The sequence below is a fragment of the Diplotaxodon limnothrissa genome, linkage group LG20 (assembly GCF_057381915.1).
Source record: "Diplotaxodon limnothrissa isolate DT_005_m linkage group LG20, D_limnothrissa_male_GT1.1, whole genome shotgun sequence".
In the NCBI taxonomy this organism is placed as follows: Eukaryota; Metazoa; Chordata; class Actinopteri; order Cichliformes; family Cichlidae; genus Diplotaxodon; species Diplotaxodon limnothrissa.
In genome coordinates this window covers 20,452,593-20,566,665 of record NC_140615.1, presented here as the reverse complement: position 1 = coordinate 20,566,665, position 114,073 = coordinate 20,452,593, and the positions used below count along the sequence as shown (strand labels likewise).

Sequence of the window (114,073 nt, the reverse complement as noted above, 5' to 3'; positions counted from 1 at the left end):
AATACCTTTTTATCAGGTCAGAAAATTCAGTGACATGGCTTGAAAGATGAAATGATTATTTTCCTATAGTGACCCCAACACCTCAGCACACCATGACAACACATTTCTCCTCTCACATTTTCTCTCCAATTTGTTGTGAGAGGAAGATTTAGCCTGCTTTGGAATGGTGAAGCTCTCTGGCTTGCCATTTGATGTCAGGGTGAAAGATAGAGAGAGAGAGAGAGAGAGAGAGAGAGAGAGAGAGAGAGAGAGCGAGAGAGAGAGATGGAGAGAGAGGGAGAGTGGGTGAGTAAGGATAGAATAGAGTGCGTTTCAGTGTTGGGGGATCAGAGCTTCTTTGGTTCTCCAGCTCTGTCTCTTTGATCCATATCCCCAGGCCTGCCTGCCGCACTAACTCAGGCCTCTGCTCGTGATTCCCGACAACTGTCGGCCTGAGATAAGGAGGTGGGATGGAGGGTGTGTGTGTGTGTGGGGGGGGGGCTTGCCTGCACACCATCCACCCCCAGCAATACTGTAATATATGCTTCTGCTTCCTCAATGAGGAAATGTGTTGAGTTTTATTCAAGAAATGGGAGCATTTGTAGCCCCCCCGCACACACACACACACACACACACACACACACACACACACACACACACACACACACACACACACACACACACACACACACACCAACCACCTCCATCCTCAATTAAATATTACTTACAAAAAAGCGCCCCAGTTTACAGTGTGTAGACATGGAGACATAGTTCTATGCACCTGAATATCAATGACAGTTGTACCTAATACTAGGCTCAGCTGCTATTAAAATTTGCAGTACTAAGCCCTTTGACTGGGCATGCTGTCAACTGGCATGCTACCATGTCAACAAATCAAAAAGGATGAGCACATATATTTACATCATTCCCGTAATGAGAAATGGATACGAGATGGGGGTGTGGGGTGTTAATTGGAAATCCCCTGAAACACAGACGCTGCTTTAGTTTGGCAAGACGCAAACCAAGCAGCTTTATCAAGAAAATATATAAATAAAATGCAAGACCTACTCAAGAAAGCTGCCAGAAAAGCTGAGGAATTTAAATCATACCCACTGATGTTTGTAGGATATATTTTTCTTTATTTGTCACTTAGAGTGTTACCCTCTCCTTCTCCCTCAGTAAAAACTAAACATATCCACTGAGTTCTGTCTGACTGACTGAGTGGGTAGAGAAGTGTTAAGCCTCTCTGGTTCTTGTGGTTTGGATAAAATGTGGGTGTTGATTGGCTACAGATAATATTAACTATAACCTGGAAATAACATCTGCTTTTCTGTTTAAATGCTTGTGTTTTTACAAGTTCTTGTATCATGACCAAAGAGTGCACTTGTCTCCAATGAGTCAGGGTAGTTGCAGTATTTTTCACAGCGGTTATTTGATATTGTGACTTACTCAAGGAGATTTACTGCTGAGTGTGTCTTTATTGTTGACATAATGGTAACAGAATTGTGGCACTTATCTGTCCCAAAATAAGATATTTCTTCCTGCACTGTTAGACTTTTCATCGCCACTTTACAGTAACATACTGGCGTCACTGTTGCCAGCGTCATACTGTGACGCCGTGTTACGGTAGCTTACCGTTCTGCAGGATGATACCGTTTTTTGCTGGTGTGGTATAATACTCTTGGACAAATTATGGTAACGCACCGTAGCCTTTTTTACGGTATCTTACTGGCGACAGTGACGCCAGTGAGATCCCGTTATGTCGTTATGTCGTAAATTACGTCAACAAAGTAACATCATACTGTGATTAAGAAATTGGTATACTACCGTTTATTCACGGTATGTCACTGTAAGCCCGCTGCAAGGTAATAAACTGCAATATATTAACCAGTAACTTACCGTTATCACACATCATCAGTACCAAAAATATTCATCTCTGCTAGAGGATACCGTGTCCCAACAGGCGGTCATTTACTGTTTAACAGGTCGTAATTTACCGTAATTTCAGTTAACAGTAACATACTGTAAGAGACTGGAGGGTTCCAAAAAAATTGGATGGATGGATGGATGGATGGATGGATGGATTGATTGATTGATAGATAGACACGCACACACAAAATATAATTCATGTGCTTTACACCACTTTATTTCAATTCTGATTCTTCCCTGCTGAAATACACATTTCCAAAATCAAAAACTGAAAAGAACTGAAAACATATTTTCATTGAGGAAGCACTTGTTTTTACTAAACCATGTAATCCATTATTTTCTCAGATGGTTGTACAAACAATAATGATATTATGTCATATCCATATCATGGCAGACAACATATGCTCAAGTGTTGGGATTTCTTAGTTATATTTTGTAGGGTCTTAAACCTACAATGTGAAGTGGCTTGGCATTCATTTTGTTGGTACCATACAAATAAACTGAATTGTAATGAATATAATATCAAGCCCCACACTTCTGCCTTTATATACACTTTGTCCAAAATACTGGCTCACACCACCAAATCAATGCACAAAACAGGGTCCACAATGACATGGATGAGCATGTGTGGTGTGAAGGAACTTGACTGACCTGCACTGAACCCTGATCTTGCTTTGTGGACTGAGTTCATTGATTTGTAGGGTGAGACAATACATGTGACAATTAAAGTGTAAGTAGCTGAAATAATTTTTAACAAACGGGTAAAAGAAGGAAAAAAAAATCAAAACTGTTGCACTCAAAAAACCTATTGGACAGAGACAGCGTCTTGCAAGATGGCAAGAGAGCTTGTCTTCATTGTTGCTCGTCTTGTGTAAATGTCCAGAAAGCATGGGCCATGGATCATCTTTGGAGACATGGGTAACAACACATTGGTCATTTAAATTATACAAGAAATGCACTAAAAATGGCAAAAACAGTTACCTAATTTGAAGTTCTCCACTCAAATTCAGTAAGCCGCTGGAGGAAAGTTGTGACTGATGTGACATGCTTCACAGTGGTCCCAGTCCTTCTGCTTGTCCCAACCTTGGAGGTACATTTTGTTCCCTCTTCAGGGTTTATCCTTACAAAAAACCTTGCACACGCTGACTCCTGGTATTCCAGGTTCAATACCAAAGAAGACTGACATTGCATCAGCAAAGATGTTCTCTTTGTCCAGCTCAACAATTACACGCCCCTCTGCACTCACCATCCAGCAGGTGGCGGTCATTGAACTTTGTCCTTAAATATATAGGGGCAACATGTTGTCATTATGCAACATAAAATAATTTCAATACTTCACTTCTTCACACTGTCTAGATAGTCATAAAGCAAATAGCTATGTACAGTTATTTATTAATGGCCTTATGTACATAAGTCCATTTTAACATATTGTAATTGGACATAATTGGGAATTATTCTGCACATTAAACACACCTAACAAACAGTCAGCCCAATTAAATTACTGGAGATGAATCAACTGTATGGTTATTTTGGAGTTTATAGTTTGTGCTGCTGTTAAACTTTACAGTATTGACTTCAGTATTTCTGCTGTTGGTGTAGCTAGACTACTATGTTGATCAGTAATATGTAATGTGAAATTTGATATTGTTACTTTGCTGGATTCACTGAGACACATGTCCAACAACCTTGGTTTATAAAAGAAATTACAGAAATTTGAGCTAACAAAACAGAGACTGGATACCTGCGTCCACGAAAAGCTCCTGTGCCAAACAGAAATTTTAATATGGTCTAATCAACTCTATTTCATAAATGACTTCTTACCAAGCATAATCAGCCTTGGGGTGCTTGGTAGGCTTTTAACATGCAAACTGAACAATATAAATTTGCGTGCACTGAAGCCACAAAATTTAGAAATACACATAGTTGCAAAAAGTTCCTAAATGACATATACAATGCAAAAAATAAGAGTATTGTCAATAGGGACCAATTCCCAGTTTTTACATGATCAAAATTATTCACAAAAGGCTTCAATAAACAGAAAATGTGTGCCGACAAGAGAACAGTGCACAAAAATGAAAAGATATTTGAGCTCGACGCTTTAATGGGTTTAAGCCATGTTTCCGAAGTAAGAGCCGACGGATGGTCTGGATATACCAAATATAACGTCTCAGAACACTCCAGCTCACATGTTAGTCTGCTCCAACCATTCCCACAAAGGTCAGAGTTTTGTAGTAGTTAATACATCATTTTTCTTAACATAATTGGTGATATAGGTTACAAGCAAGTCTGGCGCTGAACAGAAATTGTCGCGCTATGCTCCTTTATTTATTGTGCATAAATAGTGAATTGTCCTGACACAATATTGCATTTCGCTTCTGTTATTACCATGGTACATTGACAAAAACATATACTTTTATTCACAGGATAAAACAGTTGTTTTGTATCACTAATTGTCCAGTACGATTACAGCATACAATATTATTGTCACTGCTACATTTCTGTAATGCTACCAGAAATTATTTCCACTACTAATTAATTACCGTTGAGCTCAAAGGTTATATTAATAAATGGTTAATGAATGTGTATTTATGAAGAAGATTTGTGAGACTGGTAAACTTACCTTTGTTCGTACGATGGTCTTTCGTTCTACACAGTGCATTTCAAGGTCCTGTACCCATCTGTAGCTAAACTATTCCTGGGCTTGTTGCAGTGACCTGAAGTTACTAAAAACTTCATGAGTGTATGCACTCACTCCAAGAACCGTATAATTATAAATCTGAGCATGGTGAAAGTTGGGCAGCACGCTAACGTCTTTTGTCCACTCTGTGTGCTCGTAAGGGTCTGACCCTTTCACTCCTTTGATTTTTTCCTCGTATCTTTTCTTTGTCTTTTCGTCAAGTCTGTACGGACCGGCATTGTTCTACTTTTGTTTTGTACATTCCTTTTTTGTGCGGCAAAGAAAAAACAAGAAGGTATTGGAACCGAGGAAAGAACGTTTTGCGGTGCTGCAAATGCTTGCATTTGATGCGGTACTTGGATTGTTTTGCCACGAGTTCCCGGCATGCAATGCACGAAAATCACGTGATTGATAAACAAGGGGGAGGGTGCATCCGGCCTCTTCGGCTGTAATTGGTCCAGCCCAGAGTCGATCATGACCAATTGGCCAATCCGACACCTTTCATTATATATACCCTTCCTAAAAAAAAAGAAAATCCATCGGCCCATAAAAACAAAAAATCGCCAGTGGCCCACCGGGCAGATGCCCGGTATGCCCGATGGCCAGTCCAGCTATGCCTCTGACTACTTCTAAGTTGCACATGTTAACGGTCTCATCATCACTCTGTGCTGCAGCGAACTGGATCTGTGGCACAGAATAGTTGATGGTCATGTTGTTCTCCTGCCTTGCAGCTTTGTTTGAGTCTGAATTGCGGCTTAAACGTGCAAAACTAAGAAAAGCAGATCAATATTTTCTTCTTGTTGTTATTTAATGGTGGTTGGCAACCAGCGAAAGGCGCATTAACCACCTCGAGCAATATTTTCTATCCCCATTGTTGTTTAGAAAGTGAATACCTGACGTGTGCGTCATACGTCACGTTGTACGTCAGGTGAAGGTGTGGTGTCGGCTATCGCACCTGTCGCATTAAAAAGCTTTAAAAACGTAACAATCGCTTTAAAAACACAACCCAACGCGCTAAACTGTGATAATGTGTTACATTATCACGTATATCCAGGACATCTCTTCTGAACCAAGACGAAGTGGTGCTACAAAGGAATTATTTCTTTAGGAGAGTGCATTTAATAGCAGTCTGGCCTGCAACAAAATGCACTGCTAAAAATACAGTTTCTGCTTGTCCCAGGATTTATTAATTTTGAGAGTGAAGTTGTAGGACTGATGCTGGTTAGTGGTGTAGGTTTCATGGATGTGACACCTTAACTTGTGTAAAATGACGACCAGAGCATATTAAGATAAGATAAGATAGAAGATAAGATAGAACTTTATTAATCCCTCGGGTGGGTTCCTCTGGGAAATTCGATATTCGATATTATTAGGTTAGTTCACTGTAGTTAGGCAGAGGTGTCTTAAAAAGTACCACCTTATACAAAACAAATGAAGGTCCAGTATAAGAAAGAATAAGAAGAGAAAAAAAGGAACACCCTGCTAAATGAAGTCATTTTTAAACATTACTCTAAATGTAGCCATTAGTTTTTGTTGCTGGCCATACAAAAAATAAGTATACTTCAATTATATTTCCCAAGTATACCTTAACTAGTACGTATACTAATAATGCTTCTTGGGACTATATTGGCCCCCGTTTTAGTACATAACAGTATTCTTGAAATTAACTTTTAGATGTACTTTCTGTTCACCATAATTGTACTAGCATAATGTCATAATGTCTACAAAAGTATAATTAAAATATACTCGACTCTATCACAATACTAACCTTACAGTATTAATAATGTTTCACATTGTTTGAATAAACAAATACATTTATTAATATATGAGGTTCCATTCAGCTCAAGGAATTTAATTTTAGTGTGGCTGCAACTTACTCCTTAAGTTAAAAAATTATGCTGTATATTGTAGTTTATATGTTATACTACTTTCACAGTGAATCACATTTTATAGTAATACACTCTGAATGAGGATTTAAGTAATTACTCTTAGATCTACAGTAGAAAACAACAGAAATCCGGATGGTGTAATAGTATAATCTCAGTAACATCACCAATTGTTACATTTGCTGTATTTTACAGCTGTTTCCATGAGTACGGTGAGTTACCATAAAAATAATGTAATCTCATGGAATTTTCCCACAATTACATGCAAATTACAGTACTAAACTGCTAACATCCTTTAAAGTTTTTTACTGTTGATTTTGCAGTACTAAGCTATGGAAATTACTGCAAAGGCTAACAGTGTGAAATTTAATTTGATTTGTTTTTTAACTGATGGGGGAGTTGGGATTTTGAAGATGCTTGGCCTAACAAAAAATATTGATTAGTAAAATGGCATAATTACCTCTGATTGCATCAGATATTTGAATGCATACTGATACTCTTGAAATGCTTTGCAAATACTTCCTGACTAAGATTCAAAGGAAGACTGTGTTAGATATTATCAACACAAGCAACACTAGCCTTAATCGCAATTGCTATATCTGCTCACAACAAACATTCAACCTGACAGTAAGTGGTGCGTTATAGTAAAGCATGAATGAGTGTACATGTAGCATAAAATAGTTTTTATTTGGCTAGAACAATTACCATGACATAAAACTGGTGTGATGTTCACAAAGTCAAATTTCTCAGTGTTCTTCAGTGGAGAAACAATATAATGAATAATCTTATTCCAATATAGTATCTGTACCGACATTTCTTTTCTTTTCTTCTTTTTTGCCTGTCCCGTCTGGCAGTAGCAATCAGAATTATTGTCTAAAGCCCAATAAAAATCCCCAACAGATTTGATTTTCCCAAGTAGATCATTAAGGCTTTGCCATACTGGTCCACTTAATTGATCTTTATCATTAATTGACTGATTTATTGATTTATTTAAAAACATATTTTTTTCAAACTTTTAAGTTATTACAATTGGAATAGACAGGACCAGGGGGTAGGCAAGAAAAAGACGTAGATGGAAGTTCAAGAAAAGGAGAGAGAAAGAAAAACAGAGGGGAAGAGAGACAGAGAGAAAAGACACTAAAAATCATAATCTGCTGGAAAAAAGAAAACAAGAAAAATAAGAAAACACAGTAGGGAAACCACAGCAACAACCTATAAATAACAGTGAATAATAAATATTGAATGCTGAGAGGCACACAAGACGAACAATGCTCGATATGCTTAGAGGCAGCAGCCAAGGAAAATAGTGTGTGTCTGTGAACATCCGTGCACACGGGTGAAGCACACATGGAGGAGATCCAGAAACCAGACATCTGGAGGCACGAGAGCCCAAGGATGAAAACTGGAGGGGCAGCCGCACCACCACCCTAGAGAAGAGCTGAGGTGGGTCACCCAGCAGGTACGGTGCAGAAGCCACAGGGGGCTGCGGTGACAGACTCCACCGTGTTTCAGTGGAGCCTGAAACATGGTGGAGCCTGCAGAGCCCCCGGGGCCAGAGACCCAAGATCCGAGGGTCCCCCACCCCCAGAAGGGGCCCGACTGAGCCACGGGCACCAGGCACCGCCAAGAAGCCGCCGGGAGTGAGCCAGTACACACTCCACCACCCAGACCTGGACACCGAGAACCACTAACGCACCCGACAAGTGGGGACATCAGCCAGGTGGGGGGTGACACACCTGAGGGGGCCTGAGATGTTCCCAGAGAAGTGGAGTTTAAGACCCGACCTGACACAAAGACATAAACAGGCAAACACAGACACAAACATGCCTTCCCACCCTCATACATACATATACAAATAGTCAACAGTCAATAGTCGTCCAATATGGAGAAAAACAGAAATGAACACTGTATACGCACTCACACTCCCCAAACATATTTTATACCCCCCAGGTCCAGGTGGAGACAAGCAGACTAGGGGTGGGTTTTGATTATCGATTTTCTTATTAAAAATCAATTCTAGCTTGAATAGCGTAATATTGATTCATTAAAATCCTGAATCAATTTTCAAATATAAATTTATTTTGCCCGAAACGCCAGAATCTCAGGTTAAAACTTCACAAAATTTCGACAACCACCAAACAGTTGAAACAGTAAATGAGAGCAGGTAAACAGATTCCACAAAAATATGTAAACACAAAGCACAGACCAGACGCATCAGAATCAGTGAGATGTTGGCTTTCTCACCTGATGGCACGTACATGGACATCGGGGCTGAAAGCAGACAGCTTGCAGATTCTGATGTGTCGGGTCCGTGATTTGTGTTTACATCTTTTTTTGGAATCTGTTTACCTGCTCTCATTTACTGTTTCAACTGTTTAGATTCTGATGCTGCAGGTTTCATCACTCTCCAGTCAAATTTGACCAGCACCAAAGAAGTCCAAACTACTCTTCACACTTCGCTTCACATTTCGCTTCACATAAACCTCGTCATGAATTCCCTCTTACTTTTGCTGTTTTGCTTCCACCACGATAAAAAGACACTTCATGCACAGCTCTCTCTCTCTTGCTCTCTCTCAGTGTACTTCAAGAACAGTTTCCCATCTAAAAATCTCTGTTTTCTGCATTATTCCTTGCTTATTACCCACCAGTCTACTGTTATGTACAGTGCTGTCAGCCACTGACTTCCGACAAGAAACTCTCTTTTCTACTGTTCAATACTGAAGAAATTTAAACTTTTTATAATTATGCAAAATTGCAAAACACTTAGCTGTGTCTCTAATTAAACCACTGTAACTTGGGTCTGCTTCACTTCAGCAGCATCAGGTAATGTTTATATGATGATTCACGGTTTTCTTCAGTTTTTGTTCTACTGCAGAACGTTTTTGTTCTACTGCAATATTTTTAAGGTGGTTATCTGCCATAAAAAGCTAGGCCAGGAAAATCTCCCTCATGTTTTTCTGTGTTTTATGTTCAGTTACTTTGACACAAAGGCATCTGCTGTGATGCTTACACCTTTGATAAAGTCTCACAAGTGTCAGCTTTGTTTTTATTGATATAAAAATATGGATATGTACTGAAAAATGATCAGGATTATAATATTTATGACTGTCTGGGGCAAAATTTCCCCAATTCAAATTGTATCGAATCGAATCGTGGATTGAATCAAATCGTGGATCAAATTGAATCGAATCAACTCTAGAAATCAGTGATGATACCCAGCCCTAAAGCAGACTGCCCCCGGTCGGGCAGCAGCAGGGAAGCCCAGCATTCCAGACCCCGATCAGACTGCCAACTCCTCCTCCTGGCCCCCCACCCCAGATGGCGAACAGAGAACAGGGGCCTGTTCTTCGTACGTCGCTTACTACATCCAAGATCAAATGACACATCCAAGACCAAACCATCGCGCTAACCGTGAGCTCGCTAATCCGGTTCCCCGAACACACCTGCTGTTGACGATTAGTACAGCTGGACGCAGGAATGTGACATCACTGGGTGTCGTAAAAGGGGCTACGCATCGATAGTAGAAACATTGATCGGCAACCCGCTGATTGGTCGGCGAAAATGTCGAAGGGGCGTGCTCGGTATTTTCCGGCAGCAGAGCAAGAACTCATGAGTGAAGGATTTCAGGAGTTTCAGAGTTTAATTAAAACGCAAGAGAACACTGCAAAGGCTGAAAAAGCAAGGAGAGAGGGCTGGCAGAAAGTTGCTGACAAATCAAACTCGTAGGTAATTTAATAATAATAATAATAATGGATTGGATTTATATAGCGCTTTCCAAGGCACCCAAAGCGCTTTACGATACCACTATTCATTCACTCCCACATTCACACACTGGTGGAGGCAGCTACGGTTGTAGCCAGGCTGCCATATCGCGCCATCGGCCCCTCTGGCCAACACCAGTAGGCGGTAGGGTAGATCTATCATATGACACTATATTGTCCAATATCATATGGCATTATATTATATTATAATATGTTATATTATATCCCCTTTCACATTAGAGCCACAACAGGACCCACAAGAACATGGGAACAAGTAAAAGTGGAATACAGGAGTATTCTACAGAATGGTAATATTTATCTCTTAGATTGCTTTGCGTCTCTTGGCAAGGTAATACTGGCCTGTAATACTCTGTTAGTTTGTTCATAACAGCAACCAAGAAAAGGGCAGAGGAAAAAAAGACAGGTGGTGGTCCTGCACCCCCTCGTCAACAAGTTGGTTAAGTAAATAATACCCTCACGGGAATATCGATATCTCTCTATGAGCACACTGTCGCGCTGAGCTAAAGGATCCTGTCTATCCCGCAATATACGCTGAATTCTGAGGACTCTCCTTATCAATCTTGCACCTTCCGCAATGGGTTGGTCACGTATACGGACAGGACATGGCTGCGACAGGCTTCCCAAATCCACCTTCGCTTTTATAGCCGTGGTCTCTCATCTTGATTACACGAAGTAATTTACAATTACTACTCTGAAATATGAATTACATCTGTAATAATCACATACATGTAATAGAATGTTAATAGTTCATTTCCCTTTTTTAGGAAATGACCTGTATGTATCTGTGTGACATCAATAAAAGGATCAAGTGCTGCATTATCTTTAGTTACATTGATAATATTTATTTATGGTGAAACAGTGGAAAAATATCGCTGTTGCTTTCGTATAAATGAAGCGGACATACCTGCGTGGCCGCGATCTAATCCTGTTTACATAAAGTAAACCTGCTCCCGAGCAGGTTTACGCTTACGGCTCTGTTGCTATGACAGCAAGTCCCGGATGAGCTTCGGGGAACCGAACGATCAAAGATCACGCGAAATCGTCAACAATCTAATCCAGCTAACTTACTTAGCGAGGTACGAAGAACAGGCCCCAGGAGTGTGAAAACCCCATATCTCACTCCGGCCGCTCGTATGTGGTGTTGCAGCTTTCTGTTCTAAAGTGCATTTAAAACATGGAAGGGGCATGATAATCTCTGCCAGAAAGCAGCTGGTATCAGCACAGCCCCTCCAGAGAACAATGTCTAAATGTATTTACTATGTATTAACTCAGGGCCTTCTTGTGGTGAGGTGACAGTGCTAACCACTGTATATCTGTGTAATCCTATTCAGATACTTTCTATCTATGCTCTGAAACATGTCTGCAACTTATGAGAAATATGGGAAGGTCAAACTGGATATGAGTGCTCCAGGGTCTTCCTCCCTGTGCAGATATTGAGAGAAACTATGATCATTTGCAAAAAGCAAAGATGTGATGCTTTTTAATATTGTTCACTACATCAGGGACAAGAATTTGCTTTTATTGTGGATGGACATCATGCTATGAAAATGGAAAAATGCCCTTGACCTTGAGGATATTTTGGATGTAGATCTATTATGTGATCATTGATTATAAGTTTAATTAAATTCTGACAAATGGTCTAAGAGGAATAGCTGTTCTTGTGAACTGTGGATGGATGAGATGAAAGAGGCCTCGCCATGGTGTGAGCTTACAGGTCCTTTGGCTGCATAAGCTAATAATAAAACCACACTGAACATGCAACTTTATAAACTGTATTTTGTGCCTTTTTCTGTGACCTGCAGAGAGAAAGAACTTTGACAAATCATGTGACAGCATATCTTGTGAGAACCAATAACCTTTTGGTGGTAACAAATTAAAGCTTAGGTATTCATCAGGATGATTGAGAATTATTCTTATGCATAAGCTAGTGGTCCTCAAGATATTTTGCTCTGTTGCCTGTGGTAAATTCTGATGCATCTTCTCTTTATTTGCAGGTTATGAGCATCCTGAGTAACTCCAGTGGTGTGTCCTCACAAACACAGCACGATTTCCCAATCTCACCTCTCCACAGCACTCTGGACTCTACTTCATCCAACAGTATTTCAGCCAGCTGCAGCCAGCGTTCAGCTGAGGCCTCCATTAAGACGGTGGACAGCCTTCCCTCTTCCCAGTCTTACTGTCCCCCCACATACAGCACCACCAGCTACAGCATGGACCCATCTGTGGCTGCTGCCGGCTATCAGTACAGTCAGTACGGCCAGAGTGAGTCCTACTACTTCAGATTAACTAACAAGAATAACTTTTAAATACTTTTCCTGGGTAGAGTTCCTTATGCTTTTCCCTTTGAGCTTAGTGGTCCTATTTTCACAAATTATGCTGGCAAACTACAATTACTAGTTGTCCTTCACTGCCACTGTATGCCATGGAAAAACAAAATAACTTTTGAGCAAACATTTAATAAACTAATTCATTCTGACATTCACTGAACAAAACCTTTACAAAGGGATCAGTATGCATGGAAAAGTTGTCATAACAGCATTAATGCAGAAAATAATAAGCAGCTCCTTTATACTTGTGTTGATAAAAGCTTACTTATTACTGAGTAATTTTCTCAGTCATATAGGTACCTGCCGATATTAATAATGCTGGAATACAGCTTGCTGGCACTTTTTAGACCCATTCTTTCTAATTTTCACACATGCTTCCTTTGTTCAAGAAAGTTCCTGTCACATACCAAGTATTTTTAATGGGTATCAATAAAACTCAATAACAGATATCTATAATAATAATAAAAACTTTCTAAAACATCGGTGCTTACAGATCTGGATTTTAAGCAAACACATCATGAATTTGAAAATGAAACAGCCTTAGCTGTTTTGTAGGCATTCTACAAGTTAAAAACTAAAAACATTTAAAATTATATATATCTTCACTTTATTCACTGTTTAAGGAATGTGTATTTATAAAATCATGATAGGGAGGTAACCAGTTAGGTATACGATTTATATCAGGATTGTTAATTCAGAGGCAGGCTGTTTTTCAGGTAAAGAAGCCACTTGATGAAAGACGAATTTATCAGTTGTTCTAACAAACAGGCCTCTAATACAGGGGATTACACAGCATCCACTCTACGTTAGGAGAGCCAAAGCTAGAATGACTCTTGTGATCAGAGGGACCAACAAAGTGTTTTGTTAGTCAGCCACTCAGACAGAAGTCTCTGTGCCAACGTTCTCTTCAGGTTCATTAGCCAATGTTTCAAATTAGAGAGTTCTTCTGTAAATAACCCATCAGCTGCAGTAACCCCTAACTTGTTAGGAATAAATATGGAACACATAAGAACACATAAGAAGTTCCATTCTATTTTGTCATGACATAGGCCTAGGTGCATGTATTTGTTGTCCCTAGAGAGAGTTTTCAGTGAAAACTGTAGAAAATTTTGTAAATCATTAATGGCTGTAATAGATGCAACTGATCCACTTATTATTTGTGTTGGTTTTCTAGAGTGGGTCCTATGAATTGAAGTAATGATATGTCCTGTGTTAAGTCCTGTTGGAATTTACCTTTTATACTCCTCAGGGACACCCCAAAGAACAACTGACATAACATTTATATATACATTAGAGCAGCGGTCCCCAACACCTGGGCTATGGACCCGGTACCATTTATTTACAAACAGCATTTGCTCCAGGGAGATACAACACAATCTGTTACATTTAGCTCTTAAGGAATAACACCAATTTTGGAGATTTCAAGGGTGGTGTAGGCCTTGTACAGTCATTTGATGGAATAAAATGATCACAAAACTCAGGAATTTTAGTCGACGTGCCAGAATTTGTATGTGTATTATCTTTGTCTTTATACCAAGCTTCTTATTAAATGCACGCACACACCGATTCCACTTTATTTTCTTTTTCCATTTTTCCCAGTGCTTCTTGCTCACTGGTAAAATACATACTCTGCAGCAACACAGTGCCATCTAGTGGCTGATGCAAACATAGGTCACATGTTACATCTCCCTTCTTTAAAAAAAAGAAGAAGAACAAAACAATAAAGCAACTCAGGCTTTTAAAATTTGTCAGGCAACTGAAATTACGGGAATAAACATCCTGAGCAACATCCATTAATAACATAGCATTCGGCTCAATACTGGCTACATCATTACCATAATAAACAGATGCATTTAGTGACATCATTGGAACAACAAACATGTGAACAGCTGTTTTTTTGTTTTTTTTTAGGGCAGCAATCTGCCTGCACCCTTTACAATATTACAGGTCCAAGACCTGTCTTGGTTTAGTAACACGCCCATATTGAGTCATGTATCCGGGTGTTGTAATGTCTTTATCAGGGGGCTCCACAGGCGGGGGCTGAGAAACCACAGCGCTGTCATTGCTGTTGACTGTCGATTGAATGAACTCCTCACCTCCTACGCTGTTTCTGCCTTCGAGGAGGTGATAAACTTGTCCTGTATCTGTGGTTATGTTGTAGCTTCTGGACGTGTCTGCACAACTCGTGACCACAGCTGGTTCCAGGAACCATCTTGTTGATGGAACCGGACCGGTGTGCCAGGATATAGTTGAGGCAGAGGTTGGGCTGCTCTGTTGAAATAAGTCTGCTGGCGCTGTTGGCAGACTTCTCTCCTCTCACGCACGGTTTGCTGGCAAACTACTTGTAGTTCCAACTGTTTTGGTGTTGCAGGGAGGATGGAGCGGAGTCTCTGGCTCATGAGTAGCCGTGCAGGCGACTTTAAGTTGTCCACGGGGGTGTTCTGGTATTCTAATAGGCTCAAGTAGGGATCCTTATGTTCAGCTTTGGCCTTGTCCAGTAGTTTTTTTGCTGTCTGGACAGTCTTTTCGGCTAGGCCGTTGCTCTGTGGGTAATGGGGGCTAGTAGTGGTGTGGGTGAAACTCCATGACTTTGCGAACTGTTGGAACTTACTTGAAGCATAGCACGGGCTGTTGTCACTAATCACTGACTTTGGAATACCATACCCTGGCCATGGCTGACTTTAGTTTGTGGATCACTGCTTCTGCAGTGCAGCTGTGCAGTCTTTCCAACTCGAAGAATCTACTATAGTAATCTACAATGATGATGTAGTCTTCCGAGTTCCAAGTAAACAGATCGGTTGCTATAACCTGCCACGGTCTTTCTGGTATTGCATGTGACAGCAGGGGTTCCTTGGGGTTAGCAGTTTGTCTCTCTGCTTTCCCATGCCTGGCCAAAACAGAAGGTCTCTAGCTCTGTTTTTACTCTTTTCTATGCCCATATGGCTGGATGAATCCGATCTATCATGTCCTTTCTGAGCCTTTTTGGGATGATCATTTTCTCTCCTTTAAACATGATCCCATCTATCAGTGAGATCTCATCCCTGTGGTTCCAAAACTCCTGGATGTCAGGCGGACATTGAGACCTTTTATCCGGCCATCCACTCAATGTGGTCCTTCTCAGAGTGTTGAGCTGAGGGTCCTGGCCTGTTTCGTTTCTTATCTCTGAGAGTCTCTGATCACTGACAGGCATGTTGCTGTGGACTGTGTAGCTCTGCTCATCCATTCCGTCACATAGTGATTTATCGTGGAACTATGGATTTCCGGGAGAGCGTGTCGGCTACCGGGATCTTTCCCTGGCTTGTGGATGATGCTGATGTTGTACTTTTGCAGCTGTAGTATCATCCTCTGTAGCCATGGTGGTGTTGATGCTAGTGTTTTTTTTGAGTATGGACTCTAGTGGCTTGTGGTCCGATTCAATGGACACATGTCGACCGTACATGTACTTGTGGAACCGCTTGCGGCCAAAGAGAACAGCATACAGCTCCTTTTCTATTTGGGCATTGTGAAATACACTATACACAGGTACACACACACACAGGTCTTTATCACCAGGTTCCACATTTATTTACAATTTTCCCAGGTTATGACTGAACACAGTCTGACAGCTGTCGGTCCCAGCTGAGTTCCCTTTGTCTCCGCTCCTCTCCGTCTCACTATAAAAAGGGAAGGAAACCATTATCAGTCCAAATCGCCATCAGCTGTTCTCACCGGCATCTCCAGCACCACCCCGTTGAGCCCACTGCACCACTCCTCCCCTGCAGCCGCACCCGGGACCACACCTCCGCCACAGGCATAGTTCTGCTCGGTGCTGTTAAGAGACTTGGATGCGTAGGCGACTGGCTTGCCGTCCTACAAGCATCACAGCACCGAGGATGCGTCGACCTGGAGTCATAGCGCTTTCTTGGGGTTGAAGAAGGAGAGAACTCTCTAGTGATCAGCTCCTTCATTTGTTGAAAGGATCTGTCATGGTTCTTGTCCCATACAAACTCACTGTCCTGCTTTAACAGCTGGCGGAGCGGTGCGTTTAACTCTGACAGGTGTGGGGCAAATCTTGCTAAATAATTAACCATCTCCAGCACTGTTTCCAGTTATGCCCTGTTCTGTGGGGGCGCCATGTCTTGGTCTGCTTTTACTTTTTTTAGATCTGGTTATAGTCCTTCATGTGGCAATGGGTGACCGAAATAACTGACCTCTTTGACGCAGATGATGCACTTGTCCGTGTTTCAGTTTTACACCACTCTCTCTCACGCGCTGCAGCATGGCCCTCAGGTTGTTGTCATGCTCCTGTTTGGTTCCTCCAAAGACCAACACGTTGTCCACTATGGCTGCCACGCCCCTCAGGCCCTGGTAGGTCTCATCCACGCATTGCTGGAACTCATCCTGGGCTGAGATTATGCCGAATGGCAGCCTGAGGAAGCGGTACCTGCCAAACACAGTATTAAATGTGGTTAACTGAGATGATTTGTGGCTTAGCTTAATGGCCCAGTAGCCTGATCTGGCGTCCAAAACACTAAAATACTTGGCCCCAGCAAGTTTTGTGGTGACATATTCCAAGGTGGGTAGAGGGTAATGGGGTCTTTGTATAGCCTTGTTGAGGGGTCTGGGGTCCAGACATACTCTGAGTCTGCCTGTCTTGGGTTTTTCCACGACAACAAGTGCATTCACCCAGTCCGTAGGACCTGTGACCTTGCATATTATTTGATTCATTTCCATGCTGTCGAGCTTGTCTTTGAGTCGGGCTCGCAGAGCGATGGGAATCCAACGAGGTGGGTTGACTGTGGGTGCGACGTCTGGGTTTACATGGAAACTGCATTCACCAGGAAATTCTCCTATCCCTTTAAATATGTCAGCATACTTGTCTAGTATTGCCTGCGAACTGTTAGCTGTCTTGTCTCTTTCCTCCGTCACTGCCATCACGATCCTGACCAGGTTTAGGTCACGGCAAGCTTTCATTGCTAATACAGGTGGGGCGCTTGTGTTAACAACATGGAATTCGAACGTGCGGGTTTTGTCTTTGCATTTTAGCTGACATTTCCCTACCACGCTGAGTGTCCCCCGTAATCTTTGAGCTTGTGTGAGACAGGCTTCAGTGTCACATGTGGGAAGAGTGTCTGGAACATGTTGGCTGGAATTGTGTTCGCTTGTGCCCCAGTGTCAACTTTAAACCTCACTGCCTGTGGGGGGAAACCAAGTTGCATGTCTGCATATGCTTGCTCATCATTTCTTCCTTCATTTTCTATGGTGATGCTATCAATGTAGAAACAGTCTTGCTCCTCATCTGTGTCCTCATTTGTCACTTATATGTTCGCTCTCACAGTGTGTACTGATTTGGGGTGGGTATTTGTCTGCAAAGGGAGTTTTGACCTGCATGTTCTTGCGAAATGGTTCATTTTCTTGCATTTTGCACATTGTTTTCCTTTTGCTGGGAAGATGTCTTTATTACTGTGTTGTCCGGCACAATAACTGCACGTTTTTAGTGTGTCATTAGCGTGTTCTTTTGATTTTCTTGTCTGTGCGGTTTCCTGCCAATGGCGTGCACAGTTTCCTGGCCCCTGGAGTGGCCCATAGATTTTAGCTGTTGCTTTGCTAGCTTGTGTGATAATGCTATATCTATAGCTTTCTCTAGCGTGAGCTCTGCGCCTTGGCTGAGTAGCTTTTCTCAGACGTGTGGCGAGTTAGTGGCAAATACGATGCAATCCCTGACCATTTCATCTGTATTTGGGTACCCACAGTCTTTAGCAAGCAGTTTCAGTTCTGTAATAAACTATTCAAATGCCTCATTTTCACCCTGCATCTTTTCATGGAACTTATATCTGGTGTAGATTAGGTTAGCTTTCGGTGTGATGTAATCACAGGCGACCGTGGCTCAGGGGGGTTGGGAAGCATATCTGTAACCAGAAGGTCGCCAGTTTGATCCCCGGGCTCTCTGTCCTGGTCGTTGTGTCCTTGGGCAAGACACTTTACCCTACCACCAACTGGTGTTGGCCAGAGGGGCCGATGGCGTGATATATTATTATTATTATTATTAATCAGTGTACTTATCGTAGTACGTTTGAAGCTTTTGGGAGTTGTCTGCGGTAAGGGTCCATGTGTTGTAGACATCCCCTTTCTCTTTTTTTTTTGGGTTCTTCAGTCGTCAGAATGGTTGTCTGAAGACCAACAAGGATACCCAATGGATTTACTTTGCCAAATGGATCATCACGGCCTTGCCGTATTTGTCCATTTGATCAACCTTTGTTGTTATTATTTATTTTATTTTATTTTCAGTTGTTACAGACGGGACAGACATGACTGAGGGTGTCACGGGTTACTTAGAGGATCCACTCGCAGGACTCCTGGGTAGCGTTCAAACAGAGATTGTTTATTACAGATTTTCACCAAGTGTATGTACAGACAGTGCGAGGTTAGTGCTATTTACAAGATGTGAGGGGCAGGGGTCCAGGGCTCCAGAGAAAACGGGGAAATCACACACGCGGTCAGAACAGCCTCTCTCTACTCCGCTAGTGACCTGTCACTCCTTCCACACTCCACACGGGGAAACACGGGGACGGGTCCGGGGAATCTAGGAACAAGACTGACAAGAGCCTTCACAACAATCCAGCGTTGAACAGCTGATCTCCTCCTTCTAATATACCAGCTGGTCTGATGAGGCCCAGGTGTGCACGATCCGGGAAGGCGTGGACTGAGGGCGTGAACCCGCCATGAGTTCCGCCCCAGCAAAACAGGGGAGAGGGAGAGAGAGAGGAAAAAGAGAAGAGAAGGGGGGCTAGGAGTGGAGAGATGCTGATCAGCGCCTTGCCGATCCCGCAGGTCGTGACAGAGGGATAGGGAAGGGAGAAAAAAAGATGAAAGAAAAGAAAAACAGAAGGGAAGAGGGACAGTGAGAAAGGGCACTTAAAAAGAGAAAGAAGAGAAAAAAAATCTTCTGGATCACCTGTTGAGAGAAAAAGAAGAGAAAACAAGCACACAAAAAAAGCGAGCAACATACTAAACACAACACCATCACGTTAATCTAGCTAAGTTTGTTTGCACATTTGCACGTGCACTTTGTTGTCTGCTGTCTGATAACAAAAAAAAAGTCTTCCTTAGATAGTTAGATAGTTTTTTCTTTGTTAATTTATGTTGTAATTTATGTTAGGTCAGTCTGTCTTGTCTCTGCTAGCCAGCTAACTAGGCCTCTTAGTTAGCTAGTTTAGTGTTTTCTGTTAATTTATGTTGTAAATTTATGTTGCATGTACCACCTTGGTTCCTGGAGGAACGTTGTTTCGCCTCACTGTGTACTGTTAAACTGTATATGGTTGAAGTGACAATAAAGCCAACTTGACTTGACTTGACTTGACTAAGTGTAAACAGCAGTAAATACTAAATATTGAATGTTGTTGTGTAGCAAGCAGGACCGACAGCGCACAATGTGCTTGGAAATAGCAGCCACTAAAGGTGTAGTTTATGTCTATGAACAGTGAACACCCGTGTGCACACCTGTGTGGATCACTGCGCTTGTATTCAAAAGGTTTCCCCATATAATGGTCTGCTAGAGGATGTAGAGAGCCATAGCCCTGTCTCCCAGGGCATGAAGCAGGCATGGAGGAGATCCAGGCTGCAGACATCCAGAGGCCCCATAGTGCGAGAACCCAAGGAGGACCACCGGAGGGGCATCAGTGCCACCCTCCTGGGAAGAGCTGAGTAGAGCCCCAGATGAGGGGTCACCCAGTAGCCACGGAGCAGAAGCCAGAGGGGGCTGCAGTGGCGTGCCCGCCGGCTCTGCCGGCAGCCAACTGTGCCAGAGTGAACCGAGCCGCAGGCTTAGAGGCCGGAGGCCCGAGGGCCCCCTTTGCCCTGGAGGAGGCCTGACCGGGCAACAGGCACCAGGCCCCGCCAAGTAGTCACCGGGAGTGAGCTGGTACATAGCTGAGCGCCCAGCCCCGGACACCAAGAACCACCAACGCACCGACCCCTGAGGGCATCAGTTACCGGCAGGGAGTGTGGTGAGGGGAGATAGGCCTTTGGAGGGCCTGGGAGTTCCCAGAGAGGTGGAGTGTAAGACCCGACCTGACATATAAACACAGACAAACAGGCACACACAGACACAAACATGCATTACCACCCTCATGCACACATATACAAATACTCAGCACTCACCCAACGTAGTGATACACATACATGGACACTGTACACACAATCACACTCCTCAAACAAACTCTATACCCCAGGTCCAGGTACCCTCGCCCCTGGAGGGGGAAACGGCACCTAGACCCAGGAGATGTTACCCTTTTCCCCGGGGTGGAGGCAAGCAGACGGCCCCAGGCTCCGCAGCAGCAGATCCCAATCGGACGACCAACACCTCCTCCCTGCCCCCCTGCCCCGATGGCCACCAGAGAACAGGGGTGTGTGAAGACCCCAAACCTCCCTCCTCTCGCTCATGTGTAGTGTTGCTGCGTGCTGTTCTAAGGTGCATTTAAAACGTGGGAGAGCATGGTGTTGCTGCCAGAGAGCAGCAGGTGTTAGCACGGCCCCTCCCGAGAACCCTCAATGTCTACATGAATTTAAAATTGAGAGGTGGGCACCAGTGCCCGAGGTGGGGTTGAATACACAGACCGTCCACTGGACGCCGTTAATGTGCCCACCCTCAAGGCCCTATATGTATGTGTTATGAGAGTGTGAGTAATGTGGATGTCTAAGTTGTGGAATAAAATTGAGGCACAGGTGGCCAGAAGGGGACAGAGGGAGGGATGCCTCCCCTGTTCCCTGGTGACACACCCGCACCCCAAGGCCCTACTTGTGTGGGTGTGTTGGAGCGGGAAGTGGGAGGCAGCCGGGGATGGGGAGGAAAAGAAGGGATGAGCAAGATGACCCTCCCTGGGGCCAGCTCCCCCGCTGACCCCAGTAGGAACCCCCATCCTTCGGCACCCACCAAGGCAAGGGAGCCCAGGCCCATCCAGATCGGGGGCCTACGGCAGCAGGACCCCCCAGCCCCACAGGACCCGGGGCAGCCCACCCGACCCCACCGCAGAGGAAACTGTACCCACCCTAACATTCAATCATCTCCCAGACTGCACAAGACAGTAGACACCCAGGTTAAGTTTATTCTCCACCTCTCCTATGACTCTCCCCCACCTGCAGAGTGGACTCCTGCAAGGATGGAACAAACTCCCTGTCAGTTGAAGAGCCCCCTAGTTGGGCCGATGCGCCAGAGGCCCCCTGCACCAGGGCTGAGCCTCCGTGCACCCACCCGCCACAACCTCGGCGACACACCAACAAGGACCTAAGCCCCCAAGGCCCAGCCAGAGCCCTAGCACAGAGGCAAAGCACCCCCGAACCCCAAGCCCCCACGCATGGGCATCCACTCAGGGGCAGCCAGGCTACCAGGCCAGTAACCTACGTCCGCCAGCACAGACCCTCCCCCAGCCCTGCTGCACGCAGCCACAAGGAGAACACCCTCTAAGAGCAACTAACCAGGTTATGACCACAACCCCTGGGTTAAGCCCTCCAGGGATAACGTCCCTAGGGATTCTCCAGACGCCCTAAGCCTGTCCCTACCTCCACATCAACCACAATGGCGAAGGCGGGATCAAACCACGACCCCCCACCCCTGCTAGGTGATGGAGCCAATCAAAGGAGCCCAGAGGGATTGATCTAATGTGGTGGCAGAGGTTGTCTCAAGACTAATGTGATCTATTAGATGGTTTCTATATTGGCTAAAATTAAGATTATTTTTATTTTTCCAGGTCATAAGGACCGTTTTCTTGGCTATGCATAGGGCAGTAAAAACCATGTGGACTGTATTTCGTTTCTGTAGTGACATCATCCAATTTGCCCAACAATCACACTAAAGGGGAGCATGGAATTTTACATTTCAGACACTTTGATAAGTCTTCACATATCCCGCACCAAAACTTCTGCACTGGTGGACAGAACCAAAGAGCGTGGATGTAATTGTCTGGTGTATTGCTTTGACAGTGTGAGCAGTTGTTGGAAGATGTAAAGCCCATCTGGAACATCTGATGACCTATATAGTGCACTCTATGTAGTATTTTGTATTGTATTAATTGCCACCCGTCGTTTCTCACCGACCCATAGAAGAAGGTAGCTGCATTTGTCTGCCTCCTCCTTCCCTGAAAGAGGACCAGTGGACATTAACTCGGCGTGCTGCTTGAAGCGCCGCCATGCCTCGGGCAGGTTGCTAGAGTCCCAATCCATGCACGGTGTGGAAACGCCATAAGCCTCCATGTCTGCGCTGTCCGACGGTGAGGGATTGCTTAGAAAACCGCTACTCTGACACCATGTATTATCTTTGTCTTTATACCAAGCTTCTTATTAAATGCACGCACACACCAATCTCTGCTCCGATCCCACTTCATTTTCTTTTTCCATTTTTCCCGGTGCTTCTTGCTCGCCGGTAAAATACATACTCTGCAGTAACACAGTGCCATCTAGTGGCTGATGCAAACATAGGTCACATGTTACAGTATGGACAGTATCACAAAGCATCTTACAGCTGTAATCAGCATCAGGAAAATAAGGGTCTGATACAAAGGTTTCTGAGGTAATTTGTTTGGTTGTGAAATTGGTATGCTGTTCTCATACGTTATGTTTGACATAAGACTAGGTAAAGGTTTAAAACTTTACTGGAAGGAATGCCTTAATTATTAATGCCAGCTTTTCCTGTGTTTGTGATGTCGTGGGAATGTCTGTCGTGTAAAAAATTATGAGAAAAGTCACATCCAGTGCCACCAGAACTGAAAAACACGAGGAACATTTCAGGTCACATCTGACTTGTTGTTTAATCAGGTGCTGTCTGTGTTCCATTGATGAGCCCTTGTTAGAGGATTGTGTTTTTTCATCTCTCTCTCTCTCTTTGTTCCAACATAGGTTAAAGCGGTAGAGCATGTCTTGCTCAACATCAATGTAGTACTCTTTTTAACCACTTTGGGGTATGATTGGTGTTCTGAAATTCTCTTGCAATGACTAGCATGAAACCAAGTGACTTGATCTTTAACGTTAGCTGCTGTCTGGGATGTTAGTAGTAACTGAAATAGTCCCTTACACTGTCTTGATGCATGCGCAATCATCCAGGTAAGAAGATCCCCAAAAGTTGATTCTGATCATCTGGATGTAAGGTTTTCAGTGGAAGAAACATTTCGTCACTCATCCAAGTGACTTCTGCAGTCTCAGCTGACTGCAGGTTTCCCCAACCTTATAAATAGCACATTTGCATAATGACTGACACTAGCACCACTGACTAACAATGGGCCATGAGGTCAGTTTCATGGTCATTAATATGCATATTGTCATGACCATTGATCAGTGACCATTGATCAGTGACCATTGATCAGTGACCATTGATCAGTGACCACTGATCAGTGACCACTGATCAGTGACCACCAATCAATGGCCATGAGTACCATTCACAGAGAGTTGGGGAATGGCTGCAATCACACCGATGTTGGACTCTGTAGTTTGTTTAGCTGTATGTCCTCCTTAAATTGCTGGCTACCTGAGTGGTCTTCAAAAAATGATGTGGGCTTTATAGGTACTTGGAAAACTTCCTGGAGGAAACTGGTGTTGTTAGGAGAGACGGCATCCATCCCACTTTGGATGGAGCAGCTCTCATTTATAGAAATCTGGCCAAATTTATTAAACCAAAACATGAGTATCCAGAGTTGGGACCAGGAAGCAGAGTTGTAGTCTTACATGTCTCTCTGCAGCTTCTCTTCTCCTGTTATCCCACCAAAACCTCATCCCCTTAGAGACTGTGTCAGCTCCCAAACAGATAAAAATCAAATTCAAAACCAGCAAAAAATGACTTAAACATAAAAAAAAATCATAAAAAAAGAACAATACAGTATCCACATCTGCACCAAAGAGTAAAACAGTGAAATGTGGATTATTAAACATTAGGTCTCTCTCTACCAAGTCTCTGTTGGTACATGACTTAATAATTGATCAATAAATCGATTTACTTTGCCTTATAGAAACCTGGTTACAGCAGGATGATTATATTAGCTTAAATGTATTAATACCCCCGAGGCATTCTAACTATCAGAATCCTCAAGGCACAGGCAGAGGGGTTGGCTTGGCAGCAATTTTTCACACCAACCTATTAATCAACCAAATACCCAGACAGACTTTTAATTCATTTGAAAGCCTGATGCTTAGCCTTGTCCACCCCAGCTGCAAAACTCAGAAACCAGTTATTTGTAATATTCTATCATCCACCTGGGCCTTACACAGAGTTTCTGTCAGATTTCTCAGACTTTTTATCTGATTTAGTGCTTAACTAAGATAAAATAATTATTGTGGGTGATTTTAACATCCATGAAGATGCTAAAAATGACAGCCTCAACATGGCATTTAATCTGTTACTAGACTCAATTGGCTTCTGTCAAAATGTAAAAGAACCCACCCACCACTTTAATCACACTCTAGATCTTGTTTTAACATATGGCATAGAAACTGAACATTTAACAGTGTTTCCTAGAGTATTTAAAAGTAGAATGGGGGGCAGAGCCTTCAGTTTTCAGGCCCCTCCCCTGTGGAACCATCTTCCAGTTTGGATTCAGGAGACAGACATTATCTTTACTTTTAAGATTACACTTAAAATTTTCCTTTTTGCTCAAGCATATAGTTAGGGCTGGATCAGGTGACCCTGAATCCTCCCTTAGTTATGCTGCAATAGGTGTGCAATAGGCTGCTGGGGGATTCCCATGATGCATTCAGTAATTATTCTTTAGTCACCTTTCTCACTCACTTTGTGTTAATAGACCTCTCTGCATTGAATCTTTTTTGTCATTAATATATGGCTCACTTCCACAGCATTTCTTTTATCCTGTCTTACTTCTCTCACCCCAACCGGTCACAACAGATGGCTGCCTCTCCCTGAGCCTGGTTCTGCTGGAGGTTTCTTCCTGTTAAAAGGGAGTTTTTCCTTCCCACTGTTGCCAAAGTGCTTGCTCATAGGGGATCATATTATTGTTGTTTTTTTCTCTGTATGTATTATTGTAGGGTCTGCCTTACAATATAAAGCACCCTGAGGAGACTGTTGTTGTGATTTGGTGCTATATAATTACAGTTGAATTGAACTGAATGTTTTGGGTCACTAGCATGCTGCAAGAACCCATCTTCAGTGTTCTCACTGAGGAAAGGAAGTGCTCATCCAGGTGCTCATCAGGTTTACACCTTTGCCATAATTGTGATGCGGAGCTTACTACTACTACAATTATGGCATTGTGTCATGGTCCTGGGTCTATTACCCAGCTATTTTGAAGTTCAGTTTAAATAATTACTCATTGTACCTAGTTCTCAGTTGCTTTAGTTTAGTTCTTCCTTCAGTTCTCTTATCCCACAGACATGAATAATATGTAGTACTGGTTTCTTGCATTTGTACAATTTCTCTAAAATTGAAACATCCTTTTTCACAGAGATGCTGAAAAATTGGTTTACTTATGTTTTACACTTTTTAACTGAAAGATTTAAAATGGGTTTTTTTTGTCCTGGGTTTTTAGATGTTTCCCTTCAAATTTCTATCAGTTAAAAGAAGATTTTCTATGGTCATTGTCTAATATGACATTTAGGGTATGGACATGACCATCCACCCCATTCTTCCTTTTTACAGACAGATTTAATAGCTTGCTTCTGGCATTTACAGTTCTGTGAAAAAGTGTTTGCCCCCTTCCAGTTATGTTTTTTGTATGTTTGTCATGCTTAAATGTTTCAGATCATCAAACAAATGTAAAAGTTAGTCAAAGATAACACAAATGAAAATAAATGTAGGCTTTTATTATTAGGGGGAAAAAACGTTATTGCCAATGCTTGGTTACAGTTTTTTTGCTGTAATAATTAACACCTTCATTTAGGAACTGCATTTTGTGTGTGTGTGTGTGTGTGTGTGCGTGCGGGGGTGGGGGGTGTGGAGGGGTGGGGGGGGGGTGAATCTATGCTAATATTTGCAGTTTTTTAATGATTTGAAACATTAGATTGTGACAAACATGGAAAAATAAGGACTGAGGAGGGGGCATATACTTTTTCACACCACAACTTACTCTTCTGTTTCAGGAAGCTCCTGACAGATTAAAGTGCATAATGTCAAAAAAGCTGACATGACTGCCCGTGCGAATTTCTGTTTGTTCCTATGTGTTATCAGGCTTTATCTCAGAGGCAGAAAACTCTCAGTGTGACTGCTTAACAGGGATTTAAGGTATAAACCTACCTGACAGGAAAAAAACAGCTCCCTTTGCAGGGCCTTCTAAGCCCCTGTGAAACACACACACACACACAAATACATGCATTTGCTCCCCCGCATGCTGTCTAGGTGACTGGCATTTTGGCAGACAGACCTGCCCACCCAAAGGTGCTCTTCTTTCTCTCTCATTCATCATCACAGTAGTGACAGTTTCCTTTCTATGCCCACAAGCTACTTAACTGACATGCCTTACTTATCTTCTCCCCATAACTAAAACACACATATACAACCCACACACAACATGTCACATAACATCTATCATAAAAGAGAACCTATCACCAGCTGAACCAGGGAGGGGCAACATTTACCAGTCTGAGAGAAAATATGCTAAGCATTAATGTCAGCTTTCTAAAAACTACATTTATTCTAGTGACTGCTTGCCTCTCTGTGTTTGGGTATATAAACCAAATTGTTGACTTCTTTGTGTCTGTCTGTCAAATGTAGTGTCTTCTTATTAATCTGTATGATTGGATATATAATAATCTGTTCTGTGACAATAGATGTTAAAGAATTAGTGTGGTGACATTTTATATCCTGTTTTTCTGTCATAGTGACTGTGTCCTCATGACAAGTAATAAGGACACCACCTTATTTTGAGAGCTTCACTCAGAAACTATTAATAACTTCTCACATAACAACACTGTTGCACTGATGTTCTTTTATTACAATGAACATTAATTATTGACTTTCTAACTCACTGCTGGCACTCTTTTGGTGTTGTGTGTGTTGGTAGTGGTTGGTGGCCCACGATCATGGTCTGCTGCTGCTAACTGATCATTTTGCTCAATAGATAATAGATAACTCTTTATTGTCATTGCACAGTCATACATAGTACAATAGTACAATGAAATTGGAAAACTGTCCTACGTCGGCACTACATGTAACACAACACGATACGACACATCACAACGCAACACAAACAACACAACACAGTATAATAACTTAGTAATAAAAAATTAGAATAATGTGCAATAATTTGTATTGCACACTGTTATTATTGCACATTAATTATTATTGCACCTTGTTACAGATATAAATATTATTATTATTACTGTTTTTACCGTTGTTAACCCCCCCAAAAAAGTCCAGGTAGGTAGCCAGTCAGATCAGCTATTTGCATTGATCAGGGCTATTGCCTGTTGTAAAAGCTGTCCTTGAGTCTATTTGTTCAGGACCTCAGCAGCCTGAACCTCCTGCCAGATGGCAGCAGCTTAAACACCCCGTGTCCTGGGTGTGTACCGTCCCGTAGGATGCTGCGTGCCCTCTTGAGACAGCGAGTGCTGTACAGGTCCTTCAGGGAGGGAAGAGGATGTCTAATGATTTTTTTGGGCCATATTGATGACCCCTGGAGTGCCTTTCTCTGTGCTGTGGTGCAGCTGGAGAACCACACACCGATGTAATATGTCAGCACACTTTCAATGGAGCAGCGGTAGAAGACGGTTAGCAGCTCCTTCTTCAGGTCTGTTTTTCTGAGGATTCTCAGAAAGTGGAGAAGCTGTTGGGTCTTCTTTAAAACCGCATAGGTGTTACAGCTCCATTGGAGGTCTGTGTCTATGTGCACACCCAGAAACTTGAAACTGGAGACCCTTTCCACACACTCCCCGTTGATGCTGACAGGCTGCAGCTCAGACTTCCTCCTTCTGAAATCAACTACCAGTTCTTTTGCCTTGTTGGTATTGAGGTCCAGGTTGTTATCTACACACCAATCTGACAGCATCTGAACTTCAGCTCTGTACGCCGTCTCATCTCCCCCAGAGATGAGCCCCACCACGGTGGTATCATCTGCAAACTTGATGACTGCGTTGTCTGGGTGGAAACTAACACAGTCATGTGTGTACAGAGTGTACATTATAATCTTCATAGAAACCTATTGCATATTACAAAATATACATGAAAGCATATATTAAAGCATACATTAAAGCATATATTCTCCTTAAATAGCTAAAAATTATAGGTATAGTGTTTTTTATTTTAATCAGGTTTGCTAGCTTAACTACTTGCAGTATTAGTAAGGGCTTCCAGCTGTTTGACCAATACTCTCCTTCTCTGTTTGCCAAATATTTAGTTATCACATCACATCAGAATAACCAACAGCTCACAGATTCTGATCCTTCAGGTCCACGCTCTGTGTTTTTGTCTTTGTGCGGAATCTGTTTACCTGCTCTCATTTGCTTGTTTGTTGCTCATTTGCTCATTTGTTTTAGCTGTTTGGCGGTTGTTGAAATAGTTTTGTGATTCTGGTGTTTCTGGCAAAATGCATTTACAGTGGGGCAAAAAAGTATTTAGTCAGCCACCGATTGTGCAAGTTCCCCCACCTAAAATGATGACAGAGGTCAGTAATTTGCACCAGAGGTACACTTCAACTGTGAGAGACAGAATGTGAAAGAAAAATCCATGAATCCACATGGTAGGATTTGTAAAGAATTTATTCGTAAATTAGGGTGGAAAATAAGTATTTGGTCACCTCAAACATGGAAAATCTCTGGCTCTCACAGACCTGTAACGTCTTCTGTAAGAAGCTTTTCTGTCCCCCACTCGTTACCTGTATGAATGGCACCTGTTTGAACTCATCATCTGTATAAAAGACACCTGTCCACAGCCTCAAACAGTCAGACTCCAAATGCCGCCATGGCCAAGACCAAAGAGCTTTCGAAGGACACCAGGAAAAGTATTGTAGACCTGCACCAGACTGGGAAGAGTGAATCTACAATAGGCAAGCAGCTTGGTGTGAAAAAATCAACTGTGGGAGCAATCATCAGAAAATGGAAGACATACAAGACCACTGATAATCTCCCTCGATCTGGGGCTCCACGCAAGATCTCATCCCATGGGGTCAAAATGATCATGAGAACGGTGAGCAAAGATCCCAGAACCACACGGGGGGACCTGGTGAATGACCTGCAGAGAGCTGGGACCAAAGTAACAAAGGTCACCATCAGTAACACACTACAACGGCAGGGAATCAAATCCAGACGTGTTCCGCTGCTGAAGCCAGTGCATGTCCAGGCCCATCTGAAGTTTGCCAGAGAGCACATGGATGATACAGCAGAGGATTGGGAGAATGTCATGTGGTCAGATGAAACCAAAGTAGAACTTTTTGGTATAAACTCAACTCGTCGTGTTTGGAGGAAGAAGAATACTGAGTTGCATCCCAAGAACACCATACCTACTGTGAAGCATGGGGGTGGAAACATCATGCTATGGGGCTGTTTTTCTGCCAAGGGGACAGGACGACTGATCCGTGTTAAGGACAGAATGAATGGGGCCATGTATCGTGAGATTTTGAGCCAAAACCTCCTTCCATCAGTGAGAACTTTGAAGATGAAACGAGGCTGGGTCTTCCAACATGACAATGATCCAAAACACACCGCCCGGGCAACAAAGGAGTGGCTCCGTAAGAAGCATTTGAAAGTCCTGGAGTGGCCTAGCCAGTCTCCAGACCTCAACCCCATAGAAAATCTGTGGCGGGAGTTGAAAGTCCGTGTTGCTCGGCGACAGCCCCAAAACATCACTGCTCTCGAGAAGATCTGCATGGAGGAATGGGCCAAAATACCAGCTACTGTGTGTGCAAACCTGGTAAAGACCTATAGTAAACGTTTGACCTCTGTTATTGCCAACAAAGGTTATGTTACAAAGTATTGAGTTGTATTTTTGTTGTTGACCAAATACTTATTTTCCACCCTGATTTACGAATAAATTCTCTACAAATCCTACCATGTGGATTCATGGATTTTTTTTTCACATTCTGTCTCTCACAGTTGAAGTGTACCTCTGGTGCAAATTACTGACCTCTGTCATCATTTTAGGTGGGGGAACTTGCACAATCGGTGGCTAACTAAATACTTTTTTGCCCCACTGTATATTTAGAAGCCAATAACCCCAGGTTTCTTTTCAGCACTCCAGCTAGAGCTCTGTTGAGCATTGCATTCCTCTAGCACCCATCAGAACTAACTTCATTAACTTAGTTCATGAAGTCAGTACACTTGTCCGGTAGTCGGATGGGACCAGTCCCTTCTGGGGCTTCTTGGGGACTGTCCAGCCTTTGGTTAGCCATTTCGTGGTGTCTCTCATTGATAAGCAGCTGGTTCATTTGTACTGCCAGATGCTCATGGAATGCAGTCAGCTTCTTCAGCAGTAGAAGTGAACAATGTCGGGGCCTGGTGCTGTCCAACTCGTCATACTGGAGACCCTTTCTTCTGCCACTGTGATGGTTACTGGAACCTGTTCAGGGAGGTCACTGTGGTCTGCTCTTAGATCCAGTTGCCACTGAACATTGCCGTTGTGGGTTATAGTTGGTAAACCTCCCTCCGTGCTGCCTTGACCTTAGCCTCTAGTTTCTTTCTCCATGGAGGGTACTGCTCCTTGTGGCTATTGAACTTGTAGCCAAGCACACTGATCATTGTTGCTTTGGTGTAGATCAGCTGATTAGTCACGGTAATGGTCATGGTAGATATCACCCGTAGTGCTGCATTCACATCATCTAGTAGATCTTCTGAGGGTACTTCACGTAGTCTTGGTAACTGGCTATGGAGGATCCAAGTTTCAAGCTTCGCCACAATCCTATCTTCCAGGTCAGTTGTTCTCGCACTTAGTGATCCTTCTTCCATCGCACTTAGGGCTTGGTACCCAATCTTGGGTGGATGTGATGATATATAAACCCCCCCCCCCCCCCCCCCCGTTCTTCAGCCGTGAGAACAGTTCCTTCTTCCGAATGTTGGAACACTGGACAAAGTGCTTGCTCATAGGCAGTGTTGGGAAGGTTACTTTTAAAATGTATTCCACTACAGATTACAGAATACATGCCCCAAAATGTATTTTGTAACGTATTCAGTTTATTCTGAATACTTTGGATTACTTAATATATTATCATCAGTGTTGGGACTAACGCGTTATTAAGTAACACGTTACAGTGGTAACGAGCACGGTAACTAGTTATTATGCCAAAACCAGGAACGCGTTACTCGTTACTGGGATTTAGATAGGCTCGTTATTTGTTACTTCGTGTGGTGGCTATCGCGGAGTTTCCACAGATTCAATAACATTAGCAAGTGGTGGAGGTCAGCAGGTGGATGAGGGAAAGGGGAGGCAAGAGGAGAGACCCGAAGCAGCTGCCGGTCCGAGTGTCAGGTGAACTGAACTTCAGGTAAGAAGTTATGACCTGCAGTCTATCTGGGTCAGATACCAAGTTTAGGTGGAGTTTATTTTCGTTATGCTGACTTTTTCGTACCGCGTACTAGCTAGCATGACGGAGTTTCTATACAGCTGGGTGGGTGCTATGTTACTGATGTTGAACTTTATTTTGTTCATAAGTTTAATTATTAGAGTTGCCAACCATCCCCTAAAAAACGGAATTGTCTCATATTCAGAGAACAAATTACTCGTTTTGTATTGAGGTGAAAAGAAACAGTTTGTCCCGTACTTCAGCTACAATGAAAGTCAGAATCATCAGAATCAGAATCAGAATACTTTATTGATCCCTGGGGGAAATTATTTTTTGTTACAGTGCTCCATTTTAAACCAACATTAAGACAAGACAGACAATACGCTAACTAAGAATAGTACAATATATACATATATATACATACATACATACATACATACATACATAAGTCACTTATAAATAAATATTTGGAAAAGAAACATGTGTAGCTGTAGCAGCAAACAGTGTGTTAAGTGGATGCGTTGTACAGGGAGATGGCCACAGGCAGGAATGATTTCCTGTGTCGTTCAGTGGTGCTTTTCGGTAATCTCAGTCTCTCACTGAACGAGCTCCTGTGGCTGACCAACATGTCATGGAGTGGGTGGGAGGTGTTATCCAACATTGTCTTTATCTTGGACAGCATCCGCCTCTCCGACACCACCTTGAGGGAGTCCAGCTCCATCCCCACAACATTGCTGGCCTTACGGATCAGTTTATTAAGTCTGTTGGCATCTGCGACAAAAAGACACAAAGCTGGAGTTATTCTGTGTCTTCGCTTCACAGCTTCCTCTTCTCCTCTCATTCTCTCCCCCTCCCTCTCCTGTTTCTACTTCAATCATTTAACTGATCAATGATCAGCTGATTGGCTTTTCTCTGTTGTTTGTTTATCACCCACTTTGCGCCAGAAAGAGGAAACCAGCGGAGGTCGCGCTAAACAACAGCAGCAAGTTTAAGCTTGATCAGCTGTTGTTAGAATTTATTTAATATTACTTTCTAGTATCAGCTGATGTTTGCTGGAGCCACAGCTGTGAAAGCTGCTCGTCATGATGTCGGTTTAAGATAAGAGATAAGATAAGATAAAACTTTATTAATCCCTCGGGTGGGTTCCTCTGGGAAATTCGGTTTCCAAAAAGCACAGCACCGACAGAAGTTACAGAGTTACAGAATATTATACACACACACACACACACGCACACACACACACACACACACACATATATAAATACAGAGACAAATATAAATAAAATATACGAAGGGGATAAATAGAATAAATAGGAATAAAAACAAAAATACAAGTGAATTGCACATTTCAAGTATTGAGGTCTATTGCACCATTGCCTATTAACAAAAGTATTGCACAAAAGGTATTGCACAGTGAAGTGAAGAGGCACTACAGCTTAGTTGTTCCCCCCTCCTTTGTCCACCTGTTTCCCCTCCCTCTCCCCTCCAGAGAGGAGTTAAACAGTTTGATGGCGTGTGGGACAAAGGAGTTTTTAAGTCTGTTAGTTCTTGTCTTGGGGAGAAGCAACCTGTCACTGAACAGACTCTTCTGGTTGTTAATGGCCGTGTGCAGAGGATGCCCAGCATTGTTCATAATGTCCAGCAGTTTTTTTTGTGTCCTTTTCTCTGCCACTCTCACCAGAGTGTCCAGCTTCATGCCGACCACAGAGCTAGCCTTCCTGATCAGTTTCTCCAGCATGGATGAGTCCTTCTTTGCTGTGCTGCTCCCCCAGCACACCACAGCATAGAAAAGTACTCCAGCAACTACTGACTGGTAAAACATCCTCAGGAGCTTCCCGCAGATGTTAAAAGACCTCAGCCTCCTGAGGAAGTACAGTCGGCTTTGGGCTTTTTTATACAGGTGCTCTGTGTTGCATGACCAGTCCAGTTTATTGTCCACCGAGGTACTTGTTGACCACCTCCACCTCCTCTCCCTCTATCTGAACCGGCAGTGGACCTTCTCTGGACCTCCCGAAGTCCACAACCAGTTCCTTAGTCTTTGAGGTGTTGAGTTGAAGGTGGTTTGTGTGACTCCATGCGACAAAGTTCCTCACCAGACTTCTGTACTCCTCTTCCTGATCATCCCAGATACACCCCATGATGGCTGTGTCATCTGCAAACTTCTGAATGTGGCATAATTCAGAGTTGTAGCAGAAGTCAGAGGTGTACAGGGTGAAGAGAAGAGGGGACAGCACAGTTCCCTGTGGTGCTCCTGTGCTGCTGACCACAGTGTCAGACGTGATGTCCTTCAGCCTGACGTACTGTGGTCTGTCGGTGAGGTAGTCGGAGATCCAAGCCACCAGGCAGGGGTCCACCTCCATCCTGTTCAGTTTTTCCTGAAGCATACAGGGCCGGATGGTATTAAAGGCACTGGAAAAGTCAAGAAAGAGGATCCTGACTGTGCCTTTTCCCCCATCCAGGTGTGAGTGGGCTCTATGCAGGAGGTACAGGATGGCATCCTCCACTCCGACATCCGCCTTGTATGCAAACTGTAGTGGGTCCTGGGCATGTTGTACCTGTGGTCGGAGGAGGTTGAGGAAGAGCCGCTCTAGAGTCTTCATAAGATGTGACGTCAGTGCCACCGGTCGGAAGTCATTCAGCTCATTGGGCCGGTTTTCTTTTGGGGACCGGGACGATGCAGGATGTCTTCCATAGGGCGGGCACTCTCCCCAGTCGCAGACTGAGATTGAAGACTCGTTGTAGCGGCTCCCCAAGTTCAACAGCACACGCCTTTAGCATCCTAGGACACACCTTGTCTGGGCCTGCTGACTTTCTGGGGCGAAGCTTCCTCAGTTGTCTCCTGACCTGATCCACTGTGACACTGGGAGATGTTTGGGACGAGGGGGGGGAGAAGATGTCTTGCTGCTGAGAGAGGGATTGGAGGAGGGGGTGTCTTAGTGTCAGGAAGGGGGGGAAGCGAGGGAGGTAGGAGAGTGGGGAGAGGACTCTGTAGTAAAGGTGAGGGTGAGGGTGGGGGGGTTGTGGGCTGGTCAAACCTGTTGAAGAAGTTGTTGAGTTCGTTTGCCTTCTCCACAGTCCCCCCCACTGTGCTTTTCTTGGTGTTGTGGCCTGTGATGGTTTTCACACCATTCCAGACCTCCCTCATATTGTTCCTCTCCAACTTCTGCTCCACCTTCCTCCTGTAGGTGTCCTTTGCTTCCCTCAGGCAGCGTTTCACCTCCTGCGGTGCTGCTTTCATCTCCTCCTTCACTTTGCTCCTGAAAGCCTTCTTCTTCATGTTGAGGACTTCCTGTGTTACCCACGGTTTGTTATTAGGATAACACCGTACCGTCTTAGCAGGGGCGACCGTGTCCACACAAAAGTTGAGGTAGTCTGTAAGACAGTGTGTTGCCCCCTCTATGTCCTCACCATGTGGGCTCAGAAGCACATCCCAGTCTGTGGTGTCATAGCAGTCTCTCAGAGCATCCTCCTTTTCTGGGGTCCATCTCCGGATGGAGCGCGTTGTGACAGGCTGCCTTTGGACGAGGGGTGTGTATTGTGGCTGTAGGTAAACCAGGTTGTGGTCTGACTTCCCTAGTGGGGGGAGGGGGGTGACTCTGTATGCATCTCTCACATTGGCATACAGTAGGTCAATTGTCCTGTTGCTCCTTGTGGGACAATTCACAAACTGGTGAAAAGCAGCCAGAGTAGAATCCAGTTTGGCATGATTAAAGTCTCCAAGTATAATAATGAAAGCCTCGAGGTTTTGTGTCTGAAGTCTTGCTGTGACTGTGTGTATTTTCTCACAGGCAGCTGCTGCGTCGGCCCTCGGAGGGATGTAAACACACGCACAGATCACTTGACTGAACTCCTGAGGTAGATAATATGGCCGCAAGCTAACAGCTAGCAGCTCCTGGTCCGGACGGCATACCGAAACTTTAACGGAGACGTGTCCAGGGTTACAGTATCAGTTGTTAACGTAGACAATGAGTCCCCCACCTCTGCTTTTTCCGCTGGCCTGCGTGTCCCTATCGGCTCTCACGGATGTGAAACCGCATAGGTCTACGTTAGCCTGCAGCGTTAGCTCGGTTAGCCACATCTCCGTGAAGATAAACAAGCTGCACTCACGGTATAGTCTGTGGTTGTTCAGAGCACACAGATCGTCCATTTTATTCTGTAGCGAGTTCACGTTGCCCATAATCACTGTCGGGATTGATGGTTTGAATCGCCTCTGGTGATCCGCTCTCCTCGCTCCAGCTTTGCAGCCTCTGTAGCTCCTCTTTATCTCAGCCGGGATGTTGTGTCGCATGCCGGTCTGTCCCTTTGTTCTTAGTGCCAGCAGCTCCGCTCTCGAATAGATGAAGGAGCTGGTTCCAGAAGTTTTAAAAAGTGCATTATCCATCTTGTATCGCTATATCTAAGAGGTATAAGTAGAGTAACTAGAGGAAGCCGTCACTCCAGCGCCATCTTGAAACTTGGTTTGGTTATCTGGTGAGAGGGAAATATGAAGATGAAACCAGGAGATGTCCTTACTGAATCATTAGAGCTGAACAGGTGATGGAGAAACAGGTTTACCTTTTAGGTGACATGAATAAGTTGAAGGGAAGTTATGAACTGTTTCTGAGAGACAAATAACACCAGGATCCTTTTCTATGTAGCTGACAGCTGGTAACTGTGCAGGGGCGGGTCTAGCGAAGTGTTGCCAGGGGGCCAGGTGGGGCATTAACAGGGAAAGGGGGGGAACAAAGAAATACCTTTCTTTCTTATTCTCATTTAAAATGTCTAGCTTTAAAAAAATAATTATCTGAATCTTATAACAAACAATTGATAAATTGATACATACCACCAAGACAGTATACATCACTGTCACAACAGTGTTTGTTTTCATTCAAAGGCTTTATGATTTTTCCTACAGGGAGTGCAGAATTATTAGGCAAATGAGTATTTTGTCCACATCATCCTCTTCATGCATGTTGTCTTACTCCAAGCTGTATAGGCTCGAAAGCCTACTACCAATTAAGCATATTAGGTGATGTGCATCTCTGTAATGAGAAGGGGTGTGGTCTAATGACATCAACACCCTATATCAGGTGTGTATAATTATTAGGCAACTTCCTTTCCTTTGGCAAAATGGGTCAAAAGAAGGACTTGACAGGCTCAGAAAAGTCAAAAATAGCGAGATATCTTGCAGAGGGATGCAGCAGTCTCAAAATTGCAAAGCTTCTGAAGCGTGATCATCGAACAATCAAGCGTTTCATTCAAAATAGTCAACAGGGTCGCAAGAAGCGTGTGGAAAAACCAAGGCGCAAAATAACTGCTCATGAACTGAGAAAAGTCAAGCGTGCAGCTGCCAAGATGCCACTTGCCACCAGTTTGGCCATATTTCAGAGCTGCAACATCACTGGAGTGCCCAAAAGCACAAGGTGTGCAATACTCAGAGACATGGCCAAGGTAAGAAAGGCTGAAAGACGACCACCACTGAACAAGACACACAAGCTGAAACGTCAAGACTGGGCCAAGAAATATCTCAAGACTGGTTTTTCTAAGGTTTTATGGACTGATGAAATGAGAGTGAGTCTTGATGGGCCAGATGGATGGATTGGTAAAGGGCAGAGAGCTCCAGTCCGACTCAGACGCCAGCAAGGTGGAGGTGGAGTACTGGTTTGGGCTGGTATCATCAAAGATGAGCTTGTGGGGCCTTTTCGGGTTGAGGATGGAGTCAAGCTCAACTCCCAGTCCTACTGCCAGTTTCTGGAAGACACCTTCTTCAAGCAGTGGTACAGGAAGAAGTCTGCATCCTTCAAGAAAAACATGATTTTCATGCAGGACAATGCTCCATCACACGCGTCCAAGTACTCCACAGCGTGGCTGGCAAGAAAGGGTATAAAAGAAGAAAAACTAATGACATGGCCTCCTTGTTCACCTGATCTGAACCCCATTGAGAACCTGCGGTCCATCATCAAATGTGAGATTTACAAGGAGGGAAAACAGTACACCTCTCTGAACAGTGTCTGGGAGGCTGTGGTTGCTGCTGCACGCAATGTTGATGGTGAACAGATCAAAACACTGACAGAATCCATGGATGGCAGGCTTTTGAGTGTCCTTGCAAAGAAAGGTGGCTATATTGGTCGCTGATTTGTTTTTCTTTTGTTTTTGAATGTCAGAAATGTATATTTGTGAATGTGGAGATGTTATATTGGTTTCACTAGTAAAAATAAATGATTGAAATGGGTATATATTTGTTTTTTGTTAAGTTGCCTAATAATTATGCTCAGTAATAGTCACCTGCACACACAGATATCCCCCTAAAATAGCTAAAACTAAAAACAAACTAAAAACTACTTCCAAAAACATTCAGCTTTGATATTAATGAGTTTTTTGGGTTCATTGAGAACATGGTTGTTGTTCAATAATAAAATTATTCCCCAAAAATACAACTTGCCTAATAATTCTGCACTCCCTTTATACTGGCGGGCATTTCTCTAGTCAAAATGCCCGGGACGATTTTTTGTCCCAGTCCAGCCCTGTATGCAGCTCATCTGCAGTCTGGTGTTACCTACATTTTCCTATTCAGAAGGCAGAATTTCTGAGTTCTGAGTACAATCAAAACCACCAGGACTGCAGTTTTTGTGTTGGATGTAAAAAGCAGGCTAGAATCATGGCGGCGGTCAGCAACGGTCCAGGCGTGGGATTTCTCTCGTGGAAATATGCACATTATCTTTTCCTTTCTATTGGTAGGTAGCACAGTGCACTTGTGGCAAGTAAGCAAGCTTTTTTATTTTTTTATTTTTTTTGCCTGTCCCGTTTGGCTCTTTTGCCATCAGAATTATTGTCTAAAGGCGAAGAAAGATGCCCAACGGATTTACTTTAACAAATTGACCATGCCAGCCTTGCCGTAATGGTCTATTTGATTCACCTTTTAGTGTTTATTTTATTTTATTTTTTTTATTTTCACTTGCTAGATACGGGACAGACTTGAATGAGGAAAAGAAAAGGGAGAAAGGAAGAGGGCGAAAAAATAGCGGAGAAGAGGGACGGGGATAAGGGGCAAAAAAACCCAAAAACCAACTAAATAAGCAGACAAAAAAAATACATATATCAATCACCTGGATCACCTGTTGAGAAAGAAAAAAGAAAACAAGCAGAAGAAAACGAGAGCAATACAATAAACAACATCACAATGATATATGGGAATATGACAGTAACCCTAAACCAAAAAGGGTGTAGTTTGTGTGTGTGAGCACCCGTGTGTACACCTGTGAGCATGAACGCGCTTGTTTTTAAAAGGTTCCTTCATGTAATGATCTGCTAGAGGGTGTGGGGAGCCACAGCCCCGTCCACCAGGGCATGAAGCAGGTATGGAGGAGATCAAAACTCCAGACATCCAGAGGCCCCCAGAACACAAGAGACCAAGGAAGACCAACAGAGGGGCAGCTGCGCCACCATCCCAGAAAGAACTGAGGAGAGTCCCAGATGAGGGGTCACTCAGCAGCCGCGGAGCAGAGGCCAGGGGGGTTTGCAGTGACGTGCCCGTGAGCTCCGCCGGCAGCCAGCTGCGCCAGAGTGACCGAGCCCCAGGCCGAGAGGCCGAGGGTACCCCACCCCCAAAGTGGCCCGAGCGAGCCCCAGGCTCCAGGTCCCGATAAGCAGCCACCAAGGAGTGAGCTGGTGTGTACCTGGGCGCCCACCCCCAGACACAAAGAACCACCAACGCACCGATGTCTGAGGGCGTCTGCCACTGGCAGGGGAAGTGGTGGGGGGAGATAGGCCTCCATACCTTAGAGGGCCTGAGATGTCCCCAGAGAGGACATATAGACACAGACATACAGGCACACACAGGTACAAACATCCATTCCCACCCTCATGCTCTCATATGCAATTACTCAACACTCAACCAACGTGGAGACAGACATAGAGAGGCACTGTACACACAATCACACTCCCCAAGCGTACTCTAAGAACCGGGTCTAGGTACCCTTGCCCCTGGAGGGGGAAACTGCACCCAGACCCAGGTGGTGTTACCCTTTTCCCTGCAGTGGGGAGAAGCAGACCACCCTGACTCCGCAGCAGTAGGGAGGCCCCACACTCCAGACCCCAGTCGGACGGCCAACTCCTCCTCCTGGACCCCCGCTCCAGCAGGTCGCAGATAACGGGGGTGTGAGAAGACTCCAAAACCTCCCTCCGCCCGCTCATATGTAGTGATGATGCATGTGTGTTCTAAGGTGCATTTAAAACCCAGGAGGGCGTGGAGCAGGTAAGCGCACAGCCCCTCCTGATAGCCCTCAGTGTCTACGTGTATTTAAAATTGAGAGGTGGGCAACGACGCCAGGGGTGAGGTGTACACCCTGATGGTCTTTTGTATTCCGTGTAGCGTGCCCACCCCCAAGATCCTATACAGTGGGGCAAAAAAGTATTTAGTCAGCCACCGATTGTGCAAGTTCCCCCACCTAAAATGATGACAGAGGTCAGTAATTTGCACCAGAGGTACACTTCAACTGTGAGAGACAGAATGTGAAAAAAAATCCATGAATCCACATGGTAGGATTTGTGAAGAATTTATTCGTAAATCAGGGTGGAAAATAAGTATTTGGTCAATAACAAAAATACAACTCAATACTTTGTAACATAACCTTTGTTGGCAATAACAGAGGTCAAACGTTTACTATAGGTCTTTACCAGGTTTGCACACACAGTAGCTGGTATTTTGGCCCATTCCTCCATGCAGATCTTCTCGAGAGCAGTGATGTTTTGGGGCTGTCGCCGAGCAACACGGACTTTCAACTCCCGCCACAGATTTTCTATGGGGTTGAGGTCTGGAGACTGGCTAGGCCACTCCAGGACTTTCAAATGCTTCTTACGGAGCCACTCCTTTGTTGCCCGGGCGGTGTGTTTTGGATCATTGTCATGTTGGAAGACCCAGCCTCGTTTCATCTTCAAAGTTCTCACTGATGGAAGGAGGTTTTGGCTCAAAATCTCACGATACATGGCCCCATTCATTCTGTCCTTAACACGGATCAGTCGTCCTGTCCCCTTGGCAGAAAAACAGCCCCATAGCATGATGTTTCCACCCCCATGCTTCACAGTAGGTATGGTGTTCTTGGGATGCAACTCAGTATTCTTCTTCCTCCAAACACGATGAGTTGAGTTTATACCAAAAAGTTCTACTTTGGTTTCATCTGACCACATGACATTCTCCCAATCCTCTGCTGTATCATCCATGTGCTCACTGGCAAACTTCAGATGGGCCTGGACATGCACTGGCTTCAGCAGCGGAACACGTCTGGCACTGCGGGATTTGATTCCCTGCCGTTGTAGTGTGTTACTGATGGTGACCTTTGTTACTTTGGTCCCAGCTCTCTGCAGGTCATTCACCAGGTCCCCCCGTGTGGTTCTGGGATCTTTGCTCACCGTTCTCATGATCATTTTGACCCCACGGGATGAGATCTTGCGTGGAGCCCCAGATCGAGGGAGATTATCAGTGGTCTTGTATGTCTTCCATTTTCCGATGATTGCTCCCACAGTTGATTTTTTCACACCAAGCTGCTTGCCTATTGTAGATTCACTCTTCCCAGTCTGGTGCAGGTCTACAATACTTTTCCTGGTGTCCTTCGAAAGCTCTTTGGTCTTGGCCATGGCAGAGTTTGGAGTCTGACTGTTTGAGGCTGTGGACAGGTGTCTTTTATACAGATGATGAGTTCAAACAGGTGCCATTCATACAGGTAACGAGTGGGGGACAGAAAAGCGTCTTACAGAGGACGTTACAGGTCTGTGAGAGCCAGAGATTTTCCTTGTTTGAGGTGACCAAATACTTATTTTCCACCCTAACTTACGAATAAATTCTTTACAAATCCTACCATGTGAATTCATGGGTTTTTTTTTCACATTCTGTCTCTCACAGTTGAAGTGTACCTCTGGTGCAAATTACTGACCTCTGTCATCATTTTAGGTGGGGGAACTTGCACAATCGGTGGCTGACTAAATACTTTTTTGCCCCACTGTATGTATGTGTTATGAGAGTGTGAGTAATGTGAATGTCTAAGTTGTGAGATAAAATTGAGGCACAAGAAGCCAGAAGGGGACAGAGGGGGGGGGATGCCTCCCCTGCACCCTGGTGACACACCTTTACCCCAAGGCCCTGCATGTGTGGGTGGTTGTGGTGGAGCAGGAAGAGGGAGGCAGCTGGAGATGGGGAGGGAAGGAAGGGAGGGGCAAGTGACCTCTCCCTGGGGCCAGCTCCCCCGCTGACTCCAGTAGGCACCCCCATACTCTGCAACCCGCCAGGAAAAGGGGGCCCAGGCCCATCTGGACTGGGGCCCAGAACAGCAGCGCCGCCCAGCCCCACAGAGCCCAGGACAGCCCACCTGAGAAAACTGCACCCACCCCGTCATCCACTCAACTTCCAGACTACACAAGACAATAGACGCCTAGGCTCAGATCTTCCTCCACCTCTCCTGTATCTTCCCCTCCTGCAGAGTGAGTTCCTGAAGAGAGGAGAGCTCCTGCAAGGTTCCCCCCCCCCCCCAGTTGAAGAGCCCCCCAGGTGGCTCGATGCACTGGCGGCACCCTGCGGGGCCCCCATACACCCACCCGCCCACAACCCCAGCAACATACCAACCAGGACCCAAGCCCAGAGACGGAGCGCCCCCAGAACCTCACGCCTGTCCTGGACCCACCCAGGGGCAGCCAGGCTACCAGGTCAGTAACCCACGTCCGTCAGCACAGACCCTTCCCTAGCCCTGCTGCACGCAGCCACGAGGAAACCGTCACCTAAGAGCCAACAGAGCCCCTAATAGGCCATGACCGCTACTCCGGGTTGAGCCCTCCAAGGAAGATGCTCCCGGGAACCCCCCGACGCCCTAAGCCTTTCCCTACCCCCACACCAATCACAACAGCGAAGGTGGGACTAAACTATGACCCCCCACCCCCACTAGGTGATGGAGCTAATCAAAGGAGCCCAGAGCAATTGATCTGATGTGGTGGCAGAGGCTGTATCGAGACTAATGTAATCTAATAGATAATTTCTATATTGGTTAGAATTAAGATTATTTTTATTTTTCCAGTTCATGAGGACTGTTTTCTTGGCTATGCATAGGGCAGTGAAAACCATATGGGCTATATTCTTATCTGTAGTGACATTATCTAAGCTGCCCAACAAACACACTTGGAATGTTACATTTCAGACACTTTGATAAGTCTTCACATATCTCGCGCCAAAACTTCTGAACTGGTGGACAGAACCAAAGAGCGTGGATATAATTGTCCGGTGTATTGGTTTGACAGTGTGAGCATTTGTTGGAAGATGTAAAGCCCATCTTGAACATCCGATGACCTGTATAGTGCACTCTATGTAGTATTTTGTATTGAATTAATTGAAGACTGGGATTTCTAATTAAATGAAAGGTTTTTAAGCAAATCTGAGACCAGAAGTTTTGGTCTAAGTTAACTGATAAATCCGCTTCCCATTTTGCAATAGGAAGTGATATTGATTCATCTGTTTTAGAAAGCATTCTGTATATTTTGGATAGTAATTTGGGGGTTTTAAGAGTAAGAAATTGAACCACGCTTGGTGGTGTTTGTAGTTCAACTTGACCCGGTTTAAATTTCTTTTTTACTATGGATTTAATTTGTTGATATTCTAAAAATCTTTTCTTGTTGATCCCATATTGTGTAACTAGTCTGTCAAATGAAATAAATTCTGTTCCTTCTAGTATATGTTCTAAATATTTGATTCCTTTACCACTCCAATCTGAAAAGTTTATCATATTATTGTTTTGTAATATGTCAGGGTTGTTCCAGATAGGTGTACGTTTGCATGGGATTAATGAAGACTCCGTCAATTTTAGAAACTCCCACCATGCTGTCAGAGAAGAGCTTATGCTGATGCTTTTGAAGCATTCATGTCGTTGGATGTTTGAGCTGATAAATGGTAGATCTGAAATCTCTAGATTATTGCAAAGTGCTTGTTCTACATCTAGCCAAGGTTAATCTAAGAGGGTATGTTTTAGCCATCCTGAGATAACCTGAAGCCTGTTGGCTAAGAAGTAGTGCTGAAAGTTAGGTAGTTCTAATCCTCCTTTATCCTTGGTCTTTTGTAGTGTTTTTAAGCTTTTACGTGGGGGTTTATTTTTCCAAAGGAATTTGGACATACATGAATCTAGAGATCTGAACCAATCTTGTGGCGGTTTAGTTGGGATCATTGAGAATAAATAATTTATTTTTGGTAAGACCATCATTTTTATAGCGGCAACCCTTCCCATGAGTGATATGAGTAGACATTTCCACCTAGCCAGATCGCCTTCTACCTTCTTTAAAAGTGGGATATGGTTTAATTTAGTTAGATCTGCAAGCTTGGGAGAAACATTAATACCTAAATATTTTATATTTCCCGATTGCAGTGGTGCAGAAGAGGAATTATGGAAGGAGCAATTAATCGGAAGGACTGTAGATTTTGACCAGTTAATTGAGTAATATGATATTCTTGCAAAAGAGTTTATCAATTCAATCACCCCAGAGATATTGGTTTGTGAATTTTGGAGAAAGAGTAACACATCATCCGCATAAAGGCTGATTTTATGCTCCATGTTCTTGCATTTTATGCCCTTAATTACTGAATTCTGTCTAATTGCTGCTGCTAGTGGTTCAATAAAAATTGCAAACAGTGAAGGGGAGAGTGGGCATCCGTGCCTGGTGCCCCTCAGGAGACAGAAGCTGAAGGATGTCTGGTCATTTGTTCTGACACAAGCTGTTGGGGAATTATATAATATTTTTAACCAGTTAATGAAAGCGGATCCAAAACCAAATTTGTGTAAAGTTGCAATTAGAAATTTCCAGTTAACTCTGTCAAATGCTTTTTCTGCATCTAAAGAAAATATTGTAGTTTCAAGGTTTTTACTGTATGAGTAGTCTATCAAATTAAGTAATCTACGTGTATTTGTTGATGAGTGCCTACCTTTTATTAAACCAGTTTGGTCAGGATGAATTAAGAGGGGGGTTATTTTCTCCAGTCTCTTTGAGAGAGCTTTGCAGATTATTTTAAGGTCTACATTTATAAGGGATATTGGACGATAGCTTGAGGGATATACAGGGTCTTTGCCCGGTTTTAGCAGGAGATTAATGTTTGCAGAATTCATATTTGATGGAAGTCTGCCCTTTTCTTTGATTTCCAACAACGTTCTGTAGAAAACTGGTGCTAGAATCGTCCAGAATTCTTTGTAGAATTCTACAGGAAAGCCGTCTGGACCTGGAGCCTTATTATTGGGCATACTTATCAGGGCTTCCTGGAGTTCACCTGGTGTCACTGGTGAATCCAGTGCCATTGCTTGAGTGTCTAACAATTTTGGAAGAGTTATGTTGTCCAAAAACTGATCAATTTCCTTTTTACATGGGTTTATTTGTGGTGAATACAACGTTTTATAGAAATCCCTGAAAATGTTGTTTATTTTATTATTTTTGTCTTTAAAAAAGTTATTGTTGAGCCAATATTAAAGAAACCCCAGCTGGATCCATCTCTTCCTAACAGTTACAGGCCAATATCCAAATTGCCTTTTATATCAAAAATTTTAGAAAAAGTAGTACTAGAACAACTTAACTATTTCCTGGGTAAAAATGCTGTTATGGACACTTTCCAGTCTGGTTTTCGTAAATTGCATTCCACTGAAACGGCCTTACTTAGAGTATCTAGTGATATCTTGATGGCAGCAGACTCTGGAGAATACACAGTGCTGGTCCTGCTGGATCTCAGCTCTGCTTTTGACACTGTAGATCACAGTATCATGATAAACAGACTCGAGAACTTGTTTGGGATTACTGGTGTTGTTTTAAAATGGTTTATATCATATCTGTCTGAGAGATCTTTTACTGTTTGCATGAATCATGTCACATCAGAATCAACAGTTTGCCATGTGGGGTACCTCAGTCCCCTGGGTCCAATTCTCTTTTTACTTTATGTATTTCCCCTAGGCCAAATTATTAAGCGCTATAAATATATCTCCTATCATCTCTATGCTGACGACATCCAACTATACTGTTCCTTCAAAATGTCTGAGTTTTATAAATTGGCTAATTTAAGTAATTGCCTGACAGAAATCAACAAATGGTTATATGACAATTTTCTCCAACTAAACTCTGATAAAACAGAAACTCTAATTATTGCTCCAGACCACATGGTCCCAGAAATTAGACAGCATATCAGCTTCTTAGACCCTTATGTAAAATCAAGCCTTAGAAATCTCGGTGTCTTATTTGACAGCTCGATGTCGCTCGAGCAGCATTCTAAGCAGCTGGTCCAAAACTGTTTTTATCATTTACGGAATATTTCTAAACTCAGACTAATGGTATCAAAGCTTGAACTTGAGACGATTATTGATGCTTTTATTTCTTCTCGTTTAGACTATTGTAATGGTCTTTTTACTTGTTTTAACAAATCAGCCTTAAATCGTGTTCAGACTGTGCAGAATGCTGCAGCACGTCTCTTAACAGGCACCAAGAGAAGATCGCATATCACTCCAGTCTTGGCCTCCCTTCACTGGTTGCCTGTAAATTTTAGGTTTCATCTTAAAATTTTAGTTCTAACCTTTAGGGCCCTGCATGGTCAGGCTTCTCAATATTTATCTGACCTGCTGAAACCACATACATCTTCTCGGGCTTTAAGGTCATTAGATCAGAGACTGCTGGTGGTACCGCGCACTCGTTTTAAAACTCGTGGTGATCGGGCCTTTCAGACTGTGGCACCACGGTTGTGGAATTCTCTCCCACTGTCTCTTCGCTGCACGGACTCCATTGATTCTTTTAAGAAACAGCTGAAGACATTTTTATTTAGAAAAGCATTTGATTAATTTCTTCTTATGCTGTTTTTATAGTTTTATTGTTTTACATTGTTTTATTTACTGTTATATTGTTTTTATATTCCCATTTTCTGTGTTGTAAAGCACTTTGTGATTTTTATCTGTGAAAAGCGCTATATAAATAAATTTTACTTACTTACTTACTTACTTATTTGTTTCTGTTCATATATTGTGTTCCCAGATGAATCTTGAACAGCACATATAGTTGTTTATTCCTTATTTATTTTTAGCTGGTTTGCTAGAAATTGACTGGATTTATTACCATGTTCATAATTTTGTAAGCGTAGTCTTTGTACTAAGAATTAAATCTCCAGTTTTTACTTGGCGTAGTATTATTCTTGTGCATTAGTGTTAAAGATACAGGAGCATGATCGCTGACAGCTATAGGGTGAATCTCAGTGTCTGAAATGTCGCTCAGCAGTGAGCTGCTGACCAAAAAATAATCCAGACGAGAGTAGGAGTGATGGACATGTGAGAAAAAAGTATATTCCTTACTGGTGGGGTGAAGGGAGCGCCATGCATTGCAAAGACCAAAGTCGCTCATATACTGTTTGATTATATTTGTGGATTGCCAATTACGCTGATTTCCTGCTGTATTGAGCCTATCCATTTCTTCATTTAGTCCAAGGTTGAGGTCGCCTCCAAGAACAAGTGTGCCATCTAAGTGTTCAGAGAGTGCACTGAAAAAAATGTGAAAGAATGAGGGATCATCAACATTGGGACCATATACACTTGCAATACATAGCTTTTTATCAAGTATAGATAGTTTAATGATTAAGAATCTGCCCTCTGGATCTATAACTGTATCGAGTACTGTGAAATTAATATTTTTATGTATTAAAATTGCTACTCCCCTTTGTCTAGAATTATAACAAACTGAGAACACATTAGGAAACTCAGGTGTTTTAAGTTCATTCGAACCTCTAAGAGGTCTGTGGGTCTCTTGTAAAAGGACAACGTCTGCCTGTAGTTTTTTGAGTTGGTTAAATATTTTTAACCTCTTTTCTCTGGAGCCAGCTCCATTTACATTTCATGTAATGAACCTTAGGGCACCCATAGATGTCTGTGTATAACTAGGGATGTATGCTGTGTGCTTCGCTTAGACAGGTGGAGAGAATACATCACTTGTTCATAAATAAAGAGAGAAAAAAAAAGTGTGGCGAGATGCTCCCTGAGTCTGACTATGTGTGTGCATATTTACTAATATGAGTAGGCTTGGCTTAAGTGTGTGTATCCTATACGACTGTGTGCGCTGTCTGACTGATGTAAATGTGCTGCCGTTGAGCGCATGACTGTGTGTGATCGTGCGGTGCGTATGTGTCGAAATAAAGGATGTTGTTTGTGGATGAGTGTGGAAGCAGGTGATCGAAGCAGTGAAAGAAATAAAGAAAGAAACCAAGGACAAGGGTAAGCAGCATAAAAACAAGAGGGGGGAAAAGAGAGAAAAAAAACGAGAAGGAAAAAAAACCCAAAAGAAAAAAAAAAAAACAACCCCCCCCCCCAGAAACATTCCAATTAAATCACTGACGGAGAGTGATGGTGTTAATTCTGCTATGAAATCACACTTAAGATGCGATTTGATACCGGTAAGTTAAACAGATGTTAATGCAAGTTAGTGTGAGTGGATAGGGAAAGGGTGTAGCAGATTCTTATCTGGTGTGAAGTTAATACAGCCACGGAGTGATGTTGGGGTCGCGGTGGAGCTGCCCGTCCACGTACAGCCGGTCCACAGCGATGACAGCGCGGGAGCCCTTCTGGATGAAGCCGCGTTGGATTGGGAAGAGGACCCTGCGTCGTTCCAAGATCTCTTTGGGGAACTGGTCGTTCACGCTGAAGTCCGTTCCTTTTAATTCCCTGCTGCGGCTTTTCACATGTTCCTTTTTTTTTAAAGTGGCCGAATTTGGCCACGATGGGACGTGGTCTCCCGGTCGCAGCCCGCATGGGGCTGAGGCGATGTACCCTATCGAAGACGATGTTCTTCACCGTGTCCTCCGGCAGCTTCAGGTGGGTTTTGATGAAGCTTTTCACCGTAGTCTCCGCGTCTTCTCCAGCGGCTTCTGGAATACCAGAAAATACCAGATTATCACACATGCTACAGGCTTGTAGATCAATAACTGTTTCTTTTATTTTTTTATTTTCTCTATTTAGCTGAGTAACATTGTCTGTGAGACATTTCACCGACTCCCTTAGCGTGGCATTTTCAGCAGCGAGCGTTTCCACCTGCTGCTGGCTGAACTCCAGGGATTCTCGCAAGGATTTAAATTCCCGGTGAAGAATCTCCACCAAGGACAGCCTTGCATCGAAACTGGACAATCGTTTGTCGATTGACTCCAGTATGTCGACAATATCTTTGCCGGCTGGCGATGTTGTGCCGGGGGAATCTGCCGGGCGTTGTCTTTTCGACGACGGCGTCTCAGATTTGGCCGGGGAAGCTGCACACTGGGCCTTCTTCATCACGAGATCCTGGAAGCACTGATCAATGTAATTTTGGAGAGCCTCTAAACTCTCCCCTTTGTTCTCCAGGGTGTTGGAGATGATTTAGACAAATGTTGTTAGTTATAAGACAATTGATAAGTGTATTTGGTAATACTGAAGCTTAAATGAATTTGTTCAAATCTAAACTACCATTCGCTTTAATTTTCCGCCAAAATCTCCGACGTCAGTTACAACATGAGTCGCTTACCTTGTCCGTCACTTCCGTCAGGCAAGTAAGCAAGCTAGAAGACTGGCAATCTTGCTGGGTATCCAGTTACGGAAGCAACACATTAACAAGACAATTCTGAGTAACACCAAAGTTACTTTCCCTAGTAACTAGTTACTTTGAAAGTAACGAGTAACTTGAAGTAACTGAGTTACTTTTGATAGAAGTAACTAGTAATGTAACTAAGTTACTAATTTAAAGTAAAGTCATTTAAAGTAACTTATTATATTTATTATTATTTGCAGCTAGCAGGTTGTTAATGCTATCCATCAAATCTAAAAACACTATGTTAATACATGGAGAGCCTATACGAGATTTTGTAGCGATTTCGTATAGAAAACTATTTTGCGCGTATATTTAAAACATGTCCGCGGCTCCGAACCGTAGTAAATGGTAAATGGCCTGCATTTGTATAGCGCTTTTCTAGTCCATAGGACCCCAAAGCGCTTTACACTACATTCAGTCATTCACACATAGGCGATAGCAAGCTACATTGTAGCCACAGCTGCCCTGGGGCGCACTGACAGAGGCAAGGCTGCCGGACACAGGCGCCACCGGGCCCTCTGACCACCACCAGTGGGCAAACATGGGGTTAGTATCTTGCCCAAGAATATTTGGCATGCAGCCAGGATGCAGCCTGGGTTCGAACCACCGACCTTCTGATTAGTGGCTGACCTGCTCTGCCACCTGAGCTACAGCCACCCCGTAAAGGGACCTCTGGCTAATATGTCGGGTTCCGTGTCAGGCTCGTAGCCGAAAACTAGCTTTACTTTGTTGTCTGGGTCAACTTTGCTAGCGAGAGACAGAGAGAGAGACAGAGAAAGGCTGCTCCAACAGAACTTATTGTTTGAGAGGAAAACACGAACACTGTGTACAGTCGAGTCAATAGCTTACTTACAACTGGGCTCGTCAGGCACTCTTTTTGGCTGCAGTGGTTATTATTCTATTTACATGCTTCCATCTTCTGTTTCTGCTCGATGACAACTCGTACGTTTCGACTCTTTTTCTCCCTCCCTGGCACTCACAGACACATAACAGGTATGGCAGTCCATTCTCCCTGCAGCACAGACTACACTGCCCATGGGCCGCGAGATTGAGACACAGACATTAGAGCCTCTTAATGCGTGTTTTGTTTGGGTTTCCACTGGCGTGGAATTACCAAAAATAGAGAGCATAGCCTTATGAAACAGGAAAATACCGCCGTTCAATCCATTAATTTCAACAAAGTTACTGTATTCTGAATACCACCTTTTTAAACGGTAACTGTAACTCATATTTTGTATTTTAAATACGTAACGTATCATGTATTCCGTTACTCCCCAACACTGCTCATAGGGGGGTCATACTAGTCGTTTCGCCATCACTCTGGATGCTGGGAATCAAAGATTCCATAGCTCAATTATCCTATTCATGTAACCTTTTCTGCTGGGGTTAGTTGGGTAGTAGCTTCCCAACAGTGCCCAATTTTTATCTCTTCTCCACCGATGCCACCTTGTTCCAGTAGCCCACTTGTCATCAGGGTGTCCTGGTTCCTCAACACCTTACACGGACTTTGTTAATCCCAAAAAACTCTACTAACTTTCATGTAACCCTTGAATGGGTTGTAGGTAGATAGTTGTACAAAGTAATGACATCCCCAAACAGCAATCTGAGCTGCTGAAGTTGGACTTCCTCCAACTCTTCAGCCTCGTTGGTCAGTTGCAGGTGAGTGCTTTTATCTCCGGGCCCACCCCCACCTGTGGCAGAGGGATAGGCCGTTTCAGCCGGCTGCTCAGCCTTAACACCTGGCTTTCCTCCGCCTGTGCCTCCCACGGTGTGGGTTTTATTAACAATTTTGATGCCTTCTGGGAGAGGAGGCATCTTTTTGGGGCAGACGGGCTCCACCTCAACGCCTGGGGATGCCGTTTGCTGTCCGCCAATTTGGCATTTGGCGTACAGCACTCCCGCACATCGCCCTGTCACTACCCCAAATTGACATTACCTGCTGATCTGACTGCCACTGACTGATGTTCCCCTGGTCCCAGCTCCTATATTTGTTCCACTTTTAACAGTAATACACAAAACTCTGGACTCGGACCTCTCTTTCCCACAGTCAACACAATACCCGTCATAATCACAAACAGAGAGCAACAGAATTATCATAAATCCAGTAACTCCAAAAACATTAATAACCTCCGGCCTCTTCAAAAATATCAACATCCATTCAACTCTATTGTCAAAAATCCACCAGTCTCAATCAGTATGGCACTTTTAAATGTCCGCTCTCTGTTGAACAAGTCTTTTATTATTAATGATTTAATCTTAGATAATAAACTTGACTGTTTATTTTTAACTGAAACATGGCTGGGTTCGGATGCACCAGTTGTTCTCACTGAGGCCTCCCCACCAAATTTTAATTTCTCTTTTTCTATTATTTAGTATTTAGTATTTAGTATTTATTTATTTATTGTCATTGTCAAGAACAATGAAATTGCGTTTGGGGCTTCCATACAACCCAAAAAAAAAGAAGAAAATAATAAATACCCCTTAAAACCCAAGTGTACATATTTAACCCAGTGTGACTCCAATGCAATAAGACATTCCTTAGCAATAATGTTCGTAGAAATTCAGACAAAGACCTGAGAAACATGACAAAATACAACATTGCAACCCATTCAATATTATTGTACTGTGAGATATGATATCAGATATGATAGTTATCTATTTAAGAAAGAGGGGGGGGGGGGGCAGGAGGGGGAAGAGAATAAAGATATGATGCACCAATGCAGACCAGTTCATTGCTATTAAGAAGTTGGATATGGTTATTGTCCGTGAGAGGGGGGCAGAGAGTTCAGGAGCCTCACAGCCTGTGGATACAGGCTGTTGGCCAGTCTGGATGTTCTGGCCTGTATAGACCTGTACCTTCTCCCTGAGGGCAGCAGATGGAAAAGGTGGCGCGCAGGGTGATGTTGGTCCCGCAGGATACTGTGCACCCTCCTCAGACAGCGAGTGGGGAAGATATTACTGATCTCTGGCAGACTTGTTCCAATAATTCTGCCAGCTTCTTTCACCACCCGCTGGAGTGCTTGCTGATCGGCCTTGGTGCAGCTGGGGAACCACACTAGAAATCCATACGTCAGAACGCTGCTGATGGCACAGTTGTAGAAGTTCAACATCAGAGATCTGGGAATGTGTGCGCTCCGCAGTCTCCTCAGGTAGTAGAGGCGCTGTTGGGCCTTCCGTACAACTGAGGTGATATGGTTGCCCCAGGACAGGTCCTCGGTCACAGTTACCCCCAAGAATTTAAAACTGCTCACCCTCTCCACCGCCTCACTGCCAATGAAGAGAGGCAGATGGTTGTTATGACCCCTCTTCCGGAAATCTACAATGATCTCCTTGGTAAGAGGTAAGAGAGGTGGTAGGACTGCATCTTTAACCAACAACACACTCACCTCCAAACAAATTTTATTTGATCATTTTACCACTTTTGAATTCCACGCTATTGTTTTCAGCAGCCCTCCAGTTTTATCTGTCACAGTTTACAGACCACCTAAAGACAGTGCTGCTTTTATCAAGGAATTCTCAGAATTTTTAACAAACATACATTCAAAATATAATATGATAATTTTAACCGGTGATTTTAACCTGCACATAGATAATCCTTCTGACCCTGCATCAAAAGAATTCTTAAACATTCTTCACTGTTTGGATTTTACCCAGCACGTCACACAACCGACTCACAACAGAGGACACACTCTGGACCTGGTCATCACCCATGGGCTGTCCACCAGCGTGTCCTCTGTTGTTGACTTGGCTGTCTCTGACCACTACTGTGTGTTTTTTAACATCACCGGTTTTATTCAGCGGGAGACCTCGGTGCGAACTGTGAGGAGGCGCTATCTAACCTCTGAAGTGGCTGCAAATTTTACCAGGGTTTTAGACGAATGCCCCCCTGTGATTTTACCTGCACCCTGCGATTTGATTTTTAATCATTTTAACAGCAAACTGAAGAAAAGCCTTGACTCCGTTGCTCCACTCACCACCAAAAAGATTAACGTAAAACATGCATCACCCTGGAGAAACGAAGAAGTCAAAAAACTCAAAAGAAATTGCAGGGCAGCAGAAAGGAGATGGAGGAAAAATAAAAATACTATCAACCATCAAATATTTTGCGAGCAACTTAAAGTGTACAATAATACATTAAGGAATTCAAGAAATTCATACTTCGCCAAAATAATCAGTAATAACAAAAATAATCCCAAGGTCCTCTTTTCCACCATAGATCATTTATTTAACCCTGATTTTAACAGCTCCCAAAGAACCCCCACAGACTCACTCTGTGAGCAGTTTGCAGACCACTTCAGGGGAAAGATCAGCGCCATCAGATCTGATATTTTATCTAATCGCGATATGTTTGTAAACACATCTGAGGGCTCGATTGTACCTGAGGAGACACTGGACAGCTTTGTCCTGGTTAATGCTGAGAACCTTCAGAAAGTTTTCTCCACAGTGAGACCCACCACATGTCTTTTAGATCCAATCCCTTCTTCACTCTTTAAAACACTTTATGGATTTTTTGAGGCTGAGCTTTTATACATGATGAATTGCTCTCTTCAGTTGGGTGTCTTCCCTGCTGCCTTTAAAACGGCGGTGGTGAGGCCCCTTCTGAAGAAGAGCAATTTGGATTGTAATGATTTTAATAACTACAGACCTGTATCCAACTTACCATTTTTAAGTAAAATCTTAGAAAAACTTGTTTTTTACTCAGATTAATGATTTTCTAAATGATAGACAGATCCTGGAGATATTCCAGTCTGGATTTAGGGTGAACCACAGCACAGAGACGGCTCTCCTAAAGGTTTTAAATGATCTTAGATGTAACTGGGACGCCCAAAAGCTCTCAGTCCTGGTGATACTGGATCTAAGCGCAGCCTTTGATACAGTAGACCACGCTATTCTTTTAAACAGACTGAAACACATGGTAGGCCTCTCTGGTGCTGTACACAACTGGTTCACTTCCTATCTCTCTGACAGAACTTTTATGGTGAGTATGGATACATGCTCCTCTAAGATCCATAAAATGACATGTAGTGTGCCTCAAGGGTCGGTTTTAGGCCCTGTACTTTTTAATTTGTATATGCTCCCTCTCGGCGGTGTCATCAGGAGGCATGGAGTGAACTTCCACAGTTACGCTGATGACACGCAGCTGTACATCTCCATGTCTCCTGATGACACCAGACCAATGGATGCCCTTTTTAACTGTATTTTAGATATAAGATCTTGGATGGCAGAATACTTTTTACAGCTTAACCAGGACAAAACTGAAGTTTTAATCGTCGGTCCTGAGGCTCAGAGAGAGAAACTCTTGTCTAAATTAGAGGCATTTTCACTATGTCCTTCGCTACAAGTGAAAAACCTGGGTGTTATTTTTGACTCTGAGCTTGGTTTTGTCCCACATATTAAACATGTGACCAAAATTGGATTTTATCATCTAAAAAATATAGCCAGAGTCCGCCCTATTCTCTCTCAGGCCAAAACAGAGATGCTGATGCATGCTTTTATTACCAGTCGTATTGATTACTGTAATGCCCTGCTCTCTGGTCTTCCTAAGAAGAATATTTCAACTTTACAACTTTTACAAAACTCGGCGGCTCGTGTGCTGACGAAGACCAGAGGGTTTTAGAATCGCTGCATTGGCTCCCCGTGTGTTTCAGGATCGATTTTAAAGTTCTTTTATTGGTTTTTAAATGTCTTAATGGTCTTGGGCCTTCTTATCTCTCAGATCTGCTTTTACCATATGAACCCTCGCGGACCCTGAGGTCCTCTGGTACTGGCCTTTTGATTGTCCCTAAAGTCAGGACACATACTCACGGAGAGGCAGCGTTTCAGTGGTATGGTCCTCGTCTGTGGAACAGCCTGCCGGAGGAGCTCAGGGCCGCAGAGAACGTACATGTTTTTAAGAACAGGCTCAAGACCCACCTTTTTAATTTAGCTTTTACTTAGCGTTTATTTATTTTATGCTTATTTATTCTATCCTGTTATTTTATTATTAATTCAGGCTTTACCTAATATTTATTGATTTTATTCTTATCCATTTTTTAATCTTCTTACTCTATTTATATTTATATTTATATTGTAACCCGTTCTTATTTATTTTATCATTTTACCCTGTATATAGCCTATTGTGGCATATCTCCAGTGTTTCCTCGGAGGGCGCTCTCTGCACCGGGGCTGTGATCGACCGTGGCTGCTGGGTCTCTGGGGGTCCTCTCAGCCTGGCTGGGGGGCTCCTTTGCCTCCCTCCTGCTGTGTGCCCGGCCTGGAGGCTGCGGTCTGTGACCGGCTCTCGGTGCTGACGGCTCCGTGTTATAGTGTTTCCTCACTTGGCTCACTTGGCTCATGTGAACCCAGCCCAATTTTTACTCTTTAACCTTCGCTGACCCTTAAAAATGCATCCCTTTAGAGCCCTGGGGACCAAAAATGGTCCCGCCCCAAAAGTGTAATAAAAAGATTATATATTCATATTTTTTCCAATTTAAATTGGTCAGTCTTTTAAAACTACTTCTCCCTGAAATATTCATATAAAGTTTTAATTATATTTTCGTTGTTTTAACCCTTTAAATCCCAGTTTTATTACATGAGCGCCCTGTTTTTTTAGCCCCAAAAAACAAAAAACTAAATATTTTCCAAAAAAAACATTTGAAGTAATATTTGTTTGTTATTATAATTAGGCCTTTAGGTGGACCAAAGATTGGCACCAACAGTCATTTCGATCGCCTTTTATTTTTTTTGCAGGAGCGCATTTCATAAAATGCACACCCTATCGGTCCTAATCGACCACGCCCAAAAAAGTGCTATAAAAAATTTATATATTAATATTTTATTCCACTTTAAATTAGCCAATCTTTTAGACCTACTTCTCCTTGAAATATTCATGTCAAGTTTTAATTACATTTCGCGGATTTTAACCCTTTATATCCCGGTTTCGTCACATGAGCGCACTGCTTTTTTTGCCCCAAAAAACATAAAACTTGAATATTTTCCAAAAAAAACATTTAAGGTAATATTCAATTGTTATTATAATTAGGCCTTTAGATGGACTAAAGATTGGCACCAACATTCATTTCGATCGCCTTTTATTTTTTTTTTCAGGACCAGAAAATGGTCTCCAGGCGGCAAATGCTCCTCCTCTAGGCCGAAATAAGTGCATGTTGCCGGGGTAAGTCGCGACGATCACCGGGGACTGCTTTTTCCAGCCCACACATCCGATACCACGTGACAACAAATACGTCATTTCCTGTTGACTAAAAAAAAAAAAAAGCACCCTCTAACGGTCCTAGGGACCAAAAAATGGTCCCGCCCGATCATCGGGCGAAGCCGCTGCTGCACGCCGGAAATGAGGCTTCGTTTCCCGCAGGTCTGTCCAAGCAGCCCGCTGTTTTCCAGCAGGGATCAAATGTGGAGCAAGGGCGCCACCCAGTGGACAAATAAAAAATTACAACTCTAAGGCTCATAGACCAAAACGAGACGGAAACATAAGTAATCACCAAGACATTAACGGTAATAATTCTGCAGTGAAAAATAGCGTTTATAATGGAAGTCAATGGGCCAAAAATGGTCCCTAGGGCTCTAAGAGGATGTGTATTGTTAGCTTAGCCACTGAAGCTAATTTAAGGAAGTCAGACTTGAATTTTGAAATGAAATTATGCCAAACTTTTTTTTAGAGAATTTGGCTATATTCCATTCAACACAGTGCAAATGGCTTGTAACTGAAAAACTAAAGGGACCAAAAATGGTCCCAGGGCCAAAGAAGGGTTAAGTGTGCGTGTGTGTGTGTGTGTGTGGGGGGGGGGGGAGATATGTGTGTATTCACATCATTTATGTTAATGAGAGTGCGGGGAGTGAGTTGGAGGGTGGGGTGGGCTGCTTTTAACTATGTAAAGCACTTTGTGCTACATTTTTTGTTTGAAAAGTGCTTTATAAATAAAGATTGATTGATTGATTGATTGATTTTCAAACAGAATGTAGGGATCGGTGGGTTAGCCTGTTCCCATTTCTGAGGTTAACATGTAATATGTTCCGAAATGTTTCAGTACTGTAACTAAATTACATTTTTCAATAATGTGGTAATGTAGCACATTCCTATCCTAAATTCAGGTATTACATCACAGTTAAAATGATGTCATTGTTTGCATTGCAAACGTTCCTTGGTAATCTGTAATCTCGATAAAAAGAGAAAAAAAATATATAAACAAATTTTTTTTTCCTCCTGCACTTGTGCTACAATCAGCCTATTTAGATTGCATCTATGTCATGGCTATTAAAATCATCTTATATCAAGGGCCACATACTTGATATATGTGGCCCTTGATATACAGTAAGTCCACGGAATGGTGAAATTCCAGTTTCTGTCAGTTTAAAAAGTATAACTATGCATCTATTAGATAGGAGCGATCGTGGCTCAAGAGTTGGGAGTTCGCCTTGTAATTCGAAGGCTGCCGGTTCGAGCCCTGGCTTGGACAGTCTCAGTCGTTGTGTCCTTGGGCAAGACACTTCACCCGTTGCCTACTGGTGGTGGTCAGAGGGCCCGGTGGCACCAGTGTCCGGCTGCCTCGCCTCTGTCAGTGTTCCCCAGGGTGGCTGTGGCTACAATGTAGCTTGCCATCACCAGTGTGTGAATGTATGGGTGGATGACTGGATATGTATTAATTCTTAGGGTTTGGTGTTCAGTGTTCTATTATTGGTGATTTATGACAGACTGGCGACCTGTCCAGGGTGTACCCCGCCTTTCGCCCTATGACAGCTGGGATAGGCTCCAGCGCCCCCCGCGACCCTGAAAAGGATAAGCGGAAGCGAATGGATGGATGGATGTTCTATTATTGGTAAAGCGCTATACAAATACAGACCATTTACCATATCTTAATATAAGATTAAAAAAACCCAGCAAATTCAACATTATGTCTCAGTTTTTCTACATGGTGAAGAAATGCTGCCATAATCAATGAAAGAAATCTGTCAGCATGACTCTTTGAGCTCAGATTGTAAGAAGTAATGTGTAAAGTCCCAAAATTTTGTTATTAAATTACTTTGGTGTATTGTGAATGGCCATGAGCGAGGGCCTTATTGGTAAAAAAAAAAAAAAAAAAGTTTTAAAAGTTATAAAAATACAGTTAAAAGTCCAACCTTTATAGCTTAAAGGCGGTACGTATTTAAAATACAAAATATGAGTAACTGTCTTCCGTTACAGTTACCGTTTAAATAGGTGGTAATCAGAATACAGTTACTTTATTGAAATAAGTGGAATACACACCTGTTGTTTCCTGACTAATGTTAGGCTATCCCAGCTCTATCCCTTCTCCAATTTTGGTGATTAAATGCAGTTGGGTGCAGGTTTAGGTCAGTTGGAAGAGCATGCAATCCTATGGCACATGGCTGAGAGTGGCCTGCCTGGGCTCGAGTCTGACCCATGGCCTTTTTTTTCCATCTGGGATTAATACAGTTTCTCTGATTCTGATTGTCAGAAACTCAAACAAAACACACAATAGGAGGCTCTAATGTAAGCATCCTGTTAATGTTGGTGGCATCAGTTAGACAATGGACCCAGAGCCAGCAGTGCACGGGCAGGTATGCATTTCTTACTTGGAAATTCCGGAGATAAATGGGATGGTCAAAACTTCAGTATCTACGATGTACTATTGGTGTGTGAATTTTATTACTATTTATGAAGGCTACTCGTCACCAGACTTCCTGAGAATGCTATAGTTGGAACTGCAGTGTACTTGATGACACCACAGCTCCAGAGTTTTTATTGCCATTCCCTCTTAATTTAACTGTTTTAACTAAAAAATTACACATGATGTAGTAGATTTCTTTAAGAAAAAAAAAAGATAATTCAAAAATTCGCTTTTACATATCATGTGTTTCATAATGTCTAATAAGCTTTGTACAGTTGAGCACAATCACTACGTGACAGAAACACTTAAGTTTAAGTCTTAAAAGGTAAAGCCTAATCTCTCTTAATAAAAATATTATACATGTTTGCCTGAATAAAAACAGACAAGTGAGAAGTTAGAACGCTTTTATTTTCATTTTAGTAAACACTCAAAACTTACAATAGAGAGCTGGGGTTTGGAAGAGAGTTTAACAAATATTTAAAATATAATCCGATCCTTTTTGGAGTAGCCTTCAGGATCTCCATGTGTTAACATAGTGTTTTTAGATTTGATGGATAGCATTAACAACCTGCTAGCTGCAAATAATCATGTGCAGTTTCACATGATTGTTAACAGACAAAAAGAAAACATATTACTGATACAGAAATAGTTTTCTATACAAGCACTGCAAAAAGTGCAGCCTTACCTAATGTCCACATTACTGTTAGGCATTTTATATAAAGATTTAAATATCTAGTTGGTATTGGTATGGTTAGTAGCCTTCAGTAATAGTAATAAATCACATAATTCATGTCGTTGTAAAGAGCAAGACAATATATTAAGTAATCCAAAGTATTTAGAATACGTTACGCTCAAGGATTCAAGGATTCTTTAGTGTTATTCGCATCACATGTTTACATGAGGTGGAATGAAATTAGGTGCACACGGTCCTGGAGTGAAAGAAACAGAATAACCGAGAAACAATAAAAAGAAAACTGTCATGGTCCTGGGTCGGTGACCCAGCGTTTTGAGTTTATTGTTATTATTTTCTAGTTTCTTCTGATTTTGTATTAATTCTTAGGGTTTGGTTTTGGTGTTCAGTGTTCTATTATTCCTACCTGTGTTCTCCCCCCCCTGTGCTCTGTTCATGTCCCTGAGTTTGTGTTTGTAAAACAGTTTGTGAGTTTCCTGTTCTATTTTGAAGGTCTGTGTCTCGTTGTGTCTCATTAGGTTCAGCTGTGTTCCCCTCTGGTGTATCATTCCCTCATTACCTTGTGTGTATTTATAGTGTGTGCCTGCCTGTGTTCCTTGTTGCTCCGTCTGTGTAATTTGGTATTCCCTGCGTCTCTCCGCTCTCCTTTCTTCGTGCTTTCCCTGCGTGTCTCCCCGTGTCCTTATGTTTTCAGGTTTGTTTATTAGATTTCCCAGTCTAGGTCTAGGTTTTAGTTGCTCCCTGTTCCTTATTTCTTGGTTTGTACGTTGCTTTCACTACAAATACATGCCTACCTCAGCCAGTACCTGCATTTTGGATCCTTGTCTCACTACACCACACGACTGCTGCCCCAGCCGTGACATTACGGAGTGACCACAAACATGGATCCAGCGGACTTTCCTGGGGAGAGTGATCTGGCGCAAGTCCTACGCCTGGTGGAATGGATAACCCACACCTCAAATACAAGAGCGAAGATTGTGGGAATGAATGCGATTGAGGCAATCCTCGAGGGAAATCCCCATCTCCACCAGGCCAGAGGATTCACAGATCTAATTGCCGATCTACATAAAGCCCAGGCGGCAGTGCAAGCTCGGGAATTAGCAGACTTCGTCTGGCAGCAGCGGACAACGGCTGACATCTAAGCAGCTGGCTGTGGTGAGTCAAAGGGACATTTTTTACACCACTTCTGTCTTTGGGACTGTTTTTTCGGGGGCTCTGTGTTTTGGGACAGGGGAGAATAATGACTCTGATTTCCCCTCTTCACCAGCTTAACTTCCGCTAAAACCATCATTACAGTCAGCCACTCAGGCTTCCATTCAGTCAGTAGCCCAGCCTACACCTTTACCCTTAGCCCGGTCACCTGTTTAGCCATTAGCCTCACCAGTAGCACAGTTATCTCTTCAGCTACCTGCCTCCTCATCTACTCATTCTTCTATTTTGTCACCTGTACAACCTTCGCTTTCACCTGCCTCTGTACAGGAAGCTATGGCAATACAACGCATTAAGGACTGTTTTTCTACCTCCCATACAGAGCAGAGAGACAAACATATTAACACTAAACTGGTTTCTCAAAAGCTGGCTTGTTCTGAGACTTTTACTCACTCCAGGCCTCAGCTGACTCTGGACCCCTGGAGGCTAAGGAGCCAGCTGAGGACTGTGCCCGGCTGTTGCTGCCTGAGCAGGGTCAGTGCTCTGCGCAGCAGTCTGCCTCATGTTTGCTGGAGGCCCCCGTGCCTGCTGGTTTTGCTTTGTGTGTGCCAGAGGCCCCCATGCCTGCTGGTTTTGCTTTGTGTGTGCCAGAGGCCCCCGTGCCTGCTGGTTTTGCTTTGTGTGCCAGAGGCCCCCGTGCCTGCTGGTTTTGTTTCGTGTGTGCCAGAAGCTCACACTGGCTCACACTGGTTCTGTGACTGTTCTCGCTGGGGGGGTCCAAGGAACCGCTCCAGCCTCCTGCTTTTGCTGGGGGTCCAAGAAACCGCTTCAGCCTTCGGTCTTTCCTGGAGTGTCCGAAGAGCCGCTTTGGCCTTCGCTGGAGGGTCCGAGGGGCTGCTTCAGCCTTCATTCTTTGCTGGGGGGGCACGAAGATCCGCTCCCGCCTCCTAGTTTCGCTGGGGGGGTCCGAGGAGCCCGTCTGGCCATCACCGTCGCCTGCGGCTTCCGCTGGGGGGGTCTGAGGAGCCCGTCCGACTATCACCATCGCCTGAACAGTGTGGCCACCGCTGCCTTCCGCGCTGCCGGTCTCCGGATTTGTGTCGCCGCCGCTGCCTTCCGCACGGCCGGCTTTTGGATTTGTGTTGCCTCCACAACCTTCTGTGGGGCCGACCCCCTGAACTGTTTCACTCTGCCATGGACTCAGCCATGGATCGGGAAGGCTGAGTCTTTTAGCCATGTTTCTGTGAGACAGATTGAGTAACTTAACTCATTGAGTAACTTAATGGAATACATTACAAAATACATGTTGGGCCATGTATTCTGTAATCTGTAGTGGAATAATACATTTTGGAATACCTTCCCAACACTGGCTAGAACCCAGAATGATGTAAAGGTGAGTGTATGTTGACCCCAGCTCAGCAGCCAGAGCCTCTTCAACACACAATAAAGGCAGTGATGAGCAAGCGCATTTGTATGTGTTCATGTTTTTAAAAGTCACTGTGGCATTCTCTCCTAAGTCTCTTTCAATTTTTCTTGTTTTGTCAGTTTTCATGTTCATGCATAAAAACTAAAAGATCATATGTGTCCTCATTAGTATCGGGATTTGTGTTTATGTATGGAAATAGTAATTATGTGACCATGGTCATTTATGGCTGTTTCCCAACAGTTGATCAGGTGTTCCGTTGAAGATTATCTGGTTCCACCTGATTCGTACTCTAAGCCATCGGCGGGAGAAACGGGCAGAACAATTACATTCTTTTCCACTAGCACTAGTATAACTATCTGCTCTAATTAAATAGGTTGCCAACTGCAGGTAAAACAGAAGAAGAAATTGCATAATAGTCATGCTGTGAGATTTGAAAAAAGTAGTCAATCTGACCTGGGTCCTGGAAAAAATTCTGACCCAGATGAAGGCCCTAGCATGAGTAGTGGCCAGAAGAAAGCAAGAAAGGTATACTGGGGACAAACAGAGCCTGGTGCGAGGAAAAAATTTTGATTGGTGGTGTGCCATGTGATTTTTCTTTTGTGAAATATGTGCGATGGCTCCAAAAGGTTAGGAAACACTAATTTATGGAGTCACATGAAAGTAATGTACAGAGTAGTATATCATGAATCGCCTTGAGGCGACTTTTGTTGTGATTTGGTGCTATATAAATAAAATTGAATTGAATTGAATATCAAATTACTTGTGAGTAATTAAGTACTTTATTTTTTATACATCAATCAAATCAAAACAGTTACCTCATACATATACGCACTGGTACATCACAAGACCAAATTTCCTCTGCTGATCAAAAATTCTCATCATCATTGTTGAGAGATTTTTGAGTTTTGTGATTATGCTTAGTTGTAGCTTCATTTAAAGGAAGAAGAGCTGTTGAATTGAAACTACCACACAGGAAAAGGGAGTGAAAACTGATGTGCAGAGGAATGCTGTAACATACATACTACCTCCTTTGTTAACAGGCAGGCTAACGGTCTCTCTCTCATTATATGGGAATGTCTGAATTTCTATACATACATACTACCTCCTTTGTTAACAGGCAAGCTAACGGTCTCTTTCTCCTTTTGTGGAAATGTTTTTGCCACTCCTACTTCCCTGAAAGCTTGGGTTAAGTATAAATAAAGAAAGCTCTGAAAGCCCTGGGCGGTCTTTCCTCTGTCTCACATTTGTCCTGCACTCGTCTGGTGCAGGATGGATTGGACGGTGAGGGACGATCGTCCATGTGTGCACATGTATAAGATATCTTGAGTCTGAGTTCCTTTGCCTTCTACAATTTCTCTTCACAATCATGGTGATTTAAAAAATGAAGAAATGATAGGGGACAAGATTGCCTTCTAATTTGTGCTTAAGAGTTTAACCAAGCAGTTTTGGTACCTACATATAAACAAACAGCAAAGTGGAAAAAGAAAAGCTAAAATCAAAAATTCTGTTCGTCCTACACTCCAGTTCTCTTTATACTGAAAGATAAATACTCTACAACATTAGAGAGACATATGATCAGATAATCCCAAGATAGACCAGAAAGAACACCCTTTTAACAGTTTTTCAGGCTTTCTCATCAAACAATACACTCACTTGAAGTGCAGCCCTGGACAATGAAAAATGACAAAGCAGTACCCTGTGCAGTGAAATGCCACTGTTGTTCTTAGTCTCCTTCCTCAACGAGCTCAACAACTTTTATGCTCGTTTTGAGCGAGGGAACCCCACAACCACAACCAAAGCAGACGTGACGCCAGACCACCAACCTCTGACTCTCTCCCCCACCGATGTAGGAGCGGTGCTGAGCAGGATCAATGTCCACAAGGCTGCAGGTCCCGATGGCATCCCCGGGCGTGTTCTCAGAGCGTGTTCTGAGGAGCTTGCAGGAGTGCTGACAGACATATTCAACCTGTCCTTGGCCCACGCTGTGGTACCGGCCTGCTTCAAATCCACCTCCATCGTCCCGATACCCAAAAACTCCAACCCATCTTGCCTCAATGACTACCGCCCAGTAGCACTCACCCCCATCATCACTAAGTGCTTAGAGCAGCTGGTCCTAGCACACTTCAAATCCTGTCTCCCCCCCACCCTGGACCCCCACCAATTCGCATACCGCCAGAACAGGAGCACAGAGGATGCAGTCTCCATCGCACTGCACTCTGTCCTCTCACACCTGGACAACAACAACACCTACGCCAGAATGCTGTTTATAGACTTCAGTTCAGCATTCAATACAATCCACCCCTCACAACTCATCAGGAAACTGACAGACCTGGGCATCAGTTCCCTCATCTGCAAATGGTTACTGGACTTCCTGACCAACCGCCCCCAACATGTCCAGCTGGATAACCGCTGCTCATCTACCATCACAATGAACACCGGTGTACCACAAGGCTGTGTGATGAGCCCTTTCCTCTACTCCCTCTTCACCCACGACTGCAGACCTGCTGATGGTTCCAACACCATCATTAAGTTTGCAGATGACACCACGGTGATTGGCCTCATCAGTGACAACGATGAGGCCGCCTACAGGGAGGAGGTGGATCGTCTGGCTGAGTGGTGCGACACAAACAACCTGCTGCTTAACACCGAGAAGACCAAGGAGCTCATCGTGGACTACAGGAGGAATGCTGACCCACATCCACCCATCCACATTAAGGGGACGGCTGTGAAGCGTGTGAGCAGCTTCAAGTTCCTGGGAGTCCACATCTCCGAGGATCTCACCTGGACGACCAACTGCTCCAAGCTGGTCAAGAAGGCTCACCAGCGCCTCTTCTTCTTGAGGACTCTGAGGAAGAACCACCTGTCCTCAGACATCCTGGTGAACTTCTATCGCTGCACCATCGAGAGCATCCTGACCAACTGTATAACAGTCTGGTACGGGAACTGCTCTGCCTCGGACCGGAAGGCGTTGCAGAGGGTCGTGAAAACTGCCCAGCGCATCGCCGGAGCACCACTTCCTGCCATAAAAGACATCTACAGGAAGCGGTGTCTGAAAAGGGCTGGGAAAATCATCAAAGACCCCAGTCACCCATCACATGGACTCTTCACCCTCCTGCCCTCTGGGAGGCGCTACAGGAGCCTCCGGACTAAGACCACCAGGTACCGGAACAGCTTCTTCCCCACAGCTGTCAGACTCCTGAACTCTGCCTCCTGACATCTGACCCACGTTAACTCATGGACTGAACATACACACACACACACACAATGGACAACTGTACCCTCAAACACACAATAATAACATGGAGTGAACCACCACTCACAACCACTAGCACTTTATATAGCCTCTGTAGAAATTATCCACACCCTCACTTACCTTAACTGCACTACTGTATAGCCCTGTGTAAACAATCATTCTGTACATACGATAATTTTTAACCCTACAACTGTTTACAACTTGCATAGTTCCCATTTCTGTATAGCTGTATATCTCAGATTCCTGTAAAGTTATTTATTTCATATTCTGTATAGTTTTTCATATTTATATCCTGTCCATATCCTGTACATAGCTTGTACTCACTACAGCCTGTACATACTTATAGTTATAGAATATTCACAACATACTTCATACCGTGTACATTATAACATAATAGACCCATTTCTGTAATATACTTACATATCTATATTATTGCTAATATATATTGTAATATATCTATATCACTAAGCACTTCTGGATGGATGCAAACTGCATTTCGTTGCCCTGTACCTGTGCATGTGCAATGACAATAAAGTTGAATTCTATTCTAATTCTATTCTATTCTAGTCATAACACATTGTCAGGAGGTGCTATCAAGAATGAGTACAGGGGGAAATGAACTGATCATTTAGGTTTGCAGGATAAATAGTAAACCATGAAATAACATGATTTACTCATAATGTAAAAGTAGTGTCATGGTTCTGGGTCATCCGACCCAGCATTTTGAGTTTCTTGGCTTCTGGTGATTGTTATATATTATGATGATGGTTTAAGGTTCATTAGTTAGTCTTTAGTTTATTCTGTGTTCCTGGGTGATTGACTATGTTTAGTTTCTTGTCTGTTAGGTTCCCCTTGTGTTTTGGTCTCTCGTGTCTGTCGTGTCATCTGTGTTTACGTGCCTTTCCCTGCATGTTTCCCAGGTCCCAGTAATGCCTTTGTGTTTTGTCTCCCTTTTCCCTTTACATTTTCCCTCCTTGTGTTTCATTCTGTCTCCCCTGTCTGTCATGTGCATTCATGTATGTTCTCCCCAGCCCGTCCTGTCTCTCTCTCTCCCTCAGTGTCTCGTCTTTCTTAATTACTTCCATGTTTCTCTCATTGTGTCACCTCCCTTTTTCTCCTCAGTCTGCCTTGTTCCCCTGTGTGTTCCTTCCTCTTATCCCTGTATCATGCCATGTATTTTGGTCTGCATCTTAGTCTTTTGTCTTGTGTTCAGCGTGTTCAGTTTTGCTTCCCCTGTTGTTATGTGTTCCCCTCTGTGTGTGTATTTAGCGTGTCAGATTCCCTCTGTTCATTGTCAAGTTGTCTGGTTGGGTTGTCTCACATTGTAATCCTTTTGTAAACCGTTTTGTTCTTATTCCTTTGTATTTGTATTAATTAGTTTTTGCCTTAGTGACTTTCAGTCCATTTACCATTTTATCAATTGCAAGCGGCAAGGATTCTAACAAATCTTCATTAACTCTCCATCCTGTCTTCTATTCTCCACAGCTGCTGTGGATTACCTGGCTAAGAACGTCAATCTCTCCAATCAGCGCAGAATGAAGCTGGCTGACCACTCAGCTGTACTGGGACTGCTGCAAGTTGAGACAGGCCAAGCATACTAGTACTTTCCCAACATATTTAAACAGCAGTACACCGGGTCACCAGCACAACCCACACTGCCTACTACAACTCGCATATTCCAGAGAGCATTTGTGAGTGTGTGCCACAAACTGAGTACAAATGTGACTGCTATTTAGGTTTTTTTTAAACATTATTTTATATTGGTGGGTGAAAGACTGAATGATGCAGTTTTGCAAGCTTTAAGTATTCTTCATGGAAACAACCAAACTAACAATGAGGAAGTGTTAGGAACATACTTTTTGCACCAAATTTCAGGTGTGTCAAACTTTTTAGATAACTAGAAATTTGTTATAAGCAATTAAATGTGAATTAAAAGATAATCTGAATGTAATCTTTGAAATAAAATAACTTTTGTATAACCAGAATCACAGTGAGGAAATAATATCCAGTTATTCTAATGTTACTTCTGGTTCTTTGCAAAATGTTCCAAGTGAAACAGAATCACTCTGCTCTTACTGCAGTAGTTCAACAAATAAAAAAAGGTTGAATTACAGTAAAAATGTGAATGCAGAGCACATTTTTAGGATGAATTTTAAAAAATTTAAAAATAAAATGAATTTATGGCAATGTTTCAATGAATTGTTAAAACATACTGATCTATTGCCTGTTTACATTTAGGAAAGAACCCTTTGAGTTACACACAACAGCTGAGTACCCTAAAAGTCCCTTGTAGTCTCTGTAAATCTTTGATTGATATGATTCTGGTTGTGTTGTCAGAAAACGTATAGACCATGAAAGCTACCTCGAGACTATGCATGCTGTATATCTGACCCAAACAGAATTTAAGCCACTGGATTCAACAAATATGTTGATTTTTCTCCTGTCTTAAAGAAAACACTCATCAAGAAAGATTGATCCTTGTTGACCCTTTTTATTTATTTTTAATTTCTTCCATGTGAAGCCTGGACGACTTCACCAATATTGGTGAAGTCGTCCGATGCCTACTCTAAGGAGTCCTTCTTGCTGAACAACAGAACATGGAAAAAAAAGATGAATAAGACAATAAAACAAAATGTCATAATTTGTGCATGTGTTAAGTTTGTGAAGAAGAATAACATTTCTGTAGCAGATCTATATCAGATAATTCCTCACGGGATGACTTATTCTGAGCTCTGTTCATAGCTGAATTCCAAGGACACCAAGGTCAAAACTGAGAGTCTAACATGTACTCTGATTAACTGCCATCATTCACATCTGCATCAATCACTAGTTTCTATATTTATTTATTTCTCTTCATTGTGGTTCCTTTAGTATCTACTCTGTTCATATTTATCATATAAACAAAAAATGATCTTTGTAGAACCATATCTGCAACTATATTTCTACTAATTAACATCTTTTAACAAATGCTTGTCTTCAATACATTTTTTGTAAAGTAGAACAGTGGACTGTAAATGATATCAAACAGACTGCTGATTTTAAGTACTACAAAATGTTGCTGATCCAAGCAATTTAGCACTCAGAATTTAAAATTTTGTATTATAACACTAAGGATTTTGCCAATAAATATATATTTCTGTAATGTCACCACCCATTCCCATGCCTAAAAAAAGAAAAGAAAATGCTACATAACCCCAAGTAAGTTAGATCTGATAAACCTAAAGATCCAAGTAGTTTAAATATTTTGATTAAGATGGTGCATACTTTATTTATCACAAATTCGTGACTTCATGTACCTTTTAACAGTAGTTTCTAACTCATAACTTATTTTTAATTAAGTTGGTGGTTAAATGGGATTATACTAATACAGTGGGGCAAAGTATTTAGTCAGCCACCGATTGTGCAAGTTCCCCCACTTAAAATGATGACAGAGGTCAGTAACTTGCACCAGAGGTACACTTCAACTGTGAGAGACAGAATGTGAAAAAAAAATCCATGAATTCACATGGTAGGATTTGTAAAGAATTTATTCGTAAATTAGGGTGGAAAATAAGTATTTGGTCACCTCAAACAAGGAAAATCTCTGGCTCTCACAGACCTGTAACGTCTTCTGTAAGAAGCTTTTCTGTCCCCCACTCGTTACCTGTATGAATGGCACCTGTTTGAACTCATCATCTGTATAAAAGACACCTGTCCACAGCCTCAAACAGTCAGACTCCAAACTCCGCCATGGCCAAGACCAAAGAGCTTTCGAAGGACACCAGGAAAAGTATTGTAGACCTGCACCAGACTGGGAAGAGTGAATCTACAATAGGCAAGCAGCTTGGTGTGAAAAAATCAACTGTGGGAGCAATCATCAGAAAATGGAAGACATACAAGACCACTGATAATCTCCCTCAATCTGGGGCTCCACGCAAGATCTCATCCCGTGGGGTCAAAATGATCATGAGAACGGTGAGCAAAGATCCCAGAACCACACGGGGGGACCTGGTGAATGACCTGCAGAGAGCTGGGACCAAAGTAATAAAAGTCACCATCAGTAACACACTACAACGGTAGGGAATCAAATCCCGCAGTGCCAGACGTGTTCCGCTGCTGAAGCCAGTGCATGTCCAGGCCCGTCTGAAGTTTGCCAGAGAGCACATGGATGATACAGCAGAGGATTGGGAGAATGTCATGTGGTCAGATGAAACCAAAGTAGAACTTTTTGGTATAAACTCAACTCGTCGTGTTTGGAGGAAGAAGAATACTGAGTTGCATCCCAAGAACACCATACCTACTGTGAAGCATGGGGGTGGAAACATCATGCTATGGGGCTGTTTTTCTGCCAAGGGGACAGGACGACTGATCCGTGTTAAGGACAGAATGAATGGGGCCATGTATCGTGAGATTTTGAGCCAAAACCTCCTTCCATCAGTGAGAACTTTGAAGATGAAACGAGGCTGGGTCTTCCAACATGACAATGATCCAAAACACACCGCCCGGGCAACAAAGGAGTGGCTCCGTAAGAAGCATTTGAAAGTCCTGGAGTGGCCTAGCCAGTCTCCAGACCTCAACCCCATAGAAAATCTGTGGCGGGAGTTGAAAGTCCGTGTTGCTCGGCGACAGCCCCAAAACATCACTGCTCTCGAGAAGATCTGCATGGAGGAATGGGCCAAAATACCAGCTACTGTGTGTGCAAACCTGGTAAAGACCTATAGTAAACGTTTGACCTCTGTTATTGCCAACAAAGGTTATGTTACAAAGTATTGAGTTGTATTTTTGTTACTGACCAAATACTTATTTTCCACCCTAATTTACGAATAAATTCTTTACAAATCCTACCATGTGAATTCATGGATTTTTTCTTCACATTCTGTCTCTCACAGTTGACCTCTGTCATCATTTTAGGTGGGGGAACTTGCACAATCGGTGGCTGACTAAATACTTTTTTGCCCCACTGTATGACTTAAAAATAATAACTTTTTTGGTTACTTGAACTCAACAGACACAGTTTAAAGTTTGCTTTCAAGGACAAAATTTTCCAGGAACAGATCCATGAAAATGAAAAACATCATCAAATTTAAATGGGACTGCACTGATCCTTAAGGTTAACTATTCTGAATTATTATCTGAATCTTTTCTGGGGGTTTTTGTTTGTTTGTTTGTTTGCTTTTTGTTGTTGTTGTTGTTGTTTTTTATTATTATTTTGTGGTGCTGTTGATGCCATTCCAGAGAGGTTTGGGCTTTCTGAAAAGGAACTGAGAAGTTTAAGTTTGATGATTTCATTTACATTCCAAGTGATTTGTTATGTCTCTGTACTCTATAGACGCTACATACTTTTATAATATTATTAAGCTGCATTGCCACAACAACCGTGAAAACCCCTTTTGGGTGATAACCTTCTAACTTGTGTCTATATAATATATATATATATATTTTTTTTTTTTTCATTTTGTTTTTTTCACTGAAAGGAAACAAAGGACAACATTAAGGATCAATTGTAAAGATTTTGTTCAGCCTCACCATTGCCAAAAACCTTTTGGCCACTTTTCTACTTGTTTTATTTAGCTCTCAGTTTGGCATGTATGTCATCATGATATTATTTATTCCACATGTATAAAGTATTAGACTAGTGAGAAATTTGGCATTCACTGTCATTTACTCCTTTCAGCCTCTTGGTGTATGTAACAATTACGTAACTGTATGTTCATTAAAACACTTCGACCAAGACCACAGGGGTTGTGCTGACTGAAGTTGTTATTTGTTGGCAGTACAATTAAAGAGAATTTAAAATCTGAACAGCATTTATTAATTTTCCTTGAATTTGTACCTTATTTGGAGTAAGCACATACATTATAATCAATATACACTAACACTAATAAGAAAACAAACCAGGCAAAACTGGCCAGTAACTGAAACTCAAAGACACTCTTTTGCACTGACTATTCAAAAGTATGGTCAGTGTTGGGAAGGTTACTTTTAAAATGTATTCCACTACAGATTACAGAATACATGCTCCAGAATATATTTTGTAACGTATTCCGTTACATTACTCAATGAGAATAACGTTGTGCCGTTATGGGTGCTTGTCTGATGCAGGGGCGTTAACACCTTTCTTATATCACAACTCTGAAGATCGATGAACGTTGTTAACAGGTTTACTGACATTCAAAAGGGTGAAACTAAAAACAAGACAAACAATACAGTCATGATATACATATGTGCAGCATAATATGCACTTATATACCACATTGTTACTACATAGCATATGTCATATGTCTTATTATATAAACTTGTACTATCGATGCTATCCCAGATGACCTCCAAAATCGCGGCTAACTAGCTTAACAAAGGGACTAGCTTTACAGCCAAATATTGCATTAGCAGGCAACTTATTGCACAAAAGCAAAGTAAGAACTTATACTTTAAGTACATACACAGCAAATTCAAAAGTGTTAAATGTTTTGGTGTTAATAGTCTTCTTGCAAAAGTAGAGTTAATTTTACTCTAAGTAGAGTCACATTCTTTTAATGTAACTCTGAGGTGTAAAATGATAGTAGTTAAAATCGAGTGTTAAAAATGAGTGTTTCTCTGTCAAATCTGGAGGTGTTAAAATGGAAACATTAACTCTTGACCTCTTAATGTCATGGTCGGCTGTGTGGCAGGCAGGCAGGAGTGGTGGACCCAAAATGCAGGATTCTCAGGACACGAGGTTTAGACAGAAAATGCAGCTTTATTGCTGGAGCAGAACATCAAGATAAAATAAAACACAAAAGCAAACAAAACTCTAAACAGAGATGCAGGAGGACTGGAAATCCTAAACACGCAGCAAGTGAGGGTGAACAGACGTTAACGATGCGACACAGAGTAGGGGAAGACACAGACACTAAATACAAGAGGTGAACGGAGCAAAGAGGAAACAGCTGGGAGACACGGCTGACGTTGATTACACTGACGAGACAGGGAGAGCACAAAGCTGAACGCACTGACAAAGGACACAGACCTACAAAATAAGACAGGAAGCACACGCCAGACAGAGACAGACTCGTAAACAGGCATAATGACGTCATGGACAAACAGAGGGACATACGGGCAGAGAAGACCAAGCACAGGCAACCTAAACCAAACATAAGGGCAAGATAACAAAACCTAAACCAGACATAATCATCATCGTCATCAACATCATCATCATCAGATAACTAAAGAATCAGAATATAATTGTAATCAAAACAGTATCACCAGAGAATAACCAATCCATAATGCAAAAATAAACCAAAACATAAGAAACTCAAAATGCTGGGTCGACCCGACCCAGGACCGTGACAGTACCCCCCCCACAAGGGCGGGCTCCAGACCGCCCAACAGAAGCACAAAAAACAGCCAAAAACAGAAAACAACCCAACCAGGGTGGGCGGCGGGGGACCAGGAAGGAGGGACAGAGCCCAGAAAGACCCAGAAGGTCAAGTTCAGGGGGCCGACCCGGAGGCCGACAGCGCAGGAGGCCAAAACAGTTCAGTTCCGGGGGCCGACCGTGTGGACGGCAACTGCGACGACGGGCAAACAGTTCCGGGGGCCGGCCACGCGGAAGGCAGTGGCGGCGACAGAGCAGATCCGGGGGCCGGCCACGCGGAAGGCAGTGGCGGCGTTCAGGAGGGTGTTCAGGAGGGCGTCCACGGTGGCGGAGACGCCCAACAAGCGGCCTGGCAGATGACCGACGATGTGGAGGCAGTAGTAGGGGACCTGAAGGCTGCGTGGCCCCTGCAGCCCCAGGCGAAGCGGAGGCTGGACCAGACGAGGCGGAAGCGGAGGCTGGACCAGACGGGGATGCAGAGGCTGGACCAGACGGGGATGCAGAGGCTGGACCAGACGGGGATGACGAGGCTGGACCAGACGGGGATGACGAGGCTGGACCAGACGGGGATGACGAGGATGCAGAGGCTGGACCAGACGGGGATGACGAGGCTGGACCAGACGGGGATGCAGAGGCTGGACCAGACGGGGATGCAGAGGCTGGACCAGACGGGGATGACGAGGATGCAGACGGAGGCGCTGCAGCAGGTGGCGGCATGGATGAAACTGCTGCTGCAAGCGTGGATGAGGCTGCTGGTGGAGCAGCTGGTGGCTGGATGGGCTCCTCGGGCCCCCCAGCTGATGAGGAAGGGGGCTGGACGGGCTCCTCGGGCCCCCCAGCTGACGAGGCAGAAGGCTGGACGGGCTCCTCGGGCCCCCCAGCAAAAACAGTCTCAGAACCAGCGGGCACTGGAGCCCCTGGCACACACAGAACAGAACCAGCAGGTGCGGAGACCTCTGGCAGGAACGCAACAGAACCAGCAGGCACACGGGCCTCTGGCAGGGACAGAACAGGACCAGCAGGCACACGGGCCTCTGGCAGGGACAGAACAGGACCAGCAGGCACACGGGCCTCTGGCAGCGTTGATGCTGACTGGGGCTGAGCAACACATAGGTTAGGCTCAGGAGGCAACAGTTGGGTGCAGTCATCGGCTGACTCCTTAGCCCCCAGGGGTCCAGAGTCAACTGCGGGTTGAAACTCGGACTCTGGGGAGGCCCTGGAGGTAGTAAATGTCTCTAATCGGGCCAGCTTTCGAGGAACGAAAACAGTCCTGTTGAGCATGTTTTCCTGCTTAATACGAGTGAGAAAAGATGGCTGCTCAGCAGGAGACTGGGTTGAGAAAGACTGAAGTGACCGTTGTGGGGAGAATGAAACTAGTGAAGGAGCAGATGATTGAGCTGCGGGTAACGGAGTGGCTAACTGGGCAGCTGACTGAGCTGAGGGCAGCTGAACAGCTAGCTGGGCTGCTGAACGGGCTAACGGTTGAGGAGGTGTTTGTAGTGAGCGTGATGCAGGGGGTGGTATAGGCTCCCCTGAGCCTCTAGGGCTCGGTTTAACTAGCTGAAGGAGTTCAGAAGAAACAGTTCTGCTTAGGCTTCTCTGCTCTAAGAGAACAGGGCAGAAACAGCCCGTTAAGTCCCCCTCCCCATTCTTGGGTTGCGAACCCACAGCGCCATTCATAGAGTCAGCAGTACATGTCAAAACTGAATTCAAACTGTCCGGGGTTAACTCTGTATCGACAGAAAAGTTCTTAGCAGGCTCCAACAGAGGGTGCACAATCAGAGTTTTGCCCATACATTCTGGTTCTTCAGCGGAAAAAGCATCAACATAATGAGTCAGGGAGTCTTTTCTTTCTACTGGGCCGGGGTGAACGTCCATGGAACAAACCGCCTTCACCTCACTACTCTTAGCCGTGAGAAGAAAACAGTTCCCATTACTATTTGCAGGTGAAGCAATAGGGGTACAGTCAACATCACTCACCATTGCCTGCTGTTCTGACGAGTGATTGGGCTCCGGTTGTAGTGAGGAATGACGGCGGTGGCGCCGCTTCCTCCTGGCGGCAGGGGCTGAGGCGACAGGAGAAACTGGTGACGATGGAGAAAAGACGTCCTCGTCCTCGTCCTGCGACCACATCGCCGCCAAGCAGGAGGCAGGTGAATTAAGCCCTGAGCGGCAAGAAGTGGAGCTCTGTGGCCGCGGTGCGGAAACGCCTTTCCCCTCCGCGGAGAGCTCCTTGTGTTGCGGCTGCTGCCGATGCGACGGCTTCGGCGAAGAATACTGGGCGCGGACAAAAGCTGCAAGCTCCCGAGCCTGTAGCACCTCCTGGGCTTCATGCAGCTGGTCTATGAAGCCCCTAAATCCCTTTAGTGTGCGCAAATGAGGATTCCCCTCCAGGATCGCTTCTATAGCGTTAATCCCAACTGCCATAGTCTTAGCGTCCGTAGTGTGGGAGACCCGCTCGATCAGGCGGTGGATGCGGGAGAGGTCATGTTCCCGGGATGAATCCGCTGGGTCCAGGAAATGGTCGCATCGTTCTGTCATGGTCGGCTGTGTGGCAGGCAGGCAGGAGTGGTGGACCCAAAATGCAGGATTCTCAGGACACGAGGTTTAGACAGAAAATGCAGCTTTATTGCTGGAGCAGAACATCAAGATAAAATAAAACTCACAAAAGCAAACAAAACTCTAAACAGAGATGCAGGAGGACTGGAAATCCTAAACACGCAGCAAGTGAGGGTGAACAGACGTTAACGATGCGACACCGAGTAGGGGAAGACACAGACACTAAATACAAGAGGTGAACGGAGCAAAGAGGAAACAGCTGGGAGACACGGCTGACGTTGATTACACTGACGAGACAGGGAGAGCACAAAGCTGAACGCACTGACAAAGGACACAGACCTACAAAATAAGACAGGAAGCACACGCCAGACAGAGACAGACTCGTAAACAGGCATAATGACGTCATGGACAAACAGAGGGACATACGGGCAGAGAAGACCAAGCACAGGCAACCTAAACCAAACATAAGGGCAAGATAACAAAACCTAAACCAGACATAATCATCATCGTCATCAACATCATCATCATCAGATAACTAAAGAATCAGAATATAATTGTAATCAAAACAGTATCACCAGAGAATAACCAATCCATAATGCAAAAATAAACCAAAACATAAGAAACTCAAAATGCTGGGTCGACCCGACCCAGGACCGTGACACTTAACTCTGAACTCCTACAGGGGCTATGACACCAATAGAGTAAATTCACAGACTCCGCCCCCAGCACGGCTCCAATCGAAGCTGAAGTGAAGCCGTTTCAGAACATTTTGCTCTACATATTTGAGTTGTTTGCCATGCTTGGTAAGTCATTTTTTTTACTGTGCTGCAATTGTTTACTGGATTATTTGTGCCATTAATTAGTGTCAACTAATTTTTATTCAATCTCCGCACAGGATATGCTTGTGAAGATGGAATATGGGGGAGAGCAGAAGTGCGCTGAAGTTCCACAAAGGGATGAATGAAGGACATGCATATTGTATTGAAGAAATAAGTGATGAGAATGCTGTTATTTGCATTTACCATGTCAGACCTTTTGATAAACACAATTCTAATGAAAGTGAGAACATGTATACTGTTACATCTTTCAGAAAATGTTTTGAAATTGTGGTGCACAGTTCAGAATAAATGTTTTTCAAAAACCATTGCATCTTTTTAGTAAATGTTTATTTCCAAAATAAATTTCTAGAAGTTCAGAACAGTAAAATTCCCGCTTTTTAGAATGAATTAGAAGATAACTCTTACGTAGTTAAACTAAAATGATCTTTGAGAGTTAATATATAAACTCTTAAGACCAAGTGTTAAATTATCAACTCCAGACAGATTTGGTGTTTAACACTAAATCGGAGTTAACGTACCAACTCTCCAAAAAGAGTTAAATTAACACTTTCTGGTGTGGACCCATATAGACACTTTAATAGTGTTGAAATCAAATCTGACAGTGTTAATTTGGACATGCTGGATGCTGGATGCTGGACAATCCATTATTATTTTCTTCCTGCTCAATGAAGTTTTTTCAAAATAAAGCAGTTTCTAAAATGTATTGCTTGGAGCAACCACAGAGGGTGCTGTAAACACATAATGAATAACAAACTGAGTCAAAATGATATTTTAGTGATACAACATTTTACAACTTTTATTTATAACAGAACAAAGGTATTCTGAATACTTTGGATTACTGTTGTCATGCTTTTTACAACTACATTAATGTACTATTGCTGTGTGATTTATTACTATTTCTGAAGGCTACTCGCCATATCTATACCAACTATATTTTTAAATTTTAATATAAAATGAGTAACAGTGGGTTGACATTAGATAAGACTGCACTTTTTCCAGCGATTTGTTATAGAAAACTATTCCGCGTATATATAAAACAGGTACGCGGCTCCAAACCGTAGTAAAGAGACCTCTGGCTAGTACATTGGGTTCCGTGTCGGGCTCGTGGCCGAAAATTAGCTTTACTTTATTGCCTGGTTCAACTTTGCTAGTGAGAGACAGAGTGAGGTGTTGAAAGGCTGCTCCAACTGAACTTATTGTTTCGGAGGAAAACACAAACACAGTATACAGTCAAGTCTTAATAGCTTACTTACAACTGGGCTTGTCAGGCACTCTTATAGGCTGCAATGGTTATTATTATATTTACATGCTTCCATCTCCTGTTTCTGGTCAGTGACAACTTGTACTTGTAGACTCTCCTGGCGCTCACAGACACATAATGGGTATGGCAGTCCATTCTCCCTGCAGCACAGACTACACTGCCCATGAGGCTACATTCTTTAGGGCTATGCCTGTAACACTCTGCCTATTGCCTTCATTTTAAATAATTTTTTGAAAAATAATTTTAAAAAATATTTCTTCACTTCAAGCGATGTGGCATCATGGCAAGTAGAGGTGACATGGGCCGCGAGATTGAGACACAGACATTAGAGCCTCTTAATGCGTGTTTTGTTTAGGTTTCTACCCGCGTGGAATTACCAAAAATAGAGAGGGCATAGCTTAACATATGAAACAGGAAAAAGCTGCTGTGTAATCCTTTTATTTTAACAAAGTAACTGTATTCTGAATACCACCTTTTAAAACGATAACTGTAATGGAATACAGTTACTCATATTTTGTATTTTAAATACGTACATGTATTCCGTTACTTCCCAACACTGAGCATGGTAATGTATACCGCTTGTCACAAAAGTAAGAAGAGACCTACTTCATAACTCAAGGATTTAACCTGTTATTATGACTTAACATGCTGCAGGTTCTAATCATGTCATCACCTATCTATGTCAGATCATTTAGCCAAAGTTCTATGGTCATTTCTTTGGTTTTGAGGTGGGGGGGGGGGGGGGGGGGGGGTTGTAGTTTATTTAACTTTTTAGAACATTTTATACAAAAGGATGAACAGACAAACAGAAAACACAATGAAACAAGGAGGAGATCAGTTTGAGAACAGAAAAAGAAACAAAATACCTCAGCGCATACAAAAAGCACATGGCTATCAATACACCACAGAAACACGAGACAAGCAACAGGGGCGGGTAAAGGGTAATAGAGAGCTGGTGTAGACATCGCATCCGGTCCTGCAGCATGTCTGCGCTGGTCCAGTCGACCGCCATCTTCCCCGGGAGGGGACAAGCATTGAAGGCGTTTGGAAAGGGAGGGGGGATGAGTGTGTATCAGTTTTTGTGTATGCGTGTGTGTCCAGAGTTCAGCTGAGACAGTGTCCTTCGCCCTGCCAGGCTAAGTAAACAGTCTTCCAGCCAACCCAGGTGGCCTTGCATAGGGGAGGAACAGTCTAAGCACAGTCTGTTATCAGGGTGTTTTTGTTCAGCTCCAGCCTTGAGATCATAGCTGGCGCCGAAGTGGTAGCCGCATGAAGCGATGGTGGTTTTTACTTTAGTGCGAACAACTCATGTGAATTTCAAAGCTGTTCTAACAGTCCGACACTGGTCTCTCAATCTCCTGTTGGAGAGATGTGAGCATCTCCATGATGTTATCAAACTTACGCTCCGTGATGTTGTCCTTCTTGTGCTCAAAGAGCAGATTCTGAGAACTCACGACCGCAGTGAGCTTCTCCAAGATGTAATCAATTTTCGCTCAGAGGTCTTATTCTGAGTGCTTCTCCAAGGTGTAATCAAATTTTCGCTCAGAGATCTTATTCTGAGTGTTCACAGCAGCCGTAAGCTTCTCCAAGATCTTATCTGTGCTGCGCTCAATGAGCCCATTTTGAGAACTCACCACTCGTCCCATCGATTCAATCCCTGCAGGCAGCCTTGTGGGGTTTTAAACAGCCGATTCCGCTTTCTTTAATCTTCGATAAGCCAGGGCCAAGCCAGGGCCAAGCCAGCTCCGATCAGCAAGAACCCTGTTATCATGGCTCCGAATAGCTAGATATCTTCAACACTCAGGCTCACCCGAGCCCAGACTTCTCGTTGAGAAAAGGGTGTCAATTGCATTCAGGGACCAGTTGATCAAATCCATAATTCCTCTTTAGGTTTTAGAGAACAGACTGTGAGAGAGTGTTCCAGGGAAAAGTAATACAAAATACACAAGACTGGAAAAGGACACAAGAGGCTAAGCAGGGAAGATAAGGGAGGAGAGGAGAAAAGTGCAACCGACTTCGCCAAGAACCAGAGAGAAAAAGAAAATGTATACAAACAAGAGAAAGGCACACAGAGAACAAGTTGCTTGGAGCAAAGAAAAGACATAAAAACATCTCAGAAGTGCTTTTTATGTATTTATTTGTGCAGGTCGTCAGTATTCCCATGTTTAGGCTGCTGCAGACGTTGGTTATGCAGCAGCCCCAACATCTTGTCAACAGGAAAGGTTTATACCTTTTATATTAGATTATTGATATTGTAATAAGAGGGTTACCTGTTCATTTGTTTTTATTGATAATCATGGCTCGGTGTTGCTTTTGCACATATAGCCTTTAGAACAACGACGAAACCCATATCACCCAATTGAAGCACTTCGCTCTCGCACTGCAGGCTCCTAGAGTATTTAAAAGTAGAATGAGAGGGCCCTCTTCTCTGGAACCAGCTTCGAGTTTGGATTCGGGGAGACAGACACTATCTCTACTTTTAAGATTAGGCTTAAAACATTCATTTTTGCTAAAGCATATAGTTAGGGCTGGACCAGGTGACCCTGAGTCCTCCCTTAGTTATGCTGCAATAGACGTAGGCTGCCCGGGGATTCCCATGATTGCATTGAGTTTTTCCTTTCCAGTAACCTTTCTCACTCACTATGTGTTAATACACCTCTCTGCATTGAATCGTACCTGTTATTAATCTCTGTATCTCTTCCACAGCATGTCTTTATCCTGTTTTCCTTCTCTCACCCCAACTGGTCGCAGCAGATGGCCACCCCCCCTGAGCCTGGTTCTGCCGGAGGTTTCTTCCTATTAAAAGGGAGTTTTTCCATCCCAGCCTGGGATGGTCAATTTAGTAAAGTAAATCCGTTGGGCATCTTTCTTTGCCTTTAGACAATAATTCTGATGGCAAAAAAGCCAAACGGGGCAGGCAAAAGAAAAAATAAATAAATAAAAGGGAGTTTTTCCTTCTCAGTGTCACCAAAGTGCTTGCTCATGGGGGGTCAAATGATTGTTGGGTTTTTCTCTGTATCTATTATTATAGGATATACTGTACAATATAAAGCGACTGTTGTTGTGATTTGGCGCTATATAAATAAAATTGAACTGAATTGAAACACAGGGTTGAACATTATATCACCATGTTTGGTCCCCCGGTGTTTGCACAGGCGTGCCTCCTCAACCCTACGAAATTGTCGTGGTCTGGGTGGTTTTCCACAGCATCGGCTCCTCCCCACTGGGTGGAGTCTTTGTTGTTCCTCACCTGATGGCAATCGTACCAGCAGTATTTATGACCGGCGCACTCAACTGGTCTTCGCCAGATTATCTGCCAACTTTAGTCAGTTCTCGGCCTCATGTCCGTTCCTTGGTGACTCATCGTGTGTATTAACCGTATCTCTGTTTTTCTCGTCAGCCTCTGAAACCCACCTACCAAGTTCTCCTGGATACCAGTTTGCTGCCGCCGGTAATCCCTCTCCGTTTTGGAACTGCCATTCTCTCCTGCCTGCCTCCCTGCATTGCATACAGCACCCACCTGGACCTCTCCTGCCTCCCCCCTCCACGCAACCCCACCTGCAAGCTTGTAAGACAGCTCAGTGTACTATCCTTAGATTCACTCGCAACCCTCTGTGGGATTCCCCTGACTGCTCTCTCCTCTGTTTCAGTGCCCTGGCCCGCCACAGTTTCCCCTGCCCAGTACCTGCACCCAGTTATCCCTGCCATCTAGTTATCATCACAGTATTTTCTCTCGCCTCAGACATCTAGTTTATGTTCATTGATTCTAGTCTGCACTTTCTGTTAGCCTCTGAGCATTGTAAAATAAAATCTCTTTTCGTTACACCTCACCCCTGGCCTCCGGTTTTGAATCTGCACTTGAGTCCATCCCATTTCCACAGGCCACTGCGCCATGACAGAAATTCCCCATCGCTTGGGAAAAGTTTGCAACCATGGAGCGCCTCGGCATCGTACAGCGCACGAATAGTGCCTGGGCCTCTCCGCTACACATGGTGCCCAAATCAGACGGTTGATGGTGGCCGTGCAGAGATTTTCGCAGTTTGAATAATGTCACAGGTGATATGTAGGGCTTTCAATGATTTTGTCCTATCATTGCCTATACCCAGGGGATACCATACCCTGCATTTACGGACTTCCTAAGATCCACAAAGAAGGTGTCCCACTCAGACCCATTGTTAGAGGCATAAACTCAGCCACTTACAACATTTCGAAACACCTTGCTACCATTCTAGCACCTCTTGTGGGGAACACCCCACATCACATCAAGAACACCACTGACTTCACCGACAAGGTCCAGAAGCTTACTCTGGATCCAGATGAAACTATGGTGTCCTTTGATGTCTCTTCACTTGCATGCCTACCACGGAGGCAGTGGAGACTGTCAGAAAATGACTACAAGAAGACAGCTCCTTGGAAGATAGAACCAACTTCACTCCCAATCAGATTTGCACACTGTTAGACCTCTGCCTTACCACCACATATTTCATATACAATGGGGGTTTCTACAGACAAAAACATGGATGTGCCATGGGCTCCCCGGTGTCACCTATTGTAGCCAACATTCACATGGAGGAAATGGAAAGAAAGACCCTTGGCTCTTTTAAAGGGAGAGTACCTAGCCACTGGTACAGATATGTAGACAACACCTGGGTCAAAATCAAAACATAAGAAGTGGAATCCTTCACTGCTCACATTAACGCTGTGGATAAAAACATCAAGTTCACCAGGGAAGACACAAAGGATAACTGTTTGCCATTCCTGGACTGTGCCGTGTGCATTGAAGAGAATGGAAACCTCAACCTCTTTGACTCCCACCACCTTCTGGAACACAAACTTGGAGTAATAAGGACCTTACAACACTGGGCAGAAACTGTTCCCTCTAAGTCTGAAGGGAAAAAGAAGGAACACACACATGTAAAGAAAGCTCTTAAAACATGCGGTTTTCCTAATTGGTGTTTCATCAAGTCAGCAAGTCAGCAAAGATGCACAGAAAAGAAGACCAAACACCAGCTAAGGGGGATAAGAAAGACAAATGCAACAACATCCTCTATGTAGCTGGTATATCGGAAAAACCCAGGAGAGTCTTCTCCAAGCACAACATCCCAGTTTACTTCAGACCCAGCAACACACTCAGACAAAAACTGGTTCATCCAAAAGACAAAACGCCTAAACACAAACTTAACAATATAGTGTATGCTGTACAGTGTAGTGAGGAATTCCCAGACCTCTACATTGGAGAGACCAAACAGCCACTTCATAAACGTATGGCACAACATAGAAGAGCCACCTCCACGGGACAAGACTCAGCTGTTCATCTGCATCTAAAGGACAAAGGTCACTCTTTTGAGGATGCAAGTGTTCACATTTTGAACAGAGAAGACAGATGGTTCGAAAGAGGATTGAATGAAGCCATCTACGTCCACTGTGAATGGCCATCTTTGAACAGAGGTGGTGGTTTACGACACCAGCTGTCTGCCATCCGCAATCTAGTTTTGAAATCCCTTCTCAGGCGCCTTAACGCCCACTCGCATCCTGGGCCATCTAACCTCAGGAAATCACATGATAGGTTGGGGCTAGGTTACACAATGAACTCACCTGAAACCTTGGCTGATTGTGACCTACACCCATTTTCACACTTTAGCTCGTGTGTTTAGGTAGAGGATCAATAGGGGGTCCTTTGTCCCTCTTGAAGGGACACTCCCTTAGGGCTTAAATCTGGGACTCTCCACAATTTGACCCTAGAACTGAAACATCTTCAAATAACTTAAAGAAGTCCAGATGCTTTTCTTTCCAAGCTCCTCCCTAGAACTAACACGAGGAATTTTGCTACTGCTGTGTCAAAAGTGAAAAGGGAGGTTGACCCTGCATTGAGGTGAGAACGAGGTTCAGATGTAGCAAAAGTCTACTTGTTTTGTGGAGCTGGGCATATGCTAAATCTGTGTCCTTCATTTGAAGGAACATTGCACAGTGAAAGATTTTCCTTTTTGAAAGAGAATGGGGTGTATTTTATAGCTGTATGAAGCAAGGACTGTAGGAAATGTGTCGTGTAATCAGAAACACCCATGTCCGCCCCAAGAAGGGAGAAAGTTTTTCAGTTCAAACTAAAGGAGAAGGAGAACCATCACATGAACATGAAGGGTCTCTGTATTCTGTTCAAAGCAGTGGTGTTACTGGGGTCAGTGAGCAAAACAGTGCTCTCTCCATAATCCCAGTGAGTGAAGTCCAAGAAAGGCCCCCAGTAACTGATAACATATACTTTTCTGGATCCTGGGAGTTCAGCATCATTTTGAAGGAAAACTGGCATTCTCTTATGTACAATGGGTCAATAGAAAATGGTCAGTAGCCATATCATCTCAGAATTGCAAGTAGTTGAATTGGATTTAGAGAACTACTATGAATTGTCAGATTTATTTACACAGAAAAGCATGCCTGTTCATCGATGCAACATTCCCCAACAGGAAAATGTCAACAGTTGACCACACTTACAACATATTAATGTCTTGGAGATAAATTTCGGGGTTGACCTACTGATTATGACCAATGTTGTTAGAAGTCAGGATGGAGGTCCCTATGCAGTATAAACTATACTAGGGTTGAATGGCGAATTGCCCTCTTAAAGGAGATTGTAAGACTGAAATTGCTGATGTTATGCTGCTAAATCTATGCAGACCAAGCTCCTGCAGCATTGTATACGGATCAAATAGCCCATAGAAATAGGTAAGCGCCACCCACACGGACCTCTGAGGGACATGGTCGAATGTATTCTCCAAGTCCACAAAGCACATCTAGACTGGTTGGACAAACTCTCATGCAGCCTCAAGCAAGGATAAAGAGCTGGTCCAGTGTTCCATGACCAGGATGAAAAGCCCATTGTTCCTCCTGTATCTGAAGTTTGACTAACAGATGGACTCTCCTTGCCAGCATAGACTTTCCCAGTGAGGCTGAGGAGTCTGATCCCACTATAGTTGGAACAAACCCTGTGGAAACCACCATCCCAGTCTGCCAATCCAGAGGTATCACCCCTAATCTCCATGCAACATTGTAGAGGTGTGTCAACCAAGACTGCCCTCCAACATCCAGAGCCTTCAGGCTCCTGCCACCAACACCCAGAGCCTTCAGGCCCCTGCTACCAAGGAGTTGTCTAACTGCCTCGGTGACCTTGCCCCAGAAATAGACATCTCCGAACTCCTCCCACACCCAAGTTTTTGCTTCAGCCACTGTGTGAGTCATGGTGGCTTCCTTTACCTCTGGTGTCCATCATTTGGGGGGGGGTTACCACTACGACAGGCACCAACAACGTTATGGCTAGAGATGGGAATTGAACACCGATCCTTGTTGAGAACCGGTTCCCACTGTTTCAATACCTTGGAATTGTTTGCCATTTTTGCAAACAATTCCCCTATCGATTCCAGTCGCCTCGAATGATGTCACCATGTTGTTTTACCCAGTAGGAAACATGGTGCCTAAGCGGCACAAACGCTCAAACGCTTACTCTACAAATATACAGAAGCATTTGCTCACAAAACACTAGATAACGTTAAATGAATGTTGTGTTTTTGATTCGCTCCGAACTAGTGAAGCTCAACCCAGCAGCAGCGGTAACGTTTGCATGTCTTCTCCTGTTAATAGGGCCGGTAACTAATCAACTAACATTGCATATTATGTTAGCGTGATTTGCCTTATTGCAAAACCTGCTATTACTGTGCATTGCATTTAGATAACCGTGACAAGAGAGAGAAAGACAGAGTCTGGCTGGCTCAGATGCTGGCAGTTCTCGCTGCAGTCTACCGGTAGCTTCTCCTTTCACAGAGGCAGGGAAAAGTAAAATGATGCAGGCCAGGATAGATGAATGTCACCGAGTAGTGACTAAGTTTGTGGTAAAAGGCACAGTAGATGCCCCCGAGTTTCGGTAAGTGAATGTGTTTAGTTGTAGGCTAAGTCAGGGAATGTCAAAGTTGCATGTTCTCCTCTTACCAAATGTTTCATCCGTTTCCATTTGTATATTTTTTAGAGAAATGATAAAGACTCTGACCCCTAAGTACAAAGCCCCAAACAGAGACAGTTTAACCAACCACTTGATCCCTGCTTGGTATGCAGTTGAAAAGGCAAATCTGATTTCTGACCTGAAACATGTGTTGAAGGTAGCCATCACTGCAGATGGATGGACAAGTTTTAGTCAAGATCATTACCTCACAGCTGCATTATGTCAGGAATGGCCAGGCTCAAGAAAAAGTCCTCAAAACCAAACCAGTGTACCAGGCATAGACAGGAGCAGCTGTAGCAGAAGAGATTGATGAGATCTTGGAGGAGTATGGTATCAAAGACAAGGTTGTGGCAGCCACTGTTGATAATTAGGGATGGGTATCGTTTAGGTTTTGTCCGATACCGGTGCCAAACCGGTACTTTTGAAACGGTGGTGGTACTTAAAGGGTGCTCGAACCTGTGCTTAAAGAATGTAACACACAAACTTTGTCCAAAAATGTCTTATGCTTATATTTTTAGCAGTCTCTTTTTTCTGCAAAATGATAACCAAGTTAGCCTTTTCTGTTGATATAACATACCTGCTTTGGTTGGAACTGGTGCTTAAACAATGGAAAACACAAACTTTGTCCTAAAACCTCTCATGTTTAGCTGTGTTCTTTTGTAAAATGATAACAATGTTAGCCTTTTCTCAAGCTAAGGGCATATATGGTATCACTCTTGGCTGGAAGCAGTGCTTAAACAATGGAAAAAACACAAACATTGTCCACAAACCTCTCATGTTTAGTTGTTTTCCATTTTTTCTTTGGTCATTTTAGCCTTTTTGGCCAGGGCAAAGGGAGTATCTGCTATCAAGAAGACAGCCACATGTAACTACGACAGTGTTTGCTAGTTCACCTTATGTGTATTAATTTAATAACGTGGTTAGCCTACTCACCGTAATTTACACACGAAGCTACTCACCCAGAGAAGAACGGCTGCTGCTGCCATCATCATCCGTCATCATTTCTGCTACACTGGCAGGGCAAGGGCCAGGACTCTCCTCTTCGGGTTCTTGGGGGATGTTGCTAACTCCAAGTCCGATAACAGGCACCACACCCGCAGTAGATGTGCTCGGTGTGAGGTCTTGCAGCAAGTTATCAAATACGGTGCATTTCTCAGCTTTTAAAAAATCGGTATGCGTTGCCAGGTGTTTTATCAGATTCGAGGTGTTACTTCTTTTGCACAATATTACCTTAAAGCACTTGCTGCAGGCTGCTGAGTTTGCATATTTTGCTGTGAAGTATAGCCAGACTTTTGACCGCTTCGCCTTGGGCATTTTTAATCTGTAGCTCTGCTCTAAAAGAACGTACACCTGGGTCGGCCTACTGTCCTTGGAAAGGTAAAATGATTGGCTAGAATCCAATGTGTATGACATGTCAGGAAAAAAAAACACTGAAATAAAGCACCGAAATGTGCACTGCTTTTCGGTATGGTTACTACCATTTATGTCAGAACCAGTGCCATAATGGCACCGGATATCAGTACCCATCCCTATTGATAATGCGGCCAACATGGATGTAGCTGTCAAAAAGCTACAAATTCTCAAGTTTCCATGCTTTGCACACACCCTGAACCTTTGAGCTCAGAAGCTCTACAACTGTCTTGCCATTTCCAACTGGGCGGCAAGAAGTCACTCTGTGATTGTATGGATGAACAACATGGCAAAAGTGGTCCTGAAGGAGAAGCAAGAGTTGCTCAGTAAGCATAGTAAATAGTTTGTTCAGATTGTGTATATGTAAATCATTAGATCATGATCAAAGTAAATGTATAAACTAAGATAAGGAATATTACATTAGCATTTAAGTTGTGAATGCAATACTCCCCAGAGCTGCCCAAGCATATGCTGCTCCTAGATGTAAAGACCAGATGGACCTCTCTGTATTTGATGATGGAGAGATTCTAGCAGCAGTTTCCTGCCATCCAGGCTCCAGCCATCGATCCACAGATAAGAAAGTCAATGGAAAAGGAAAGCTGAGTAGTACTGAAAAATAATGGGTATATGGCTTAACTTGTACTCAGGTTCGGCAATGACGACTTAAGAAAAGTAGAGGAGTTTGTGGTACTCATGCAGAAGCACTACACCTCCACACTAGCAGTTTCCAGCGACAAAAGTCAGACCTGTGGTGAGATTTTGCCCATCCTGCAAAAGCTACAGCAACACTACACCGTACAAGAAGATGACTTTGCCTTCACAAGGAGCATAAAGGAGAACATTTGGAAAGATCTTTCCAAACGATACTAGGATTCATTTATCATAAATAAAATGACAGTTATAAATACTTAAGGATAGTCATGATGTCACATTTTCCTCCCTTTTAAAATTTAAGGACACTGATATCCAGAGATTCATGGAGGAGGCCACTGTCTTGGACCTCCGATTTACAGTGGGGCAAAAAAGTATTTAGTCAGCCACCGATTGTGCAAGTTCCCCCACTTAAAATGATGACAGAGGTCAGTAATTTGCACCAGAGGTACACGTCAACTGTGAGAGACAGAATGTGAAAAAAAAATCCATTAATTCACATGGTAGGATTTGTAAAGAATTTATTCGTAAATTAGGGTGGAAAATAAGTATTTGGTCACCTCAAACAAGGAAAATCTCTGGCTCTCACAGACCTGTAACGTCTTCTGTAAGAAGCTTTTCTGTCCCCCACTCGTTACCTGTATGAATGGCACCTGTTTGAACTCATCATCTGCATAAAAGACACCCGTCCACAGCCTCAAACAGTCAGACGCCAAACTCCGCCATGGCCAAGACCAAAGAGCTTTCAAAGGACACCAGGAAAAGTATTGTAGACCTGCACCAGACTGGGAAGAGTGAATCTACAATAGGCAAGCAGCTTGGTGTGAAAAAATCAACTGTAGGAGCAATCATCAGAAAATGGAAGACATACAAGACCACTGATAATCTCCCTCGATCTGGGGCTCCACGCAAGATCTCATCCCGTGGGGTCAAAATGATCATGAGAACGGTGAGCAAAGATCCCAGAACCACACGGGGAGACCTGGTGAATGACCTGCAGAGAGCTGGGACCAAAGTAACAAAGGTCACCATCAGTAACACACTGCAACGGCAGGGAATCAAATCCCGCAGTGCCAGACGTGTTCCGCTGCTGAAGCCAGTGCATGTCCAGGCCCGTCTGAAGTTTGCCAGAGAGCACATGGATGATACAGCAGAGGATTGGGAGAATGTCATGTGGTCAGATGAAACCAAAGTAGAACTTTTTGGTATAAACTCAACTCATCGTGTTTGGAGGAAGAAGAATACTGAGTTGCATCCCAAGAACACCATACCTACTGTGAAGCATGGGGGTGGAAACATCATGCTATGGGGCTGTTTTTCTGCCAAGGGGACAGGACGACTGATCCGTGTTAAGGACAGAATGAATGGGGCCATGTATCGTGAGATTTTGAGCCAAAACCTCCTTCCATCAGTGAGAACTTTGAAGATGAAACGAGGCTGGGTCTTCCAACATGACAATGATCCAAAACACACCGCCCGGGCAACAAAGGAGTGGCTCCGTAAGAAGCATTTGAAAGTCCTGGAGTGGCCTAGCCAGTCTCCAGACCTCAACCCCATAGAAAATCTGTGGCGGGAGTTGAAAGTCCGTGTTGCTCGGCGACAGCCCCAAAACATCACTGCTCTCGAGAAGATCTGCATGGAGGAATGGGCCAAAATACCAGCTACTGTGTGTGCAAACCTGGTAAAGACCTATAGTAAACGTTTGACCTCTGTTATTGCCAACAAAGGTTATGTTACAAAGTATTGAGTTGTGTTAGGGAAAATATTCTAAAACACTTCTTCGGTAAAGACTCAGAGAAGAGAAACACACAGAACTTCTTGCTAGCAAGGGCAGTCTCAATGACTCGCGCTGAGCACTGCCCCTGGTCTTTATTTTATACTCCATTGAACGTGTGTGTGTGTGTGTGTGTGTGTGTGTCCTGCTGATCAAAGGGTCATAAAAGGTACATCCTTGGTCAGGAGAAGGGTGAAGAAGTCCAGCAGTTAAAGCACTTAGACTAAAACAAACGTAACTACGTTAATCCTGCCATAAAACAATAAAACCAGGTACAAGCTCTCTCGTTCTCCCAGGACGTGGGGGTGCATTCCTGAGGTGCACGCCAAGCCTGCAGCCTGCTAGAGATCACACACAATTGATTATATGCCTCTAAGTATACATGGTTGAATATTTCCTAATACAAATAACTACATGCAGTATTCTACCATATGCAAACTTATATCACTAAAAGATTATACTGACTACTAAATACAATTTTCCATAGACAAGTTGTATTTTTGTTATTGACCAAATACTTATTTTCCACCCTGATTTACGAATAAATTCCTTACAAATCCTACCATGTGGATTCATGGATTTTTTTTCACATTCTGTCTCTCACAGTTGAAGTGTACCTCTGGTGCAAATTACTGACCTCTGTCATCATTTTAAGTGGGGGAACTTGCACAATCGGTGGCTGACTAAATACTTTTTTGCCCCACTGTAAATTCAAAGTGGATAAGGATGAAGTCTGGGACAGGAGATGAGGTATTTCAATATGACAGTTCATTTTTCATTGTAGCACATTTCCATTGCGAGAGTGATACCTTTCATCTATGGATCCGTGGTACTTTGATTTGTTTGTTTATTTGTCACTTTCTACTCAAGCACCTAGAGCAAGGAGTCACACAGGGAGAGTTGCTCGAAGATGAAGATGAGGATGAAGAAGACTATGTAAGTTTAGTTCATTGTGATAATAATTTAAATGTCATGGATTTTTCATTTTTTGCTTCATTTTTTATTATGTCCATTTAATTTCAGGCGCTACCAGTAAAGCAAAAAAACAAAACAAAAAAAAACGGCCTTGGAAGAACTCTTTGAAGAGGAGGACAACGAGCTGCAGTCATTCCAACAATGGCAGCCCGTTCTTTCCCTGGCCCAGAGAGTGGATCAGGAAATCCAGCAGTATAGAAGCCTAACCCCCATCCCCTGCAAGGATAACGCTGTTAGGAGGTGGTGGGTAGGTGTATTGTTGTTGTTTGGGTTTTGTTTTCCTTTTGGTTGTAGGTAGGCGAGGCGGGGCTTGATGGCATTCCAGCACACCTGCGACGCATCGGACGTCATCAGTGAGCAATTTTAGGGAGCAGAGTCACGGACGTCTGGTGTCGGAGTATTGTCGCTGTCACAAGTGGTAACGAGTCAGCACAGGCTGCATCTGTTGATTTTACGCTGTGGAGCTGTATGTTTTAAAGGATCCACATTTCACCTGCTTCTCTTTGTCTTAGCCTGTTCCATCGCCTGCCCGCCTACCTAGGATTTTGTGTTGGCTATTGTGGATCCGCGACGGAGTGCTACGTACCATCAGGCGGCGATCACCGCAGCGGCTGTGGTTTGGGTGGTCAAGTAAGCGCTCCAACTCTCTCCGTCCACTTGTGTTTAACGTTCGGCTATCAATGGTACGCCATAAGCTCTGTTTTGTTCCCTGTTGTCAGGTAGCTCCGGTGCGTCTGCTGCCTACCTGCATACTTCGGCTCCGTCTCATCTCCTCGGTGTTTATCTCCTGGCACATTTTTATCCATCACTGTATATAGCCCCTTCCCTTGTAAATATTCCCCCACTCGTGTATATATAAAGCTTGCATCACAAACTATTTTGCGTCCGTGTGTGTTTCTGCCACGTAATCCATCTATGTAATCCAGCAGACCTAACAGAATACTCCGACCATTTTGATGGATTCGGCAGAACACACAGGTCCCGCGTCCGGCGATTTACTCCAGAAACACGAGGAGTCTTTGTCAAGCTTGTCTCGGCAGTTGGCGGCGTCCGAGCAATGGGCGGGCCGGGTTAATGAGACCCTGTCGGCCATTCAAGAGACTTTGGCTCAGTTAGTTCCTCCTACTGTTCCCGCTGTTCCTGCCCCCCCGCCCGTACCGTCTGCCTCACGGGGTGTGGGCTCTGTTCGTGACCCCGCTCCCCCGGCTCTGGTGCCTTTTACGGGAGAGTTGGGCCGTTGCGGGGGTTTTTTGATTCAGGTTTCTCTGCTTTTTCAGCGGTATCCCCAAGCGTTTTCCGATGATGCTTTTAAGATTTCTCATGTTATCGGTGCCCTTCGTGATCGTGCTTTGGACTGGGCCGAGTTTTATCTCGCTCTGCATCCCGTGGAGACTGTCACGTATGAGCAGTTTGTTCGGGATTTTAAGGCTGTTTTTCATCACCCCCTGCGCTCGGATGAGGCCGCGCGGCAACTGCACGGCCTCCGCCAAGGGGGCCGGTCGGTGGCGGAGTTTTCTATTGATTCTATTGGTTAAGGCCGCGGAGACGGGGTGGGGTGATGACGCGTTGCGCGGGGCTTTCGTCATCGGATTGACCGATCGCATGAAGGATGAGCTCACCACTCGTGACGAACCGGAGAGTTTCGAGGCTCTAGTTAATCTGGCTATTCGTATCGATAATCGCCTTCGCGAGCGTGAGAGGGAGAGTGTCCCGTCCCCCTCCTCCCGGTCCGGCCCACGCATGGTCTCCTCCGGCGCCCGCCGCTGAGGAGCCTATGCAGTTGGGTCGTACACGGCTGACGCTGGAGGAGCGTCGGAGGCGGTTTGAGGGACGGTTGTGTTTGTATTGTGGCCAGCCGGGCCATTTTGTGTCCACCTGCCCGTTGCGGGCACTTTTGGATTCTGGCGCTGAGCAGAATTTTATTGACGGCGGTCTCACGCGGCGTCTCGGTATTGAGACGAAACCCCTGCAGGTTCCCGTCTCCGTTGTGGCTCTCACCGGTCAGTTACTGCCCTCCGTCGCTCATGAGACTGAACCGGTTTCGTTGATTCTTTCTGGTAATCATCGTGAGGTTCTTCGTTTCTTTGTTTTTTCCTCCCCGGAGTCTGCCATCGTTTTAGGTTACCCGTGGTTCGAGCGTCATAATCCTCATATCAATTGGTCCTCCCGTCGCATTGAGAGTTGGAGTAGCCACTGCTTGTCTCACTGTTTACAGTCTGCTCTTCCGCCTTCGCCTGTCTGCTCGTCTAAGCTGGCGCCCGAGGAGGTGGATCTTTCGTCTGTACCTGAACAATATCATGATCTGGGGGCGGTTTTCAGTAAACGCTGTGCGCTCTCGCTTCCCCCCCATCATCCTTATGATTGTGGCATTGAACTGTTACCTGGAGCTCCTTTGCCCACCAGCCGGCTGTATAACCTCTCTGGTCCGGAGAAGGCAGCCATGGAGAGGTATATTACGGAGTCACTGGAGGCGGGCCTGATTCGTCCATCGTCTTCGCCGTTGGCGGCAGGTTTTTTCTTTGTGGATAAGAAAGATGGATCTCTCCGACCCTGCATTGATTTTCGGGGTCTTAATGACATTACTGTGAAGAACAAATATCCTCTTCCCCTGATCTCTTCTGCTTTTGAACCTTTACAGGACGCGGTCATTTTTACGAAGCTGGACCTTCGCAATGCGTACCATCTGGTGCGCATGCGCCAGGGAGATGAATGGAAGACGGCCTTTAACACTCACCGTGGACATTACGAATATCTGGTGATGCCTTTTGGCCTGACAAATGCGCCGGCAGTGTTTCAAGCGTTGATTAATGATGTGCTTCGGGACTTTTTGAGTCGGTGTGTGTTCGTTTATTTGGATGACATCCTTGTTTTTTCGCGGTCTTTTGAGGACCATGTTCAGCAGGTGCGCAGCGTTTTGCAGCACCTTCTGGAAAACAAACTTTTTGTGAAAGCGGAGAAGTGTCAGTTTCATGCTCATTCTGTGTCGTTCCTGGGCTATGTCCTTGCTAAGGGGCGGGTGGGGCCTGATCCTGGCAAAATCAGAGCGATTGCTGATTGGCCGACTCCTTCCTCGCGCAAACACCTGCAGAGGTTTTTGGGGTTTGCTAATTTTTATCGCCGATTTATTAAGAACTTCAGTCAGATCACCCTTCCGCTCACCCGGCTTACGTCCCCGGCTCGAGTTTTCAGTTGGTCTCCTGAGGCCGAGCAGGCGTTTGCTCGGTTGAAGGAGTTGTTTTGTTCCGCGCCCATTCTCGCCCACCCGGATGGTGCCAGACAGTTTGTGGTGGAGGTGGATGCTTCTGATGTGGGTGCGGGGGCGGTGTTGTCGCCGTCTCCATCCGTGCGCATTTTTTTCGCGGCGGTTTTCTCCAGCTGAGCGGAACTATGACGTGGGTAATCGGGAGCTGCTGGCGGTTAAGCTGGCTTTGGAGGAGTGGCGTCACTGGTTGGAGGGGGCGGAACAGCCGTTTGTGGTTTGGACGGACCATAAGAATCTCTCTTACATTCGGAGTGCGAAGCGGCTTAACTCCAGGCAGGCCCGGTGGCAGCTGTTTTTTAGCCGGTTCCATTTTACGGTCTCGTTTCGCCCGGGTTCTCGCAATGTTAAGCCGGACGCCTTGTCCCGTCAGTTTCCCCCCCGCGTCTGAGTCTATGGGGGTGGTTCCGATCATCCCCTCGTCTTGCGTGGTGGGGGCCGTGACATGGGAGATCGAGAGCCTGGTGCGCCAGGCGCAGCGGCAGGATCCGGACCCGGGTTCGGGCTCGCCGGGTAGACTGTTTGTTCCGGCGGCCGTGCGCGCGCGTGTTTTGCACTGGGTGCACGCGTCTCGTTTTGCTTGTCATCCTGGCGTGCGTCGTACGGTTTCCCTGCTGCGGCGCTTCTTTTGGTGGCCCGCTTTGGCGAGTGATGCCCGCGAGTATGTGCTGGCCTGTGACACTTGTGCGCGCAATAAGAGCCGTCACCTGGCCCCTCCCAGGTTGCTGCATCCCCTGCCTGTCCCTGGTCGACCTTGGTCGCATATTGCAGTTGACTTTGTTACCGGGTTGCCGCGTTCCGCTGGTCACTCGGTGATCCTCACCATTGTGGACAGGTTCTCCAAGGCGGCGCATTTTGTCCCTTTGTCTAGACTTCCTTCTGCCCTGGAAACTGCTCGCGTGCTCGTGGATCACGTTTTTCGGTTACATGGAATTCCTTTGGACATTGTGTCGGACAGGGGGCCTCAGTTTGTTTCTCGGATGTGGAAGGCTTTTTGTACTGCTTTGGGGGTGGGGGTGAGCCTTTCCTCGGGCTATCACCCACAGTCTAATGGACAGACTGAAAGGGCCAATCAGCAGCTGGAGTCCGCCTTGCGCTGTGTGGCCTCCTCTGACCCCGCTTCCTGGAGTGGTCATCTTGCTTGGATTGAGTATGCTTATAACTCTCTCACCTCGGCAGCTACTGGGTTTTCTCCGTTTGAGGTCTGTTTGGGATATCAGCCGCCGTTGTTTCCTTCTCAGGAGGCGGAGATTGCGGTTCCGGCCGTGCGGGATCATCTACGTCGCAGTCGGAGGATTTGGCGCCGGACTAAGGCGGCGCTGCTCCGGACAGTGTCTCAGACTCGCCGGGCTGCTGATCGGAGGAGAACGCCTGCGCCTCAATTCACCGTGGGCCAACAGGTTTGGCTGTCCTCTGCAAATGTTCCTTTGAAGTGCGTGGCCAGGAAGCTTGCCCCTCGCTTCCTGGGTCCTTTCACCATCCAACGCATCATCAATCCTGTTTCTGTGAGGCTGCAACTACCGGCCTCCATGAGGATTCATCCTACGTTCCATGTTTCTCAACTGCAGCCAGTCTCTCGCAGCCCGCTGTGCCCACCCGTGGAACCTCCTCCGCCCGCCCGGGTGGTGGACGGGTGTCCTGTCTATTCGGTCCGGCGGCTGCTGGATGTGCGCCGTCGTGGCCGAGGTTTCCAGTTCCTGGTGGACTGGGAGGGGTATGGCCCGGAGGAGCGCTCCTGGGTCTCTAGGGCCTTCATTGTGGACCTGGCGCTTATTGTGGATTTTTACAGGAGGCATCCTGACAAGCCTGGAGGACCGCCGGGTGGCGTTCCTTGAGGGGGGGATACTGTTAGGAGGTGGTGGGTAGGTGTATTGTTGTTGTTTGGGTTTTGTTTTCCTTTTGGTTGTAGGTAGGCGAGGCGGGGCTTGATGGCATTCCAGCACACCTGCGACGCATCGGACGTCATCAGTGAGCGCTTTTAGGGAGCAGAGTCACGGACGTCTGGTGTCGGAGTATTGTCGCTGTCACAAGTGGTAATGAGTCAGCACAGGCTGCATCTGTTGATTTTACGCTGTGGAGCTGTATGTTTTAAAGGATCCACGTTTCACCTGCTTCTCTTTGTCTTAGCCTGTTCCATCGCCTGCCCGCCTACCTAGGATTTTGTGTTGGCTATTGTGGATCCGCGACGGAGTGCTACGTACCATCAGGCGGCGATCACCGCAGCGGCTGTGGTTTGGGTGGTCAAGTAAGCTCTCCAACTCTCTCCGTCCACTTGTGTTTAACGTTCGGCTATCAACGGTACGCCATAAGCTGTGTTTTGTTCCCTGTTGTCAGGTAGCTCCGGTGCATCTGCTGCCTACCTGCATACTTCAGCTCCGTCTCATCTCCTCGGTGTTTATCTCCTGGCACATTTTTATCCATCACTGTATATAGCCCCTTCCCTTGTAAATATTCCCCCACTCGTGTATATATAAAGCTTGCATCACAAACTATTTTGCGTCCGTGTGTGTTTCTGCCACGTAATCCATCTGTGTAATCCAGCAGACCTAACAAACGCCACCCTATGGTGGTGGAGCAAGAGAGAGACTCTGCCCCTGCTGTCAGCACTGGCTGAAAGGTTTCTGTGTGTGCAGGCATCCTCCACCCCGTCTGAGAGGGTGTTCTCCACAGCTGGAGAGTCCAGAAAGATCACATAGCCTTCCTGACAAAGCAGATATGCTTATATTTCTGCAAAAGAATCTTTAATTCTCCATAGTTGATGAATTGCACAGTGCGCAGTTCCATTGGACTTGAGCTGATTGTATTTTTTGCTGGCTGGTATAGTTTTATTTTTGAGTGTTTAGCTCATATATACTTTTAAAAAGGAGAGTGTAAATGTTACTGGACATTCTTGTATAACAGCCACAGAATAATTTATGTTATACTTTGTTTTTGCTACAGAAGAATAATTATTTTACTATTATTTTACATTTACAACTTTTTTTCTGGGGACCTCGTGGCACCCCATCGAGGAGCCATAGGCTGTGGACCTCTTAAGATCTCACTGTTGGGTTTGTAAGGTCATGTTACTCATAAATTTCTATCTTGTTCAAAGATAAGATATAAAACAAAATTCCAAGCTAATCGACCTGTGTGTTCTCCTTTTTTAAAAATAAGAATCGATAAAGAATCAAATTGTTAAACAGAATGGAAAATGGAATCGGAATCATGAAAATCTTATCAATTCCCATCCCTACTTGTGGCCATAGCTCAATGCAGCAGCTTCGGCAATGGAAGTGCTGAACATGGTCTATTTGGACTCAGTGTCCAAAGTCTCCCTCAGAATGCTGTTGAAGCTCTGCCGGAGGTGTGAGTTAAAGATCTTGTGGACCAGGGCCTCTGCCAGGTGTTCTTAGTGCATCCTTAATATAATTAATAACTTACCACCAGGTGGTGATCAGTTGGGGGCAAGGAATGCTGTTTGTATAGTCACTCATTAAGACCATGTTGAACACTAATTAAACGCTAACTGTTAATTCTCTCCTCCCTGTCAGCATTGTAGTTGTAAGAGCAGTACCAAAGCTTTGGTTTCCTTCTCCTGCAGTACAGTGTCATTTCACTGAGACCCAACATTTTAGGACATATTTCTTGCATATTTCATTATGGCAGAATGCACAAGCACATACATTGTTGTTGCTATCATGGTGCTTTCTGTCTGGTTTGCCCTTTTGTATAACTACTCAATTTGCATTTAAATTTAGATTTTATTGAATAAAAAAAACAAAAAAACAAAAACATCATCATGCCATGCTTTCACTTTCAGAAACATTATTCATCAATAACTATAGAATGCCAGCATCACTTTTTGTTTTATTGCTTTATCTTGCTTGTTCTCTCATGACCTGGGTGGCCAAGACAGGGAAGAGGACACAGGAAAGAGGATGCAGACACCACACTGAGCCTCGTAGGCACAGTGAACACAAGATTTTATTTTGGCATGCGAGGGTGACACACAGGGATTAATTGTAAAACACTAAACATGAACTAAAGGTGAGAGGAAAGAAACCTAACCTCTGGAGTTGGTCAAACTGAAATACTTGCGCAATACTACAAACCTAAGAAACTGAGAATTAACTCATTCTATGGCAGGCAAGAAACTCAGAGTTATTAGATACAACACTAGTGAATTACTATGGGACACTATGAACAAAAACAGAAATATGAAGCACTAACTATACTAGAAGAATCTCAGCAATTCACTAAACAGTCACAAAACATGAAACAAGAGTCACACTACAAGTGCGGTAAGAGAGCCCACAGGAAAAAGTCTGTTTAGCTGGCTGGAGAGGCAGCCAGGGAACCCGACACTGGGTATTTTCCAGAACAGGCACCCTAAGTTGCAGGGCAGGTGGAGGATTACGGAGCTACGCTCACAAAGTCATTTTACAGGTGGAGGCGAGGCTTGGGGGAAGTAAGGTCTGTGTGATGCTAAACCAGTCCAGATTAACTAACTGTGGAAAACTGGACAGGGAGGCAGACAGGTGAGTAAATGCCGAAAACAGCGAGCAGACCAGCAGCTGCGTGTAGGGAAGGTAAATGACAGCGGGATCCATCCGTGAGGCTGATATGAATAGAAAGACAAGATTAGCTCAAAAACTACTATGACGATAAGTATTTAACTGTGGCTTTCAGTAACAAGGGTTAGCTGACGTTCCGGCAAGGAATGTTTGTGAGTCTTAAAAGTCTGTCTGCTGATTACTCACAGGTGGAGCAAAGACAGGAGGTGTGGCAACTCTGCCCAGTGGTGGACTCACTGGCACGGTGGAAAACCCAGCACTCACCTGGACTAGGACATGTTCAATGTGTACAACCTCTGTTATGTTTATAGAAACCCTAATCGTGCATGGATATATGTGTAAAAAAAAGTGAATGAATTTCCATTAGCTGCTCATCACTGTGTTTGATGTGGAGTTCCGGGAAGAGAAGAACATGCTCCACTCTGAGCTTCTGCAAGGCGCCAAGAACTTTTTGAATTTTCTTCACCTCTGAAGACTAGTCAAGGGAGATGAGGACCCTGTTACCTTTGTAGGTGAGTTGCTGGGTTTTTGACAGATGCAGTATTAATTCCCTATTTAGCGTGAACTAGTAAGGACCCGAGACGAGTGGTGAAGTTCATTTTATTATGTCTTTCACAAGTGTTATTGTTGATTTCCCCTGGTAGCTTTGCCAGATCCTACGCCGCACTCCTCGTGACCGGTGGACTTCCTTATTGCAACTGACTCTGGTTTTCTCATCATCCTCGTTCTTCTCAATCTGAATGTGACCTTTAATACAATTTCTCACTCTATCCTCTTTGTATCCTGTAGACTTGTATCCATTGGCATTAGTCATAACCAGTGTTAGGACTAACGCATTATTAAGTAACGCGTTACAGTAACTACGTTATTATTGTGGTAACGAGCATGGTAACTAGTTATTATGCCAAAACCAGGAACGCGTTACTCGTTACTGGGATTTAAATAGGCTCATTATTCGTTACTTCGTGTGGTGGCTATCGCGGAGTTTCCACAGATTCAATAACATTAGCAAGTGGTGGAGGCCAGCAGGTGGATGAAGGAAAAGGGAGGCAGGAGGAGCAGAGACCCGAAGCGGCCGCCAGTCTGAGTATCAGGTGAACTGAACTTCAGGTAAGAAGTTATGACCTGCAGTCTGAGTCAGATATAAACAAAGTTTAGGTGGAGTTTATTATCGTTGTGCTGACTTTTTCGTACCGCGTACTAGCTAGCATGACGGAGTTTCTATACAGCTGGGTGGGTGCTATGTTACTGATGTTGAACTTTATTTTGTTCATATGGTTAATTATTAGATTTGCCAACTGTCCCGTAAAAAACAGAATCGTCTTGCATTCAGAGAAAATATTACGCGTTTCGTATTGAGGCGAAAAGGAACATTTTGTCCCGTACTTCAGCTACAATGAAAAAGAGACAAAGCTGGAGTTATTCTGTGTTTATGCTGCACAGCTGCCTCTTCTTCTCTCATCCTCTCCCCTCCCTCTCCTGTTTCTACTTCAATCATGAAACTGATCAGTGATCAGCTGATTGGCTTTTCTCTCTTGTTTATTAATCGCCCACTTTGTGCCAGAAAGAGGAAACCAGCGGATGTCGCGCTAACGTTTAAGCTTGATCAGCTGATGTTAGAATTTATTTAATATTACTTTCTAGTATCAGCTGATGTTTGTTGAACAGGTGATGGAGAAACAGGTTTACCTTTTAGGTGACATGAATGAGTTGAAGGGAAGTTATGAACTGTTTCTGAGAGACAAATAACACCAGGATCCTTTTCTAAGTAGCCAACAGCTTGTAACTGTGCAGGGGCGGGTCTAGCAAAGTTTTGTCAGGGGCCCAGGTGGGGCATTAACAGGGAGAGGGGGGCACAAAGAAATACTTTTCTTTCTTATTCTCATTTAAAATGTCTAGCTTTTAAAAAAATAATTATCTGAGTCTTACAACAAACAATTGATTGATTGATACATATATACCATCAGAACAGTGTACATCACTGTCACAACAGTGTTTGTTTTCATTCAAAGTCTGTATGATTTTTCCTATAATGGTGGGCCGGTCTCTAGTCAAATTCCCCGGGACGATTTTTTTTTGTCCCAGTCCAGCCCTGTATGCAGTTCATCTGCAGTCTGGTGTTACCTACTGAAGGAAATTGCCGTCCCGGGTTCCCTCCGTGGCGTGAGCGATAAGCAGAGTTTTTCCCTTTCCTTATAAGATTCCTAATTATTCAAAGTAACACTCAGGTATGCCGTTCAGCGGGTTAGTTACAGCGCCGGGAGCAGTTAGGAGAACAAAGTGACACATAGACTGTTTCAGCTTGCTCTCCCACAATCAACTCAAGGTTTATTAAGTACACAACAGCTTATATAGAGGAAAAAGGTTCGTGTGTCAGCATGTTCTCAGTTCAAACCGGTACAGACCAAATAAGGAAACGTCTTCCTGCCTTGTGAGCAAAGAAGTATCCTTTGTGTAGTTTATCTCTTCAGTTACAATTTATGGTCATCCCAGCAAAATACACTCCTAGACATAGAATACAGAGTTCTTTCATTAGTGAATTCTGAAACAAACCACCTGGCTTTTTAACAAGCTCTTTTCTAAAAGATAAGGAAGGGAGGATGGGAGTAAGGAAGTGGTCTCGTCTCTGTGGTATTTTCGACCTTGGGGTACCAGCCTGTGATTCTTACACATCAATTCTTGGGTCACAGAGAAAGAGAAAAACAACTAGTAAATGGGCCTTATTGAGTAACTCTTTTCTGTATAATATCACTACAAAACAATATCCTGTAAATGCTACCATGGTATCAAAATATCACAACAGTTCCCTCCTTTTATCATGAAATGATAACATAGTATAAAGACAGAATGTAATAACATAATATAAAGACAAATCATAAACATAAAACAAATCATAAATGTAACTGGTCCTTCGAGCAAGCTTAATATCAAAAATTCCGAGAGCGTATACATGGTATCACACAACAGACAATAATCATTGAAAACATGCTGCAATGGTTACAAAGGCTACAATTAGTTCCTTCCATTTTCCAAACGTGTCCTGTAGCCACCTATCTAGCCACTGACCGTGGCCTGTATTGGCAATTAGTTCTATCTGCAATGCTTCAAGTCTATTCATAGCTTGTGTGAATGAACCGTTAGGGGCGGTGTTATTGGGAATGAAAGTACAGCAAACATCTATGTAAACGTTATGTGAGTAAGCGGAGCGTTTTGTACGTCTCCTGTATACAGGCGTATCAGAGGTTTGTTGTATTAGTAGTTCTTGGGCTAAAGTTACTAGACCACAGGTACCGGTCCAATTAACAGGTAAAGCTAATCTAAGGGTATTATTGCACATCCAATAAGCGTTAGGGATTGCTCTAGTTAGGCGCGTGACCATGTGTGATTTAACTAACTCCCCCCAGTCAGTATCATTTAAGACACCCTCTGGGGGAACAATGATCGATTCTCCGCTCGAACTTGAACTGTGTGTGTGTTCCTCCAGATATGATACAACTTCAGCCACAGAGACAGCTAGCCATGTCTCATTACAGCGTGCACCTGGGGAGTCAGAGAAAAATGTATAGTTATCCTTTGTATAATCTATGTGGGTGTCTGGGCCAGTTAACTTTAGTCTGCGCAGACATATCATACTAGTGTTAAAATGGAGAGGGATCTGTCCTAAGGGCAGTGAGGGCTTTAACCTATTCTTGGGGCGTTTCATTGGGGCGCAGGTCCCCGCGGTGTCATTAGATAACTTCAATAATTCGCCTAATGGAGTCTCAGGGTTAGTTGGTGTGTGTGTGTGTCTAAGTAGGCAGTCGAGAGGGCTCAGAGTCAACTGTAAAGTGTCTTTAAGGGGAGCATTATCTCCGCCGATTTTCTCTAGTCCCTCAGTGAGGGGGAAACCGGATATGGGGTATCCTACTATAACCTGTTCTGGATTACCTTTTGAACAGACATAACAGTTACTGTTTCCTAAGTCACGAGCGGCTATTCTGGCATTTTCATACCAGGCGTTAGCTCCTGCTCTAGGGGGTGCATAAAATGGTTTATTAGTGGCGTCTATGTTGTCATTTACTGATTTTAGGGAATGTGAGGAGTGCATTAAGTAGGTGTCTTGCAAAATAGAGCACGAGGTATTGTCAGCAAAATACGACCTGCAGAAATGTGAACATGGTTGCAGTTTACAATACAAAATAGCAAAGAAAAATCCTAAAGTTAATGCGATAGATATAATAAATAACCTAAATATATAAGAAAATATATAAGAAAAACAGTTCTTCAGTCGTCTCCTGGCCTGGTCCCAGGTTCGAGAGACATTGAATAAGCGCCGTGTGATGACAATGGGCATTTCATTTTCTCCATTATCAGGATGGAATGAGTCTGGCTTTATCAGGTTAGACATCATGTGGTACTCTAGGCTTTCTGTTCCTGCTGGATGTTGAGTACCTTGTTCTTGTTCACGTGAAGGATCAAAGAGCTCTGAGCCTTGGCTCTTTCAGGTGTTGTGTGTTAATCAGTGATTGCGTGTGTGTAGGTGAATTGGATTGGATCCGGGCGCTGGCCCGCCTGAGATGTCGTCTGCTTGATCCGACGCCTGAGATGGTCCGATTGGGCTGGTCTTAACCCTGCTGGCATGAATCCACTGAGGTTGTCCGTCCGTAAGGATGCTGGTTCTTCGTCACTGCCAGTACAGCCTGGGGGCTGGAAAACGCGCGGCCTCCCAGAGTGTCCTTGGTTTTAGTGACTTCTCCAACACGCATCTCCTGGTCTCCACTGGTGGAACTGTGGAGGGGAGAGGCTGGGAGAGACAAACTTTCTGATAGTTATTATTCAGTGTTTCTACCAGATTGTAGACATAGTCGGACAATGCAATATCTACATCACCTTCTAATAGCGGTGCCCCTCTGGAAGCTGACCATGGTGTTGGAAATAGTCTTATTTCAAATGGAGATAATTTGGTTACTGCAGATGGAGTCATTCTAATCTCACAGAGGACTTGAGGAAGTAATTTGACCCAGGTCATTAAAGTTTTAGCACACTTTTGAATTACTTCTGATGTGAATGAAGGTCCTCTATCACTGTTAATTTGGTGAGGTATTCCGAATCTGGGTATTATTTCATTGCTCAACTTTTGATAGACTACTTCTGCAGTTTCTTTTGAGGTTGGATAAGCTTCTACTCATTTACTAAATTGATCCTGGTAATAGTGGATCAACTTAGTAAGTACTTGATGCTTCCTTGCGCTGGCATGTGTGTAAAATCAATTTGTAATGTATGAAATGGAAAATCTGGTTGTGGTAAATGCTGATGTTTTGCTTTTGGTTTTCCTACATTAGTTCGTGCACATGTTAGACAGGTTGCTAATATGCTTTTTACTGCATGCAATGTTTTCTCAATTACAAATCTTGATTTTATTGCCCCTATTACCCCTCTTTGTCCGACATGACTCACACAGTGAAAATGTCGGACAAGGACTGGCAGCAGGGAAGATGGGAGGGCAATGAAACCCTCTGTGTCCTTTCGTTTTTACAACTGCAATGGCCGATGGCAGCTGTATAGCCTGCAAAAATCTTTGCACAAGATCAGAATTAGCAATCGGTTTTCCATCAGCAGATCTAAATCCTCTTTGTCTCCACAATGTGCCAAAGTCATGCACAACGCCAAACGCATAGCGGCTGTCTGTGTAAATTGTCACACGCTTATCCAAATGTAGCTCACAGGCGCGTATTAAAGCCATGAGCTCTGCTTTTTGTGCTGAGTGAAATGGTAATGAGTGAGCCTCTAGTATTATGTCAGGCAATGTGACCACTGAATAGCCACAAAGAAATGAGCTGTCATTCGGCCTTGAACAGGACCCGTCCACATAAACCGTGGCTGAGTCTGGAATAGGTGTTTGCTCTAGATCTGGACGTGGTGCTGTGGATTCCTGTATACGTGTCATGCAGTCATGAACATCAAGCCTGTCTGAGCCAACCTGTCGGTCAGAAGAACACAGCATAGGATCAATAAATGTGCTGGCGAATTGGGTGTGCTGCTCGCTTTTATAGTGAGATTTGCATATGTTGTGTAGTTATGTTTGCTAGAATGGTCGTGACCTGGTGATTGGTGTGTAGAATAGTGTCATGTGAGAGTGTGAGCTTCTCGCAGTCCCTTATCATGATAGAGCAAGCTGCTACTGCCCTCAGGCAGGCCGGCATTCCTGAACAACCACGGACAGCACCTTGAATAGAAGGCTACTGGACGGTAGCCACTGCCATGCTCTTGGGCCAGTACACCTGTGCAGGTTCACAACAGTCACACAGAATGTGGTCATGAAAAGAACAGTCTGGTATCCACTGTCTGCAATAGTTCACCATGCCTAAGAAGGACAGCATTTCCTTCTGTGTAGTGGGCCGAGGGACGGAGGTCACAGCTTTGACCCTGTCTGCAGTCATGGAACGTTTTCCGTGAGACTAGCTTGTCTACCTTGTGGATTGTAAGGCTGCTTAGATGTGGAGCCAGTATTGCGTGCTTCCCGTTGTTGCCAGTTACCTTGACTGGAAGAGCTCCGCTGACACCTAGTGGCCGGAACTTGTACTGCGTTCTGTGGTCGAGGCGCGCGTGCTTTGTTGGAGACTGCAAATCGACACTACTCTTATCTTTCCACAGCAAAAACACACATCTCTACTCTTATCTTTCCGTCCTCTGAAACTTCCTTGCTGTGCTGGAGCAGATCCTGCATACATTAGTTTCTCACTTTCCTCTGAGCCTTCAACATCAAAATTCAACATTATCTTAACACTTTTAGCTTTCGTGGTTTTACTTCGGTTTTACTGACCTGTTTTCTGGCGATAATCGTTCGGGATAGGGCTCCGGAAATAAATTAGAATGCATTGAACTTACAGTTTTTAAGTTGTAAACAAAGTCAGTCACGTAAGTACTTCTGCATGTTCTGGTTACGTAATCATGGAAGTCTTCACCGATTCGCGGACGTGAGTTGCACGTGACCGGAAATGGGAGGCGTACTGAGCCGTTATTTGAAACTTCATATATATATATTTTTTTATTATTTTGGTTTTACAATTGATTTCGATTTTTTATCGGACCTGTCTGTGGTCTTTGAATTATTCTGACCCATGTTCAGTGATTTCCAGAGGGGTTTACACGCTTTGAAGGATTTATGTTAGTATTTTGCTGTGGCACAGCTGAGGTTACTTTAAATTTTATTGCTAGCAATTTTTGTTTGGGTGAGCAACTTCTCACTTAACGAGCAACTTCTCGCAATACAACAGGCAACTTCCTGTGTCTTTCTGCTTTTAATTTACCTTATTCGGGGACTAAAGAAGTCGTCAGTGTATCTCTCTGGATCACTAAGTGAAACTTGCATCAGCATATCCCGTTTCTTTTATGGATCACTGAGAAAGGCATAACACAGTCTTGTAAAATAAAAGACGAGTGCCTACCTTCGTCAGCATCCCACTTCTGACACCAAATTGAAGGAAATTACCGTCCCGGGTTCCCTCCGTGGCGTGAGCGATAAGCAGAGTTTTTCCCTTTCCTTATAAGATTCCTAATTATTCAAAGTAACACTCAGGTATGCCGTTCAGCGGGTTAGTTACAGCGCCAGGAGCAGTTAGGAGAACAAAGTGACACATAGACTGTTTCAGCTTGCTCTCCCACAATCAACTCAAGGTTTATTAAGTACACAACAGCTTATATAGAGGAAAAAGGTTCGTGTGTCAGCATGTTCTCAGTTCAAACCGGTACAGACCAAATAAGGAAACGTCTTCCTGCCTTGTGAGCAAAGAAGTATCCTTTGTGTAGTTTATCTCTTCAGTTACAATTTATGGTCATCCCAGCAAAATACACTCCTAGACATAGAATACAGAGTTCTTTCATTAGTGAATTCTGAAACAAACCACCTGGCTTTTTAACAAGCTCTTTTCTAAAAGATAAGGAAGGGAGGATGGGAGTAAGGAAGTGGTCTCATCTCTGTGGTATTTTCGACCTTGGGGTACCAGCCTGTGATTCTTACACATCAATTCTTGGGTCACAGAGAAAGAGAAAAACAACTAGTAAATGGGCCTTATTGAGTAACTCTTTTCTGTATAATATCACTACAAAACAATATCCTGTAAATGCTACCATGGTATCAAAATATCACAACACCTACATCTTCCTATTCAGAAAGCAGAATTTCCGAGTTCTGAGTAGGGGAGACCGGGGATAGTTGTAACATTTTTGACATTTCTGTCTGTAAATTGGAGCTCGTTTAAGGTAGTGGATTCAAAATGTAATGCAAAAGTATTTACATGTCTCTGCTATTAAATAGTGCAGCTATTTTCTCTGCAGCACAATTACCCATTGCATGGTATGGCCTCAAACACAAAGAGTGAAATGTTACAATTAACCCCATAGTCTGGGTTAGTTGTAACATATCCTGGGGTGAAATGTAACACAATGAAATAAGGGTATACTGACAAAATATTAACATGTAATCTTTGTTTATTCAACACATGAATGCACTTACATCCATTTATGTAGCTATGTGTGTGTGTGACAGAATGCAGAAATCTAGCTTTTGAACACATTCCAACCCCCCAAAAAAGACAAATTATGGAATTTTCTGCAACTGAATATTTCATTAATTTTGGTTGGTCTTCCTAGAGTTTGGCCTCATTGGCTCAGTGGGCATTATAACCTACAACTCTTGCACCAATTTTGAACATAACAATGAAGCTGAAAAAATTTCGTTGTGCACCAGCATCGCAATTCCATTACTTTTTATCATGGCTTACCTTGGTGTGGTTTGCAAAGTGCTTCAGAAAGATGAGGAAATCTGTTTCTTGCATCCATCCTGATTTATTTCCACTACCAGTACTTCCTACTGGTCCATCTCTGACACAGTGGTCTGCATAATGTATGTGTGGGAACACAAACAGTGGAGGAATTGTGTTGCCAATGGCCTTAACCGCATATACAAATGCGACCAGTGAACCTCTCTCTGCTGATGTCGTTGCCCCAACTTGTTTAATATAAGTTAAAGTAATAGTGTGGTAAGTTGTAACATCTGCATTATTGTTACAACTAACCCAGACTGTTGCTGTTACAACTGACCCAGACTCCTACAGCCATGAACTAGCTAACATTACAGCCAACGGCTAAAACATTAGCACTAAAGACCTACACAGAATAGACATACAAATAACATAATTTAAGTTTGACTAGTTTAACTGCAAAGCAAATAATGCTATTAAACATTGAAATAAAGTTGAAAAACTTACTTTTTGGCATACAAATTACTTTTTTTCATGTTAAATTATCTGTGTTTGACAAAATGTGCTGATTTTTCACATGTGATAGCAGAACTGAGTTGGGCATGCACAGGATGAGTCACATCATGTGAAACTTAGCCCTGATTGGAGAAATTGGAAGCGTTACAACTGACCCGCGTTACAACTATCCCCGGTCTCCCCTACAATCGAAAGCACCACGACTGCAGTTTTTGTGTTGGATGTAAAAAGCAGTCTAGAATCATGTGGCGGTCAACGACAGTCCAGGCGTGGGATTTCTCTCGTGGAAATATGCACATTATTTTTTTCCTTTCTACACAGCAAATCCAGCATGTCCAAATTAACACTGTCGGATTTGATTTCAACACTATTAAAGTGTCTATATGGGTCCACACCAGAGAGTGTTAATTTAACTCTTTTTGGAGAGTTGGTACGTTAACTCTGATTTAGTGTTAAACACCAAATCTGTCTGGAGTTGATAATTTAACACTTGGTGTTAAGAGTTTATATATTAACTCTCAAAGAGTATTTTAGTTTAACTACGTAAGAGTTATCTTCTAATTCATTCTAAAAAGCGGGAATTTTACTGTTCTGAACTTCTAGAAATTTCTTTTGGAAATAAACATTTGCTAAAAAGATGCAATGGTTTTTGAAAAACATTTATTCTTAACTGTGCACCACAATTTCAAAACATTTTCTGAAAGATGTAACAGTATACATGTTCTCACTTTCATTAGAATTGTGTTTATCAAAAGGTCTGACATAGGTGAACTGGTAAATGCAAATAACAGCATTCTCGTCACTTATTTCTTCAATACAATATGCATGTCCTTCATTCATCCCTTTGTGGAACTTCAACGCACTTCTGCTCTCCCCCATATTCCATCTTCACAAGCATATCCTGTGTGGAGATTGAATAAAAATTAGTTGACACTAACCAATGGCACAAATAATCCAGTAAACAATTGCAGCACAGTGAAAAAAAAAAAAAAAAAAAAGGAATCCTCTTTGAGCCATTTCTTGTGTAAAGTATTTTCCCAAAAGACAAAGACACAGGCAACAGGTAATACTGAACTAAATGTAAAACCTCAACCTTTTTCATTTTTACCTAAACCGTGTGCACAAAACTCTGGAGGGATCTATGCTAACGTAGAATCCAGTCAGGACGCCTGCTACTGCTGTTTGCTCGTTTTTTGTTTTTTTTATGGGAAATCGTTTTCAGGCTTCAAGTAGCACCATTATACCAACATTTCACATTCTAGACATTGTTTTAGGTGTATTTGACCAAAAGTTTGACTGAAAATTCACATGCAAGCTTTTTTCAAGGCTGTGGTATTTGCCCGCAAACAATACCTTTCAGCTAGCTAAAACAGAATATTATGCTATAAGTGACCAACATGGCTAATGCCTTTCACACAGCTTTGTCTCAACTCCAAAGAGCCACAGAAGTAAAAGCTAATAGAAATAATTGAAACAATCTTTGAAAAAATGACTTACCAAGCATGGCAAACAACTCAAATATGTAGAGCAAAATGTTCTGAAACGGCTTCACTTCAGCTTCGATTGGAGCCGTGCTGGGGGCGGAGTCTGTGAATTTACTCTGTTGGTGTCATAGCCCCTCTAGGAGTTCAGAGTTAAGAGGTCAAGAGTTAATGTTTCCATTTTAACACCTCCAGATTTGACAGAGAAACACTCATTTTTAACACTCGATTTTAACTACTATCATTTTACACCTCAGAGTTACATTAAAAGAATGTGACTCTACTTAGAGTAAAATTAACTCTACTTTTGCAAGAAGACTATTAACACCAAAACATTTAACACTTTTAAATTTGCTGTGTATTGGTAGGTGGCACAGTGCACTTGTGGCAATAAGCAAGCTAGAAGACTGGCAAAGTTATGGAAGCAAGAGAATTCTGAGTAAAACCAAAGTTACTTTCCCTAGTAAGTAGTTACTCTGAAAGTAACGAGTAACTTGAAGTAACTGAGTTACTTTTGATAGAAGTAACTAGTAATGTAACTAAGTTACTAATTTAAAGTAACTTACCCAACACTGGTCATAACCCCCTTGCCTAGTTCACCTCATGTCTCTCAAATCACACTTAGTTTGTTCAACTTAAATCTCACTCTTTAAATAATTTTTTTTTCTGTGCTCCAGGGTTCAGTACTTTTATTCATTATTTGCATGCTTTCTCTCGCGCTCCCTTAGGTCTTCCCACACCACTCACTTTATTGTCCCCCCTGCCCATCTCACCACTATGGGGAACAGAGCTTTCAGCCACTCTGCTCCCCGACTCTGGAATTCACTTCCTCCTGATATTAGGAATACAGCATCTCTTCCCTTATTTAATTAATTATTATAGCCTTAAGATTTTCTTTAGTGAGACAGCACCCTCACCCTGAGAGCCACCCCACCCTTACATGCAAATGCAGTGCTTAAATATGATTAATTTTACACATTGATGTTGATGGTATAATCTATAGCTGTATTATTAGTGTTGTTGTTTATTTAAATTAGGCCAATTGGAGATCTGGCAGGCCAAGTAAGCATTCCTTTTAAGCCAGTTATACTTTCTGGTCTACAAGTCTGCTAGAGCCCACTCAGGTCCGAGTGACATAAATAGAATCCCCAGCTGGTGAGTGTGAGGGTCTGTGCAGACATGTGCCTGCCTGCCTTTCTTATTGTCGTCTGTGGATAATTCACATTAAAATGCACTAACTACACATGTGCCGCAGGCGGTGGTTTTTAAAGAAATATAACAGGAATGACTATTTTGCTGTTGGGTCTCAAGCTGTCCATGTCTGCAGCAGAGTGTAATCAATGCTTTATACTTCTTTGAAGTTCAGTTGAAGTCTTCTGCCCATGGCACATGTAGCTGGTGGAAGGTAATGTAAAGTCTCTGCAGAAAAGTCACATGGTCAAAAAACCATTGCGGATGTCCACAATGACCTGTACAGTCTGTGTTGATGAAATTTAGATGACTTTCATCGCAGACCCCAGTAGACTCATGAACATGTGAACTAAATTTGAGGCTTTAGTGAATCGGCCCAAAACACAATAGTAGAGTATATATACTAAGATAAAAATGGGGAAAGGATACAGGAAAAACTTCCTCTCATGCTGTTCTATTTTACAAAAATGGAATCAATTTACTAAAATCATGTAATCATGAACTTATTAGACATTTAATCTCTAATAGAAAAAATGTTTTGTAATTGCATGATAAAAGTCAAAACTTACACAAATCCAATGTGTTTATGTGAAAAACAAATGTGTTATAGCAAGACAGAGAAATTCTCATCTTTGTCATAGAAAAAAAAATGACTGTATAGCGGCTATGAAATTGAATATCTTATATTTAAATATTTAAGTGAGCAATGCATTTTCTAATGAGAAACACCATTATCCTAATGCTAGTCCACTAAGTAATTCTCCTATCAGCTGACATAACTGATAGTCACCTTTACATGTAGGTGACCATCAATGATAGTAAATTAAAGCATTTGTTTTCTACTAACTACCAAAAAAAAAGTAGCTATCGCTCTTCAGATGAAATTTGAAGACTACATGAATACTGCAATATGAATCACTAACTCAAGGACATGGCTGTAGAAGTTCAACCCCCCACCCAAGCCGGACCAAGTATATTGTGCACAAGGCATACCGCTGTGTCAAACACACAACACTGTCACAATGAAAGTCCTTACAAAGCGTAATACATCCTTAAATCGCATAATTATTCTAGGAAACATTATGTACCTGGGCTCCAGCTCTCTGATCATGACAGTAAGGGGATTTCTACAATCAGCTTACTGAAGACAGATCATTGTGATTGGCTAATAATATATACATGTAAGTAGTGTGATTAAGCAGTGTGAAACCGAATAATAAGTGTGAAATAAATTGCAGGATTCCTCTCCCCCTCCTTTGCACCTGGTGTTTGTTGGCCACTATTGTTTCCTCTGTCCAGTGTTTCATTTAGCTCAAAGATTTCATTTTCACTAACAGCAAAAGAAAGTGACATAATATCTTATTGTAACCAGGTTTTCCACACTTGTGCTGCTATCACCTTCCTCATATTCCATTTAGTGTAATTTCATGTTTTCTCTTAAGTCTGGTGTCTTTTATATGTTATCTCAGGGGTCTCCTAAATATATGATTACAGTGCTTTATAGCATCTTCTGTTGTTTCAGGCCTTGCTCTTGTTCCCTACCCCTTCATTCACAACACCCATGCCTAATCTTTTCACTCTGTTAGCACTTTCAAATTAAGCTTGGAGGAAATCAGGTGTCTTAATAATCTTGCTGCTCTAGACCCTCAATCAGCTTCATTTTGGAAAAAGACTTTAACACAACTAAGTCAACATATCTCAGCTGACAGCTACTCTATAAACATAGGTTTTCAAATGTGACAGAACACACACTCCAACTTGCTGCATAAAGTAAAAAAAAAGGTGCAGATAAATATAACATACTCCTTTATGTAATATATTAAATGCTGCTGCTACAACATAATTAGACAGCAGTGATCTTTTGTTAAGCATGCACTGGCATTTTTAATAACCCCATTTAGTCTTATGCATTCTTATTTTAAAACGTGGAATGTGTCACAGTCTGCGGGGGCAGACAGTTTGGAGTGTGTGTGGATGAGCCATGTGCAGACACAGGCGAAGAGAGAATTAATTCCAACAAAAGGCGAGCCTTTATTTTGGCTGATATACGTGGAACATAAATCAAAGCAAAAAACAAACTAGACTGTGAAACTATGACTTAACAAAGAAAACTAAGCATCAGCTAAGATGACCATGAACTGACTATGATTTCTATGACGAGGGGAAGTTACACAGACGACGTGACAAGGAATGAATGGAAACACACAGACTAAATACACAGTGGTGATGAGGGGAAGGGAAACAAATAGCTGATACAAATTAACATGATGACACCACAGGAGAAAGTGAAACTAAAATAATAAACACAGAACTTTACCTTGGTCTGCAAATGAGCTATTCAATTAAGGGCCTCTGCGCAACAAAAATCATCCAAAAGGTACAGAACCAGCTCCTCAATGAACAGGTGAGACAAACAAATTTTACCATTGATGTGCTAAAATCAACAGAGGAGTGATCGGAGACAGACAATGCTTCTAGATGGGAATACTCTTCAAAAGATGTTTTAATTAACTGAGAAGGCTCATCTAGCACAGACTGAAAAGTCTTAGGCCAGGCAAAAAAGAAATGACAAAGGAATCAGATATGACTTACTTGTTGTCCATCGGAAACCACAGTAAAATACGGAGACTGTCCTCAGCATCCAGAAAAGAGAAGGATGCCACACTATGGACAAGTGGGTGAACAACCTGTCTGACAGACAACTCACACAAGCAGAGTAAAATATAATTGTAAAATGGTTGAACTTCTCTGTGACACCAAGACAAAACCCGCTAGTGGTAAAAACATTGAAACCACATCTCGTCTCTAGATGCAGAAAAAATATTTGATAGCGTTGATAGAGTAGCAACTTTACACAAATTTGATTTTGGAAACTTGTTCACAAGTTGGTTATTATATAATTATTATATAATTTCCCAACAGTCTCATAACAAATGACCAAACATGTTTCAGCGTCTCTCTCCAGAGGAGCACCAGGCAGGGATGCCCACTCTCCTCCTCACTGTATGCAGTTTTTATAAAACCACTAGCAACAGCAATTAGACAGGCTATGGTGAATAAGGCATAAAATGCAATAATGTAGATTATAAAATCAGTTTTTATGCAAATGATGTGTTACTTTTTCTCCAACACTCACAAACCACTCTCTCTGAGGTAATTACATTAATAAACTTGTTCTCAAGAGTTTCAGATTATTCAATAAACTGGCTAAAATCTACAGTTCTTGGGATTAATTGCTACTTTCGTAATTCCTTTGATTGTTGCTGATTGTTTTTCTTCGATTGTCCAGATTGCCACTGCAATCTGGAAATATTAAATACAGTGGAACCTCAACTTACGAAATTAAATCGTTCCCAAGGGTCTTTCGTAAGTCGAACATTTTCGTAAGTCGAAACACCCACTGCGCGTTTTGAGTGAGGTGATGCTGATTTATTTGAAATGTAGTTTTTTTTTTTTTTTTACCTTCGGGGCCTTATAAGCCTATACTGATGGCATTACTGGTGGTAATGCCATCCAGAGTAAGAATCTAGTTAGATACCATATTTCTAAGATTTTCAGGGCCGAGTACAATAACCTCAGTTTGATCTGAATTAAGGAGCAGAAAGTTAGAGGCGATCCAGGTCTTTATGTCTTTAAGACATTCCTGTAGTTTAACTATTTGGTGTGTATTATCTGGCTTCATAGAGCTGGGTGACATCAGCACATTTGAGCTACTCACTCCCTCCTTTCCTGTGCTGAATCGTAGCACAAACGAATCACTCAGGACTCACTAACCCCCTCCCTCCTGGCTCACAGCTTCTTCCTCCTTCTTCTTCTTGGTTGGCAACAAATGTTCAATGAGTCACTCACTTTGGTGAGTGACTCATTA

At 43.5% G+C, this 114,073-nt stretch overlaps 1 protein-coding gene and 2 pseudogenes across 1 annotated transcript; all 3 read left to right on the top strand.

Annotated features, from left to right (window-relative positions):
• The first annotated feature begins 12,243 nt into the window (after window positions 1-12,243).
• On the top strand, window positions 12,244-67,276 carry LOC146610806 (paired box protein Pax-7-like). Its single transcript, XM_085345440.1, has 2 exons — window positions 12,244-12,515; window positions 67,161-67,276. Exons 1-2 carry the CDS (start codon window positions 12,251-12,253, stop codon window positions 67,274-67,276), a joined length of 381 nt encoding a protein of 126 aa, XP_085201566.1. The 5' UTR covers window positions 12,244-12,250.
• A 14,466-nt stretch (window positions 67,277-81,742) lies between these two features.
• On the top strand, window positions 81,743-83,336 carry LOC146610805 (uncharacterized; annotated as a pseudogene).
• A 2,346-nt stretch (window positions 83,337-85,682) lies between these two features.
• LOC146610804 (uncharacterized) lies at window positions 85,683-92,228 on the top strand (annotated as a pseudogene).
• Window positions 92,229-114,073: the final 21,845 nt, after the last annotated feature.

Coding starts and splice junctions, on each gene's coding strand:
- LOC146610806 (XM_085345440.1), top strand. CDS start 12,251: ATGAGCATCCTGAGTAACTCCAGTGGTGTGTCCTCACAAACACAGCAC. Junction 12,516..67,160: donor GTACAGTCAGTACGGCCAGA/GTGAGTCCTACT, acceptor TATTCTCCACAG/CTGCTGTGGATTACCTGGCT.